General features: G+C 34.8%; 1 protein-coding gene across 2 annotated transcripts; it reads right to left on the reverse strand.

Annotated features, from left to right (window-relative positions):
- Nucleotides 1-25,093: 25,093 nt before the first annotated feature.
- On the reverse strand, nt 25,094-107,265 carry SNAP25 (synaptosome associated protein 25). 2 transcript variants are annotated; one of them, XM_031951103.1, is made up of 8 exons: nt 107,071-107,265; nt 48,701-48,834; nt 46,634-46,675; nt 40,920-40,968; nt 33,649-33,766; nt 29,540-29,665; nt 27,701-27,845; nt 25,094-26,323 (listed from the first exon to the last, which is right to left on the reverse strand). In XM_031951103.1, exons 2-8 carry the CDS (start codon nt 48,770-48,772, stop codon nt 26,255-26,257), a joined length of 621 nt encoding a protein of 206 aa, XP_031806963.1. In that variant the 5' UTR covers nt 48,773-48,834; nt 107,071-107,265; the 3' UTR covers nt 25,094-26,254. The 2 variants fall into 2 exon arrangements, with proteins under 2 accessions (XP_031806963.1, XP_003758237.1); XM_003758189.4 differs by lacking the exon at nt 33,649-33,766 and adding an exon at nt 33,382-33,499 and having other exon boundaries at nt 107,071-107,260.
- Nucleotides 107,266-144,179: the final 36,914 nt, after the last annotated feature.

Raw genomic sequence — 144,179 nt, forward strand, 5'->3', positions numbered from 1 at the left:
CATGCACACATGCTCATAAAACCATGCACACATACATATTCCTGCAAGGAGGATGGTAATGGATCACTTCTTCTATACCCAGTTGAGCTCAGCTTGACATGAAGGCTTTCTAACTCCATAAAGAGAGAAAGAGAGGGAAGAGAAGGGAAAGAGACAGAGAGAGACAGAGAGACAGAAACAGACACACATACACACACACACACACACACATACACACACACACACACACACACACACACACAGAGATGAGTAAGCCTCTCCCAACAAGTTGATCTCACCTACTGTCTAGCAAAAAGAGACATAAGAAGACATTAACTCTTGCTCTGTTTCCCACCCAGAAGAGAGACAAAAAGAATCTTTTAATTCTCTATGCAACAGAAAGAAGTAAAAGAGTTATCAGAGACAAGAAACCTTTGATTTTTTTTGTCCATTGGGAAATGAAAAGTGAGAAAGAAACAGCAAAACTCTAAAGAACCAGTTGCCTAAATAATGATAGCTAACATTTATATTGTGTTTTAGGGTTTGCAAGATACATTATATGTACTATCTCCTTTGGTCTTCATAAAACTTTGGTGAGAGAGGCACTACTATTATTATTATTAAATCATCTTTATAATTGAAGCATAGATAAATTAAGAAACTTGCCCAGGATCATGCCGCCAGTAAGTGTCCAAACCAGGGTTCAAACTTGGGTGTTCTTCACTTCAAGTTCTGTGTTCTCTTCCCTGGACCACTTAGCTGCCTTGGGATCCACTTACTACTTCTTGGCTGAAAACCGGAGGCAATTTTCAGTGAGCTGGCTCCCTCTTCTCAGCTTTTCATGAAGAGAACCAGAACTTGGTTCTCTCCTTCTTTATTCTCTGATAATGAGGGACTTCCTCATTAAAGGCAAACTACTCTAACATAAAAGCCTTGATCTTAGTCTCGTCTATCTTCTTCAGCAGATTGTCCCCTCAATTATTTTTCTTCTTTCTAATTTTAATGCCTCCTCACCTCTACCTCATTCACTACTTTGCTTAATACAAGAACTAGTTTAAATATCACCTTCTATTTAAATACTTTTCTTATCTATTCTTCCCAACCCTTCTCTCCCTGAATATTTTATATCTAACTACCTTGTATTTTGTTTTTTTTATACTTTTATTTTTTAAAACTTTATTTATTTAATATTTCCCTCAGTTATATTCAAAAACTTTTGTTTAAAGATTTTTGAGTTCTCTCCCTTATCCCCACCCATAATTAAGAAAACACATGTGAAGTTATACAAAACATTTCCATAAAAGTCAAGTTGTGAAAGAAAACAGAGATGTCCTACCCTAATGAAAATAAAAACTCTCAAAAATTAAATTAAAAAGAAAAAGAGAAATAGAAATAGAAATAGAAAATGCTTCAAACTATATTCAGACACAATCAGTTCCTTCTCTGGGTATGGATAGGATTTTTCATTCTAAGTCTTTCAGAGGAATTGTGGATGGTTGTATGACTGAGAATAACAAAGTCATTTAAAGCTGGTCATCCCAGAAAATTTCTATTACTTTGTATTTAGCATATTTCACTTCATTCATGGAGGACTTTCCAAGCTTTTTTTTTTTTTCTGAGAGTATCCTGTTCATCATTTCCCAGAGAATAATAATATTCCATCATAAATGCATATAACAGCTATTGAACCATTCTCCAGTTAATGGGCATCCCCTCAATTTCTAATTTTTTTTGCCCTGAGAAGAGAACTGCTATGAATTTTTTTTTACATCGATAAGCTATTTTGCCTCCCCCCCTCCCCCGCCCCGTTTTTCTAAATCTTTTAGTATTCATGCCTAATATTGGTATGGTTAAGTCAAAAGTCATCTGCATGTACTTTTATGTGGATATGCTGTCTCCCCCAGTAGATCTTCTTGAGAGAATATATTGTGTCATTCTTTCCATTTCTATCCTCAGTGCCCAGAACTGTATCTAGTCCATAAGGAGGGTCTTAATAAATGCGTGTTGATTGATTGGTTCTAGTGAAGCCATATTCAATTCAATTTAATAAGCATTTATGGAGTTCTTACTATGTGCAAAGCACTAGAGATAAAAAGAAAAACACACTATTTGTAGTTTATTTACATTTTATGGGGGGAAGGGAGAGTTGTAATGTACAGAAATAAGTATAATCTAAAGAAAATTGAGGAAGAGAAAGTACTAGTATCTTGGAGGTGGTAGAGATCAGAGATTTATGTAGTTAATAACACCTGAGCTAAGCCCTGAAAGAACATAAGAAAGCTGAAAAATTGAGGTGAGGTATAATCCAGACATGGGGGGAGGATGACTTTTACAAATGTGCAGAGCAGGGAAATGGAGTGTCAAGTTTGGGGAACAACTAGTAGCCCAGTCTGATTGGATCCTTTAGTACATAGACATCTCACATTGGAGGCCTTGTGGAAAACTTGTACTCAATAGGCTGAAAACAAAACTTATCTTTTCCCCCAAACCCTGATTTCAGTTGAGATTTGAAGAAAATGAGGGAAGGCAGAGGTAGAGAACATTGGGACATGGACCTTTAGTACAAAGTTACACATATAAGTCTTGGGAACTGATGAGCTCTCCAAGGTGAAAGGGGGCAGGAATAAACATTTATATAGAACCTACTATATTCCAGGCACTATGTTAAATGTCATATGGATATTATTTTATTTGATCTCCAGGAAAGAAAGAGAAGAAAAGATGGCTAAATCAGAGGCAGGGAAAACCCCATGCTAAATGTGCAGGCGATAGATGACAATCCAGCAATGAAGACTAAGAAGGTGCAATTGGATAAATAGGAGAAGCAGAAAAATGCAATCATTGAAAAAAAAAATTAAGAAAACAATCTTTCTGTGGAAAGAGTATATGGACAGAGATAAAGAAGGATGTTAATTAATAAAATGCAATTAGATTTCACAGTGGAGGGATCACTTGTAATTTTGGAGTGAGCAGTTTAAGTCAAATGGCAAAGTTTTAAGACAAATTACATTGCCATTTAAAAGCAAGAAGAGAATGAGAAAGTAGACAGTGAGTGTATTTTAGATGATGTTTCTTTGAAATTTGGTAGTGAAAGGACATATATAGGAAAATAGCTTGAGGGGACAGTGGGATCAAAAGAAAGTTTTTAAAATAAATTTTTTTAAAGGATGGGGTGTTTGTGAATGTTCATGGTGAAGAGAAATGGGGAAAGAAAGAAAGAGAAAAAGAAAGAGAAAGGAAGGAAGGAAGGAAGGAAGGAAGGAAGGAAGGAAGGAAGGAAGGAAGGAAGGAAGGAAGGGAGGAGAGAAAAGGGAGAGGAGAGGGAGGGAGGGAGAAAGGGAGAGAAAGAAAGAAAGGGAGAGAAAGAAAGGAAGGAATGAAGGAAGGAGGGGAGAGAGAAAAAGAAAGAAACAAAGAAAGGTGAAGGAGAAGAAGTTGAAGAAGTTAGAAGAAAGGAAAGGAGGAGAAGGAGGAGAGAGAGAATGAGAGAGAGAAAAAGAGAGAGAGAGAGAGAGAGAGAGAGAGAGAGAGAGAGAGAGAGATGGAGGAAGGGAGTTGGTTCTCCTACTTATTATAACATTATTTAGCCTGTACTTGAAGGCTTTCTAGTTCAGCAAAACATTTCAAAGCATGTTCTGTACTGGTATAGTGTTCAAGAATCTACTCAAGGTCATCTCTCTGAGTCTCAGTTTCCTCTTTTATAAAATTAGTATGTTATTATATAGAAACTGGGGGTGAGTTGTGGGGTGATGGAGTAATGAGTAGGCAGAAAATAAAACTGATTATATTTTAACCTGATGCTGAAAATTGAACCCCAAATGAGTGAAAGGATAAAAAGAAAGCAGCAAAATTCATGTCATAAAAAATGACTTTACAGATAACATTTAGCTTCTATGGCCTAGAAGCTAGAAACCTTGTTGTTTGTAACCAGTCCAAAAAGTTTAAAGGCAAGCACATTTTGAGGTTGAGGCTTTCTTCCTGTCTCACACAATAGTTTTGTTTTGGGCGGGGTAGAAAAGGGGCTGAGAGGAAGGGACAGGAATGAAAGACTCAAAGAATTAATCCTGATTGCATGGCCCTCACTATACATCTTTATTTTTTAACTATCTTAAAAACAATTCTCACATGCAGAGCGTGCCAGATAAAGAGGGAAGGCTTTTGCTGAAGTAGGAAAACCTTCTGGGAATGGTCCCCTAGGGAAACAATTGCTTCTCTGTGAAGTGATATAAAGTTGTACTTTGTCCTGCTAACATATTCTCTCTCTATTTGTAACCAATGAATGAAATATCTCCCATATCATAACCTCTGTCAGCTGCAAAAACAATCTCCTGTAAGATGATATTTATTTATGCTGGAATGAAGCAGTCACTGAACTATTATAGATTCTACAAACATTCATGATAGCCAGAAGGCCTTAGCTGTCCTATAGAAAATACACAAGGAAAAAAAAAATTTAAAAGCATAGTTCCCACAATTTAATTATAATTCTGGAAATCAGGCCAGAGAGCCATACTGCTTTCCAGCTAGCCTTTGGAGTGGAAAACAAAAGTTAATTTGGCTTTCCAAAGGACCTTTAAGTGATGTAATGTCAGCCTTTTAACCATTTCTCCTGCTTATTCCTGAGGGAATGTGATTGGAGAACAAGAAACAGATACTTATCGGCTTAAGCCCACATGTTCATGTGATCTGAGTCTGTTCTCTTCTGAGACCTGAGACCAGAAAGGCTAAGTTTAGAGAGAGTTATACTTCCAATCGAAGGTCATCTTTCTGATTTGAAGATTGAAATTAAGTAGGATGCTGCCCTGTAGTGTTACGCTCAATTGTTGGTTTGCATCAACCAAAGTGAAGAGAAAAGTTGCTAAATACAAACTAAACCCTTCTTGAGTTTGTTTCTTCTCTTCAATATTTATGTTTTCAGGAAAATCATGTTCATAGAATAAGTATTGAAGGGGTTTTCTCAGTCACAGGTTAGAGGTATGGAAATCAGGTGCAATCATTGCCAAAGGAAGAGCCACCACAAAATGACACATGAATGATTAGACATGAGAGTTTTCATGTAAAAATAACTGCAGATGTTTTGAAGTTGCAGTTGAACAGGGAGAGGAGAAATATAGTTTAGGGCCTCCTGCTTTTCCCCATTTTTCTTTTTAATTCAAGTACTTCAGAGATAAGTCATTATGAATCAAAGGTATATTTATAATTTCCCTTTTAATCTCAAAGTGTTTACTGGAATCAAAATAATTTTCAGAAAAGACAATGAAGCACAGTTTACTTGGTATGGCCATTAGATAACAAGGAATCTTTACAAATCCTCTTTCTCTTTTATCCCCATTAGCTCTGATATCAGTGTTGAGGTGGGGATCAAAAGGGAGTTTATTTCCTCCAGAAAATCTTTTAGAAGTCACAGTAAATGTAAAGAAGCAAAAATAAAAATCAAGTCAATTGACCTAGATCTTTGATCTTTTTGTTATGTTTCTCATGAGAAAAATCAGAAATGATGACCCCATATAAATCTACATAATTTAATTAAAACTGCTGGATTTGGAGTCAAAGTTGATAGTTCAGATTCCAATTCTCTTATTATATCTCATCATTTGACCTATACTTGAAACTATCATAGCTTTCATTAAGTTAGTAAGTCTTTTCAGAACTTTAGTTCCACTAGTACAGCCTTCAAAAATGTACCCAAAGTCACAAATCACACACATGATTTGCTCCATGCACTGCAGAAACCATCAGTACATGGAGCAGCCAAAGTATACCCGTTAATCTTCAAAATTCTTGCTGATACTTAAGGGCCAACAGTTTTTCCATATTGGGTGAATGGAGCCTCTACCCTATATAAATTACTGTGTGTGTGCTTGTGTAGAGAGGGACAAGAGCCAACCTGCTATTTGACTGTATTTAGATGTCAACCTGCCTGTGAATGTCTATCCTTGTCAGCACATCTGTAACTATTTGTTACCCAAGACACCAAGGTCCCTTTAACTAAACTACTTCAGAACTTGTCATGGTGTGTGGTGGTTTCTTTGTGAAAGCATACACATATTTGCTATCTACATTATTAGAGAGATAATCCATATCTTTCATAAATCTATCAACATTATCAAAGTGTTCTTACTTTATGTTCTAACTTCTTTTACCCTAAAAATAATGTGCATTCTTGATTGTTAGAAGATCAGTATTGTTTCATGGAATTCCTTTTCTCTGATTCACTGAATATTTCAGCAATTTCTCATGACTGAACTTCTTAAATGCATTATATAGTTACAGTAAACTGTTCCCACAATAGACTTTACTGATAAACTTGACCCTGAATGAACACCTTAGTAAGTTCAAACTTCCAGCCATTCTGTGCAGAAGGGCTGAATTAAATAATCTCTGTGTTTTTTCCAGCTCTAAATCTATTATGTAATCCTATTATATAAATATTATATATTTGTTGGAAGAAGTAACAAAGAAAAAATATTTATCTGGTATTCTTTTTATTGATAGTACCCCTTTTTCTAGCTACACAATTTGTATGAAATGAGCATCTAACATAAGAGAAATCATAGATGTTATTAGTGGAAAATTGGTGGGATAAATCCATGGCTATGGTCCTGAATATGTATGAATATGGCCCTGAAAACATATACCTTATTCAAAAGAAACGGGTAGATAAAAGGGGAATAAAGACAGCAACATTATCTATTAAAAATTAGAGAAAAGAAGCCTGGTGGAAAATGTTTGGGAGGCAGAGAAGAGATATAACCATAATCAATAGTTTCATTATAACATACTGAAGACGTGTACAGAAAGAAAACATTGATAAAGAATTCAAGAAACTTATTAATGAGCTACATGGAGAGATATTATATTAGTAATGGGAGGTTTTAATTATCCAAACATCTGCTAGAAATCTCTCTGCCAAAAAGCAGAGTAGGTAAAACAAATGAATTCATGATGTGCTTTAATGACAATAACAATAATAATAACAACTAATATTTATATGGTGCTTGAAGGGTTATAAAATGCTTTACAAATATTAACAATAATTTCTAAGTAACTCACCTGGGATAACACAAGTCACAAATATCTGAGGCTAAATTCAAACTCAGGTGTTCCTGACTTCAGATCCAGTGCTCTAGCCACTGTACCACCTAACTGCATCTGATTATTATGGACAATTTTAACCATCAAGAGGCAACATGGCATGGTTGAAAAAGTATTGGACAAGATTTAAAACTCAATTTTTCTATTTATTACATTTGTGACTTGCAATTAGTCATTTTGCCACTCCTGAACTTAGTTTTTTAAATTGGTATGGGTGATGGGGTAGGCAGAAGAAAGGATGAACTATATGATCTATGTGATTGCTTCTAGCTATAAATCTATGATTGTATAATCATATGTAAAAGAATCAGTAAAAAAAATTCATTCTACATCTTCTTCTCATCAACGAGGAAAAGATATTTTGGAAATATTGGGAAACTGGAGAGAAGGGAATAGGGAGGGAACATTCTATTTCAGAATTTGAGATCGAAAAGATGATGGTCATAGTATGATGTGTGCTTCAGATTTTTGAACAATAGATTCCAAGGGGCTCAGAGGATTTGATAGAGAGAATCTTACAAATTTCAGTTCTATAGGAAAAGCAGTCAAGGAAGGATGAGATGCTTTTAAAGATGAAATTAGTTAACTAGCACTTATTAATTGCCTCATATGATCTAGGCTAAATGCCACAAACCAAAATAATTCTGAGGAATGTAAAGAGAAAAATTTAGATAAAGAGGGTATTCTTCAATTAACCAATTTTAAATTTTAAAAAAGAAATCTAGATGAAAACAAATGCATGTAATAGAAGATAAAAAGGGGACTCACAGTCCTAAAAAATAAGAGTAGCATTGGTAGCATTAAAGTTCAGAATGGGCTATAACTGGGGAAGAAAACTAATGACAACAAAAAAGTTGTGGTTTTTAAGGCTATGTAAAGCAAAATAGATCATTCAAAGATGGAATGGGACCTCTGGTCAGACCAAAGAATAGAATTAAGATAGTGAGTATTAAAGCAAAGCCAAACCTGTCCTAAAAGTTATTTTGCTTCTGTTATCATCTTCACAAACTCTTACTCCATTCCCTCATTGAGTCAAGGAAGTTGTGATGGGTTCTTGAGACTGTGACCATTAAAAACAAGCTTTGGCAAATTCTACCAAATCAGAAAAGCTTTAAATATGGTCTCGAGTAACAGAGTTTCTGATTCCTGGGAAGCAAGCTAGTCAAGGTTAGAGAAACACACTAGATACTTGATCATTAATACTTTGATCATGCAGTCGATGAACTAAAAAAATATAAAAATAGCCCTCAGTTCTATGTAGCTACTTTCTTCTTCTCCACTGATGGTGGTGAGATAATGGAAAAATAGGACAAGGGTACAAAGAATCACATCAATTTAAAATCATTTCTAATAGCTGCTTCTAATATAAATGTGTCATACTTGTCCAATGACCAATAAATTAACATAACTCTAGATGAATTGAATCATATAAATCTTTACAATCTTACTATATTTGAAGGAAAAAGTCAGGAGGAAATTGAAGCTAAATGAAAGGATGGGGTCATAGGTTATTATTGGAGAGGCAAAGAAAGGAATTGATGGAGTTGGTTTTTATCATGCTACCAAAGTTAAGAAATATGTGATGGGGCATTTCATTATCTTACAATATGTTTTTTGGGAAAAACCCACCATCAAAAGCTACAGCTTTTGTCCAACAACCATCTCAGAGGATAATGATATAGAAAAAGCATATGAAAAATTAGGCAGTGTCACAAATGTTTTAAACTTTTAAAGCTAAAATCTCATTCACATTTAAGTTTTCAAAGCTTAAAAATGCACTAAAACATTCAAGATGTCTTGTATAAGAACCTTCCATTTGAATAAACATATAATTTGATACTTTGTTATTTCAGTATAATATAGGTGAGAGCAATGAAAAATATGTTGGATAGTCTGGTTTAAAAATAAGAATGAGAGAAGTCAAAGATATGTAAACTGCACTGAAGTCTTATAATTATAAATCATGAATATTATTTTTCTAGAGAGGAATCAGAACAGGACATGATGAATATAAAATAGCATCACAAAAATGGAATTGATTATACTTGAAATGATTGGAAAAGATGTTATTGATATGAGAATCATTCTTGAATCAACTCATTTTATCATTTAGTTGTCAGAGCAAAGGAAATCAATATGAAGATAAAATAAAGAACAAATTAGAAGATATGATATTCAATTAAAATAATTCCAACCTGATCTATTTAAATAAATTATTGACACTAAGAAATGGTAAATGAATGGAGGAAAAAACAATGACACTTATGATAATATACAATATGAAAATCTAGCCAGTGTAAATTATTTGGATGAATAAGGGGCCCAAAGGAGTTTCAAAACTATTTTAGTCAGTAAAATTTGACTTACTTTCCAAATGCAATTCCAAATGGAATATGGTGGGTAAGAGAGTAACAATTTATAGAATAAATCTGTGAAATATTATTGTGGAGGATAATAGCAGATTCCAACACATGAAGAAGTATGATTCATTCTGTATTCAGACACAATCCAATTTTTCTCTGGTTATGGATAAGATTTTTTTTCATCACGACTCCTTCAAAGTAGCTGTGGATCATTGTATTGCTGAGAATAGCAAAGTCATTTACAGCTGGTCATCCCAGAATATGGCTATTACTTTGTATATAATACATTTCACTTTGCTTGAGTTCATGGAGGACTTTCCAAGTTTTTTTCCAAGAGCATCCTACTCATCACTTATTCAGGCATTCTTTAGTTGAATGGCATCTTTTCAATTTCCGATTCTTTGCCTCGAGAAGAGGGCTGCTACAAATATCTTTGTATATATAGGTCCTTTTCCTCCCCTCCACACCCCCCCCCCGCCTTTAAAAATCTTTTTTGTATTCATGCCTAAGAATTATATTGTTAAATTAAAGGACATGCATGAATTTATACCCCTTTGGGCATAGATCATATCTTTTGGTCATGATATCTGTATTTCAACATAATTAATTTCCTTTGTAATCCTATACATTTTATTTTGTGCATTTAAAAATATTATTCTGAGAAAAAGTTCATAAATTTTACTAGAATACCAAAGGATCCTTGACACAAAATATGTTTATGAATCACTAGCTAGAAGCAATGGAAATTGCATTGAATACCAGAAGTAATTGATAATCAGCCTAAAATTTTTGGTTGAAACCACATTTTGGCAGATGTGATTGCTAAGCCACCAAGAAACCTTTGAAATACTGTAGAGAATAGAAGAGCAACAAAGCTGGAGATATACAAATATTGGCCCAATTTTCCAAAATAAAAGGCTAAAAAATACAGTTTTTAAATTTTTGGCATGTTTTTTTTTACTTCAAACCTGACAAAATTCCAGAACATATCAGTACAATGGTGAGTGAACAAAATGAGTTGGCATAGCTTCTTCAAGTACCAGCCTTACTAACCTAATTTTTCTTTTCTTTTCTTTTATGATAGGTTTGTTAAACTGGCAGGTCAGGAAAATGCCATAGATATAATTTACCAAGATTTTATTTTTTTCTTAATTTTTTATTTTTATTTTGGCAATTTGTTTTTTCCTTCCCTTTCTTTTTGATCAGGTTAGTTAAAGGTTTATAAAATTTCAGTCTTTTTTTAAAGATTAAACATTTAAGATCAGTTCTGTAGCCTTTATTTTCTGCTTTATTTATTTTCCTCTATTTTAAAAGATATTCTTTGTGTTATTCTTTTGGATTTATTAATTCATTCTCTATTTTTAAAAATTGTATACTCAGCCAGAAATGGAGACTGAGGTTGGCAAAAATCTCTTGAGCTCAGTTCTGAGCTGAAGTAGAGGTACAGTTGATTGGATCATCTCACTGTCTGATCAGTATGGTAAACCCCTCAGAGCGGGGGACTACTTGACTCCCTAAGGAAGCGTGATCTAGCCCATGTCAGAAATGAGGCAGATTAAATCTTTGCTAATCTGCAGTCAGATTGGGTCTATGAGTAGCTGCTGTACTTTTAGCTCAAGGAAACTCAGTACACAAACAAAACAGAAAAAAAATATAAAGAAATCAAATACTCAATTGATTAACCCAGTTCTTTTTCTAATTTGTTTGGGCCTGAAGTCAGGAAGATTCATTTTCCTGAGTTCAAATCTGACCTCAGACTCTTAGTAGCTGCGTGATCCTGGGCAAGCCACTTAACTCTATTTGCCTCAGTTTCCTCAGCAGTAAAATAGGCTGGAGAAAGAAAGTGAAAACTACTGTAGGATCTCTGCTAAGAAAACCCTAAATGGGATTAGAGTCAGATTCAACTGAGCAACAATTTCTATTTTGTAAATGTATGTTTTCAAAGACACATTTTTCCCCCCTCAAAGGATTATTTTAGTCACATTCCAGAAATTTTATTTTATTCTCTTTCACATTGTGATTGTTTTCTTGTTTTGTTTTTTGACTCGAGTCATTTTTCACCATGTTGTTATTAAATAGCAATTTAGGTATGCATGTTTTCCATGTATTGATGGCTATTTTTATCTATCTAGGTTTCAGCAGAACATCAAACAGTCTTTTGTGCTTTTGGGGAAACAATGAAGAGGTTTGGGCTAAACAATAAAATACTAAGATGGATTTGGGCTTGGTTGAATGGGCCAGATCTAAAGAGTAGTAATTAATATTTTAATATTAATTTGGAAGGATGTCTCCAGTGAAATGTCCCAGGATCTGTTGGACCAATTCTGTTTAACATTTGAATCAATGATTATAATAAAGGCATTTCCACAGTCCTACAAGATTCCTCCATTATGCTTTGGAACACTTCAAAACAGAAGATGCAATAGGTTCAGGAGTCCTAGAGAATATCAGAGGAAGGAAGGTTGGATGGCCCTGATCACCTTGTTGTTAAAGTTGAGAGAGTACCTCAAAAAACCATGAAATATCTTTAACAAAAGGGAACTAAAGAAAGGTTGCATCTTGTTAGGGCATTGAGGGTTATTGTGGAAGAGTTAACCTGCTTTGCCAAAGTATAATCCTCCAAAGTATAATTCTCTGATTTACTTTCTTGTTTCCAATTGTCTTTTAGCAGAAAGTTCATTTGATTTCCATTCATACAAAAGGAACAAGGTAAAGACTGAAAATTCTCTAAGTGATGGCAAATGAAGCCTGACTTACTCCTGAAATTCTTGATAGCAAGCTTCACATAGCTTATTTCAGACAAAGTTTATATTCCTTCCCCATTGCCAATATGATGTTGTTACAAACCTCTGGATCTCAATTATCTGCTTCTCTATCTTCTTGGTTACTTAACAAAGCTGAAATAAAGAGCTAAAATGTTGGATGACAAAAGTAGAATTCTAAAGGACTTTGACAAGCTAGAAATTTAAGAATTTAATATTTCAACCCGCAAGACTTTACTTTTATCCACTTTAATTTACATCTTATTAAACTTAGCCCAACATTTTAATCTGTAAAGATCTGTCTTATCCTAGAGTTAAAAAGTCAATTTCAGCATCATAAGATGAAGAAAACATAGCTAGATGATATTTCACCTGAAAAAGATTTCAGAGTTAATAGTGTGATTCAGTAGCTAAAAAATCTAATTAGGTTTCAATATGGATTAAGAAAAGCAGGCAGTTCAAAAAGAGAGATGTGGTAATCTTATTTTATTCCTTCTTTATTCTTTTTTTTTTTTTTTTTTGCCATTCAGGTCACATCTATGCATTTTATCAATGACCTTCTGAATATGAGACTCCGTCTTTTATTGTTCTCTAGAGAGTCTTTAATGGTGGGAATTTGCTACCAGCTAGGAGTTAAGCTGAAAAGTGAAATATTTGGAACTATAAAGGGCCTTATATCACCTTGCAAATGATATTGAGTAGGTGTTAACCTATTTACCCTATGTGAAAATCCAGACATGATCCAACTTCTCTAAATGTGGGGCAGGATATAGGTAAAAGGACCATGCTGTCATGTTGCCATGGCCTACTCCTGTCCTCTGAATCATATTATACTCTGTTTTGATGCATTCAGTTCAGCTCCTACTGTGCTTGTGTTTATTTTTTGCCTAGCTCTTTTTATATTCTTCTAGTTCCTCCTCTCCTTTTCCTGATTCCCAGCTTTCTCTGATGCACCAGCTTCAATTGCTATTCTTTCCTTTCATGATTTTTGGGGGCAACATGAGTTCTCTCATTTTCACCTTCATACTTGACAAGGGGGTCATCAAACATTTTATTTCACTGGGAAAAGAGGGGAGGTAAAAGCTGTGTGCCATTTAATGAAACTGAATGTATCAGCTTGGTTTTCTTAGAAGATAATGCAATTTTTAAGTGATTTGTTAGGTTGAGGTCAAGGTGGATGGTGTTAGAGTTTTCCTCATTCTTCTCTTACCCATTAGCTTTTTCACCTTCACTTTCTAATGGGCATTTGTGTTCAGAGAGAACATTTACTTAGCAGAATCTTCTAAGTTCCAGTGGCTATTGCCTATTGGCAAAGAACTAGGAGATCTCACTGCAAGTTGGATTTTCTTTATAAAGCCATTTGAGGTTCACAAGTTAGTATTTTAAAGAACTGTTTTGTTTTCTCCTTTCAAATGCTTCTTAGCTATCCTTGTGATGTTCTTTTGACATTGAAAAAAAGATGTTTTTGAAATGATGGAATCTGCCATTTTGGGAGAGTTTAATAGGTTATTTATTTAGAAGCTTTCCTCAGTAGAGCTCAATAAAAGGCAAACAAAATAGCTGCAGCAACACTAAGGAGAGAGTATCTAAGATTTGCTTGTTCTGGGACATTGTGAGAATAACAACTTTATTAATAGAAATACAAAATCTATGCAGATTAAGGAGAAGGTATTCATAAAGCTTTGAGTTCCCTTGGGACAAAAAGTATTTTAACAAAGCAAATTCATATCTTTGGAAGAACTTAAATGTGGTATTATTCCTTAGAAAAATTAAGAATGCTCCTTTAATTATCCATTCAGAATCCCTAGGTTTTATCTTATTTTTCCTTTTTCCTTTCATTTAATAATGCATATTCTTTTTATATCCATGTTTCCAGTGGTAAAGCTAGTGTATTTGTTATATCTTTAACCCATAATTGATGTCCTAATCTCTATATTTCTTTTCTATTGAAATATAAAAATCTCATATAGAAATATGAGAGTAAGTGGGACATAATTTTAGAGAGTTAACTCTGGAAACAGAAGACCTATATTCAATTCTTCTCTCAAATTCATACTAGGTATGTGATCTTAGGCAACTCACTTAATGTCTCAGTGCAAAAGACATCTATGTAAGACTAGCAGTTTCCAGTTTGAAAAAGTAGAGGGAGTTTTAATATCAAGACTTCTTTATATTGATAAAATCACATTGAATCTCCCAAAGCAAACCACAACAAAACCCTAAAAACTAAAAAAAAAAAATTAAAATCCCATCATTAAATGTATATAATGTTAATATTTATAAAGCAATTTATAGATTATTTAACGTTCACAATAATCCTGAAAAGGCCTGAGTGCCTCTGACATTTACTAGCTATATGATTTTGGCAAGTGACTAAACCTCTCTCAACTTCAATGATATTCTCATTTTACACATAAACAAACTGAAGCTCAGTGGATTAAGTGCCACTCCTTGTATGTGATTATCACTTGTCTGTGAGAGAAAAGAATATCAGATGGTCAGGATCCATCACCAGTCTTGACTGTGTCAGCACAGTGAAGTCAAAAAACACAGTCTTTAGATTTAGCAGAGAAATGCTTTCCCCTAATCTTTCTCAGCAGAGCCACAGTGGCCAATGTCAACAGTCACTCATGCTAAAGGACTCTTCATTGGAGCCTTACAGACAGTGACAGTGGATGCTACTCAAGGTATAACAAGTGCTGACTGATACACCAGATTGACACTGGTTCTGAACCTTGAAATGGCCCTTGTCATAGTGACAGCCTAAAACTAAATCAGAGAGTTAAAGTTCCCCTGGCTCATGCTAAGATGTTTCTGTCAGTCAACTGATAAGAATTTATTAAAGTGCTTACTGTGTGCTAAGTGTACAAATTTCCAATTAATTAAGAAGTTAAAGTTATTTGAAATTAATACTGATGCAGTTATTGTTAGAGAGATTATCTTCCTTATGGTTATACAGCCAGTGAATGACAGAAATCATCTTGAGGTCTTATGACTCCAAGCATAGTGCTTGCTTGCTTGATTTATCCAGTCATTTACTTATTTTTAACTATTTATTATTTGCTCATTTATTCATTTATCTTTTTACTTATTTGTTTATTTAATTTATGGAACCATGCTTGGGTTTTATTTTGTCTCAGCCTCTTTTTTATCTTATTCTAGTCCGCCAAACTCTCAGAATTCCTCAATCCTTTTTAAAATATGTTTAACAGAATCTTACACTGTTGCCTCATATTGGTACAGAGACAACATTAGCTTTTCAGAAGTTATGCCAGTGAAATGTGAGCTCTAGCACCTTCTAGCAGGTTGGACAGACTGAGTATGGTCTGGTGACAAAGTCTCTGTCTCCCACCTAAATACCAGCATGGCTAACTTTGGAGAAGCTCATTAATTCTAGCTGATCACCAGCTGCTGACTGTTTTTTGGCCACAGCAATTCATAAAATGTTCTACAATTCATGAAGGGGCTGCAATTTGTACCAGTGAGGGTACTGACATCACTGACCTCATAGAATGATACATGGTCTACTAAAGTGATGACAACGTCAGAAAGGGCTAAATTTGAATTTTGCCTTAAACAGTTACTAGAGGTATAACTCTGGGCAAGTAATGTCTCTCAGCCTCAGTTATTCATCTGTAAAATAGGGATAATAATAGCACCTTTCTCCCAAGGTTGTTGTGAAGATGAAATGAGGTAACACAAAGTGCTTTGCAAACATTAAAATGTCACATAAATATTATATCTTTTGAAATACATTCTTAAAATGCTCTTGTTTTCCTGCCAAGTGATTGGTGATAATTCTTCTCACTTAAATACTTTAAATTATTAAATTAGACAATTATTTAATCTATCTCTTTTGCATTTCATGTTGCAGTAGAAAGAACATAAAGCTGGGAATCAAAGGGCCCAAGTTCAAATTCTGTTTTGATCATTTCCTACCTGTTGGATCTTAGGCAAATTCTGTCACTTTCCTGAACTCATTTTACTCACCTATAAAATGAGAGGCTTGAACTAGATTGTCCCCCAGTTCTAAATTTATGATGCTATATTTGTCTAATTCAGGTTCTTATTTGTGTTGAAGTTCTCTTGCCCTCTCTTATATCACTTTGCTATTTTTTGTAAAGATTTTTTTTTTAAATTTTAACAATTATTTATTTTCTCTTCCCCCTACCTCTTCAATGTTCATAATGATATATTAATATAAAGAGATTCTTGTTATTGTTCTGTGTTTTCAGTTGTGTTCAATACTTCATGATCCTCTTTGGGGGTTTCTTGGCAAAGTTATTAGCATTCTTTGCCATTTCCTTCTTTTGCTCATTTTACAGATGCGGAAACTGAAGCAACAAGGGTCGAGTGATTTGCTCAGAATCATACGGCTGGTAAGTGTCTGAGGTCATATTTGAATTCAGGTTTTCTTATACCCAGTCTAGCATTTTATCTATTGCACCACCTAGCTGTCCCTTATGGCATACTACTGTACCCCCAAGAAACAAGAAAAGAAGCAGTTTTAGGGAAGCCTGGAAAGATAAGTCATTTGGTTCCTAGAATTTTACTTATCTTTTTTCTTCCCCCTGCATTTTCCTCCAAACTGCCTTTCATTGGACCCTAAGAGTGCTCCAGAATGAAAATATTCTAAAACAAATTATTGTAGCTTGTTGTAAAATGGTACATGTAAATCTGGTTGAAGGAGTACTAATGTCCCTTGATGGTGAGGTCAGTTTAGTTAAGGTGAGATTTACTAAAATTCAAATTCTCACAAAAATCTGCTTGGGTAGTCCCATGTTTGGCCTTTAATAAACATTGAAATGAGAATATTCACTCTCTGAGAAGATACTCTCTCAACAGCTTTTGGCAATTTTAAAATACTCTATTAGTATTCACCTCATCATTTCTGAACTGGCAGTTCCCCATGGCTCTTCTGAAGAAGCAAAAAAGTGTCTCAGAAAGCAGCAGTCACCTCCCCCACCCCACTCCCACAAGCTCACCCAATATATCATGTGTGTGCTTAAGCTGTCTCTGACACACACAGAGTTAGTCTCTCATCACTCAGTAATCAGTCTTTGCTTGTTCCTTAAGGGGGAGAGAGGAAAAGAGAAAGAAGAGAGAGAAGGGCAAAAAGAGAGAAAGGATAAGAAAAAATAAGGGGAGAGGGGAAGGGAGGGGAAGAGGGGGAGGGAGGGAAAGAGAAAGAGAGAGAGAGAGATACAGTGTCAGAGAGAGAGAGAATTTTTTTTCAAACGGAAGAATAATGTAATATAAAAATAAGAAGAAAAATTCTAGTATATAATCCTAGAAAATAATAGATAAATAATAGAAAAATTATAGGAAGTTATCTGTGTGACTATTTATCTGATACTGGCAAAAATCCAGTTCTGGGGTTCTCTTTGTATATTCAAAAATATTTTTAAAATTCAAGTTCAAAGTGATTCAGTTAATGGCAACACCCAAAGTCCTATCTTTAAAGGATCAGCAGCTAATGTATTTGTTTTAGTATTAAGAAAGATTCTTTAAGTCTAGTGTTGCAGAAAATTATCACTGGTACTCAAATTTTGCATTGACCATAGATTCAGTTCTGGAAGGGACTTTGGAAGCTATCTACTGCAAAATATTTTCATTCTACAGAATTAGAAACTTAGCCCAAGAGAGGTCAAGTAACTCATACAATGTCATACAGACAGTAATAGACTAGATTCTTACTACCATAGTAAACAATTTATATCTCTATTACTAATTTTTTTGGATTAGGGATATAATAAAGTGCCTTCTCTTTTTCACCCTATCTTAGTTCCCTACAGAACAATTCATTTTAGAATGGGAGAAGTAATGGAGAGCCACTGTACTACAACAGATAGAATACTGGAATAGGAACCAGATGTTTCCAGCTAAAACGTTAAATAGATGTATGAACATGGATAAGTTACAAGCTTGCTGAGACTTGGTTTCTCCATCTGTAAAGTGGGAATACTAGTATCTAACTACAAGGATTATTATAAGGACTGGAAGACATAGGTCATATAAAACTTACTGTAAATTTTAAAGAACTGTATAAATGGCAGTTATGATGGGTTATGTGATTGAAATGAAAAAGCAGCTGCGGTTATTAATAGGCACTAATAGGCAAGGTTAGTCCTCCTGCATTCAGACAAGTTGTTTAGCCTTACTTTTACCACGTCTCCCTTATAACCAATAACATACATTGGCAATGAGATGGCAATGGTGTAATGGTACTAATTGGTCCACCCGAGGCATGGGAACCAAAACATGACTCTTATTAGCACAGTGTTCTATCAGATAGCTTCAAAGATACAGAGAATAAGAAATCATCAGGAGCATGATAATTACCATCTCAGGGCCATAGGGAAGAAAAAGAAATTGACTTTTGTAAATTCTGAGCTTAGAATTTAATATTGGAAGAGTAAGGGCCATATTTCACTTTGATTATAAAATGGTTGATAACCCATTTTTGGTAGATAACATTTTCCAGCTTAAAATGTGACTTTAGCTAAAGTATGGAACACTTAAGATGTGAAACTTATTTATTTGGGTCCAAAGCATATATATTAATGTACAAATAAATGAACAAGAAAATGATCTTTGAAGCAGTCTTCATGTGAATTGTTGAAGTCCCTATCTGGTTATCTTTTCCTTACTTAGGAGCTTAGAAAAAGCCATGCCTTTTTCTAAAATTATTTTTCATTGTAACCTCTCCCATTGGATAGGTTGGAGTATTTGGTAAATGTTAGTGAATTTTGAGTGTTTGATTTTTTTCCAAAGCTAAGCAAGGTCCCCTAGACCTAACTGAAATTGTACTGGGTATAGCTTCTTGCTTAGTTCTAGGAAATACTATTTTGTAAATTTATTGATGTTTGGATTGAGACTAAGAATCTAGAGGCATCTGTGTTTATTGACGAATATTTCAGTATTTCTCAGGAACACTGGGAAATAGCAGTGGGATGGCAAAATTCAGTGCCAAGGTGTACTTGGAGAACTGCCCAGAAGATGGCAAGAATTGTAAATAAAAAGTTATTAATCGGGAAAATGGGCAAAATTGCTCTCAACTTCATTATAGTTTTCCAATAGAGTTAATGTCTCTTACAACAAGTAATTTATGAAGTCAGGGTAGTATGCTTCTCATAGAATCAATTGTTCTTGAAGAATTTATGGGTGAATGAGAAGGTCTTCAAGGGGGTAAGACTGTCATCATTCTCAATGGCAAAAATGTACTTACCACCAGCTCCAGGGTAAGGGAGTGTGTGAATGACAGACAATGTCTGTTGGTTTATAGTATTACAGAGAGAGCCTGAAGTTGGTGATTCCTTGGCATATCAACTAGGAAATTGGGAATAGGAATCTCATTACTGTGAATGATTACACATGTGGGGGCTTGTCCTTTTTCTGAAAAAGTTTCAAGTTCTGATAAAAAAAAAGTTTCATATATATTGTGGGATTCATCCTTAAATAGACCCATAAGGAAAAAAAAATTCCAAACCAAAAAATCCATAGGATGGAGGAGAGATTAAGATTTGGTTTTAGGTCTCTATGTTAGAGGGCAGCTAGGTAACACAGTGGTTAAAGCCTCAGATCTGGAATCAGAGAAGATTCATTATGCAGAGTTCAAATCCAGCTTTAGGTACTTATTACCTATGTGACTCTCTGGAAGACACTTAACCTTGATTTGTCTTAATCCACTGGAGGAAAAAAAATAGCAAACCACTCTAATATCTTTCTCCAACTTCCAAAATGAGGTCACAAAGAGTGAACAACAACAACCCCACATCACAGGAAGATATAAGTTACCTTCCTCAACAAAAACTCAACAAGCCAGCAGAGTCAGTAAAACTAGCATTCTGGTTTCTTGGTTTCATGTCCAAAGAGTCCACTTTGTCTATTACTCTTAGGAAATTTGATTTTTTCACATTGCTATCCATGTCACAGCCACTGCTTTCTTCCTGATCTTTAGATCTATGATTTGTATAATATGTTGTTTCTGAATAAACCTATTGGATTTAAAACACCAGTGATAAATTTAGGTGATAAGAAAACATTATTATTAAAACAGTATTATCAACTGTATAAACAAGTCAAGTGGTTAGGCACTTGTTAAGAAGTTAACCTTTAAGTACTTTAGCCAATATAACCAACCTGTTATCTGATTTTAGTTTGGAGAAATCTCCCATGGGCAAAGAATAAAGAATGTTCATGAAAATTTCCCTCCAAGGAAATCAACTTTATCATCCAACTTTGTTTCTCAGAGTGGAATTTCCCACTGTTCCAGTCTCACTGATTTTCAAGGGTTGATAGTCCCTTAAATTGTCCTAACAGTTGTGAGAATTAATATGATTGATAATCCCAGCATAGTTCTAACTGCCTTAAAATCACAGAAAGTCAGGATTGACTGACAGCATGGAGGAGCTAACCTATTGCCCTGTTTCTGATATGTGACTATTGTTCATTCTGAACTCCTTTAACTTGCTTTGTAGATCTCAACATCAACATTCTATTCCCACTCCCACTCATACCTGATCTTCTGACTTTCCATCCAGTTTTACAATTGGACACAATTCTGACTACTCTTTGTCTGATCTACGTAATTGGCTTCCTGCCTACAGATAATTTCCTTAGCTGATTATTGTTCTCTAACCCCTAGGAGGTCCACAAATTGTTAAGCCCACTTTCATATGTTCTTTATTTTGGGACTTATCTGCTGTTCTTAGCTTGGCTCTTATTACCCTTTTCTTCTGCGGATTGGCTCCTATGCCTCTAAATTAACTCTGCAGGTCCTGCACTCCTTATAGAATATAGCAAAAATAACTTCCTGCTTAGGCAATCCAACACTTTCCATTTCTTTTTCTCCCTGGTTTTTCTTTCTTTTCATTGACAAAGTGAATATCAGGTATATAAAGTCTCTGTTATATATTGATAGGAAACAAGGATACTAGAAGATACTGGTGGACTGGTGACAATGGGATGATGGACCACCAGAATTAGAGAAGTGATCCCATGAATTTGATTCAGGATGGTTCCTTTGTTTCTTTTATCTTTGACTTAGCTGCAGAGTTGAGGGGAGGGAGTAATGGACCTATAGGCTTGAAGATGGAAAGATGAAAGAGAATGTAACCATTAGTTATGTGTATACCTCATTATGGCTTTTATTCAGTGAAGAATCTTTATTGTTGACATAAATACTTCCTACCCAAATCCTTGAGTTTTGAAAGTCATAAGCTGTGGTCATAGCATTACTTAGCACTGAATTTTCTGTATGTTCTCCCAGGGAAAATTTCCCTTAATATTAAAGGAAGTCTGTATAAAGAGTCTAGGTTTAAGTGTTGACTGGAAAATACCAATTAACTAAAGGAATTATTTGTCTACATGCTAATTGAGAAACAGCTTAATGTGCTGCAAAGAACACTGGAAAAGGAAACAGAAAGTGCAAATTCAAATTTGATACTCACTAGACATGTGATCTTGGATAACAATTATTAAGATAAGAGTTAGTAGTATATGATGGTGGAAGAATCCCTGGGTCTAGAGTCAGAAGACCACAGTTCTAACCTCAATTCTGTTTCTTACAAGGCAGTTAGATGGATAGAGTATTGCATCTGGAGAAAGGAGGAGCTGAATTCAAATCCAGTCCCAGATACTTACTAGCAGTGTGATCCTAAGTCACTTAATCTGTTTGCCTCAGTTTCTTCATCTGTAAAATGGGGGATATAACAACATCTACCTCACAAGGCCATTGTGAAGATGAAATGAGATAGATAACACCTGCCAGTGGCTGGCAGATAGTAGATACCACATAAATGATTCCTGTCTCCTTTACTGTCTTCATGACCTATGAGGTCAAGTCATTTAATCTCTGTGTCTCAAGTGTCCTCATCTGAAAAAATAGGTAGTTATACTAGATTACTGATGAGATTCTTTTTAACTCTAACTCTATGTTTCTATAATTTTCAAGGTTCCCTCCAACTCTAATCTTATATGATAAATTATTTAAATTTTCTGAGCCTCAGTTTCCTCATCTGTTAAAAAAGGCATAATACTACCTTTCATACCTTTCTTATAGAGCTTCATCCTTATGAATAAGGATCAAAAGACAGTACAACACAAACATGATTGTTGTCATTTGGTCCCCCTATGAAAATGAGTCTATAAAAAAGATCCTCTTATAAATATACATCAAAAGACTGTAAACTCTGAAACAATGTAAGTTATATGCTATCACTATAACAGGATAATGATGTTCACTAGAATGTTTAAGCTCATTGAGATCAGGAGTAGTTTTGTTTTGTTTTTGTATTCCCAGTGCCCTGCACAAAGTAGGCACTTAATAAATATTTGTTGAGTAACTACTGGAACATAAGAGGAATATGTATGTTTTATTATATCATTGTTTGCCACTCAGTAAATGAAAAAAATTGACCCATTTGGAATAGTTAAAAAGATAAAAGATAAATATCCAGAAAGAACAAAATCTAGAACATGGTAAAAAATTCTGGTACTAATTTTTTTATTTTTAAATTTATATATTATGTTAGGATCCAAATTTAATCTTAAATGGTCCATTTTTTGTTTGGTATTAGGGCAAATTAAACAACTTTAGTACATTTTCTGTGTTTATATTGAATTTAAGGTATTTTCACCATGTAATTCAAATCCTCAAACTAATACTTGATTGTGATTTTTAATATTTCCATACTGTTTTATTTTAATTTTGTATAAATTCAGATCAATGAGTTTCAAAAGCATTTTTAATAGAAGTGGTATAACCTTGTTTTCTGATGATAAGTTTTAGCTCATTAAGACATTTAACATGTCCAGTAATGAAGAGTACTATAACAAGAACACTGATATTAATTTCTTAAACTATTTAGCATATTTGTTTGTTTTTACTTGCTTTTCCCTTCCTGTATTCCTTTTCCTCTACTCCCATTTTCAAAGTATGATTTTTCTCAGAAAATCATGGTGGATTGCCATGAGTAATAGAAGAAGCACTAACAGCTATTTGGAAACTTTGCTAAAAGCAGTTGAAGAACTGTGAATGATAGTTTGATGAAATTAAAATGGGATTTTTAGCCAGTTTTCTCAGGTCCTCAATTGCTTGTTTTTAGCCTCCAGAAATGTTCCTGGAGTTTCTATACAGAGAGGCAGCTAGAATAAATTTACTTCCAAAATTCCATCTTCACCTTAATATCTTAATAGTAAAATATCTTCTAAAGATGAGTAGCAAGAGAAGGGAAGAAATGACCTAAGTGGAAAATATTTGAATGAATTATATACTCTAGAAAATACAGTTTTAATTTTTTTTGATGTTAGAAAAAGACAATAAAATGGGAAATTGTTGCTTAAAATTCTATTTGGTCAGGTTTTTCTTCTTGGTAACTCCTGGACAGCTACAGAGGATGACAAATCTAGGGTTTCTCCTTCACTGTTTATTTTACTGTGGACTGTCCTTTGTTCAAGCCATCTGGCAAGACAAACCATGCATTCTCACGATGTGGCCTCCTATTGATGGGATTGTTGGCACAATATCAGAGAAAAAAAGAAGCTGGAAGGAATCATTAAAATCTTACTAATTCATCTCTGTGTTTTCATGTGGGATTTCTGAAGACCAGACCTGTGGCAACATTCCTGTTTTTAAATAATGATAGTTGACATTTATAAAGCACTTTTAAAGTCGGTGAAACACTTTAGGTACAAAAGGTCTCATGTGTGTCTTACAAACACTTTTGAATTAGACACTAGGGGTATTATGTTCTTCATTTTAAAGATGAGAAAACTGAGGCTTACAAAGAAAAAAGTGACTTGGCCAGTTATACTTAAATGTATAAGAACTAGGAGGCAGGAGTCTTGTTTCTCTTGATTCTAGTTCTAATTTTTTCCCCAGTATTTTACTTAAAGATCATGAGAAATCATTTCCCAGACCCCCTTCCTCCAAATCTCAACACTTTCTGAGCAGAAATAATCTTTCAGTCCTTTAGCATAATGAATGCCTTTCTAATATTATCACTGGGGCATGATACTAATATTATGAGTTATGGTTTATGGGTAATGGATTATGGGTTATAACTGCAATGGGGTTTAGCATCTTTTAGTTGGGAGAGATTAAAGAGGATGATTTGATCTTTGGCAAATAAGAATCCATAATAGATGCGTTCATGGCATGAGAATGCAAATTATGTATTTAAATCGCTTGCATGGATGGAGAATTGCATTTTTTCCTTAAGCCAATACAGACAGTTCTTACTTTACATAAGTGGACCATTGAGCAGATCTCTTTGTAAAGTAATTTTTACAGAATGTGAATTTGCCTGAAGAAAGGAAGAAGGGGATCATGAGCCCATGTAGACAGGGGGCTGCACATGTTTGAAGGACATGTAGGGGCCAGGAACAGAAAAGTGAGGGAAGGAAAAGGAACACACAGGGGTGGGCCAGCAACAGGAGAGTGACCTGAATAAGAAGAATACCCTTAGGGTTGGGGTTGGAGGGAGACAAAGACAGGAGAGAATGGGTAATATATAGTGGCCAGAGACTGCCCCACAGTATCAGAGCTGGGAAAGCAGAGAGACATGTGGTGGGGCTGGTCATCCTGCAAGTGGATGGTGGAGCAGCACAAAGTGGATGGTAGAGCTGGAGTTCTTAAGTTAAGAACCCATCTGGGAGCTGTGGTGATCTCCCCCTGCTTCTTTTCTTCTGTTTTCATTAGGAGGTTTTTCTTTTGTTTTTGCTTTATTTGGGAGGGGAGACTGTAGAATGATAAACTGAAAGGCAGGATCAGAGAGAGAAAGAGAGTGAGCAAAATATTTTACAGTTAAGTTCTTCTCCCTCCTCTCTTGTGAATGGAAAATAGGATGTCTTTGACGTGCAGGCCAACCAAGAAAGACAAAACAGAGCAGCTGGGGTCTATAATTTTTAATAATTTTCAACTAGCTACAAAATGTCAATCACATCACAAACTGACAAGAGACAAGAGGAATTTAATATTACATGCTGTAATGATATTTATCTCACAGTTTATCTATATTTCATTCATTTATATTATTTTTAAATTTTTCTTTATTAGCTACTAAACATTTCAGAGATTTGGTGTGCATAGCTCTAGATAAGCAACAGAGAACTGTACCAATAACAAACCACATGGGGAATAGCGACTAATAAGATACAGCCTTATAAAAATTACACTTCTGCACTGTTTCATAGTGTAGTCATTTCCTCCAAAAGATAGTCTTCAAAAGCAGCAGATAATTCCTATATTACACCCATTTGACATATTTTCAGCCAAACGCTTATTTTGCTGGCAATGATTAAATGGCGAGTGTCAAATCCATCTTTTTTTTTTTAATTAAAAAAGAATGATTATGGCTAACAACTCTATTGACAGAAGAAAGTGCCACTATTGCAGTCTTGCTGGTATAACATAATCCCAACAGTGTCTCAATACTGAGCATGCTTTTATGTTATTGTGTGTATGTGTGTTTCTCGTTGTCAATGTGCTACTGCCGTGGAAAGGTCTTGTTTAAGTAGGAGCCTAAGAATCTATTTATTTCTCATGCATAAATGCATAAATCACATCACTTTTAGTGCAATGCCTGTTAATATAATTCCACATTTGTCTAATCATGAAATCATAACGACAGATGACGGCCATGAAGAACCAAGGACAGCAAATTTTAAGTGCTTAAGAGCATGACACCTAAAGGAAGGCGCATGGCAGTAGCTCTGTGGAAGGTCACAGTTTTACGAGAACAATACTGCATATTTAAAGGTTCAACAGCACATTTAAGCATTCCTACATTGTTGTCATTCAGCAAACATCATTGAGGAGAAGAAAAATAAAACAGAACACATCAAAGTGAGCCAGAGCCATCAAGTTATCACTATATACAACCTTGGGAAAGAAAGGTAACCAGAAAAGAAAAGGACAGACTACACAGAACAACAATTACAATGGGGATTGATATGTGCATGTGTGCAAACCTAGTAGGGAAATACCATGAGAAAAGCATGACAATGCCATCTTTCTCGACAGCATGGAGATGAAAACACATTTGTTGGCATTTAACCACTGCCCAGCATCTTTGTTGCACGTTGGTTGGCTTCATCAATCCTGGTTTTGTTGGAATCAGCCTGGAAAAAAGAGAGAAGAAGAGGGGTGTCTTTAGCCCTAATATAGTAATCACTTTGGGTTGTTTTTTTCTGTTTTGGAGGAATCACAGAGTATTGAGACATTTTTCTCTTTTTGAACTGAACTCAGGTAACAAATCAACATTTTAATTATTTAAATCGCTTTGAGGATCTTTGATATTTCTCAGGCATTGCCTTCAAGATTATAATTCTATTGATTTGACTTTTTAATTGTATCTGAATTCTTTATGTTCCAATTGGGCTTTTCTTGGCAAAGATCCTGGAATGATTTGCCATTTCCTTCTCCAGCTCATTTGATAGATGAAGAGAATAAGATAAATAGTATTAAATGACTTGCCCACAGTCATACAGCTAGTAAATGTTTGAAGCTAGATTTGAACTCAGAAAGATGAATCATCCCTATTCACTGACACCTTGCTGCTCAATAAAGTTGAATAAAGTTTAAATGTGGCAAATCTTATTTTAACTCCTACTTGATGTTTTTGTTTGCCCTGCTAGCTCTTCACACACAGAATTTCCCATTTGGAAGGGACCTCAGAGCTAATTTATTCCAACCTGTTCCAGAAAAGAATTCACTCTAGAATCGATTTGGTTGATTCTGTTCATTCCCAGTATTCAATGGAGAGGAAGCAATTGATCAAGTAAGGAGAGGAAAGACCATTTTCTAATAAATAATATTAAAAGTGAGGTTTTTTCCCCATCCCTGTTAGATTCTATTATCAGGATTACTTTATTTAATTTGAAAGGTTATTAATTCTTAGAATTTTTAAACTATATATATGTATATATACATATATATGTAAAATTTGTATATATACAAATTTGTATATGTAATTCCTCCTTAACATCAGTAGCAATTTCCTGGGTACTAAGAAAATGAAAATTTAGTTCTGTGAGTCAAAAGATTTAAAAAAGCAGATTTTTCTATGGCTCTAAACTGAATAATCATCTTTTAAAAAATCACAGAGAAATAAAAACTTTAATATCTTCTAGGAATTTCATATTAGAGATACATCATAGAATTCTAACAGATGAGATTATAATTTCATTAGAATTAAACCTATAAAATGGTCATTTCCTTAGAAATTTCAAAGATTATAATCTATTTTTAGGGGGAACTAAAAGGAAAAAAATTATAGCAGTTATCAGTGGTTATAAAAAGTGTGACTAATCTTTGAGAAATGTACCGCTATCTAGGAAACAGAGACCTAGTCCTCTCTGATGCAAAATTACCAAAGATAATTTTTAATACTTCTTTCCTCATTTCTACTACTGAGCCCCTTCTTGTCATGCTTAACAGTCTGGCCTAAAGGGGAAAAGTACAATACTTATTAGAAGCCACATGTATGTTTTCCTTACCTTCTCCATGATCCTGTCAATCTGGCGATTCTGTGTGTCAATCTCATTACCCATGTCCAGGGCCATATGACGGAGATTTCCAATAATTCCGCTCACCTGCTCCAGATTTTCATCCATTTCATTTTCTCGAGCATCATTTGTTACCCTGTGACCAAAGAAACAAATTTTTTTGAGAAAAACTGAATGGAAATACTCTGGATATCTAGGATCCAGAGCTGATCTGAGAAATACCTACAGGCCACTGAATATCTCTGCTTTGGAGGACTTCTATTCAATATAGGGGAGAAAATAATCAAAGTATTATGATGTGGCAGATATTTTTGTTTTTATTGATGATATTTTAAAATGGATGAATCTTTTTTATCTGAGAACCATCAGCCATCCCAGGCTGCACAATGGTCTTTTCCACTTTCCAGAATGTAATCATTTTAATAAGAAAATTCAGCTGCAGTTGGAAAGACTCTATTGAAGAAAAGGAGAATAATACTGAGCAAAAGCTCTATATTTATCTTCCTATGTGTTTGTTAGCTGGAAACTAAACCCACCGAGTTAAGTTAAAGAATCACACCAGTAAGCTTCTTTTTCTCTTGGGATGGAAAGGAATGGGAGAAGCAATAATAACAATAGACCTTTCCTTAGGGGAAACACTGGTGGGAGTAGTTGCTTAAAGCAAATTACATTTGCCCCTCTCTTTACATAATCTGAAGATGATTTATTATGGAGAGAATATGTCAGACAATATGTTTGTATGTGTATATGTGTGTGTGCACCTGCATGTGTGTGTACATTTGTCTGTGTATGTGTGTGTATGTTTTGTGGGTAGGAAATAGAAAGAAAAGATGTTTAAATTAACATAAAGATATAGCTTTCTTTTCACTTTTTTAATGACTAAGAAAGATAAATAGTCTAATTTGTGAAATAAAATAAATACACCTGCTTCAAAATTCCCTGGTTAGTAGAAGTCTTCACATCACAGTTAGGATAATTCAGTGATTTAGCAGTTGCAACTATTTAGAGCAAGTGTTTGTATATGGGCAATTTCCCACAAATAAAGCAGGGAAACTATTATTGGAGGTGACCACCTTAATATCTTTTTATACTGTGCTAATTACCATCCAAATGGATTATTTGCGAATTGAAGGTGCTCACTTATACCTCCAACAACGCATGCCAAAATCAAACTTTATAACTGTACCATGAAGTTATCCCATGTTGGGGAAACATAGCCAGTCATAATAGTAACTATTACCTCTGACTTCTCAAGGAATAACTGAAAATATGTCCTTTAGATAAGAAGAGCGAATTCTATGTTTTGCATATTTTGTACATGTTTGCACATTTTGCATGCTTAGGGGAATGCTGAGTTGAATTGTTTTATAAGAGCTAGCAATGGCCTGGCTATTGATATCTGTACAGTAAGCCACCTTAATTACCTTTGAGCATCCTTGTGCAAAACCATGTAAAAAGGGATGAGTTCATTACCTGAAGAATATTTACTTATTATTAGTCCAGGTCCTTCAGTCTCCAACAGCCGAGTTCTGTATGGGCTTGTCTTAGGGCCAGCTGTTGGCGACTGCCTTTGTAAACTCAATGCCTCAGCATCATCCCGTATCTATACCTGTTGCTGTTTATAGACACTGTAGTCAGTGTTTGCTTGCCTGAACTAAAAGAGAAGGTTAGTTGATAGAAAGCCAAGCCACAGTCTTTTTGGCATTCTCTGGATTCCACTAAAACATCACATAAAACTCATGAAAATACATTTGGAACAGGGCGGGAGGACACGGCGTCTCCTGACAATAGGGCACTCCTTTTAACCACTCTAAACCCGACAGAGCTCACCTGCGGATAAAACCACCACTGATGGCCATCTGCTCTCGTTCATCCACCACACGAGCAGGTTGACTGGCAACAACTCCATCTTGATTATTGCCCCAGGCTTTTTTGTAAGCATCACTTGACTTAAGCCTATGCAAAAAAGAGGGTGAGTAACAGTGCACTGGGGAGGAGCTGCTGAGCTACAATCTATTTCTTCAAGCTAAGAACTGAACCAAGCAAATGAGTTTCCAGTAGGGGCACTAAGAGTATACCGATATATCATAAACCTGACTCAAATGTTTGGCTGCCACCATGACCAGACTACTCAATGACTCATTTCCAATGGATTCAATTGCAGTTGTCAAGTCTGTAACATTGCCCAAAAGGGAAGTTTTTGGATTAGCTGGTGGGATTTGACAGAAGCAAAAAGGTAGCTGGAGGACATTTACTTTTATTTCAGTGACACGGTTATATTTTGAGACACAAAACACACACAAAAAACATACTGGCAGACAGACATGAAACAAGACTGCCAAGTATAGTGTGTACATCACATCACAGCAACACACTATCATTGAGCAAAACAGCTTTGGCTAAGTTTTAACACAGCGTCATACAGAGATTCCCTGTTTTCACAAATACGTGCGGTATCAGGGACACGTAAGCCACTGACATTTCCAATGAGGCATAAAAGACACAGCATTGGAGGCTGGCTGGGGCAATGGCCTTGACAAATTCTACTTAGGGCAATTTCAGTAGTTTTCTAGGATAATATATCGGTACTTCAATACAGTAACCATACATCGAGAGTTGATGTACAAACCTTTGTCCACAGAGACAAAAAGTAAAAGAGGCATAGTGAAATGAGCGCAGGAGAAAAAGAAAAAAAAATACAAGCAATCTAGCATCAGAAAGGGAAAGTCCTCTACATCTTCTTCATGCACCAGCTACAGGCATGAATAGAGAGTGAAGCATTCTCACTAAGCACGAACTGCTCTTGAAGTTGACCATTCCCGAAATGCACCAGTAGTAACAGCCTTCCCAAAGAACCAAATGCAGGTCAAATGTCCTCTTCTTTGGACTGGGGCTAGGGTGGAGAGTACTGAAGCCCTGGTACTTCCAACTAGTCTATGGGAAGTGACTGGCCTGAAGGAGCCATTTTTCACTGAACTGCCTTGGAGAGAAATTTAAAATCCAGGCATACCTGCAGGGCTCATAGACACATGTGCAGCATATTTTGGGTGGGGAATCTTTTAATTAAAGCAATCAAAGATGTTTTAAAGTTCTTTGCATAGAAGAAAGCATGAGCTTTTTGGAATAAGAGTAATATAACTTCCTTTGGTTGATTCCAGAATATAGGAATCATACTCGCACATTGTAGGCTATCTTGGTGCTTAATCAGTGCTAGTTGAATTGGATAGGACTGTTTTCAATGAAAACACTGGAATTGACTGCTTTTTCCCTTCATCATACAGAAATGGCTCTGATATCCCCAGCTTGGAGGCTGAGCACATTTGGAGACAAATTGAAAAACTGCTCCAATAAACACATCAGAGACTCCCTTCATCCATATTTAGTCAGGCATGTGCAATTCCAAAGTTCCCATAGCTGTCTGAATTTACTGCAGGCAAAGGTTAATTGCTTTCACGCAATATGACAATGTCAAAAAAAAAAAAAAAGAAAGAAAGAAAAAAGAAAAAAAATGAGTTTAAGAGAACTTAGTCACTTGCCTTGGGGGCTGTTATATTTTTAACCCCCTGCCTGCATCAGATTGTGTGAAATTCCAAGGACTTTACGATGTTTTCTGCTATGTAAGATGTTTTATATACCATCTTTGGCAACTTGGGGGTGGGGGTGAGTGGGAAAGAATGCGTTTCTAAAAGAAGGCAAACTACTGCTACCCAAAATGCTGCACATACATTCACACTTACTGATAGGCATTGACTTGAGTCCTCAAAAACATGCTATGACAGGAAGATGCCCTCTGAATTCCAGGTGCACTACCACACACTGAATTGTGACACATGGTTTTCAAAGCTTCATCTACAAATTGTAGGGGACATTTAAGTCCAGCTTTGCAGCTTAATTTGGGCCTTTGTGGATGATCTAATTATTGCTTATTAATAAATGAATTCAGTAAAGGACATTTTAACATTAAGTGGGTGCTCTTTTTCAGTAGGGATTTCCTCAAACCTCCCTAGGGATACTTTTGAGGAGGAAGAATGCCATTTGTGGAAATTCTTTATGAAGCCAACTGTTGGAGTCTGTGAGGAAAATTGCTGCTGAAAATGATCTACAATAAGACTCTGATTAACAGGAATGATGAAATAGGGTAAAGTGGGTAACCAAATTTCCTGATTAATTAAGTAAAAGGAAAAATTCTTTTATTTGTTTCCTTTCCTGTTAAAAATCTATGCTAAATTCATTAGATTGTCTGCCTAGGCAAACGAGTTCTGACTAATGAACATAAAATCTTTTATTGTTGGTTGAAGAACTTGCTGTATGTATATCTGGGTTTGTTTAGTGAACTTCTCACTGCATAGTGTATGTAGGAAGTATAAGAGGACATATACTAATTCTAGAACCATAGCACCAATGCCTTTTTTTCCCCTTAGGAACCATGAAAAAAAATTGGTGATTTAGGGTTTCTTTTTCTTAATATTGGAAAAGAGGAAAATTTGTGATTAATTTTAAGGGCTATAGTTAGATAAGTTCCAGTTAATCAAATTTTATTGTAGATCATGCTCTAAAAGCAGGAAGTTTCATTTGAATATATCAATATGTGATCCTCTTCCCCTCCCAAACAGAAATGGAATATTTTTAATCAGGCTGAAAGTTCTAACTTTAAAGGATGTGATGATTATATGAAATGGATAGGAAGCAAATCAAATATCATTTTAAAAGAGGGGATTATGAAGCGTTAGGATAAAAGGGATTTTTTAAAATAGGGAGTTGGGAGGGGTGAGGGGAGACCTTAGAGCTGGCATAATTTCCAAATGCATGTTTCAAAATCATTTCATGCATTTGATCTCCCTGTCAGTCAGATGAGATTGTCTTCAAGAAACCTACACTACCCATTGTATTTTCTCTGTTGCAAACTGTTAGAACCACATGTCACATTTTCTGCTGCACTCAAAACAAGCTTGGAAGAATCTTGAGAACCATTTCATGTTTTGTGATGCCGTACATGCAAAATCTACACATTTCAACATTTCAGCCAGTGTACTAGGTATCTAATGAGGAAGAATGAGGGATACAATCAATTTGGGTAAAGTCTAGTCACTCCTTAAAGGATTGATAAGTACTCCTACATTGAATCTCTATAACCTCGATCCAGGTCATGTCTTTCAAAGGTATTGAAATATGTCCAGAAATGGAAAAAGAGAGTTAATAGTAATGCTCAACCTTATGTTATAATATAGTGGGGCCAAATTATCTGCATCTACTTTCAAAAACTGGTCCCTGGCTTTCATGTTTCTTATCTCTCAAACTTCCTCCTAGCTTTTTTTTCTGGACATAAAATTTCAGTTTCTACGATTGGGGAAAGTGATGTGAGAAATCCTATTACCTGATGGCTTTTTGGATAGGGTTCTGTACTGGGGTACACTTTTTGGAAAATGTTGAAACGTTTACCAAGAAGAGGTGTGGACAGTGAAGCTTTCACTGCAGTATGCCTGATTTTTTTAGATGCATCTACAATAACTCCCATGGAATTGTCTACACTATGAGATGAATGCATTGGAACCCAACTGATCTCTTCTGCATGCTACATGCTCATCCTGCCCAAGTGCCCAGCAGGGATGAGCTTGACAAGGCTCGGAGATGGCCTTGGAGCTCAAAGCTTCAGGCAGGCAGGCAGCACCTACTTGTTACAGGGACACACACAAAGCCCACAGAATTTTCCTAGGTCCGTCAAATTCTTTTCTGCTTCTTTCATGTCCTTATTGATTTGGTCCATTCCCTCCTCGATGCGTTCCAGTTGTTCTGAATTAACACAAGTATTTTATCCCCACAGAATGAAGCGGATGAAAAAGGACAAAGAAAAAAAAGACAAAACTTCAGACATTCACTTTGACAGAAAAAAGAAAAAGAAAACTGGACACCACAGAGCAGAGCCGGTACCCAGTACCTACTTGTTACAAGGACATATGAAAAGGCCACAGCATTTCCCTAAATCTTTTAAATTTTTCTCGGCCTCCTTCATGTCTTGGTTGATATGGTTCATGCCTTCTTCAACACGATCGAGTTGTTCTGGTCAGGACAAAGGGATGACAGGGTGGAATGAATTTTTTTTTTGATCTCCAACAGAACATGAGAAATGACTATGTAGAATGGAATTTGAGACAGAAAGAGAGAGTAAGAGAGAGAAAGAAATTGATGATGCATTCATTGTTTGAGTGGATGCATTGTTGGCAGGAAGTATGCAGGTTGAGTGCTGAAGATGCCCTGTGCTGATGTGGAGTGAAGGGAAAAAAGCTAAAAATGATGTTTACAATAGCTCTTAATTCAAACATGATGAGATGGCATTAGGTAGGCCTGTTTAATTCAGGATGCCTAAAAAAACAGGGCAGTACATTCACTTACTCAGATACTAGTGACATCCAAGAGAAAGAGAAATAAGGCATTATTCTTCATGCATTTCAATTGAACAGTTCGTAGAGAAAATTTGTCCTTTAAACTTGGAATACTTAAAAAAAAATCGTGATGATGATGATCGCCTTCAGCCAGGCAATGACAAAAAAATAGAACCGACTTGCTTTTGGGATTAAGATTACAATGATAACTGACTCCTAACTGTCCCTTTTTTTGGTATCTATCTATCCACTGACCTTGCTGACCTAAGAGTTGAATACATATCTCTGTGACACAGTCTTTGGGTCAGAATACTTAGCTTAATTTATAAAAGTAGCACAAAAAACAATATTAGTGAAATTTTAGATGCCAAAACATTTGGATTTTAATTTAATTTCATTACTTACTTGATGGGAGATCTTTGGAGGCCATTTAACTCCTCAGCTTTTTGGTTTCTCCATCTCTAAAATGGAGGCAACACTGGATACCTACCCCAGGGAATGTGGTGAGAATGAATGAAAATATTGATCTTTTTGGGAAGAGCTGTGAATCATTACATACTTTCTTTACTGCAGGCAAAGCTGTCATACTGTCTCCATGTTAGGGATTGACTGCTATAAGAAGAACCCCAGTTCTCATTTTTTTTAAGATTAAAAAAATCAGGAAGGTAACACTAATTAAAACTACACTTCCAAAATGAGGAAATAGCAGGTACGTAGGAAGGATTTTAAGATCATTTTTAAGGTGATTAAAAGAGAATAGCAATGTAATCTAATTGTCTAATTGCAAAAACTAATTATGTTCCATCACTTCCTTTAATTTACATTTTGATGCATGCATGCATAGGACTTTGAGTAATAGGCATGATTAGAATAAAATGAATAAACAAACACATTGAAAGCCCAAGGCTATAAATAATAATTTAAAAACATTTCAAGTGAAATTATAAAATGGCAGCTGCTAACTTAATAATTAAGCTGGAATGACCTCTGGAACCAAAGTGGTGACTGGAAAAGTAAATTCTACAGTTCCTGGTTTTGTATAACTTAAGTATATTAATATATAACTGAAAAATACATTTCAAAATGAATAATAGAATTTTACTTCTCAGGACTCTTTTATCAAATTTTTCATTCATCTGAACAGTGAAAGCATATTTTCTGGGTTTTCTATTATTATTCCGGGAAGAGTGCTGATAGAAATACCTAATAGTGTAATGTTAATTCTATAACAGAAGTAAGCTATTTGAGAGCAGGGACAGTCAATTCCATTTTGGTCTACAGTCCTATGTGTCTAGTATCTTGTCAGTTCATAGTTCTTAAGTTGAATCAAATCTTAATGAAATTTTTGTGTAGAACAGCTTTAAGAAAATTCTCTATCTTAATTTAGGAACTGGATAAATCAGATGTAAGTTATTCATATTATAAATAAATACTTCAATTAAGAAAAATGTTCTCTCCACAGTAGCTTTCAATAGTGACTTCCTACCCAGCAGTACCTTTATATGTTTAAGATGAATGGTTTAAATGAGAGAGGAAACAAAAAAACCTTTAAGTGAAAATATAAGTAGCCATTGTCAATTGAAGAGCAAAATTCAAACAACTAGTAATAACTAGTAACAATAACTAGTAAGTTAAAATGGAGTCATTACCATTAAATTTATTTTATTCTGTTTTTTTTCATTTTAAAAAACCTTTTAGGAATATAAAATATAATTTTAACTGATTAAGGCTATTTTATTAAAATTGTTTTGGAAAATTTCTGTATAAAATTGAGTATCTATTAAATATATCTTTATACTGAATTGTAAATTTCATTATGTCAGCTCTTATCTAGACTATTAAAAAAAACAGGCATAGCATGAATAATCTATGACAATTTTTATTTGTCATTGAAATACATTATTGTTCTAGGCTCTCTTTAAATTTTACTTTCTTCATGAAGCCTTTACTGATTCCCCTATTTACCCCCAGCTGTTAGTGCTTTCTTACTTCCTCTGAGATTATCTTATATTCATTTTTGGAAATGTCTATATGCTCTCCTTAGAGTATAAACTTTTCAGGGCTAAAAACTGTTTCATTCTTTACATTTGTATCACCAGAACTTAATAGTGTTGGGTCTAATAAATATTTGCTGATTATTGTGTACAGCTAAGATTAACAGAGATCTAGTGGAGAGACACAGGAAGCTCTTTATCCAAAACTTGCTTCTGATTGATACTAATTGTATGACTATGAACTGGTTAATGATATCTGTAGTATCTTTCAGTGGGTTTTTTTTAGATTCAAAACATATAATTTCCATTCAATGCTGATATATGTAAATATATTTCAATATTCAAGGAAATTCCTGAATGGTCTTTCTTTTGTATAAGCCAGAATATCCCATTAGAAAGCCAACCTCTGGGAGAAATCTCTCTCATTACTCAAAGACTAGTGTCAACTTTAGTTTCTCAAATGATGAGTAGTTCCTTCCTTTGAACTAAACCTTTCACCATTTCTTGGTTTTCCAAAGGAATATTCCAGCTCATAGAAGAAAAAGTTCTTTTAATGGTTTGTTTCCCTGAGAAGTAATATTCATCCTTAAAAAAAATAATGCAAGAATGAGAGTTCTTTTTCCAATATAAGCTTCTTAAGAGTAAGGAGGGTTTCATTCTGAGTATTTGTATCCCCAGTGTATAGCATAGTAATTGGCACATAGTTAAGTGCTTAATAGAAGTTTGTTGATTGATTGAATAAGATTCCTCAAGCCCATTTGACTCTAATTATGGATCTACCTACTGTGAATAATTTCTGAACTGATTGCAAAACCAATGGAATATCCAGATGCAAATGGCATGCACAGCATTTGCCACATAGTAGCGAGAACACAGTTGCCACTATATTCAAAAGACTACAGTGATTCAATTTAGTGATTCTGGTAGTTACAGCATATATTCCTTCACAACAAACAGCCTTAGGCAATCAGTGTCTTATACAATAAAACAAATCTTGCAGCATCCCTTCATTTTCTTTATTTTTCAAAAGAAATTTCAAAATTCTCCTTCAGCTTGCTCAAATTTAACATTTTTATGCCTGTCCAATCAATTGGGTTTCTGATATGAAAACATCTGTATCTACCTAAAGAGGGAAATTAAGCAGAAATGGTTGGTTTTAATTAGGTCAGAATATATAAGAAGTGGACTTTTATATTTTCCTTTTAATAAACAATAATAATGTTTCATGAAGTATGAAAGTGATGCGGGAAAGATTCCAATCTTTGATTCCCAACCCCCCTAGCTAATGTAAATTACCCTTTGACTCACAAATCCTGGTCCCTTTGAATTCCAATAGAAGGTCCCGACCTGTCCCAGCCCCACCAGGATCTGAGCCAACTCTGGGGCTACACCCCAAAGCCCCTCGAGCTAAGTCTCCGACTTAAAAGGACCACACTGGGAACCCCTCTTTGCAGAGATTCCAAACATGGTCGCCATGTGAGGACCCTCTGTCCACTGGACCCTCTGTCCAGTGCCCTCCTTATCTCTACCTTCACCTATCTCCTACTTCTAAACTCAATAATAAACCTCTTTTATTAATCTAGCTCTCTGGGCCAATAAATGCTTTTATTGGGAATCCGTGCCGCTTCTAGACCTCATATACCGCCGTATCCTTGCGCCGAATCTAAGGGGGTTGCAGGGGAACTCTGTTTGACTCCCTGTACCCCAAACCTGCCACTAGACCTTAACTAAACCCTAATTTCATTTAGGTACCCCAAATGTAGACCTCAACATGTGGTCTACACCTCACCATTTGGTTCCTGACCTCAACAAAAGGAATCCTAATAATAGTCATCTGTGACTATGCAGTACATTTTAATAGCTAAAAAGATCATGTGCTATTTTTGCTGTTTATTCCCTTTAGCTAAGGCTCATGAAATGATATATTAATATCTCACTTTTTCTAATTCCTTTGCTCTTCTGGGAGATTTGATAAAAAATTAACAGGGCTCTAGGCTTCTGAATGTCCTGAAATAGTTGAGAACGTCTAAGACGCATAGCGAAAGTTTTTGTTGGGTAAAGACTAGAACAGGGAAAGCTTCTTTGCTAAAGAGCCTAGAACTAAAACTTGAACTACTGCATTTATCATTTGATGAAGTCTGTGATACATAAAGGCCAGTAAAAAGGCTCTAATTATATTGAATGGGTTTTAGCTAAAAGAAAATCACTTTCCTCCCTCCTGCCTTCATATTATTACCAAAGCTCTTTTAAGTCACTAAGCTACAGCCCTGTTCTGCCACTTCACTTGACAATGATTACAAAATCTTCAGCTTGATAATGCCGAAACATTTTATTCATTGTTTAACTTGGCATTAATTGGAAGGATTGTTTCTGGCAACTATTATCTGTGACATCAAAGCAAATAAATAATGAAACAGCAAAAAAAAAAAAAAAAAAAAAAAGCTAAAGGAACTCTGGAGCTGGAGAGGTTAAATAACCATTGCATTATTATTATTAGCAGTTTCCCAAAATCTATTTCATGTTCCTAAAGACACATTAATTGGAGAAATCGAAATTCCATGGCAAGGTCTCAGGCTTGGGCTACCCTGAAGCTGGATCACTTTGATCAGTCTGATCCAGAATGATGACTGCAGTGCTTTCTGAAACCAGTCTGCTCCTGCCTCTATATAGAAATAATTATATATTCAAATATATTTCCTCGGCTTAGATGCTGCAATTGTTAAATAAAAAAAAAGTTATAGAAACATTTTGAAAAAGTTACATATCTAAACTAGAATCTCTGAATATGGCAAAAGCATAATTAAAATACACTTAACATGTCACAGTAATTACAATATCATCCCATACAATTGTCACTTTTACTGATTTATCATTTTAAAAATAAGCCTAACCCACCATTACCAAAGAAATGAATTGACTCACTTATGGCCTGGCCAGTATGAGTTCTAGGAGGCTTTTGTGATATTTGTCTTCAGCAATTTACTAATTACATATCATTTTAAATGAGAGATCTAATGTTGGAATCTTTTACTTATTGTTGCATACTAAGATGGAAATTTCTGAGGTTAATGGTAAGAAGTAGGAATGGTAAGAAGAAATCTTGAAGGTGCTCATTGAATTGTGTTGTATAGATTTATATGTATATACATGTCCATGTTTATATAACCCTAAATAAATATTTTACTCTGTTGCAATGGTATGAAACTTATCCTGCATTCTTTGAAAGCAAGAGTAAAGAACATTCATTTTGTAGGTTCTGCTTTTCTGGAAAGATTTTGAGTATATGACAGTTCAGTGAAAATTTAACATGCATTTATTAATGCATGTATATGCTAAATACAAGTCATTGTGCTATGAGTTAGGTGATAGACTTGATGCCTCTTTTCCCAATACTAATCTAGGTAAGTGAGAAGAGATTTGTCACTAGTTTAGTTCCAAAAACTAAAAAACTAGCTAAAATGAATGGATAACAAACAGCCTTGGTAGAAGTACTAACTTTGATAAAGTTAGTGATACTTGAAGAATGGAAATATGTTATAGAGTATAACATGCTCTAGGAAATCATCCATAGATCATGTGGTTCTTTATATTTGGTTGGAATTTTAGTTTCATCTTTTTAGATCTTCATGGGAATAATATGATTAAAATCCCATTGTCTTCCACTTAAATTCTTATTGAACATTATGCTCAGTTCCATTTTTATGACATATATCTTGATTTCCCCCCATAGATTTATGTCCTTATACTTCCTAGAAAACTATTCCTAGGAGTATTTGAGATGAAAAGTATCCTTTGGGAGGCATTTCATATAATATTAAGAAAACTCAGCAGACTGCATTGTAGGACTAAATGAATTCTGATAAAGATATCTTGATATAGTTTTTGGAAATCTTACAGAAACCTGAATAATTTCCTAATGCTTAAACTTAAAATAATAGTAAGATATCTCTTTAGTTAAGAGATATCTTTCATATGAAACTAGGGGAAAATGAAGCCTATAGTTCTGCTTCTTTGGTGGTGTTTCTCTAATATCTAAAGCCTTATGACTGTAGTTCTTTAGAACATTATTGCATGAATAGGTGAGTTGAGTCCAAAAATTAGTGGGAAAAGATAGAAATACTAGAATTTCAGTGTTCCCCTTCTCATTTTATAATAATCATATACCATCATATTCAAAGAGCAACAATGTTTATTTTGTGATTTGACATCATTAAAGTCAAATGATTTCAATAGTTGTTATTACTCTGATTAAAAATATGGCAGAATATTTTACAAGACTCATTGTAAAATGTTGTAACTACTTCCATTTTTTATTTTATCCTGTTAAGGTAGGTAAAGGGTTAAATAGATGGCTTCCATAAACAGTTTCCTATTTATTGAAATGCAGCCACCATTAGTTTTTAATCAAATTTTCCATGAACTGAGTTGGTATCATAGAAAAATATGAACAGTATTTTATATTACATATACATGATATACTATGCTACAAAGATTATGTGAGGTACTTAATGGCAAAGGGTAAGATAGAAGAGAATTTCATATTGTATTAAAATATTAGTCATGATTTTAGCTAATATATTAAAAATGCTTCAGCTTCACTGAATATTTCTCACTGATATAATAGTCAATCAAATATTAAGAAGATTACAATATATGTTTGTTTTAACCAAGCTATGCAATAGAATGAAGAAGGCAAGACAATGAAGGATCTAGAGTACTCTGAGGCACTCAAATATATAAATTTAAATCTTGATAATTAAACTGACTATATGTAGAAATACTAAATATGTTTCACTGAAGGAATAAATCACGTTTACTGAAGAAAAATTAACTTACCTCCTTGTTCATCCAACATAACCAAAGTCCTGATACCAGCATCTTTACTCTACATTCCAACAATGCAAGGTACATTGAAAGAGAGAGAGAAAAGAGAAATTAATAAGGGAACAATTAGCCCTACACATGGAAATAGAGTGGGATAAAAGAAAAATGGAGAAAATGTGGCAAAACATTAAGGGACTAAGGGAAGGTCCCAGAAAAATAGATACCATATGAATTGTATAAAAAAATTTACTGTAAATTTTTTCTTGGTAATGAAGAATAGAAAAAGCTCTTGCTAAATGAGAAACACATATTCTTTTCAAGTGCAATTAAAGTTCTACATAGTGACCAGGTAGGAGAAAAAATTTGTATACCAACTTTAGAATAATCCTTTCTTTTAAAAAGTTTCTTCTGTGTGACTACATTTCAATCAAAGAAACTAAATAATATAATTTCTTGGAAAGGGGAGAAATAAGCAAGGATGCCAGCTACCCTTCTCCTTAAAGATTGTCGAATCTCAAGACTCTGGCTATTTTCTATCAGAATGCTTTATTCTACTAGATAATTAGCAATGAAAAAAGGAATGACTTAAAAGAATTTTGGGGGGGAATGAACTGGATCAAGGAAGACACTAGGATAATTTCTAATAGTCATAGACCCTTCATAATCATATTTTGAATCTATCTTTAAAGGATGTATTTTTAATAAACAGATTTGAATAGAGGTTAATAGCAGATCATTTATTTTATCTCAGAAATTAAAAAAAATAAACTTCAATGAGGTTATTTCTATTTATGTTTTAGAAAACAATGGTTTATGGAAAGAGTGAATGAGAAATATTATATCCTTACCCATAGCCAAACCATGGCTTTTGTGGTTGTTGATGTTTGTGTAGTTGATGTTTGTGTTGACTGGTATGTAAGTATGAAATATCAAATAATTAGGTGGTGACTAGGCTTTGGCCGACATAACTCAGGACTGAACTATATTGATTTGAATATTTCATTTGCATATTTATTTCCTTCTAGGTTCGTGTCCAATCAAAAGTCTGTGAGTCTTATCATAAAATGAGGATACAGTACTTGTACTATCTACCCCTACAGTGTTATTGTGATTAATGTGTAGCTGAAACATGATGGATCCTCATTAACAGGATGTTTCCAATGTTCACCTAAAAATTTTGCTATGAGTTTTTATGTTCTATATTTATCTTTCTTATCTTTTGGGACTTCTGCATATGAGAGAAGAGTCAGGAAACTGGGATTCTCACTGTGATGTTGGACATCACATTAAACTCTGACTCCTAAAGTCTTGACCTCTTCCAAGATGTTGTTGCTTGTTTTTATGATTACGTAATCTCTTCTCTTTTCAACTCCACTTGACGGGAATTTAATAATTTTCTCTATTTCAGTTTTCTCCATAGCTGAAAATCCATCATCCCCAGATATCCTGTCATCTTGCAATATCTTCCTTATTAGGGAAGAAACGTATACTACTTTCCTACATCTTCAGTTGTCTATGCTAAGAGTAGAAACAGTTAGGACCATGTTATAAAGAGTTGGCTCAAAAAGTAATTTTAAAATTCCATGAACTCAAACTTAGACATAAGAGAAAAATTGTGTTAGGAAAGGTTCTACTACATTTCTATTAGAGTTCTTGGATGCTATTGCAAGAAACCTATAGTGAAAAGTCTTTGGTTCTAGTTTTTCCTGCAATTTTCTGTCTGTGTAGTCTTAGGAAGTCACCAAACATTAGGTTTGGTCACCTTCTGTTCCCCCCACCCCCATTTATCAAATGGAAATAGTAATGCTTTCCTTATTGGGTTATAGGGTTTCTGGATAAAACAAGGATCAAATGAGAGCAGTATTGGAACAAATATGAAATGTGAATTCAGAAAGTACTGACCTAAAAAGCAGATATAGAGGGTATCTTGGTATACTTCAATGCACTGATTTTGGCTTCTTCTTAGCCTCAATTCTCTTTTAATGATTCGAGAGAATGCAAATTTTGGCTTTGTTTTCCCTATCATACCCCAAAAAGTGCAATAGAAATCTCTTTCAATTTAATTTTTTTAAAGAGAGGGGAGAGAGTGGACAGTGAGGAAGAGGAAAAGAAGAAGAAATAATACAGGGAGGGAGAAAGCATGAAAAGTATTACAGAAATCCATTACTCGCTGTCTGGAAAAAAATAATTTTGTTGTTCAGTTGTGTCTGATTCTTTGTGACCCTATTTTTTTGTTTTAGCAAAGATACTACAGAGGCTTGCCATTTCCTTATTTAACTCCTTTTACAAATAAGGAAATTAAAGCAAACATTGTTAAATTACTTGGTTAGCTAGTGTCTGAGGCCATATTTGAACACCAGTTTTCCTGACTCTAACACTCTATTCACCATACCACCTAGCTGCCCTCTCCCACCCTGCCCTTGCCTCAGAAGAATTCTATATTCTAATAGTTTCGAGTGGGTGAGAGTGACTTTAGTTTCTTGCTTTTTCACTTGTTGGCTTCCTTTTGTTGTCTTCTAGGGAAGGGATTTTATTTAAGGCAGAGATATGGAGACAGGAGACTGCCCTTTGGAAGGTGAACTGGGAACACATATTTATGATTCACAAAATGATTTGCAAAAAGTTTTGGTTCATCTTTTGTCTGCCCAGAATACTTTGCCTAGAGTCTAGGGTCTAGAGCCTAGAGTCTAAGAAATTCTAATGATCCAAAAGATCACCTGACTGCCTTGCCTCCAGATGCCAAAATATCTTGGATTTGAAAAGAATGACTTTTGCTATATATTTCCATTCTTTATGTTTGATGTCAAATAGACATAATTTCAGATTGGTAGATACCCTTTTACATGCAGACACTGGTAAAATAACTGGGAGCACAACAAAATTCCAAAAAGCCTTCCATCACTTCTCTCTGTAGTGAGGGTGATCTCTATAGTGGGGTTCAGTTAAAATAGCTCTTATGGAATTCCATGTAGCATTGCTTATGATCTGGCTTTCAAGTGGTTTTCAAGGACAGCTGTTTTTAACAATCAGCAGTGCCTAATTTCACAGATCTCCTAAAATCCCTTGCCATACATATATGATCTATTTTGATTATAGAGTTGGTAGGAAGTAGTATCTAATTTTTAACTTTCTGTCCCCCATTACATATTCAATGTGTCTGGCTCATCTTGATTTTATTCACACAGGATTTTTACATAGTTCTTGAAATACTGAAATTGAAATAGACCATTATTCTCTAGTATAGCTTGGTAACTGCACATTACTTGCAAAATTCATACAGTCTTACTGCTAGTGAAAGTGCTATTCTTCACAGTCAGAGATTTTCAAAAGTTTAGTAATGTTTCCTGTCTTTGAAACTACATCTAAATGAGAAATCATTTCAATTTCAGTTACATAAAATTACATTGATCCTTTGGCTTCATGAGCAAAATAATAATGCTTCAATACTCAGGGGTTCTTAATTTTCAATGAGTGTAATATCTAATGTGATTAATAGAATTAATAACTTCTTAAAGCCAAAGACTGATTTTTGTCTTCATGTCTCCCTGGGTCCATCACAAAGCTTTGCATGAAACAGACATTTAATACATATTGGTTGAATTGTATTAAAATGATAAACATCGTGTCTTCATAGATTGGAGATAGATGGAAACCCAGGGACCATTTATTCTAACCCCCTCATTTTATGGATAAGAAAACTGAGGTTTTCTTCTGAGATTCATGGAGGTCTGGGGACTTGTCCAAGATATTACATGTAAGAAGTATTAGAAGAAGGATTTGAAGCCAGGTCTTCTGACTACAGAGCTAGTAAAAACAACACTGGATCTTGTAGCTAATTTTTTAATGATCATTTTCTTTCAAAATGAAAAGTAGAGCAATGTTTTCATAGGGATTGATATGGAAATGAAAGGTATTTGACCTAAACCATCAATTAACTATTCAGGAAACAAGTATGAATAGCTCTACTATTAAGAAAGTCATGTCCATAATTTCAAAAATGTACAAAAGATTATTAACTTCTTCTTGTTGATTATATCAAACAAGGCACTTCCAAATCACTTGATTTATGCTTAATCAAAAAGCACACCAAGAGAAATAAATGTTTAATTAAAGAATTTCATTTCAATTTAGCTCATGGAATTTTTCCAGACAAAATCAGTTTATATAGTTATTTATTCCAGATTAGATGGTACTTCTAGCAGTTTGTGATGACTTGAGGAAGTGTCAACAGCCCAAAGGCAAAGAAAGGCAACAGTGCAGAATTATTTTCATGATGTACTTTCTGTCCTTTTCTTCATTCTTTTTTCTAGTGACTGCATTTAGACATTATGAAAATTTAATTCATGTGGCTGTAACAGAAGGGGCAATAAAATCTGAGTTTGAAATCTGTGACCTACGGTCAGGGAAGTGTATCACGTAAACACAAAATAATGAAATCACTTTATTTCTGAATTCTCCAAGGCACTAATTTTACAGATCAATTTTGTAAAAAAGTTTTTTAAAATATGACATTAAATATGAAAAAAATAAATATTTTTAAATATGACTGATATTGAGTCCAATCATGGATGGTTTTATAAGAATCTGTTTGAAGGAAATGAGTCAGAATCACACATCTAAGTGCTTTCCCCTGGTTGACATATTTAAAATAGGTGTCTCTTCGTTATGATTCTAAAACATCACCAAATTAAAGTAGATTTCCTATCCTAATTTCTATGATATTATTTCAAAAAGTATTTTGATAAATGCTTTAAATATTTTATTTACTTTGACATCTATGTAAATTATTTTATGGATTTAAAAATATTGTTTGGAGAATGAGCTATTATCTTTAGCAGACTGCCAAAAGAGACCAAGAGAGGTTAAGAGTTTATGTTAAATATGTATGCATATTTTAATGGAGAGCACAAAATGCAAATTTCCTGTCTTCCTCTTTTTGTTCTATCTCCATCTTGTGCCTTCTGCAGTGTTGGGCTTGTAGGGATTCATTGATTGCTTTTATCCTAAACTGTAGTCTTAAATTGCCATTTTAAAAATAAACTGCTTTTCAAGTACCTCCCTCATCTTGCTGGCTTCATACAAACCTTATGGTTGCCATCCTTCTTTCCCTTCCTGTGTTATTTCAAATTGAGTATTGGCTCAGAAGTGAAAAGCAAAGCCTTCTGCAAAGCTCTGTATTGCTGACTCATTTTGCCATCTTGATAGAGGCCTAAGATGAAGCATTTTAAACTAGGTGCTAAAAATTCTGAAATAATCAGAAACTTCAACCGAGTGAAGGGATGTCATTGTTATTATAATTTGGATAAACTATAAAATACAGCAATATGCCTGCAGGACTACAACCATAGTAGCAAGTCCAAATGCAGAGATATGTGACTGAACATTAATATAAAAAACTATAAGGGTTTTTGTAACCTTCTGGCTCTTAGATTCATTTCAGTTTAAACAATGACATTCTGCCTTTATAAATTATTATGAAAATTTCAGTTTGCCATAATGACCTTCTCTGCTTGCTATCTTAGAAGGTCCTACTTCTGAGAGAAATTTATTTGATATAGATAGAGGCTTGCATATTGATGTGGACAATTGATATAAATACAGTTTCTCTTTCAATGTGTGCAGCCATAAGGTAGCTATGTTTTCCTGTGTTGGTGGTTAAAGGATATAAGGGTCAGGGGATAATAGGAAAATATGGCTCTCTGTTTTAAAAGATAATCACTCCTTACCTCTTCAACAAGCTGTAGCATACGGCGGGTGCTTTCCAGAGACTGAAAAGAGAAATATAAACATTTTAGTGAAAATCACAATAATTCAGCCTCAGGTGATATCAGAATTTATACAAATCATAGAAAATTTTAAAAGAAACACAAAATGAAATATCATTTTCCCCTATTTCCTTAGTTCTTACATCATTTAGATAGACCTAGCTCAGTGTCCATGAAGATACTTATGTATGGATTGCCATCCTGCCCCATCTTTTTCCATGTCTTTTTTTTACAATCAGGATGACTCTGAGGCCAGTGGCATGTGGCAAGGAATTTATAAAATTGCTTACTCTCCACTGCCTCAAAAACAAACAATAATAAAGAACCCCAAATAAAACAAAACAAAAAAGGAATTTGGGAAATGGATCCCTCAAATACAAACACAAATATATGCATTATATAAACATGATGTATATGTACATAGATATATATGTAAACACATGTTATATATGTATACTTACATATCTAATATGAAAAATTTAATTATACTACCATTTTCCATATAAAATAAATAGGATGCAGAGAATTGCAGAAATGAAAATAGATCCCTACTCTCACTTATGATCTTTTTCCATCCACCAACCAGGCCACTGTAGCTAGGTAGAAACTGACAGGATCTGAGGTTTCCCAATATTATGCTTTCCACCCATATAATTCATTCTTTGGTGCTAGTTGTGGTTAGAGGACTTTTTTTTTTAAAAAAAAAGGAAACAATCTTATATGTCTTCATTGGTTTAGAGATTCTAAGCCAATTCTTTCTTGGTATCTTCTACTTGGTATATTCTAGTGGCTATTTATCTGTGGGCTGTAGACCCCAGTTGAAGTTGGTGTAAGGGATTTGGAAAAGGATAAGGGGACTGGGAGTCAACCAAGACAACCTTCTGGAAGAACAATAAATGCCCTATACACATACACATGTATGTATGTACATTACATATATATATATATATATATATATATATAGTCATTTTTCAAATGTATATACTCAGTACTCAAATTAATATTCAATAATCAAATACAATAATCAAATAAATACAATTTAAATACAAAATATTAATATTTTCAAATATATATAAATGCAATTAGCAAAATACAAAATCATTGAAGAATATTACTGAATTCATAATAGTCTACTATTATATTTATTTTCAATCAATAAATACTTAGAATTTAACTATTTTAAAGAGGGAGGGTCCAAGAAAATTTTGAAGTTGAAGTGAGTTTCTCATACTGAAAAAGGCTGCAAACTTCCCCTCTCCCTCTCTTCCTCCCTAATGAAAAAACCAACAGCCTTTAAAATTGTGACACTTTCTACTGAAACAGTGTCTCTTTTCTTTCAATCTCTCTTTGCTATCAGGCTTACCAAATTATAAGGTTCTCCAGGGCAATTAAATTACAGCTTGTCTCCATAAGATCTAAATGAAAGCAATCCTGATATCAAAGGCAAAAATCATCTGAAAAAAGATAATTACTATACATGATGGATGAAAAGTCCCACCCATACACAGAGAAGTAATTTGGCATCCTTGTCTAGGGAATATTGGATTCTGGACAATTAAACATCATCTTTCATGATTTAGAATGAATGCTATCTAGGATTTTATGAGAGTCCTAGAAATCCTACTACAAATCCTTATAGCCAAAATCTCATTTGACATCTTACAATAAAAACCAAAATGAACATATTCTAAATAAATGGCATAGAGGAAAAGCTATCTCTGCATGTGTATACTATTAAAAGGGGAAAGACTACTATTAATAAGCCTTTATTGAATTAGAGTGGCTGTGAAATTTATCCACAGTTATGCTCTTTCTTTGGTATCTTTAATTTTTGCAGCATATTATATAATACATGTTTGGGCTAAGCCATCCTCCTATTACTGGCCATGTTTTATAGGCAATTCAACCAAGTCCTCAGATGTCTTTTGACTTATAATATGCAAAACCAAATTAACCTTTACTCTCTAATTGAGAGTCCCTGCAAACTCCCATAGCCTCCCACTTCCCAGGTCCTCCCCTCATGGTCACCTCATCTGCCAGCTGGTCAGCCCGTCGCTGCATCTCTTCCAACTCATTGCGCATATCCGCGTCTTCTGCCATGGTCACGGTGGTGTGGTGGTAGGGGCTGGACTTTTAGGATGCAAAGTCTTGAGCCAAGAGTCCTGCAAGGAATCAAATAAGAATAGAAATTCTCAGGAGTTCGGAGGGAGACTTGCTGTTCTCTGCGTCTGTATTTTTGGACGTCAATGTCTAAAAGCCACCTGCAATAACCACATACCAAGCTCTTGTTGGTTCTGTGCGCTCAGACGTTTTTCAAGGCCAAAAATGTTCTATTTGCAGGCTCTTAGTCATTCTCTTAAATAGGAGCATGGGTATATTTTGGCTACTTCTACAATACTGAATTCTGTTTTCAGAGGTACAAACGTCAATTAGGATTAAGCTTACTCCGGGTTGAGAAAGACAAAATAAATACCATCGGGATGATGTGCCATGTGAATATATTGTAGACTGACTTTTGGAGACAAAAGCTTTCAGTAGAGAGAGGCTTTTGGCTCCCAGTTTTTAATCAGAAAGTGACAACAGGTTTTGAATGTTCACTGTTCCAAAGGGAAGAACAGATTCTGGGAGAAGAGGGAAAAGGCAGTGGAATTCCAAATTAATACATCATGGAAGAGTGTTTAAAACAACCAGGACATGGACCATTGATGGAAGTACCAAATGAAAGGAATGGGAAGCAGAGAAGTAGGACGATGAGAAGAGATTCCATTTCCCTTACCAAAGGGAACTTCTCTGATCCTACCAATTCCTTTAAGACATTAAAAAAGCTACTACTTAAGCATGAAGTAGCTTAGTGCTTTGAATCTTTAGAACCAAAAAAAAGAAAGGATGTCACTTCTTGACATGTTTATGGATTGAAGTAGCTTTCAGAATACAAGAAGAATGAATTCAACCTCTTAAAACTGTATTTAGGGGAAAAAACTTGAAGTATAATCCCTTATTCAGGAATATATCTATGGAATTGAGAAGGATGAGTCAGGAAAAATTTCCTGAAAGAGAACTTTTGGGGGGTCATATTTCCCATGATGGTATCCTATGGTCCTTGCCCTATAGAAACATAAGACAAAGAAGATAGGAACTAAACTTAAGATTTCATTGACATATGGAACTCCTGGATGAGGAAAGTTGTCATTAGAATTTGAGGTCTTTGAATGTCAAGGCCTGTATTTTTGCCTTTCTTTTTATCTTCAGTAATTAGCAAGGTACTTGACATATAGTAAGGGTTTAATATATGCTTATATATATATCTATCCATACATATGTATACACATATATATATATATAACATAATACATAAATAGTAGCATATTAATGTTTTATATATGTAACAATGTTTTATATTTATATATAATATCACAATAAATAAATGTTATATATATATATATATATATATATATATATATATATATATATAATATTAACATATACTACTATCTGGGTAGGCCAGCACCTTTTTCAAACTATAGCCAGTTTTTCAAACTATAGTTAGAAGCCAAGTGATGTGTACAGGATTACAAAAGAGAAAGACTATACAGGAGTATGACTTACTATTATGTTTCTTTTTATTCAGGGAAAAATATGCATGGAGGATGCTGAATTTATGGCAGAAACCCTGAAAGGACCTCAAGCTTGAAATTCTACTTCAGTATCTCACTTTAATTTTTTTCCTTCTTTGTGTATCATCTATTGTGCTTTCCTCTCTCTTCTCTCTCCCTCCTCCCTCCCCCCTCCCTCCTTCTCTCTCCCTTTCTCTCCTTTCCCTCTCCCTATTTCTCCCTCTTTCTCCCCATCCCCCTCCCTCTCTCTCTCTCCCTCTCTCTCACTTCCTTTCCCTCCTTCTCCCTCTTTCTCTCTCTCTCCCTTTTTCTTCCTCTCTTCCCCCTCTCTCTCCCTTCGCTCTTCCTCTCTCTTCCTTCCTCTCCCTCCTTCTCCCTCTTTCTTTCTCTCCCTCCCCCCTTTTTCCCCTCTCTCTCCTCTGTTTCTCTGTCTCAAGGTCTCAGTAAGCTCGATTTTTTTTCAACAAATACGGAAACAAAAAACAAGAGCTATTAAGTTAGCTGATTAAGATCAGTGCCTAGAAAAGTGAACTCAGGAGTTCTGTCCTTATTTATCTTCTTCCTGAAACTAAGGCAATATTTCTCTAAATTAATTTTAAGATTTACTCTGCTATTATTTGTCCCTTTAAATTAACTCCATGTAAATGAAAATTTTCAGAAAGAATTTAGAAGTGAAATACAAACAATTCACATGCTAAATTCATCTCTTAATGAATTGTGAATTTCTTAATTTCTGAACACAATAAATCACAATATAGTTCTTGGAAAAGGAGTCATCTATAAGGTTTTATGAAAGACAAATAGTTATAATGATCCAAACGATCAGAGACAAAAAGAGGAGCTGATCAACCTGTATTATATTTATTCTAAAGGAATAAATTTCTGAATATAGCATCAGATACCATAATTGAGTTCATTTTCTGTCACAGTTAGGGCTAAGCTCACCCTACTATTTGAGGAAAATTACATTTGGTATTTTCCAAATTTACAGAATAAAAACCTGAGGAAGTGGGGCTTGATGCGTAAAGAGAATCAAAAATGAATTGTGAGAGAGCTAAAAACAAAACAAAACAAAAACCCCAAAATACCCCCAATTGCTGAAATCAGAGTGAATTTGGTTATAATTATAATAATATTTTCAGCCATTCTATAAAATCCATAAAAATAAAGACCAGACTTAAATAATTTACAATATTAAAAAAAATCTAACCTTTTATATAATTTGCAGGGTTTTATGTGTGTGTATGTGTGTTTGGGGGGGGGGTGTCATCATCTGGTTTCTTATTTTCAGGATAGAGTTATTACCATTGATTCAGAATGGGGTCAATCCAATATTTGTTAATTAACTTTGCCTTAATTAAGACTAAGTATAGTGAATGTTGCTAATGGCAAAACTACCATTTTCTGATATGTTCTCTTCCTTTCTTTTCCTGTGCCTTTGTTTGTGTTGGTCTCAGTTCCTGCTATCTACAATACCATTCTCATGGTCAGTTATTACTCAGATCTCAACCCAAATGCCACCTCTTTCATGTACTCTTTCATGATTCTCCTGACTGGCAGAGATTATTCCTTCTTTTGAATTGCTTTTTATTTCATTTTTTGGTTAAAGCTAGAAAGAACAGATATTATCTAGCCCAACCTCATTATTTTATTTTCGTTTTTCTAATTTTAAATTGATTTTTTTCACATCATAGTCTTTTCCCTGAATGTATTCACACCCTCCTACAGTTAAGCATAACCCACTAACTAAGCAACCAAGTTTAATATCTGCTCCATTTTTTACCAAAATATCTACCAAGGCCCCTCCTCTGAATTTCCACAGCCCCTTGACATTTATCATATTATCTTGTTTTACAGTTACATGTATATAGGTCTTACCCTCCCTCCCAGAGTATACACTTCCTAAGGACAGAGACGGTGGCTTATTTATTTTTTATCTCTCCTAGTGACTTTCCCAGGACAGATTCTTAATGAAAAGCTATTGAATTGAATTGGGGAGTACCACCTACCCCCAAGGAACATGAAATCAAGAAGCCCAAAAGGTGCCAGGTACCCACTGAGAACTTCTGCTGATTTGAGTTAAAAAGAAATAAGTGAGAGTTCTTTCATGACATATCCAACTTCTTTACTTTGTATTGTTATAAACTGGAAGGCTACATCACAGTAAAATCTATTGATACTTCCTCTAACACAATTTATTGGAGAGCTGAGATATATGCTTCTTGAGCATCTGTAGCATTACAGCTTTGTCCCACTGTACCAGTTTGATTAGTTGATAGATATGCATGGGTGCACCTTAGAATGCAAAGCAGCAGTTGCTATTTCCTTAACACTTTTCTCCCATGATTGTCAGTGTGAAAAGTGTCTGATCCTCTTTGCAGGCAGATCAGGGGATGATTATTCCTGGCTCTTGGCTAAGATATATCAAGTTCAAGGAGAGAGAGAGAGAGAGAGAGAGAGAGAGAGAGAGAGAGAGAGAAGAGAAAGAGAGACAGACAGACAGACAAAGAGACAGAGACAGAAAGAGAGAAAGAGACATACAGAGACAGAGATATACAGAGGGAGACAGAGACAGAGAAAGAAAGAGAGACAGAGACAGAGAGAGAAAAAGAGACAACAAAGAGATAGTGACAGAGAAAGAAAGACAGAGAAAAAGAGACAGAGAGAGAGACACATAGAGAAAGAGAGAGACAGAGAGACACAAAGAGAGAGAGAGAGAGAGAGAGAGAGAGAGAGAGAGAGAGAGAGAGAGAGAGAGAGAGAGAGAAAGAGAGAGAGAGAGAGACTTTATACTATCTCTCATATTCACCCTTCCACTCACAGAACCATCATTACCTCTTGTCTGCACTATTGTGCTAGCTTTGTCATTAATGTCCCTGCCTCAAATCTTTCCCCACTGCAATCCATCTGCTACTCAGATGCCAAGATGAGATTTCTAAAGGTTTCTAAAGGTCTAACAATGTCACTGCCCTGCTCAGTGAGATGGCTCACTGTTTAGGATCAAATGTAAATGTCTCTGGAATTTAAAGTTCTTCATAATCTGGTTCTCTCCAGTTTCTCATGTTTTATTCTTCTCTACACACTAGTTTTTCAACAATATGAGGACTCCTTCTCTGCAGTCCCAACCAGGAGTGGCCTCCAAAGCAGCTGAAGGAGGGACTAATGGCCCCAGGTAAAAAATGGAGCAGGTTAAACTTTCTGCACTAATATTAGTAGTGTGATAAAACCCATGAACACATGTCATTTCTATCCTGGACAAGATAAGGAAAGGCAATCTCAATTAAAAAAAAAAAAGGTTTTGACTAACTGACCTTTAGCTGAATTAGGCCCGCAGCTTCCACTCACTGCTTCTAATTCTGTCCTTTGGGCAACCAGAATAAGTCAAATCTGTCTTCTACATGACAGGTCTTCCAGTTCTTGAAAACAACTATCACATAATCCTTGAATCTATTTTTCCCAATCCACTTTCATGATATCATCTTAAGATCCTCTGTTGTCCTGAATCCCTTCTCTGATTGCTTATGGTTGATCAATACCCGAAGAACCAGTAGGTACAGTAGGGCTTTCACCTCGATATCATTGGCCACAATGCTAATTAAGAAGAGCTTTCTTTGTTGCCATATCACATTGTTGAATCATAAGTTTCAAGCCCCCAGGAACAGCATAATATTCAAGTAATTTTACTTCAAAAAAACAAATTTTAATTGTGCCAATAAGTCCAGGTGGCTGTTAGGTGCTTAGGGAATGAGTGGGGGAAATGGACATTTCAACTTGATGTTAAATCCCCTTTTAGAATGTTTACTGTCAGTGCTTGATCAATTTTCCTTTTTTTAATTTTTTTAGCCTGAAATACACATACATTAGTATTCCAAGAGAGAACATCTGAAGAGACATAATGATGGTAATTAATAGCAATTACAATAGCTAAAAGAATGTTGGTTTGTATTGAAATGGTGCTTAATGTTTGGGCAGCCCAGAGCATTTAACTCATATTTGTTCATCAAACCAACATTGCTCTAAATCTTTCCATGATGCCAGAGATGATAAAATTGCCCAGTAAGAAATATTGAGCAGAATTTTGTCCAAAATACACACATTATGGGGAGATATTGAGATGACTCTCACTCCTATAACTTAACAACTGTATTTCCATCTTGAAGGGGGAATTGATGGTCCTAAAAAAAAAAAAAACTAGTAAACCCCATCAAAATCATTTAAATGGAACAACATGTGGCAAACCAGTCTGCTTGTTTCTTTTGTTCATTTGTTTGTTTTGTGCAGGGTTTGAAATGATTATGGCTTGGATCATTTCCCCATCCAACCACATAAGGCAATGATGTGTCCACACCCCAAACAAGATGACTTGTTATTTCTATCTGGTAAACTGGAGGGCTTAGGGATGGAATGGATTCTTTATTCACCCACAGGGAGTCTTTCTTTGGGCCCCAGGAAGACACCTCTCAAAGTGATTACACATTGGATCAATTCTACCAAACAAAAGTCTGGGAGCCTAGGAAGCCAAAACGGGTTTAAATAGCTTGGCTCTGAAATCCAGTTGTCTTAAAACAGCTACTCCATGAGACATAGCAAAAGGTTAGCTGAGTTTTTGTCACTGATACCTAGCACATTAACACCATTTGGAGCCAATCACTACCAACAAACTATTGTGGAATAAAAGTCAGGTTAAACAATCTCTGAAGAACAAGTGTGGACAGATTGCTAGGGAGCCAGATCACTTCATAAATCTCCTTGGAATGGCAGGCCATTTTTACTCAATGTCTGTCTATATATCTAAAAATATAAAAAAGCTGGCCACTATGAGAGTGCCCCTTGGGATTACAGCATTTAGCTAATAGCCAACTGTTGATCAGCTGGAGATATTATGCTTTTTCCTCATACCTTAGGGGAATGGTTGTCAACTTGTTATAATTACAAAATCCTTTGATATAATAGAAGTTCTAGGTTTGGGTTTGGGGGAATACAGAAACTTATGTAATATGATGAAATGATGAAATGAAAGATGGAGTATATAGTGCTTTTCTTTTTTTTACAGAGCTAAGTCCTTGGCAGGAAAGAATATAGGAAGGGAAGGGAAAGCTCTGAAAAGAATTGTTCCTACTGTTCAGATACTTATTGTGTACGTATAAGTCACTTAATAAATAATTAAAATCATATTATTTTCATGTTAGGAGAAACTTTTTAACCTGGGAAGGATCTCCCCACTATGTGAGAGTTAGATCTAGTTCAATTGGACCTAGTCCAATGTCTCAGTGAGGAACTCCTTTTACATCCCGTCCTTCCTAAACCCCTACCATAGAAGTCCATGTAATTTCTACTTAAATACTTTTATTGAAGGGGAGCTCTACTAGTTTGGTTGTTGATTGATTTTGATTAACCTTCTCACAGAAAAGTGAAAACAAAACTGCTTTTCCTTTTTTTTTCTTTTTTTCCCTTTCCTTTAAAGGTTTTTTAAAATAGAATTACTTATTTCTTACCCTGTGATATTTTAGTTATATTCTAATCATTAAAGTAGTTCTATCCAATGTCAAAGAGGTCACAGTTGTTAACTGCAGAGAAATCAATAAATAGCTTCAGGATCTAGCTGAGCAGAGAAAGGGCCAGTGAAGGATGTATTCAAGGTCATACAGCAAGTTGAGAACAGAATTGCCTAGTTAAGGGCTGCATTCTCCCCCATGAATCACAGTTTGTTTCAGTGAAGGGGAAAATGGTAGATGAAAAGCAAAATTTTGTTTGCAACCAGACCTATGGGGCTTGATCACAAATCACAATTAACTTTCATGAATAACCAAAAGGTAATAGGGTTCCCCATGCACCTCCACAGAGACTCAACATTTCCGATGATTAGTCAAACAATAGTACTTAGTATTAGCAGTAGGCTTTCCTTGCTTACATCAGCTACAGAAATGTCAGGGGGTTTGTCACTGTGAAAAGCGTTTGGTGCAAAATGTGGAGGGCTCAGGCTGAGGGAAATCCTCCCAAAAGGCAATTCTTTCTCCAGCTTGCTCTCCTAATGCCGGTCTATCCACAGATAGCATAATAAAATATGCTTTTGCTACCCTGTTGTGATACCCAAATCTTTTGGCTGAACTGAATTTTGTCTCAACCACAAAAAAGCCATAGGTTGACTACAGTTAATTAAAGATAAATATAACTATAAAGTTATCGGAAAGCCCGACCTCTCCCTAGGTGTTAAGAATTTTCCTGACTGGGGGCTTAGAACAACTGAAACTGAATTCTGAACTTTTCCTTTATAATAGATTCCCTAAAGATGAAGAAAAAGGAACCAAGTAGACATTAAAAGTCATTATATTGCTCCCTAGGCTTCAGATGAGCTAATTATTATAACAGTGTTACCCAATGATTTCTAATCAAAATGAACTTGAGTATGAGAAAAAGAACTTGAGTAGAAAGAACACTGAATTGGAGGTCTGAGGATCTGGGTTGGAATTTCACCTCTGTTAACTACATATGTGATCTGAGATGAGTCAATTGACCTCTATAAAATTCAGTTTCTTCAGAGATAAAATGAGGAGGTTGAATCAGATGACCTTTGAAGTGCTCTTTCAATTTAAAATTTTATGATTCTATGATTGAATTCAGGCATCTGATTTTCTTATTCTAACTCTCCTTTGCCTCATTCTTTTTCATAAAATATTTATGAAGTAGTTAATATTGCGTGTGTACCAGGACAATGTCATCGACCTCCTTTAGGTGTTATGTTCTTAGACTGGCCTGCAGCAAATTGCCTTTTACCTCTATGTCTGTTTGGGGAATCTGCATCCTCATCTTCAAGAAGGAAAGTGTCTGTCCTCAAGAGGGAGGTTGTGAAAATAAGATAATGTCTGGAAAGTGCTTTGATCATTTTGGAGAAAGGAGCTAATTATCTTGATTTTCTTCCCTTTTCCTTGCTGTAACTGCAAGAGAATACTACCAAGGATGCACCCAGTGCTGTTATTTTCACAGGGGGGAAATCTCACCTTGAAGTTAATGCAAGTCTAAGTATGAAAGTGCTAATTCTAAGGGAATAATTAAGCATGCCCAGGGTGGCTGCTGAGAGACAATTCTATCAAACTTCCCCACAACATTCTAGCCTATTTGGAAGCAATGGAAAGTAACTGGAGAAAGAAATGATTTTGTCAACTTTTCCAAATAATCCTAATTGTGTAAATTAGTGCTAAGTATCAATTAGTCTTCCCAGGTTAGCCCCTAACCCAAATTCTAATTACTTCAAAGCCCCTAACCATGCAAGTTGCTGCATTATTATTAGCATACATAAAATAAGGGAATGATAGAGCTGAAAGACTATTGGAAATCTAGTCTTGCTCTCTTAGGTTAAGAATGAGGAAACTAATGTCCAGGAAAATGTTGTGATTGGTGTAGAATGAAAAACATGAAACGAGAGGTCAAGTGGGTTTGACTTGCCACTTACTAGCTGTGTACAAATCACTTGACCTGAACCTTGGTTTGCTCATCTGTAAAGCTGATATCTGCAAACAAAGTCACTATGAGTAAAGTATTTTGTAATCCTCAAAAACACTTGCTAAATGTGATTTTTTAAAAAATTGTTCTTGTTATTTTTTAAAAGGGAAGCACAATTCAGTAGCAGAATTAAGACTTAAACCCTTTATGTTTTTAAGTATTTGAATACACACATATATTTATATATACATATATATGTATTTATATACATATTTGTATGTGAATATATATTTATATATGTATGCAGGTATATGAATATATATTATATGTGTATATATTTGTATATGAATCTGTTTATATATGTACATATATGTGTATATATGAAAAGGTATGCATACATAATACACATGCATATAAACATACATAAATATGTATACACACATATATACATATATACAAAATAAGTTTTTATCTAATAACTGATAATCTGAAGTGCTTTGCAAATCCTTATGATATCAAGATATATTTGGGAAGACCTCCAGATTATTAGGTAGATACTCAGTAATACATTTGTGGTAGGGTTTGGGGGGTGGGAAGGGAGGGAGGGGCAAGAGTCATACAAAATGGGCTGTCATATGGATAAATTGTAATCTTATCATTAGAGGGATTAGCCATACTGATATCAGAAATTAAATGGAATATTAGAGTATTCATCCAAGTTCCATGGCAAAAGTATAAATTCCAAGAAGGCAGAAACTTTACCTTTTGTCTTTTCATATTTCTTCCCCTGTTTTCCCCAAGCCTAGTGCAATACTGTACATGTACTTGACCCTCAACACATTACATTGTTGTCATAGAATATTCAGATTTGGGAAGTACTTAATCAGACTCTCTTATCTTAAAATCCCCATAAATGACTTGCCAAATATTACTCACTTATGCATAATTATGTAATAGTTATTTCTGGGCTTGACTGACAAATGTCTATCATTTCTAAAAGACTAAATCTTGCACTCTAAAAATGGAGTCAAGGGGGGATATTAGAAAGATGAAACTGGAACCATTCTGAGATCTCCTGAAAGAATAATGCTTGAAAAGGGAAGAACTGGTCCCATGAGGTACTCAGTACAGTTAGGCAGTTTAATTGAGTCTTTCAAGATTCTATTGCCTCTTAAAAAAAACAGAAGTACCTAGGATCTCTGTTGAAGAGGCTTAGAAGCTGGTGCTAATATATTAAAACTAGCAAATAATATGAACCAAGATAACATTAATATTTTAATTGTGAAAGATTACCATTATACATTATTACCATGTATAAGATTACATTATATTGTAATTAAATATTACAATATTTAATTGTGAAAGATTGTCTTGTCAGATCCTAATGCCTTGAGTAGAGGTGTCTACCCTCAAAGGATATCTTCCTTTCCTTCCCTTCACTAGCATATTTCGAATTTAGGTTTTTCTGATTGACTTATCTTGGTCAACTAATATTCTAGGATCATGGGTTTACAGAGACATGGGACCTTATAAGTCATCTAATCTAAACCCCTTCATTTTTCAGATGAGGAAACCAAGTTCAGAAAGAAGATGTGATTTGCCCAAAATCATTCAGAAATTGTCAAGACCAAGATGCAAACTCAGACTCCTTTTGCTCTTACTTCAGCTCCAGTATTCTTACTGCTGACTTCAGTCTCTCTACTTGGCTCAAGACATTCTTTCTGATCTTGATTATCTGCATTGTTTCCCTCACTTGCCCCTCTATCTCTGCTCTCTGCTCCTCATTCAGGTTAAGGTACATCTGTGTCCCTAGTTTTCATATTGGAGTGTGTATGATTCCTAAGTTTGGAAGGAGGAATTTCTCCACAGATATAATATCTAGATGCAGGGATCCTCAAACTATGGCCGTGGGCCAGATGCGGCAGCTGAGAACGATTATCCCCCTCACCCAGGGCTATGAAGTTTCTTTATTTAAAGGCCCACGAAACAAAGTTTTTGTTTTTACTATATATTTTTTTTGTTTTTACTATAGTCCGGCCATCTAACAGTCTGAGGGACAGTGAACTGGCCCCCTATTTAAAAAGTTTGAGGACCCTGCATATGGTTTGTGGCTTTTTAATTTAGGCACCTGGCTGCCATGGGTTAAGACTTAAGCTCTTTGCCTGTCAGGCTGAGAAAACTGCTTTGGTCTCTCTTAATGGTAATACATGGCAGTTGGCCATGGCTAACACTGAATTGTACTTGAATCTATCATTTCTAAAAATGCCAGTGTTTCCTTTGTCTTTTTGACAAACGATACCAAATGGGCATTTAGTACAACCTTTAATTTAAGTATTATTTCCTGATGGTTTATTTGGAAGGATGGCAAAATGAATCTGATCATGTATATGCTAATCAATGGAAGAGCAAATTTCCAGAATCATGTCAATATAAAAAAGCCATAAAAATGGCTTTATAGTGAAGTTGATAGAAACTCATATGACATAATTTCAGGAACAGTGGGAAGGCTCACTCAAATTCCTCTCTCCTATTCAGCTATTTTCCTTTCTGTAATTCTAATATAAGAAATTCATTCATTTGGATTAGATGAATCCAAAATCTATGTCTGGCACATAGTAGGTATTTAATAAGCATTTATTGATTGATTAAAACATTTTCCCATCTTACCTTTCCTCTTTGATACTCATCAGAGTCATTATTGAATCTGCAAACATTGATAATTCTCTTTATAGTTGCAAATATTTTGGGGGGAACTATCATTTTAGTTACCAACACCTTAGCAAGAAGCAATTTTTTTTTTGTACAGATTGACTAGAGTTATCCAAAACAGGATGAGAGAACAGGATATCAGGAAATGCACTTTGGACTAAAGATAAACATTCCCTAAGTTGACATGTTTCTAAGCTTCAAGGTATATTCTTGTTCTAGTGACTTAATTCATAACTTGTCAGATAGTCAATTAAGTTACTACTTCAGTAGAATATAAATAGTTTCATTCTTGTCTTTATCTCTCCAGCACCAAGCACAATGCATTACCCATAGTAAGTGCTTAACAAATGCTTCATGATTTGAATTAATGATGATGGTGATATTCTTATGGCCTCACTGAAATACTAGGGTACAGCAACTCTAAGGAAAGTCATTCAGAGCTTTTTTGTTGGGATACTATATGGAGACCAAAGTGGGTATTTACAATCTGATAGTTAATAGAAGTATGCACAAAATCTGTTCCATTCCTATATCTCTTAAAGAGTAGGGAAAGGTACTGTAATATATTTTTGCTAATCTTATTATATTCATTAGCTATTAGAAGGCATAGAGGAGATGGACTCAACTGGTGATGGCAATAGCTCAGCCACCAGAAGGGAGAATTCCCAATAGAGGATCCTTCCTGATCAAAGGGAGCAGCAGGGCAACTGGTGAAATGTCCACAGTGTGCAGAAGGTTATGGAACTGTTGGGCTATGGATGTGGACCAGTACCAGCACAAGTAGCAGGATAACTTCTCTAAGGTCTTATCCATGGAGCAGAAAGCCAAAGCACTGACCACCCAGATCACCTGATGCCCAAGAACCTTACCGAACACATTGTGGAAGGCAAAATCATTGAGGTTACAACTCGTAATTTTGTGGTCCATTCAAGATTTTCCCTTCAGTTAGTTTTAGTGAACCTTCTAAGCATTCAGTGCCCTCAGGACTCACAGGTTGTACAGACTTGTATCCTTCCCTCCCCTTCAGTGTCCCATTTCTAAACCTCTGCCTCACAGATTACTGGAGACTACTGTGGTTTGCCCTGAGAATGTGGCCTTGTTTGAGGGCATTTTGGTATTCCATAATCAAGAGATCTGGGACCCATTTTATCTTCTACACTTTCTCAACATTGCTTGAGATGTGATTTTATGAGATATGAATATTGGGAAAGACTTAGATCAGATCCTAACTTAGGACACCATCTTTATCAACCTGTCTTTGAGAAATTCTGTTGCCAATTAATAAGTAGGATGATGTGATCATCCCTCATGATAGCATGGTTGCTTATCAACCTGATTGTACAGATATTCACGATATTTTGAATGATGACATCTGCAAATGGCATCAGGGAGTTCCAAATGGACAAAACTATCAGAGGATATTTCCTGAGCCTAGAGACTCTACTATTGTGCTAACTTCTGGTAAAAGGCCCCTCTGGAGTCTAGCGGCAGATTCCATTGAGGAACTGGAGGCTACTAGCCTCTAGAGCAGATCTTTCTTAATTTCATCTGTATAATAAAGGAATCTGGAGTCACCTATAATCTTTTTTTGAAACAAAAATCCCATGCTCTAAGCCCTTTATAAGTATTCTCTTAGAATATATTACAAAGTGATTTTTGCATTAAATTATCCATTTAGAGGTAGAAAAATGTAAAGTTTTATTCAATCTTAAATGTGAAAGAGACTGGAAGAACCTTTTTCATATTTTTATCTTCCATATATTCAGTAGGCTTCTGAACTCTCTTTGGGTCATTTGAATAATATCCAAGATTGTATAAGTGAACCTACTGCATTTGCACCCAGAAATAATGCTAAGAACATATTTTAAAAATAAATTGGAGATGTGGATTCTGGCTCTGTAGCTGATGTGAACTTAACACAAACCATATAGAAATGTCTTCTTTCCTCATGAGTTAAACATAGGGTAATAAGAAATGAGAATATTGATAAGTACTTTTAAAAAGAAAAAAAAACACCTACTATTGGACATAAAAGAAAGCATCTCCTATTTTGAATGTGTTTACAGAGGACTTACAGGTTTACATCCACTTGACAGGTTACTATAGAATCAAAACTTACCTCAAAAAGATCAATCAAATAATTCTTGTATTTGTATGATTTTAACTTGAATGTAACTATACAATACCCAAGCAAAGAGTTCCATCTGAGCTTATTACCTCTGTTCTTCCACACTAGAAAATTGTCAAATCAAGACTTACCCATCCTGGGATTAAGGACATGTATTGCTTACCAACAAATAGTTGACATCATTATTCATTACCACGTCAAGTACATGCTTTTCTTATAGCTAAGTTGCACAGTGGATTTTAGGGGTTCAAGATGAATGTTCCTACAAATCAGCTCTCCAGCTATGCAACTTATTTTATATAGTCTATTACTAAATTATATGTATAAAAATGTTTTGGTCTCTATCATTCTATTTAATCTTTCCTTCTATTGTTTGATTCCCTCTATGTAACATATAGAAGATATGTAACAAAAAAGGAGGTAGGCAGAATTCTAATTATGGGGCTGAGAATCTCAAAAGAAACTATACATCAGGTCTGACCAATAGCTAATTTCATTCTGGACAAAGCCAATTTGTAATGTAGCAAATTTAAAAATTGTAAAGGTCAAGGGTGATAATTGTGTAAATCCTTCTAGTCAGTGCCATTCATAAGTAGATGTGGACACTGAATTACTGCATGCTCATTTAGCTAAAAATATATAGGGTATAGTTGCCTTCTCCAATTCTTCCATATTATTACCCTTAATCACCCATGTGATGACCTTGAATTTCTCTAAGTCTTAGTTTCATAATCTGTAAAAATGAAATGTTAGAACAGATGATTTCCAAGATTCCTTTAAAACTCCAAGATCCTAGAATTTCAAATCTAATGTTTTTTTCAGTATAATACCCATTTTAATGTCACCCTTCTCCATGTGTAGATTCATCTATGGAAGAATTGTTCCTGTTAGCTTGGAGACATGTATCCTCCTGCCAATGATGCATACATATTAGGTAAATGAAACTCAGATTTGGATTTGTCAAAGATAGTGGTCAATGGGAATAGTACTGATGGAGGAAGATTTTTTTTTAAATTTTCTGTCATTTTCTAATTTCTCTTAGACTAGTATGTCATATTCCACTCCATGATCGGCTACATATTCAGGTAAATCATACTTGTGAATAATCATGTAGAATGCTGTTTTTCTAGTGAAATATACTCTAAGTCCATTCTTAATGGAACATATGAGAATAACTGCTGCTGCCCATGTACCTACCAAATCCAGTCCATTTACTCTAAGACAGATGGTCACAACATCCATAGTAGGATTATAAAAATTACAGAACTGGCTGAGATCACCAATCTCACACTGGCACATTCTCTTGGTGGAAAATTTTCTCATTGCCAGTGCCAGTACCAATAGGCCACTTGGTACTGTGAATACTAGATGATGACAAAGTGTGATATATGTCAATGAGAATAGGCTTTAAAGGTAGGATGTACACAGGAAGATAAAAAATTATTATGAAAGGCAAGTAAGAATTTAACAAAGACATCCCCATGACCTGAACCAAATTTTTAGGGAAACAGCCCTTGGAATTTATTATCACTGCAGCATATTTTATAGTGTTCACATTCTTGATCCTAAATGGCCGCACTAATAATGTAAATGGACGCTTAGCATCCTCCTTACCTGAATATATACAGTATCATCACAGGACATTACCGAGGGCTACTATTTGTGTTTATACTCTGTAGTAACATTTCAACCTGACAAGATGCTTTGAGGGAAAAAAAATACATGCTTGTATATTTTTGATTCTCCATATTGGTTCTTTCTCTCCAAAATCTGGTGTACCAGCTAAGCATTAATATAAAAGAAAATGTACAGACCTGAAACCTTTGTAGTAGAATTGCCTGAAGGTAATGTTTCCTATCTACCTTCTAGGGACAAAGTAGGTAGTTCAGTGAGACTGGAGTCAGAAGACTTGAGTTCAAATCCAGCCTCAGATACTTAATAGCTGTGTAAATCTAGTCATTTGTTTCAATTTGCCTCAATTTTCTCACCTATAAAATATGAATAATCATAGCATTTACCTCCCAGGGTTGTTGTGAGGATCAAAGGAGATAAGATTTGTAAAGGGCTTAGCATATATAAATGTTAACCATCATTCTTCTTCTCTGTTGTAACTTGTACACATCACTCTACTTTATCAGAATATTTTATGAAAGGGAGCACTATACTCATTAATTGAAATCATACTCCATCATATTCTGTACTCTTTAGGACTAATGGTTGCAGATGCTTACTTCCTGCCCTATTATCCAACTGCCCTGTATATCCTATTTTTCTGGCTCAGAAGAGAGTTTTTTTTTTTTTAATTAAAGTCTTCAAATACATGATGAAACCCAGTGCTAATATATTGTAAGGATGTTTACAATGCATGCTTACAGAGTTCTATAGTATTCAAACATTAGCACAAAACCCCATGCATGTGTGCATTTTCTCTGTCTAGGTCCATTGTCCACTTCCTGAATTACCCAGAGAAGAGTCCAATAATTTCTGGAGCTCAATTTCCCTCATTTCTCTAGTGGGATTGGTCAAAGCTCCATTTGTCCTTGCCCTTGTCCATCATGGAAACTTTGAGATGTATTTTGTCATAGACCAGGGTCTACACTTTTTTTTCTGGAAAAGAAAGATTTTGAGCAGTGTTTTTTACTGTATTAAATGATCCTGCAGGAGATAACTCATATCTTTCCTAATTTATCAAACTTAGCCTCCCACTCAGTTGGCTTATCTCTAAAATTATAGAGATAAGATAGCATTAATTATTTATCATGATTATTTGTTTTCATTATAACTACATTTGATCTTGATACATTGAAATTGGTTGGATTTTTAGCTGATAGCATTATAATCAATATCTGTGAGTGAAATCTAGATGACCAAAGGTATCTTCTTGACCAGCTTTCTTGTAGCAAGCTTAATAAATGGGAATATGTTAACTTACTTAGCTGATAATTTAGGAAGTGATTATTCAGTACAGAAGAGTCCTTTGCTGTAGAAATGAATTCAATGTAGGGTTCCTTTAAATATTAAGGTCTCAAAGTACTTTTAAGTGTTTTAAACATCATTAGCTACTTTACTAGAAGATTAGGGAAAGAGTAATTCAAAGCAAAAATCTTAGGAACTGTTGCCAATTTAAGATCAATCAGAAATGAAGATGAAAGCATCACTGAAAAGTTATATAAATCAGAGGAATAAAAAAGAATTTTATTCTTAAAATTTGACTTGCCTGCAAGTTTCAGAAATAACATTGTGTAAGTGAAGGTATATCTGTGAGATGGTTTCTATGTGAATCATATAATGTAAAGTTGTTATTGTTATTGCTATTATTACTTGCGTCAGATTCTTCATGACCCCATTTTTGGGTTTTCATAGCAAAGATAATGAAGTGGTTTGCCATTTCCTTCTCTGGCTCATTTTACAAATGAGGAAACTGAGGCAAACCCGGTTAAGTATCTCACCCACCATGTTCACAGAGCTAGTAAGTGTTTGAGGCCAAATTTGAACTGAGGAAGATGAGTTTTTCTGATTCCATGCCCAATGCTCTATTCATTGTATCATCTAGCTGCCCTATTAAGTGAATTATTAGAATTATCAGATCCAAATTGATGGCATTTCAATACTTTTTAGTATTTTGATTATCATGAGAATTAATTATATAATAATTATTATTATTAGAATATTCAAAGAAAATAAAAAGAATTGACTTATGTTATTTTGAGGGCTGGGGTGAGGAAATGTAAGAAAACCTTAATGATCATGTCTCCAAATCTATTAATATATGCCTACTTTTAGAGACTCCATGTTCTATTATATTCCATTTTGACCTTACCTCTACTGCCTATCTATCTATCATTACAATGACACAAAGGAAGAGGGGGCCACAGCCATTCTTTAATAATGAATGAATTTTTCTTTTTAGACAGAGAATACTATGACTGATCCATACTCAGTAGGACATGAGTCACTGGAGCTACTGTTGCTGTTGAGTAATGTTTATATGATCCATTCATTCACCCTTTCCTTCTCAGCTCCCTGGGACTCTAGAGTTCTTTTGTATGTCTTCAGGTCTACTTGCAAGATGGCTCCCTACAGCAAAGCCAGGAGTGTCTGTGTCCAGATAAGGCCTAGTGACTGCAATTCTATTAAGGAATAGCCTGTGATTTTGGGAGGACCTGGTGCTGGACAGAAACTGGAATCAGAGGTTCATATATTTAGAGCTGGAGAGAACCTCAAAAGCCTCTGAATCAAAATTGTTCCATATTATAGATGAGAAGTGGAACTTGAGAGAGTATAAGGCTGACAGATTAAGAACTGAGATCTTTATTCAGGGTCTAAGGCAAGATCTGAATTCAAGTTTTCCTGACTCAAAACCTAGCATTCTAGCCACTATACCAGCAAGTCTTCCATCCAGGGTAGAAACCTACATGTAAATGCATGGACCTCAGGCCCAAACTCAATGAGAACATCTGAGATGGCTGGTTTGGGGAAGAGACTTTTCAGAACCTGAGTCTTCTAATCCACCTATTTAATTTTTCTCATTGATTCAGAATATGAGACCAAACCTTGATCAGGAACTGATGGATCCAATCTATCCTCTTCTCTCCATCATTTCCTAAGTATGTGCCTCTGTGCAGAACAAGACATACTCACTGATCTTTCAGGTTTACTCTTTAAGACTTCTTTTTTTTCATCTGTAATATTCTACCCTTCTCCAGTAGATATGAAGGAAGAGAACTCTTCACTTTCTTTTCCTTTTAGTGCTCTGGTAAAGATATATCCTTGCCCTTTCCCCCTTTCCTAGAGCTGGGTAGAGGTAGTTTTGCTGTAAACAGATGGTGACCCATCTGTGGATTCAGTAGGGAATGTGCTGGCAAATCTGTGCCAAAGGATACTTGCCAGTCACCAGTCTTAAAGGCCCAGACCCAACCATCCTTCAAGCTATAAAAATAAGATCCTTAGCCTCTTATCCTAGTTGTTTTTCCAGTTTCCCAGCAACTAGAATTTCCACATCAACAAAACAAATAACTTACATTTGTATGTAAGCTTTACAATTTATAACATGCATTCATAGAAATCTCATATGATTCAAAATGACTTGTCCCTGTCCCCATTTCATAGAGGAGGAAATTGAGATTAATGGAGAACAAATGATTATTATAAAGTCACAGTAAGAGACAGAGCCAAAATTCAAAATCAGGTCTTCTGATTCCAAACCTCCTATCCTTTCTACCTTGTTTTGAAGCACATCGACTGAGCTTGCAAATTATTTGCCCTTTTTAATAATGATCACCTTCATGTACATTGTGTAGATGTGGACTCCTTTGCCATTTCCTTCTCCAGTTCATTTTGCAGATGAGTAAACTGAGGCAAACTGGATTAAGTAAATTCCCCAGGTTCACATAGGTAGTAAGGCTGGATTTAAATTCAAGAAGATGAGTTTTTCTGACTCCAGGTCTGGCTCTATCCATTATACTACTTAGCACATTAAAAATGTTATTTACATTGCCTTGCTTTCAAGAGTGACTTCCTGATGTAGCACAGAAGAGTTACATAGTGCTTTCCCCATATCGACCCGGTAATCTCTGTATTGCAAGTGTTATTCATTTTCATTTTTACAGATAAGGAAACTGAAGTTCAGGGGCTAATCAACTTAGACATCCAGCTAGGAAATACTCATATGGGAATTTGAACTCACGTCTTCAGACTTTGAATGAAATACTCTCTTCTATATAATAGTGCTTTTCTAAACATAATATACACTCCATTAAAAAAATTAAATGTTGAGGCAATTTCTAAGCAATAACCTCTAAATAATAATTGCATCTTAAAGACTCAACAAATTATAAAGTCTATTAAACATTATTTGTTCTGATGAGTCTTTTTATGATCTCTAGTATCTGGATGAATCAGGAAGATAGATTGTATATCTACAGATGCAAGGAACACAATTAGGTAACTATAGACAGCCTTGGTCTAGGTTATAGAAATCTTGAGTTTTCCCAGTACTTTAGAAACTGGAAAGAAATAGCTCAACCTAGTTACTCCTACAAGATATTATAAGATTATACGCAGGGGTTCTTAAATGAACCTCTTTGGCAGTCTAATGGAGGCTATGAACCATTTCTCAGAATTATAGTTTTAAATGTGTTTTAAATATAAAATACACAGAATTACAAAGGAAACCAATTATACTGAAATGTAGTTACCAAATATTTTGAAACATTTCTGGATTTTCCCTTAAATTGAGAGACCTTAAAGGTCATCTAGTCCATTTCTTTTACTTTACATAGGAGATAACTAAGACTCAGAAGTTGAGTTGCCCAAATTTATACAGGTAGAAAATAAAAACTTAAGATTCAAACAGACAACTGTGTCATTCAGTGGATAGAATGCTAAGCCTGGAGTCAGGAAACTCATCTTTGTGAGTTCAAATGTGGCCTCAAATATTAACATAATTTAAAAGGATTACTTCTTGAGAATTATTGTGATCCAAAATAGCAATAATCTTTAAGGGTCACATATCACTTATCTTAATATTCCCCTTGGCATCTAGTAAAGTGCTGGACACTAGGAGACCTCTATGATTACTTGGACTTCTCCTTGTTAATCCTGTATCACTCTTTTTTTGTTCATCATAGGGCCAAAAAATATTGAATCATTTCTGAGTTTATCTTGACTTGATCCAATCTGATCCAATCCAATATGCATTTATGAGTGTCCATCCTAGACATTGTGCAAAACTTTGGGAATACAAAGAGAAAAAAAGAAATGGTTCCTGTCAGGAAGCTTAGATCCTTTTGAGGTAGAGGAGCCGGGGAGATTCAAAATGTACTATATGGAAACTGAAAATTTTTTATAGAGGATAACACTAATAATCAAGGAAACAAGGAAAGGTTTACTAGAGAAAATGGAGATGAGCTGAACCTTAAAGAAACCTCTGGATATCTACAAGAAAAGAACAGTGACAGGGATAATGGATGAAAAGCAGAAAGTTAGGGAAAGCTTGTATTGTGTGGCAGTTTAGATTTACTGAGCAGATACCATTCTAAAGGAAACATGTTAATTGAATATTAGCGATATTTTTTTCTCTTTTTTCCCTTCTTTCAACACCATGGGTAATGCCCTTAATAAATCCAGCAAGAGAACATTTGCTGCTGAAGAGCTGTGTGGATGCTGTTAAGGATGGAATTAATTTGCATACAAAATGACCTTTGGGGATAAATTTTTTAAAGTATGTTCTTGGGCAAGATGAGAAAACGTTAACTTAGCAACAGGAGCAATTGAAATATGAATGGTCTTATTGGTTTAAAAAAGGCCTTTACTTTCATTCGGGTAACTAGCAATGAGATCGTGGCTTTGCCAGGTGTTTAATGACAAGGAGTTTGTGACCTTGGTTTAAAAATGGATTTGAAAATAAAGGCATCTATAAACTATTAATGAAAGAAATGAAAGTTTCCCTGAAATCACAGAGTCTTATGGATTGAAGAAATTGCAATAATTTTTGCAGATGGTTTTCTCCTTCCTCTACGTAGAACTGTACCTAAATCATCCCAGATGGTCAATTATCTTATTTGAAGAAGAGATATAATTAATCCACAGACAGCTCTTATTTGGTGTGTGCATGTAGAAAGCAGCAAAATAATTCTTCATGGCTTCTAAAGCCATTCCATCTAGTTACAAGATTATGGAAGACTGGGGATTATGAAGAGAGATTTGTGAATCTCCAATCTCACTTTTTGAGAAACTAGGGGAAAATTAGGAGGTACTTTAAAACCTCCTAGCACAAGTGCATTGTTCTCTTTTATATCTTTAAAAGCACTAAATAAGAGAAGCATGGAAGTAGAGTAACCAACTGCTAAGAAATTTTGGGATTGAATGTGGAAGATTTCATTGATTTCCATCTTCCCTGATTCTTCTCTGAGCTCCACTCATCACAGTTTAAGGAATAAGTTATCTCTAGAGTAAATTGAGGTCCTAGCTTCTATGTTTTTGGGAATATTATATAGTGTTGACAAACTGGACAATGCTAAGTCCACAGTCTCAAAGAAGAAAAAAGTTTGCCTCTGACAATTGGTACTAAGATTTCCCGAGAATCTTACATAGAAATTATTCCATAACTTTCTCATTATGGTTTGTAAATATTTATCAAATGAATGAATAAATGATTGGAAGGATAGGTGAATGAATCATCAGAAAGAAAAATTGAAACTCTATTTCTGCTTACATAAATCCTCTCCCTCAAGATGCCCTTTTTGCTTTCTTTTTATTTTAATGATGCAATTAATATTTGTTTTAATTTTATTTTACCCCTATAAAATGTTTTTTTTTTTCTTTTTTGTTGTTAGCAGCGGTGTTTATGGGATGACATCAAGGAGTAAGCTTTAGGGCTCCAAGAGTTGGTTGCTAAATTTCCACTGTGAGGTTTACACCTCAGACATAAGCAAACACTATAAATAAGGGTTCATTTTATTGTTTTGTAGATTGTCTAGGCTTAAGAAAGTGATGGAGAAAATATTATTATTGCATATTAAATTTAAAAGTGCCTCATGGATATATGTTCCCTTCAGAGAGCTACTTATTAAACATTTACTAGCATATTCTTATAGGCTATAAAATGCAATTTACTTCAAAGATCTAGTACCTACCATGGGGATGAGGCTAGAAAAGGATCTTTAGTTATTTGAAGATGTACTTAGTGAACTCGGTGAGTAGGAAGTAATTCATGGCCAAATAAATGAATTTTTATCTAATTAGATCAGGAAAGGACTGTTATTTGAGTAGGATTATCATGTTGAAGAAGTTATGAGAATTAAAGGCAAAGGGTAGAAATTACAGAAAAGAACATCTAAATTTCAGATAAGGAATACCTTCCTAACAAGCAGAAGCAGAGCCATTCAATATTGGAATAGCTTGTCTTGAAAACTAGTTCGTTTTTCCTTACAGATACCAGATTATGATTTGCCAGTAATTAGGTGGAGGGGATTTATCAGTTATAAGACAGACCACCAGGTCTCTAAGATTATGAGATCCAGCTCTGTGGACCACAGATCCAAACTAAAGTATTATCACTTCATACAGGTCTTATTTTGTGCCCTCCTCCAAGATTCTTTTCCATTTTTTCAACCTTGCTTTGTCTGAGAATTTGGTGCCTGAGTTAGCCCAGCATTTTGTTTGAGTTTATATCATCATTCCTAGATATCCCTTTCCCCTTTTTGACTACAGTTCACAATGGTTTCCCAAATACACATTTAGATATACTTGTAGAAATATAAGAATAATAAAGAGTATTATATATAAAGTTAATAATAAAAGGCTGATTTTATAGAGTACTTGCCAATCACAAAATATTTTGGGCATTATTTTATTATCCCCACAACATTCCTGTTTGGAAGGTAAGTAATGAATCATTTTCATTTTATATATGAGGAAAATGAAGCTCAGAAATATAGAGAGGATTTGAACCTTGGTCTTTCAATACTCTTACAACATCCAGAAAAAAAAGCAAAATAGGCAAGCACATAATTATTTAAATTTTCTAAATATTCATTGAATTAAGGACTAGGGAAAGTGAAAACAAATTACTTTTTCCTCAGAGATCTAAAGAATCCTCCCCAAGTAAAATATATATCAATTTTTTTTATTCTCCTAATAATTTTACAGAATTCATAAAATGAAATAAATCACTAATAGTAAAATGGAATTGATAAAAAAATAGACATGAGATTTTACATTAATTATGAAAACATGATAAATGCATCAAAAGGATAAATTAGAAATTACATGTCAAACAGTATTTCATGTAATAATTATATGGAGAGTTAAAAAAATTTAAAAGGCAAGAATATGTAATCTTCTTTTCTGACAAATAGAATAAAAATTTGACCAAAAAACCTATTGTTTTAATTTGATCTTTTTTTTTCCTATCAAGCTGATAATCATATTGCTTATTTGGAAATGATTACTAATAGAAATAATTAATAATTTCTTCTTAATTAAGATAGTCAATTGTGTGTGTTGTGCTACCATCTCTATTATCTTCTGACTCCTATGTTGGAAACAATATTCATGACATAGTCATGAAATGTCTGAGTATTCTTCAAACCTTTGGCCTTTTGACAAATATGACCTTCCCTTTGCTGCCAAAATGCTTTGAAAACAGTTCCTCAGAAGAAGGTATGGGTGAGTAACAAATTGAAATTCAAGTAAGTTCATTTTGTTAAATTTGTTCCTACATTGAGGAAAGAAGGTTGGTAAGAAAAAAAAATGGCTAGTAAACTGAGATACTTATTTACAAGCTTGTGGTAAACCACATTTCCCCCAGTTACTTTACTCCTAAAATAGATACCATTATCTAGTGCTTCCTTAGTGATTGTATAACTAAATGGTATCCTACAAAGTCTCTCTTCAGATGATACCTAGTTGAGAAGGGAGGGGCTTTGCTTTCCATTAAAAGATATGTTATTAAAATCTGCTAATTATATTTTTCTTGAAAGCTAACCTAATATAAATATGAAGTAAACAACCCTTGGCTCCATGATGTGTGGGAATTTAAATTCCTAGAGCAAAGAGAGAGGAGTCCTTTTTTGTTGGTCACACTTTGATAGAAGACACAAATTCTATTAAAATTACTAACTTTTTATGAAACACATAGTTCTGATTCATTTCTGTTCAAGTCAGAATGCTGTCTATTCTGGTGGCATAAATGTGAGAAATATTTTGTTTCATTAAATTAAATAACTTTTGAGGCATATCCTGAGAAAGAGAAATCGAAAAATGTGTCTTTGGCTATTTTTTCAACTCAATCATATTGTCAACTCCTTCAAAGTGGAGGGGATTATGTCTTCTACTTTAAAAAAAATCAAGAGAGCCCACCATGGGATCCTATTCATGGTAGATGTTAAAAAAATAAAAGTTGGTGATGATGGTAATGACAATAATGAATAATATTGCACTTTTAAGTTTCATAAAGCACTTCAAACACATCATCTCTTTCTTGTATCCACTTCCTGATCTGGCTGAAAGGAAAGGAATAAGTTGTTGTCACAAACATTAAGCCCCTCATCTTTCATTATTATAAAGAAGTAACACAAGGATAGGTTAATCTTTACTTCTAATAACTTCCCCCCCCCTTTTTTTTTAAGGAGCAAAATTACCTCTGTTTTTTAAATATAAAGTTAATGAAGTAGTGAATTGAATAAAGAAAAGCAGATGGTTTTCTTCACTGATGTTTTCCTTCTTTCCTGAATTTAGCTAGCAAATTTCTGCTCAAGACTTGGACATATCATTGGAAATTTGCTGGTTATTGATATCAAATTCACCATAGGTTCAAATCCTTCTTCCTTCCTGATTATATTTCAGTCGTTTGTCTAAAAAATTAAACAAAATAGAGAAAAAAGCACATTTTTGATAGCCTCTCATAAGGACACTTTGAATTGGTACTCATTTCTGAAAGTGTCCTTCCTTCAACTATTTTGATATTGGGAAAAAGGGTTATCATAAAAGACACATACAGAGATCTAACTCTAGAACAACTAGGCAGAATACTATTAGTAATTCTTTATGTTAGAAATATATATATATTATTTTAATGCTGATCATAATTCAAAAGTGAATACTGGAGATGGGGATGCAGGGAGTATAATTAGTTAAATAGGTCTGGGTAGGTAGGGCTGAAAAGATTATACATGGTAAATTTATGCTATACTTCATTTTGGACATCTAAAAAGAAAATCCATTTTGTTTTTCATGGGCTAAGGTTTCCACATGTATTTGTTGAAGCAATAACAAAAAACAACTTCTTTTTGCTTCTTCAAGTTTCATTTGGCACTTGTTTTCAATGCAAAATTAACCCAGGGAATAGAAATATAGGCCAATAGGGAATTCTGTAATTTTCCATATTTAAATGAAATGTTAAAGGAGCATAAAGGAATTTACTGAACATCCTAAGAATAATGACACAACCAAAACTTCTCCCTCCCTTTAGATTATATTCTAGTTAGTCAAACATATGTGTCTGGCTACAAATTCAATGTTCTGGAATGAATATGGTACATTAATATTCTATAACATGTTGCCTCCCATTTCTTTTCAGTTTTAAGGTGGTCATAGAAGAAACACAGGAAATCTGAGCATTTTCTTTCTTTCTTCTAAGAGATCCCAAGCAAACATGTCAAATTGTTTGGGAGTTCCAAATATTAGAGAGTATCCAATTTTACTTTCGAGTTATGTTTTTTTCTCCAATGTGTATCATCTTCTTTCCTCTAAGAAAATTCAAAGCTGTAGACTGTGACTGGAACATAATAGCTCAGAATCAATATGTCCCCAGTCAAAGCACAAGAATTCTGAGTTGTTGAAGCAGGTGGTGCAGAGAGGAAAAGTAAACACATTTCAAGAGTACAATGAAGTCCAAAAGAGAGTTCCACTAAATAATGCATACCCACAGGGACATTTAGTTTCTTCATCTCTAGGGTCCTTGACTTTGAAAGTCTGGATTTTTGCATATTTAAAATTTCAATCATGATGTGAATTAAAATACTTTATCATATCCAATTGGTAGAGATGACTTAATGTGGGAACTAGATTGGGCCAAGAAAAGCACACACATTTATGAATTAAAATTGTTTGGGTTTTTAAAATAGCAATGCTTTAGGAAACTGGAAAAGGACAAAACACAAAATTCAGAGCAGTAGTAAAATGCATTATTACAACTCAACTGCAAGGAGATTCATTTTATAGACTAAATTATTGTCAAAGTATTCATTTGTTAAAGTCATTATGCTTTAATGACTTTAATGAATAGAGGTTCAAGTTTGGTCCCTGTCCTTGAGGAGTTTACATTTTTATTGGGAAGCAGATTCCATGGCCAAATCAATTATTCCTACCCCAAAGTGAAATGGGGTGAGTAGAATTTGTGGGCTGTGCATTACTAGCAATCTTCAAGGTCTCTGGTGACCACTTATTGGGCAAACTATAAAGGAATTCTTGGTCATGAATACGTTGGAAAATGATGAAATGAAAAGCCTTACTTTATAAGTTCTTTATGTAAATATGTCTTAAGGAAAACACAAAAATTGTGTAAAATATTTTGAAAATGGAGTAAAGAATAAATGATTTGATGCTCAGGGGGAAATCCCATATCACATCATCAAACAAGTATTATCAATAGACAAGAACATTTAATTTATACTGTTTATTTTTAAATGGAATATGATATTTTGAAAAGTAAATAAAGATTTACTTCAGAATTTTCTTCTCTAATTTAAGATTGGTGGTGCAGGTGCACCATTATAAGATTCATTAACAAGAAAAAATATATATACTTTTCAAATAATAAAAAGGAATAGGTTGTATTAGATGCTTTCTAATCTGAGACTCTAGGTTTCTGTGGTTTAAAATTTGGTGGAAATGTTAGGAATACAGTATAGCAAGCCTAAAGATAATATTGTGAAAGCATCACTCTCTGGAAACAGAGAAAGTGTTTAGTCCATACATTTCATAATTCAGATTAATGCTCAGTTTTAGGAGATACCATTTGACAAGCACTCTGAATGCCTTTGTGTATTTCTTTTATGCAATGTGCTTCAAAAAGGCACAGATCTTGCTGTGTTACTTAACCCAAATAATTTTCTGTCATAAAAATTAAATAATGCAGATTGATTTTTCTTAAGTGTTGAAGACAAAGCATGAGTACACATTTGAAATAGCCTTTACTATTTTATGTAGGCCATCAATTGCATTTTTTTAAGGAACAAAAGAAAAAGATGTGAGAATTCCTTTAACTAAATTGACCAATTTGACTGAGGTCCCTATACATGATAGAAAAACAGTATACATGTCCAGCAATTCTTGCTCAAATCATGCCTCTCTCTTCCCTGACCACAATTATCCCTAAAGGAAATAAAAAGAGTACAAAGAAGAAAATATGTTATCATGTGTAAATATGAGCTCCTTCATTAGACTGAATACCTTGATAACAGGTATTATTTTTTGCCTTTCATCATATCTAAAAGACTTAGCACAGTGGTTGGCATAAAATATGTGTTTAATAGTCACTTGTTGACCTGACTTGAAATATCAACTTAAATTCAGGTTGAAGTTCTAAGGCCAAGGGAATAATTCCAGATTGAGGGTAAGAATGAGAGTGGGACAGATCTAGGTAAGGACAAAAAAAAGTAGTAGTTAAGGTTGAAACATGGGTCTCGAACCAGGTGAACAGTCTAAGGAGGGATATATCTGGGTTCTGAAGATCAGAACAAGGAAAGTATCAAGACTAAGAATTAGGTTGGAAATCTAAAAACAGTGAGCATCTGAACATGGGAACCAATATAAAGGTTAGTTAAGAGAGGTTTGAAAGACACACTATATAGTAGTCAGGGAAAGACTCAAGAATAGCTAGCTGGAGGTCAATAATTACAGATAAGTGGAATTACCTTATTGGAGAGTAGGAGGGTGGGAGAGAGATAGAGAAAGGAGTGGGCAGAGAGGGGAAAAAAAGAGAAAAAAAGGAGAAAAAAGAGGAAAGGAGATTGCTTCTGACAACTGTCTTTTAGTACAGGTAGATTCGAAGACTTCTTTATATAAGATTTATATTGGGCCTTTCTTCTGAAAATATATTTATATTTCAGCCAGGTTTCTAAGTGTATAAAACAATCGCTAGGAACAATTATCTCTAAAATATGATTGAATTTTTAATACCAACAGCTATATTTAAGCTCATACACATTAAATTTACTTATCCATCAATAAAACAGTGTTAATACTAGTCCCATATGTGTTGCAATGAGAAATGAGTTAATACTACTTAATAAAATCCTTTTTAAAATTTCATTTTACTATTATAACCCCAGGTAGAAAATGTCACTTTAAAAATTTTCCATTTATTTATTTTACTGGAGTGAGCTTAGTTAAGTTAGGGCATAATGCTAATTAGATCAAGGTCATGGCTTTACATGGTCTAATTAATTTTATAGTTACATGGTCACATATTACAATTGAAATTTTGAGCAGCCACATTGAAAACTACATGTCATTTATAGTAAGGGGGACCAGTTAAGGAAGTATGGGTGACTTGGAAGAAACCAATCTCTACTCAACTCTTTCCTAATCAAAAGCATATTGCTACTAGATTGTCAGTAGCATTTATTGTTAAAAATAAATAAATAAAAGGATAACATGGAGCCTTAGAAGAATGGAAAGATAAATATGCTTTCAAATACAGTAATAATCTATTTAATTTCAGAATGTCCTAATGAGGTATGGGATTTAGTGTTAGAAGGTACACTGAATATTATTAAGGCCAAGGTTCTCATTTTACAGATTAAGTAAACTGAGGCCCATAAATTTTAAATGAATTACACAAGATGGCATAGATAAGATTATAAGTAGTGGTCTAGTCACTAGACCTCTCAATAGGAAGATACTAATGTTTGGGGTATGTCCCTAATTTTTGAGGGAATCATGCTTTCCTATACAATGTCATTTGCTATCATTCATCAACACTGGGTTGCCTGAAACATAGGACTGATCTAGTATAATTAAAGGATTATTTTCCCCCCTTGAAAGTCTTCATTATTTAAAATGGGAATTGATTTTGATATCTACATTGCAGCCTAAATTTTAACCTTGAAGTGTAATTATAAAGGCATAAAATTAATCTGACACCAGATTACTAAATCTCTTAAAGATGATTCTTAACTTTAAATTAGAGAAAGTCAGGAATCGAAAAGAGAGTGTTGTCCTTTGTTCTAACAAAGGCCTGGCCTTTTTTCCTTTTAGATTACAGAGGGTGAATTGGAGACTTTTCTCCTCCCACTTCTCCCACCCCTAATACTCTATTTCTATTCAGGGAATTGCTATTCTATTAGAGCAGGTGAAGGTTAAATGAAATTTCCATTTTAAAATGAAATTCTTGAATTCCCAGAACAGAAACTCTAGATTTTTCAAACAATTCTTGCAGCTTTCCTTCTGATAAAGGAAAAAACATTCAACTTATATTTAATTCAACTGAATTCAACCAACATTATTAAATACCTATGACATAGACAGCACTATGCTAACTAATTGGGGATACAAATGTGAATCCCACACAGTCCCTAGTCTCCAATTATTCTGGAGACATTGTTAAAATATAAGATTCATTCTCAATCAGTGATGATGTAGTCCATATGAAATCCATTATCCATAAAAAAAAACAGTGTATTGAAGCAAGGGGAACATGAAGAGAGGAGGAACGGCCCCCTCTTTTTTCTCATTTAAGGGTGTTGAAGTTGAAATCTCTAAAGGGAGGATATGAATAAGCTTTTATTAAGCACCTCCCATGATGGAAGTATTGTGCTAAGTACTTTTATAGCTATTCCTCATTTAATCCTTTGATACTTTATTAACATTTGTTGAGTCATCAATTCTTTCAGGCTCCTGAGAACTATTTGATGTGTTTTTGCTAAGTGAATGGACATTTGTACTCTGCAAAAGGTCGTTGAATGTCCCAAAGTATTTGACTTGTTGCCAAAGGAGAGGGGTAGGTATAAAGGAGAAGAACATCCAGGGAAGGTAGAGCAAGTGATTAACATTGTACAGATTATAGAGTTAAATACAATTGACTGGTGATTCCTATTTCCTTTCAGGTTAAGAAAAAAAAAATAACAACAGCAGTCATGGGTAGTTGAGTCACTGTGTCTATTCATTCTTCTTGTCATTTCTCAGAATGTGAGTAATTTATTAATGAACACTTCTAAGGAAATGGTTCATATTGACATCTGTTCTCAGAAAAGAAGTTGATTTTAGAGAAAGCTGGCTTTCTAAAAATATATTTTCTGCCCAGTGCCAGTCTCTCCAATGGAAGTCAAAGATATAGATTCACCTTACCTTAGTCAATGGACATGTTCCTAAGAAGTTGGATTTAAAAATGAATAGTCATATATCACAATCAGAGACAGGAGAACAAATAATATATCTGGTGTCAAATCCCAGTTTTGCCACTTTAAAACCTGTGTGATATTAGGCAAGTTACTTAAACTTTCTAGTTCTTAATTTTTGGATCTTTCAAATAAGATTGAAGGGCCAGATGATGTCCAAAGTCTCTTCCCAGCTCAAAGGTCTCTTTGCCCCTATTATAATATGAATTTAAAGGAACTTTTTAGGTAACCTCAGTGTAAAGTGGAGGTTCCTTTTGTGATACAGCCCTATAGTTGCTGGATTTTCATCCTTTGCACCCCTCCTTTTATTGGTCCTTTCAAGTTTAGACTAAATTGAACTAAGTCAATTGGTTAGTTACCTGAGTTTAGCTTTAGATAAATGCCTTGTAAAACAATCAATTTTTTATAAAGGACCCCAACTGTATATTCCAACCTCTTCTAACTCACAAGAAAGGCAATACTATTTGTGTTTTTAGGAGTTTTTAGGAGTTTGTGTTTTAGGAGACTGTAGTTAGTGCAATTGAGGAGCAGTAATGTTATAATGAATCCTGTGTCAGTGTTAGAGTCAGGAAATCTGGGATCCAGTTCTGTCCCTGACACAAAATAACTTTTTGAATGTGCAAAATCATGCAACACTTTAGTGGCCCAAGGAACTTTCTAAGGCTAGAAATTAAGGAACCATTGCTTTACATTAGTGTAAGGACTTTCCTCAGTGGGAGTACTTAATGTGTATGAAAGATCCAGACTTCCTCCTCACCAAAAAACAAAAACAAAAACAAACAAACAAAAAAAGAAAAGGAAAAGGAAATAAAAAGCAAGTGGAACAAGAGGAATCTGGGTGGCAGAATGGGTAGAGCACTGATCTGGAGTGAAGAATACAGTGTGTGAATTCAAATTCAGCCTAAATACATACTAGCTATGTGAAATTAGGCGTGTCAGCCTCTCTTTGATTCAGTTTCCTCATTTATAACATGGGGATAATAATTGTATCACTTCCCAGAATTCTTGGATAGGATCAATTGAGAGAATATTTGTAAAGCAATTAATGCATGGCACATGGGAAGCATGATATAAATGCCAGATGTTATTGTCATTATTATTATAGTCATCATCATTGTATGATAAATGATCATTGGCTTACTTTGATCAGGGGCAACATGACATTGCATAGAGTACTAGAATTGGAATCAAGAATTGGATTCAGACCCTACCTTAGATGTTTTTTGCATGGGCCTGCTTGTAAATTAAGTAAATTAAACTCCCTGAACCTATTTCTGAATATGGAAATGAGAAGGTTAAATTAGATGGTCTCTAAAGTCCCTTATAGCTCTAAATCTATAATTTCTGATCTAAATCTCTGATTTTATGATTTACTCAGTACTTAGCACTTAGTACCTAGCCAGGCACATAGGAGTCACTTAATAAATATATATTGTATTGTATTGTGTTTATTGGAAATAAAGTCAGATTTCTTAGGCTTTATCCCTAGTTGTGCTATGTGACCCTGAGAATACTATTTAGCCAGTTTGAGCTCTGGATACCAAACCTATAACATGGAATGGTTGGCCAGTGTCTTTGAAAGTGTTTTAGGATAAAGCTTCTCCTGGCTCAAAACCTTGACATAGCTTTCTCTGCTTTAGTAGCACTCAGCCCAAATCTGCAGTGAGCCCTTAGTAATTTAGCCACGCACTGTCTGGGGAACTAATACACTCTGCATTATGAATACCACTGCACTAAATTTCCCCTTCCTAAAATGGCTGTCTTATTTTCTCACCTGGTATCTAGATTGACTGCAGAAAAGCTTGCTTTAAAACATGCATTCTTAATCTGGGGCTTGTAAACTTGTTTTTTTTTTTTTTTAATTATGCTTCAATATAATTGGTTTCCATGGTATTCCTATATATATTTTTTATTTTATGCATTTAAAATACACTGTTCTGAGAAAGAATTGATTAGCTTCACCAAACTGTACAAAGGGGTTCAAGACATTAAAAAAAATGTAGAAAATCCTCCAAGTTTAGAGTTTCTCTTATAAATGGATTTTTGGAACTGAAATTATCCCTTCTGGACTTTTCTCTCTCTCCTAGTTAGGCTACCTGCCATTGTTTGAAGCTCAAATAATCCTCATTTTTTAATAGGGACACTCACAGTAATTGCTCTCTGGCCCAGCATGTTAAGGCCTGGGGGAATATAACTGTAAAAGCAGTATTGCCCATCTGTTTTCAGCTCAGGAGAGCTAGAGAGGCAGCAGCCATGTCTTTGCTTTCTGAGTCAGTGGCTTTAGGAAGAGATGAGACTTTTTTGGCTTCTGCCTGCATCCCTCAGGAGCTGACCTAGAGGATGATGGCAGTCACTGGGATTGCTGGAATCGTCAAATTCCTCCACATATTCCTCTCTCCAAAGGGAGCAAGCACTGAAAGCCAGGGCTCTCCTCCATCTCGTGGGAGGGACCCCTTCTAGGGTAAAACCCTAGAACTTGAGAAGATGATTGCAGTAATTGATGTGGAGCACTTGTATCGAGGCAACCACTGCAACAAAGACTGGGCTGAAGGAATGGCTTTGCAAATAAATACATAAAAAAATTCTTAGCTGATGTGAAGTGTGCATTTGGGGAGGCCCCTTACTGTGCAATCTGGAGCATACTGGGCTACTTCCTCCACTACAGCAGGAAAAAAAAAATAGAATGACAACCTTAGAAACAGGCATTTGTGAATTGTTAGTGATGACAATTTCTGTTGTTCCACAGAGCACATGAGGGAGCCTTCTAGCCAGGAATCCCAGGGGAGCACAGGAGCAGTGAAGCAACACTTCTCTATCCGTAGGTATCCTTAGAACTGCCTCCTCAGCCTCAGCCAGGTTATTGAAACTTTGTGTCCAGCGAGATTGTCTGTGTCTGGTTCAGAAGGCAATACTGAAGAGACTGGTAAGAGATTGTGATTAGGTAGCAAAAAGGCAAAGATGAGAAACAATGAAAAATGCAACAGTTATGAATCAGAGTATGGTTTTCATATACTACCTGCTTGAACCTCAGTTTCCTTATCTGTAAAATGATAGTATTGGGAGAGGTGGCCTCCTGGGTACTTTTTAGCTCTAGTTCTATGATTTTACAAAAGTGGACTGGGTTTATCATCCTAAATGGCCCAGCACTGATGTTTCTCCATTCTCCAGCCATAACCCCCCCGCCCCATTCTTTTATAATCAGTGGGTTCTAGGATCCAGTCCTGAAGTGGAGCAGTCCTGAAATGACTGCTTGGAACTCAGGGATTTATTTCAACTTGATCCTATGAAGATATACTGAAGCCCAAAGAAACTTGGAATGATGGAAGTGAGGTAAGCAGAAGTAGCAGGTTGAAAGATAAAGAAATGAGAGGCCATTTTTTTCTTTCTGTATGGAGGCATTCAAATCACACAAGGCAAATCCAGTTAGTGCTTTGCTGAATGTTGGCCATCAAAGATCATAGGTTAGAATGGAATAGATGAAAGGTCAACTAGTCTAATCCATTGGACAGATGCTCAGAGAGGTTAAACTCAAAGAGGCTCAAGGTCATTTAGTTAACATTTAGTAAATCTAGAATTGAGTAATTGAAATCTCATGACTTGTAGTCCAGCATTGCTTTCCCTTTGTCAAATTGACTCTTCTCTGTCTGCAGACTATCAATAGTTGACTATACTCATTTAAGTACTAGGCATTTTTCCAGAGAGTTTTGAAAAATAATGATTAAAGATGAGGTTTCACCATGGAATATATCTTTAATTTTCATTTTAAAAGGAACCTTTTCAATCAATCAGTCAATAAGCATGAATTTAAAAACCTTCTAAATGCCAGGCAAAAGGTAGACAAACAATAATGAAAAACATCTTCATGAGATCTTTTAAAAAACTTCCTCCTACTTAGGGCACCAAAATCAGCATCTGAACTCATTGTTCACTCCTGATAAAATCTCTATCTTTCTTCCTAAATTACAGTCAGAGAACGGTGGGTTTAAAAGGGACATGAGAGATTGTCCAATGCTATTTCCAGATGAAAGTATTTCTAGAGACAGTGAAAGCCACCTGTCTCCCTCCTACTCCCCTGCTGGCATGCTGTAACTAATCAGTCACTTTTACCCTCACCCAATATTATCTTATTAATAATATTAATTCTCCACTTAAATCCTACCTGGGTACCTCATTGTAGTATGGTAGTGACCCTAGAGTCTCAAGGATCATGACAATAGAATAAAAGATAGAAAGACCCCTTATCTGTTTTTAAAAGTCAGTTAAATTCAGAAAGGTCAGTTATTGACAGGTTGGTTATTGTCTTTCCTCCCTTCCTCCTTCTTCCCTTCTTTCCTTCCTTCCTTCCTTCCTTCTTTCCTTCCTTCCTTCCTTCCTTCCTTCCTTCCTTCCTTCCTTCCTTCCTTTTTTCCTTCCTTCCTTCCTTCTTTCTTTCCTTCCTTTTTTCCTTCCTTCCTTCCTTCTTTCCTTCCTTCTTTCTTTCCTTCCTTCCTTCCTTCTTTCTTTCCTTCCTTCCTTTCTTCCTTAATTCCTTCCTTTCTTCCTTAATTCCTTCCTTCTTTCCTCTTTTCCTTCCTTCCTTCCTTCCTTGCTTCTTTTTCTTCCTATTACAGTAATTCACATTGACTATATGTTAAAATGTAAAGGGATTTCAGTCTGTATGGCAGGAAGGGGGATCCATACTAGCAAAATTGGAGTTTCTTAAAGAACTGACATCATTTTGTAATTTTTACCATTACCTTAAATGTTGTTAGAAAGTAGCTATCCTATGGTAAATCCTCTGGGAGCATTTCACATTGATTGATATAAAAGTGGAAGATATAAAGATTAATTTGCTTTTATTCCCTCCCCCACCTCCCCAGTCCTTTCAAGTGATACTGAAGACAGGTAAGAAGCTTAGCTCTTTGTCTTTGAAACTACCAAATTTCAGTGTTTCCTAAGGAAAATTTCTAAGATCTTTCAGTTGAACAACCTAATCCAGGACCCTCTTGAGATTTGTGGTGATGCCCATAGTGGGCAATGCTATTGACTCATAGCTTAAGTAAAAGAATGTTATTCCCAAACCCACTGGGTATTATTTTACTGTTGCCTTTGAACAGTAGGCATCCATTCTCTGGCTCAACAAAAGCTTCTCTACCCTCATCTAATAATCTGCAAATGGCAGGCAATGCAGTAGGAATCCAAGTCAACAAATGAGCTTCCTTTTGAGGCTGGCTCCTAGATCTCTAAAGGGAGCTGAGGAACAATGTAAGTGTACTCAAAATTCGATTGTTTAGATAATCGTGGCTAGAACCCAGAATGTATCAGAATCCCCTGCTAATCTATGGAATAATTAAGACAAAAGAACTAGAGTTGGTCTCCCCAGGAAGCAGAGGAAGAGCTACCCTATTGCGTTTTCCATTATGCAGCAGTAGAGCTGAAAAGCCTTGAGGGCTTTTTCCACAGCTCTCTCCCTGGAGTCCCCATTTCCAAAGCACTCTCCACTGAGAGACTCTATGGGCAAAGCTCTTTCATATGAGAGGCATCCAGAGGGTAAAGAATTATTTCCCCACTGTTACAATTGTACTTATTGCAGAATACAAGGTTTGCTCAATCTATCTGAGTTTTTAGGTGGGGTGGAAAAATATTTTTTAAAAATAAACTGAACATGCATTTACCAAATAAAACTCCCAAAGTGTCATAGATTCATTTCGTATTTTGATTTCACAATCAAATCCAATTCATGGCAACAGACATTTCTTAATCACTTAATAAGTGCAAAGCAGCATTGAAAGCCCTCAGAAACATATTAGTTACAAGGGTTTTGCTTTCAGTGAGAGTTTAGGGAAAGTGAAAAGAAGGGAAATAAATGCTTATTAATTTAAAAAACTATACAATAAATAAGACAAATACAAAATTGAACAATAGTCTTTATCAGTAAGATCTTGATTCAAATCCCACCTCTGATATTTACTGGAGCTAAGATCCAAGTCACTTAACATTTCTTTACCTAAGGAAATCCCTAGGATTTACCTATTAAATCATAAATGGGTTGAAAGTGGGTGGAGGGAGATAGCACATTGAGAGGTCCCTAAAATAACAAAATCAGTCACTCAGATTCATTTTATTATCTAAGAATTAGGTCAAGTGCTTTCTCTAAATGTTACCAATGATCTATTAGTTGCCAAACCTAATCCTTTTTTGAACCTCATCCTTTTTTGAGTTTTCTGCAATATAAATCACCACTGATCACCTCTTGCATGGTCTCTCCTTTGTAAGTTATTTTGACATTGTTTTATCCTGTCCCTACTTTTATCCATTCAACTACTCTTCAACCTCTTTTCTTTGTTCAGATTGATAAATATTTATTACAATGCTTACTTTGTACCAAATATTGTGCTAAGTGCTAGAATACAAAGAAAGGCAAAAACACCACCTTTGACTTCAAAGAGATAACTTTATAATTCAGCAGAGAACATACAAATAATCATGTACAAATATATACCCATATAAAACATAAATATGTGCATGTACATGCATGTATGTATGTATATATACATGTATGTGGTATGATGTATATGTGTGTGTAGTAAAATAATGTCAGAAACAAGCCACTAGTGAGGAAATGTTGAGGGAAGAAAGACAAGAAGGAAAATTATTCTTGAAGGAAGAAAGACTTGAAATAAACAAAGAAATCCTGAAGGCAGAGGTGAGAATTAAAAGCACCTCATATCTAAGATAAAGACTGTTTTTGTGAGGAACAGTAAAAGTTCATTATAGTTAAATTGTACAATATGTAACAGTGAGTATTTTTGTTCAGTCATTCCTGACTCTCCATGACCCCATTTAGGGTTTTTTTTTTTTTGTTTGTTTGTTTGTTTTTTGTTTTTGCCAAAGATATTAGAGTGCTTTGCTATTTCCTTCTCCAGCTCATTTTACAAGATAAGAAAACATTTTACTGAGGTTTACACAGCTAATAAGATTTGAACTCAGGGAGATGAATGTTTCTGACTGTAGGCCCCCTCCCCCCAGCACTCTATCCACTGTACCACATATCTGTCCTCATTAAGGTGAATAAAGTGTAAGAATGCTGGAAAGTTAAAAGGATCCAAATTTTGAAGGGCTTTAAATTCCAAAGAGAGCATATTGCTCTTTAGGAAAATCATTTTCATAGTTGAGGAGAGGATGAATTAGAAAGGGAGAGACTTGAACCAAGGAGATCAATGAACAAACTATTGAGATGATGAGGAATTTAACCAGAATAGCAGCTAAGGGAGTTGAGAGAAGAAAATGTCTTTGAGGGATCTTGTGAAGGTAGGATGAACCTGAATTTCCAAACTTGGGTGATTGGGAGGATGATGGTACCCTTGGCAGTAAGGAATGGGAAGAAGAGAGAGTTTGGGACAAATGTTGTTCCTCTATGCTTTGCTCACTAACGATAGGCTACATCCTGGGGTATATGGGTTAAATTATAATCTCTATGCTATATTCCCAGATCTATATATTCAGTTCCAGTATTTCTCCTGAGCTTCTATCTTCTATCTATCATTCTGCCTTTGTTCCCCATCTAGAACTTCTGCTTCCTCCAGCCTGCTCTCATTTAGATCTGTCTTTTGTACATCTCCAAGTAACTCACAGACTGAATCTATCTAAAACAGAATTCATCTTTTCCCACATATTTTCCCTTCTTCCCAACACTCATAATATAAGTGAACCACTATCTTCCCACTCACTAGTCTTGCAACCTCAATGTTCTCTACTCTCCATTGTTACATATCACATATATCCAATTTGTTACTAAATCTTGCTTATAGCATCAGAAATTTCTCATATACATCTCCTTCTCTCTGATTATACAATTCCAACTATGATTTAGATCTCCATTTTCTCTCACAGGATTACTACAATAACCTTCTGATTGCCACAATTTTCTCTTTCTGGGAATCCATCTTTCATTCAGTTGCCACGGTGATTTTTCTGAAGGGTAGGATGTCACCACCTTGTTCAGTGAACTCCAGTAGCTTCCTCATAAGGGAGATATAAACTTCTGGGTTTAACGTTTAAAGCTCTGGGCTCCTTTTTATCTGTCTATTCTTTCTATAATTTACTTCCCCCACCACCACTACATACTCTGTTTTTCACAGGCCTACTTTCAGTTGTTCTAATATAACACTCTATCTTCTATCATTCTGCCTTTGTTCCCCTTCTAGAACTTCTGCTTCCTCCAGCCTGCTCTCATTTAGCCTTTTGGTTTCCTTTTCTTTCCTACATCTTTTATTTCCTCCAGGACCTTTCTTTCTGAGATTATATCTATTCTGTATATTTTTTGGATATACCTAATTATTTACATGTTATTTCTCTCACTAAAAGATACAAAGCTGTTTTTGCTTTTCTTCAAATCCCTGATGTTTAGCACAGTGCCAAGCACATAATAAGTGTTTGATTGATAATAGTTCACATTCATATAAAGCTTTCAGTTTTAGAAGCTGCTTTTCTTATTTTAGAATTTATATTTACCAAATCAGATAAATTGTATTAACACATTTTAGAAGCACTTTTAGAGGTTGAAATGAAAGAGGCTTTGAGGTTAAGCATTAGTTAAACAAATAAAAAGAATACCTCATTATTGGAGCATTTAAGTTAATCAAAGCCTCATAGTCCAATCATAGGAACATTTTTAGAAAGTGTTTTCCAAACAACCATTCTGTAAGTATTAAACATAATAAAGGAGAAAACCAATATAGGGATAAAACTGTGATTTAGAGGAATAAAATTACTGGTACCATCAAGAGCATAAAATAAAATCACTTAACGTTGGCAATATAAATTATCAAGTGAAAAGTTAAAAAATCAAGTTAATACTTACATATAAGTTTTCACTAAAATATTAATAAGATCTTTAATATTAGTATATGACTCCAAAGAAACAAGGATTGTATATATCAACTAGGTATTTAGCATGTTCCCTTTCAATTAGCTTTAGGGAATTAGAATTAGCAAAAAATAATTATAACCTAATAAAGTGGATTAATAACAACACTATAGTGGAAGCTGATATTTATATTGCTTCTTATAGTTTACAAAGTCCTTTCTTTACAGAAACTCTTCACGATAAATCATGAAGGTATTATTATCTCCATTTTACAAATGAGGAAACCAAAAGCACAGAATCTTTAAGAGACATCACTGAAACTCTTGAGAAATCAATTTGTTCCTGTAATGAAGTATAAATTCATAACATTTGGATCTCATCAATTTGAAAGTGATGATATCAATTTTGTATATCTGACTTTTTTTTTTTTTTTGATTGGTAGGTTTGAGGTAGATACTTTGGGATCTTGATGTTACATATAATATGTAAATCAGACCTATTGCAAATTGAATTTTTTTCTTTAACTGAACTTATTTGGTTTACTGGTGCCCTTATAATTATCAATTATATATTCATATTCTCACCAGAATGTACTCTAGACTTCTCTATCATACACCATAAACCTCAATTTTGTATTCTCAGAACTTAGCACAGTTTCTGGTACCTAATAAGTGCTTAATAAATGCTTATTGATTGATGGACTAACTGATTAAGTGGAAGACATTTCTCCTTTAAATACATTATACAAAAGGAGATCTTGGACATTTCACTAATTTGGACAGATTCCTCCTTCATACCCATTCCTTTCTAGTCCTTAACTCATTTAACTGTGTCTCTTTAGGAATAAACCAATATAATATCTTTGAAAAAACTAAAGAAGTCGGTCTAGAGAAAATGGATACTGACACTACTGCTTAATAAACAATATTAATGAGTTGAAAACTAGTAAGATGCAAGATACGAGGTAAATAGAATAAGTTTTGGGTTTTTTTGGGGGGTTAGATTTTCATAATGAGCAAAATGTGATTCAATTAAGAAGCAAAGAGGTGATGTCATAAAACATCAAAATTCTGTGCTTATTTGTCTATGTCGTTTAGACAACATCAAAAAGGTGACCTCAGTTTAGCCTGAAATATACTATTGTTCTTTTATAAGGAGAAACAAAAATAATTTAAATTATAAATAATACTGATTTTAATATTGAAAAATTCCTAACAGGTCTAAGGGACACTTTACCACTCTATAAATGGGTGATTTTTCATATAAGTTACCATGAAATAAAGAAAGAAGTAACTTCTCCAAAATTGATTGGCTTGCAATGTAACCTGTCCAAAAGGCAGACAATTTGAGTCGATGGGAGGATAGTCAGATTATATAGGAATAACCTGTAAGAGACACATACACATTTGGCTATCTCAAAAGGTGATAATAATAGCATATTTAATGATCTAGATAACTTAATCTTTATAGTTAATATGCCTTATGATACCTTTGTTCTAAAGAGCTAAATATGTCTCATTATTATCATAAACATGATGGGTAGTAAAAGAATGATTCTGAGCCCAAGAAATTATGTGCTTTCAACTATTTATTGTATGATGAGATCAGGTCTGGTAGAAATGTTGGGGTAATATTTTGTAGCTTACTACAAAAGGCTACTATTGTAACCTTTCAGAAATACCCTTATTATAAGTTAAAGAGAGCTATTGCATTAGACCAAGTAGACCTTTCTGATTCTCCAAGAGTTATGTATTCATAATCTCTTTTGCCATGTTGGAGTATCATCAAGAACCTACATTCTGACCCCAGTGAACATCTGTTCTAGTGAAAAGAAGAATTAATTGGAAATCAAGTCATTTGGATTCCAGTAATACCTTTGCTAGTAGTAAGCTGAGTGACTTTAGGCAGGTCACTTAACTTCTTCATATTTCAGTTTTCTCATATCTAAAATGGCAGTCATTTCTGAACCTATGTTCTTTGTGAAAATGCAAATCATATTAGAAAAATCTTTTGAGTTAAAGCATTGTATTCCATTGTACAGAAATTTATCAATAGAAAAAAATTTACATAGGTCACCTCATAAAAACAAAGTCTCACTTGATATGTGACTTAACAGAACTCCAGAATCTTAAGGTTGGAAGGGATCTCTTAAATAATTTAAAAGTCACATCTGAAAAGAACATTTCTCTATTACTTCCATAAAAAAGTGATTGAGTTTAATAAGCTTCTTATCTAAAAAGTGTCTGGTTTTCCCACCCCAAAACTTTCTTCTTATCAATTCCCAAAGGGTCATCCTCCAAAGAAAGGACCAGGTCTATTGTCATGTAGAATACGTCATACCACATAGCTGTGACTGGGGCCTTTACTCTGGAGCAGGATTGTTGATGAGGAAAAAGATTGTGTGTGTGTGTGTGTGTGTGTGTGTGTGTGTGTATGTGTGTGTGTGTGTTTCACAAGGAAAAGGAAAATCTACTGGTATCCTCCTTATCTTTATAGAGAAAATTGAATTTCTCCTTTTATAATGAATAACATCATATCCAGGAAACTAGGTTGGAAAAAATGAAATCTTAAGGATACAAATGAATGATGAAGAAAACCAAGAAGAGATCATTAGTACAGAAGCATGGAACATGAGACAAGAAGCATCTTTGAGATCATTTGATCCAACCTTCTCATTTGAAAAGAGAAAAAATTGAGAACCATGAATTTGAATAATAAGTCACAAAACACATTAGAAACAAATTGAAGCCTGAACCCAGGTCTCCTGAAACTCCCCAGATAGATACTCTTGTTTCCCTCACACTATGTTACTTGGGTCACAAATCTCTTTAATAACCAAGATGAGATTTGAACCCAGCTTTTGACTTTCAATCAATGCCCCCATTTTCTGATTCTTTCCTAGTTCTCTCTCAGGGAACCATCTGGGACCAGTGAGCCTAACTGCCTTAGTCTCAAAAGCGGAATAAGTGAGGTCACATTAAAATTTTTTATACTAGGACCAGCTGTTTCCATATTCTATTTAATGTTAACAGTGGCATCCCAGATGGAATCACCCGAGTTCTGACTCTATAGGGAGGTGGTGACTAAGAAGCTGCTCCCAGGAGAAGGGAGTTGGCTTGTTAGTCAACATCTGGCTATCAGACTGAAGACACAGTTTTAGCAGCAACAGCAACTGCTTTTTGGAACAATTATTTTGAGATATGTTTTGAAGCAAAATGGATTATTTTCTGGAAAGAAATCCAAACTTCAACCTGAATCTGATTAAGACCAAGTGTCAAGTCACACTGGACCCAGTCCTTCTGTTAGAAAGGACTGAGGAATGACAAGCAGGCTGATTTTTTTAAAGGTCTGTTGAGTTTTACATGAACTGATGCTAAATCAAGTGAGTAGAACTAAGAGAACATTGTACACGGCAACAGCAAGATTATGTGATGATCAAGAGTGATAGACCTGGCTGTTTTCAACAATGAGGTGATTCAGGGCAATTCCACTAGCCTTGTGATGGAGAGAGCCATCTGCATCCAGAGGAAGGGCTCTGGGGACTGAATTTGGATCACAACATAGTATTTTCACCTGTTTTATTGCTGTTTCCTTACTTGTTTTCTTTTTCTCATTTTTTTACCCTTTTGATTTGATTTTTCTTATGCAACATGATGAATATAGAAATATGCTTAGAAGAACTGCATATATTTAAGCTATATTGGATTTATATATAATATAATACATAATATAATCTCAGACTCAAATCTCTAATGTTTCTCACTAAAAGAAAGAAATAAGGCATGTGGTAGAGATGAATTAGTCTTATAATAAGCTTCTTTGCTTATTGGTAGACTGAGCTGATTAATGGAGGAGATTAAGGCATAACAGTAAAAATCTCACTTTTCTCATCATTCTAGTGATAATCTTTAATCCTTACTGAAGGTAAAACTGATAAAATTTACTATGGCTGAGGCTGCTTTCCTTTTTAATCTTATCTGCCATTGTGCTTCTAAAATCTATGGTTATGAAAAGTAGAAGGAATGTTAACCCAAGGCCTGAAATTTCTATATTTTAGACTGATACGGTCATAAATTGGAGCTACAAGAGTCATTACAGTTCATTAGAAATTTAATTGATCTCCCTGCTTCTAATATCTTCCTTCTTTAAACCATCTTCTACCAGTTTGGATCTAGGTGTGTCTTTCCTTGACTCAAGAAACTTCAATGGTTCCCTATTGCCTCTAAAATATACAAATTCTTCTTTTGGGCATTTAAAGTCTTTCACAATCTAGTTAAACAAATATTTCAATGGCACATTGCTGATGGTTCCTCTTGTACCTTACGTTTCCATCAAATTGGTTTTTTTGCCAGACAAAGTATTCTCTCTCCCACCACTTTACTTTTGCACAGGCTGTCTTTTATTTCTGGAATTCTCTTCCTCCTCCATTATTTGTCAAAATATAATTCAGGTGCTCCCTCCCAAATGAGGCTTTTTCCTGATTCTCCACCTGTTAGTATTCTCCTCCCTCACTAATACAAAGTTATTTTATACTTACTCTGAATATATGCTAGATATACTTGCAATTGCATATATCCCCACCACAGAACATAAAATTTGCAGAAGTTTACATTCAATTTTCTTCTTTCTTTAGTTTATATTCCCAGAGCCTAGAATATAAGATGTACACAATTCTTGGTTGAGTTGAATCAAGTGGAGTCTAGTCCAACTCTTTCATTTTACAAATTAGAGAATGAGACTCTGAAATATGAAGAGATTTATTCAAGGTCAAACAATTAACAGAGGAATTAAGTGAATTTTTCTGATTCAAAGTCTTATGTTGTTTCCACCACACTTGAATCTTATGTTCCTAACTCATAACTATGGTGCAACATCAAGCTCTGAGCCCAAACATTCTTCCCACTAGAATATAACCCCCTTGAGGGCAGGAGCTATTTTTGTTTTTATATGTATGTGTGTAATATATAGATATATATGTTATATATCTATATATCAGTATATATTAATCATTTAGCATTAGCAAATGATATTCAATAAATTTTGATGATTATGTATTTATTTTTTATTTGATTATTTAAATCACAAACTACTTCTATTAAATGTTTGACTTTATATATATTATCATGAATATAATGAAAATAAAGACTTCAATCCCATTTAAATATATTTTAGTTCCTCTACCAGATGAAAAAACAAAGGAGGTTGACAAATTTTTAAATTATTATATGTTGTTCTTTCTTGAAAATGAGACTATAAGACCCATAATTCCTTTAAACAATCTAAAATTGTAAATGAACATATGGCCTCTGCATAACCTATAAGAAGAATTCTAAGAAAAAAGTATGAATATCCACTACTGTAAATGGATTAACTTATTAGAATACTGTCATGGATTTTTCTGGATCTTTAGCTTCTTCTTTTCCTCTAATTATTCATGTAAAATGAACTTTTCAACATCCAAGGATAATCTTATATCTATGTTTTATAAATAGTATACATAGATAGATAAAGAGATGGGTAGAGAATAGAGACATAGATTAGATAGATAGATAGATAGATAGTACTTTCTATTTGAGGATATCAAATCAATTTTTGGCTTTTGTTTTTTTGAAATTTTTGCTTTCATAGAAAAAACCTGCAATGTTGAAATTTGTCCTTAGGACATTTTGAAATGAAAAGAAAAGAGAGGTTATAGTCTATATTTGAGCAATAATTAATCACTTTTTGATTAGCTTGACTCTTCTTGACTTAGTAATTGAATCATCTTGTTCTTTTACAGGAAAAAGAAGATCTCATTGAGGTCCATTTTCAAAGGACCTTTTATCTGGTCCTGTGTGTTTCTGCCAATTTTAATCATAGATTTTTAGCTGGAAGACAAAAGTTGGCTTTATCAATCACTAGAGGCTCCTTTATCTGGCAAATGTGCTGCAGAAGATAGGTTGAGCATATCATCGTATCCCTTATGAAGTTTTAAATATAGTTACTAGCTCTGTGAGTAAATAATAAAGAATTCTGATTGTATACACTGAATGACCTGAAAACTTTCTTGGAGTTAAGGATAAAGAGAATGATCAAAAAACCAGCTGTATGTTGAAATAAATGGGTTGTCATACAAAAGACTTTTGTTCACATTACTAACATTCTTGAACATTTTTTTTTCTAAAGGGCTTCAGGAATTTTTAAAAAAATATATTCTATTCAGCATCTCTAGCATTTTTTTAACTTAACTTAGGTGGCTGAACAATATAAAAAATAAACGATTAGACACAGAGCAGACAAAATGCTGTTTGACTATAACCATGATCTAGAATGAGCTACTTCTATTAACAGATAGAGCTAGAAGGGCATATAGCAATTATCTAATCAAACAACCTTATTATAAGGTCTTGAAAGTGACTTCTTTGATTGGCAGGGCCAGTATTTAAGTCCAGGACTTTTGTCTCCAAATCTAATGTGTTTTCTAGCATACCCCACCACACTTATTTTCATTACAACTTCTATTCATTGATATTCAATTATATAAAAGTTCAGTCTAACTCTTGCTTACTCAGTTCTTGAAAGTATGTTTCTTCACATCTATGAACCAAAATTCATATATGTACATGACTTGCCTTTATATCTATACAACCTGTTGAGCTCAGTTGCAAAGAGGATTTCCAGAGATGATCTCTCTTCTCACAAATTTCCAAAGCCAAAAGATAAAATATTCAGGTGGATCCTGGAACACCCAAATTTTTCTCAAAGATTAATTTTTTTAGATCTCATTTGATTCTAAGCCTATTTTAAGGAGCAATTCCTATTTTTCAGCTCATTTTCACAATTAGGTCCCTATTGGTGACTTTTTAGCAGCAAACACAATTCCTTTTTGTCTCCCTATTTCCTAAAACAAAACCTCCACATCCTGCCTAACCTACCTCTTTGGCTAGCTTCTCCAGGATGATATTTCAGCTTTTTTAACTTTAATTCCTTGCTTGCTTAGCCTACCTTTGACCTGCACAGGAAAAAAAAAAAAGCTTGGTGGTGGTATGAAGGCCACAGAAAGGGAAAGGTATTGGTCCCACTAAAACCATTTACCTTTAGCCCTATCAGATTTGCCACCATATTGGATTTGAAAAGGATGCTGTTTATAAAGCCTGAGCAATTTTTCAAAGCATATAATTGTAGTGAAAATTTTGCAAATGAAGTGAAATAGATCTTTAAGAAGACAAAACTACTAATAAAAATTATATTGATTTTCATTTCTAAGACTAAAATGAGAACAAAGGTTTCTATGTTTAAAAATTCAGTGTAATAAGCATATAATAAGCATCCATTATATATATATAAGGTTCTGTACTAAATACTGGGAATAAAAAACAAAATAATCCCTGTCTTCAAATAGCTTGCATTCTACACTGAGCCAAAGCCTTTCTATGATAGCCCACGAGTGAGGCATAACCACATCACGATTTCTAAAAATGGTTTCAGAACTTTTCTGGACACAACATTGACCCAGACAAATAACTTATGATCTCACTACTTATTAGCATAATTGGAAACGGCCAAGGAGTTTCATTTATTATCTTAATTGGCCTAGGCAAGCCAAAATATATGGAAAAAAATTAGTATATAATTATTATCCAGGCATTGCTGCAAAACATTTGTCCCCCATTAGTGTTTATCTAGACTTAAGCACTTCATCTTTTCCAAGGGTTGCTCTGCCTGAAGTCTTTCTTTGTCTGGCAACATATCTTAAGGAAACATTGACCAAGAAGTTGCAACATCTTTTAGGAATTCTTGGCTCCTATAGCTTCTTGGATTTTTTCCATCAAACTCTTAATTAGCTTATGGAATGGAAATTTCTTCTCATTCTAGAATCAATGAATTCTTCCAAAATGAGTAAAGAATAGGTGACCATGAAAGGTTATTGAACTGTGGAAGGTGCCTTCCATGAACTGGTTTGAGGGCTTTCAAAAATTGTTTCAAGAAAAGTAGAATTGCTCATCATGAATGAATTCTCTTTTTCCTCTTGAAATAGAAATAGTGAGTATGTAGACTTTGTATAAGATAAATGCTTAGTTTCTTATAGGAGAGGATAGATACAAAGATTGATTTGGTCATTAATCCTATTTGAGGATAAAAAAAATACTGGAGGCTTAGTAGATGAGTTAGAGAATGGGAAGATTTAGGCAACTAAGACCACACAATATGTATTTTGTTATTTCCCTCAGCCATCTTACATAACTGCCAAATGTTGTCTAGGATTGATAATGGATTTGTTGGTCTGAGAGGCCATACTCCAGGAAAATGGGTCATCCAAGAAAAGACAGGACTGCTACTCTGGAGTTGATGAAAACATAAGAAAGAGATATGGCAGAACTACTCAATTCTTGTTCCTTTCATTCCTGTCAAGACAAATGTTCTTTTTATTGGAAAGCACATAACAAAAATGACTGAAAAGGAATTGAAATGCAAGATAAGTAGGGAATAATAAGAAAGAACCTTCACTCCAGACATAGTTAGGTCACTTGGACCAGATAAACTGGACTAGATTATTGTGTATATGAGTGGTGAAGAGACTAAAGCAAGCTAATTGTGGAGATAGAAACAATAGAGTTTGATTACTGGTTGGATATGTGAGCTAAATAAGAATAAGGAAATGAAGGTAACTCTGGGATTGAATCTTAATGACTAAGAGGATAGTGCCCTTGATGGAAATAGGCTGTACTTGTAAGCAAGTTTTGGGGGAAAGAAAATTAGTTCTATTTTAGACATACTGAGTTTGAACTGTGTATGCAGCATGTAGTTTGAACCATCCACCAGGCAGCTGGTTTTGTGGGGTTAGAGATCAGGAAGGCGATTAATGCTGGATATTCAGATCTGGGAGTCATATTCATAGAGAAGATAATTATACCCATGATAACTGATGAAATCACCAAGTGACAATTTAGAAAGAACAGAAAAAAAGGACTAAGAGCCTCAAGGCACATTTCTAGCCAGGGGATATAATATGATGATGATCAACCAAAAGAGAAAGAAAGGAATAAGCATTTATATGGCACCTACTATGTGCCAGGCAATGGGCCAAGCATTTTTTACACTTTTTACAATTATTATGTCATCTGATTCTTACAACAACCCTTTTAAGTAAGTACTGTTTTTATCCTCATCTTATAGTTGAGAAAGCTAAAGCAAACAGACTTAAATGACTTTCCTAGGGACACACATATAGACTAGATTTGAACTTTGATTCCAGGTCCAGAATGCAATCCACTGTACCACCTTGTTCAATCATTATTTAAATTGTGTCTGACTCTTTGTGACCATATTTGGGGTTTTCTTGGCAAAGATACTGGAGTGATTTGTCATTTCTTCCCCAATCTCATTTTTATAAATGAGGAACTAAAGAAAATAAGTTAATAAGTATCTGAGACTTAATTTGTATTCAGGTCTTCCTGATTCTAGGCCCAGAACTCTATCCAGTGTTCCAGTTAGTTGCCTTCCCACCCCATGCCACCTAGTTACCTCTAAAGGGACAGAAAAGAGCAAAAAGGGATAGTGTTGTAAAAAAAAATTAGAGAGGAGAGCATTCAAGAGCCAATAATATCAAAATTCAGAAGATGGATCAAACTTGTTCTGCTTGGAAGGTTAAAACTTCAGAGAAGCACACTGTCTTCAAATGAGGGAGAAAAGTCTTAACAGTTAGAGCTATCTTGAAGTAGAATGGATTGCCTTGGAAAGTAGTACTCCCCCTTACTTTAGACAATTGTTAGACGAACATTTATTAGGAAGTTTGTAGGGAGGTTTCTTGTCTTTGTACAGATTAGACTAGAGGGTTCACATGCTCCTTTCTGATTCTGGGGTTCTCCAATTCTGCTTAGAGAATTCTTAGAGAATCGTGGAATTTAGAGATAAAAGAAATCTTAGATTATATCCAGCTCAACCTCTTCATCTTCAAAATAAGCAAATTGAGCCTTCATGAGGGGAGAGGACTTGCTGAAGGTCATACCTATTTAATGGATTCCTAATTCTTGTGACTTATGAAAAAAAAAGTCTTCCAGCAGAGGGTCTACTAGATGAGTTGCATTCTGGAATTCATTTAACTGAACCACTCCCCAGTTTTCATTTGATTTCTATGAAAACTGAATAAATATGTATAAGAATAATATTATATGTATAAATAGTTCCCTGAAGGCTTTGTTGATGGATGCTGCTGGTATTGATGACTCAGTAACATCCAGTACTCCAATCTAAATATCTTAACTAAATAGGCAAGCCATTTCCAGAGATATTAGCCAATATCTTTTATTTTAAGAAGTTTTTCTCAAAATTAGAATGTGATAAAGTAATATTTTACTTCTCCCTGAGTAGGCAGTCAGTATATGTATTTTTGGAAGGGCTAATAAAAGAAAATGTTATCTCGGATTTTAAAAAAATAAATCCATTAAGCATTTTTCTAGCTACCTTGCCATACATTTATCTTGTTAGTATATATTCCCAAAAGCCAAGGCCAGCTTTCAGATCATATCTGATGTCAAAAGATATCCAGAAAAAAGGTTCCCCAGGCAGAATTGCTATAGTTAAGAAAATCCCCAGCCCTAATATTGTAATTTCCAAGGGGGTCATCCTACCAGGGGCTTACCCTACCTTCATGCTCTAGTTTTATACCTCTTGTACTCCTCTCCTATCTGGTACTTATGAGGCCAATACTTTTTTAAACTTAAGTGTAAGACTTTATTTTTAACATCCTTGTTAAATGTCATCTTATTAATATTATTAGAATTAAACAATTATTTTGATTTGCATATATATTTAAAAATGCCATTTCTGGCTCTCAGAATTATGATGGAATATGATGGAGTTCTGTAGCCATTTCGACAGATTACTAGACACTGAAATTATCAGTCTGTTTTTTCATTACAGGATTGTAATAATTTTCACTTTTTTTCCCTCCTTTGCCCTCTGTTTATCTAAGGAGCAGTCACATGATGGCTCATATAAATGGACCAATCTTAAATTCACGATTCATTTTCCTGCCAGTAGAGGAATTTTTGGATGTACAATTTATCAGTCATTAAACTTTGAAGGTACTACTTCACACAAGGGTAATAGATCAACATGAAGAAGAGAGAGCTGCAATTTGGCTAGAGACTATTAATGGAACAAATGCTGTCTGATGTGCAGTATTCCCTTGGAAGGCAGCCCTGAGACTGTCACAGAAGCTTCACTGATAGATCTGCAAAACAAGATTGCCGCAGGATGGCAGAAATGAATATGCCAACCCAAGAATGGCAAATGGGACTTTCTTTTTTCTGTTTGCTGTGAGCAGTAAGGGAGGTAAGCCACAATTTCACGTAGGATTTGATCTCTTAAATCTGTGAATATAATTGCTTTGATATAGGTGATGTTGGGAGAGGGGATAATGGGGAGGGTGGAAAATAGTCATTTTATGGAAACTGTCAGCTTAAATGAAAAAGAATGGCACACCCGCATCAAAGAGTTTAAGCACAGAGGCCTGCAGTCCTAGGTGAGTCAGCAGAAAAGGCTATGAATTGCTGTCTATGACACCATAAGTAGTTATTTGGTTAATATCATGTGATTGGGTTCTATAAGAAAAGAGGCAGAATATTAACAAATTGATGAATGTGAAATATTTGATGAATTACTTGATCCTCTCTTTCATTTGGCCTGGAGTTAATTTTGTCTATGGGCTAATAGGAGAAACCAAAGATAGTTCCCCAATCAAAGAATAAAGTATCAATCAAAGATAGCTACCTCTTATTATACCCCACAGCAGGTGACACATTTCATATCCAGAGTCCCATAGGAAATGTTTTCAGGAATTTAAATGCAAATATTAATTCTCAAAGGGAATTTCAGTGCCTCCATTGCAGGGAATAGTTTTGCTCCTGTAATCACAATGGCAAAGTCATCATAAAAAAAATACAATGAGGTATTTCCCCATTAAACACTAGGCTTTACCTCAGCTGCCGTTGATATTTTTGTAACAGGACAAAACACATTCTTTCTTTGGACTATGGACTTAATAAATAATATACTCTGTAACTTTATATAATGGCTGCTCCTCCTTCTTCTGTATCTGTCTCTAAAAAGATTGTCAGCATATTTTAAATGTAACTGGTTGTAGACACAGAAATCTGAAAAACTAGAGATCTCTGTCCTTTTCTCCTTGGCCAAGTTCCCTAATGCTGCTTTGAAATATTAGTTCATCTCTGATCCTGATTTCATAAGTTTTTGAGAAAGGTTACAATATTATACGAATCAGGCCACTGAAAATATTAATATTTAGGTGAAAAAGATATAGATTCATTCATTCACTTATGATGCATTTAATAACCGCTCTTGTTTTCTAACCTTAGGCTTCTATTTGAGAATTATTGCCACATCAATTACTAAAATGTAACTGAAAAAGTGACTTGAAGTCTTGGTACCACTGGATTTAGAGACAATCATAGAGGGAGACATTCTATTTCATAAAATGGAAAATAGCTTTGATATTCAGTCCAATTTTCTTATGTTACAAATGAGAAAACTGAAACCTAGAGAATTAAAGTGCAACGATCCAAAGTCAAACAGATTATTTGTGGCAGAAACAGGATTATAACTGACATCTCCTGAATCTCAGTCTTGTCTTCTTTCCATTCTACTACACTACTTTCTATCTCTCTAACTTGTTGAATAACACTGCACAAATCACAAATGTTCTCTCTGTACTAGCTATATGCTCTAAAAATAGGGAATAATATGATTTTCATCTGAACTTCTCTAATGGAGGAGTATTATGATGTTATTCTTTTGAACTCATAAAGCATTATCTATAATACTCATTAATCATGTAGTTAATCATTTAGTACCTTGTATAATATCTTTATTAGGTAAAGAGCTTCAAGTGTCATATATAAATGATAATGTAGAAATATAAGAAATATAAAGGTTACATATTTACATCAATTAAGGACTGTGGAAATCAGAGGGCCATAGAGGAAACTTGATTTTCTTGACCTCACAGGTATTAAGTAGCAGAGATAGATGTGAATTCAAATCATTTGACTCCAAATCCGGTGATAGTTCTATGATCTCATACTGCCATCATATTATTGGGCTTTTTTTTGGGGGGGCGTCAGTTGTAGCTATTTGAAGAACCTTTTGGAGGGAAGATTATTATGCAATAATATTAGCTCTCTAGAAATGTTCTGCAAATCATAATATTTCACTCCTAGAATAAGGATCATTTTTCTTGTATCTCCTTTGGTTTACTTCGTTTAGTCATTAAGGAATGATTTCTTGAAGAAGGTGATGACAAATCTTCCCCTTCTTCTTATCTATTACTCAGGATCTCCACTAGATTCCATGTACCACAATCAAAAGTACCCTGATAATCTTGTTCATCTATGTGTGAATAGTCAGAAATTGTTCCTCATCAATTCTCTAGTTTGGAGTTCACAGCATGATCCTATGTGTTAGTCTCTCCTGCCAGATGTTTCTTTTTAGAATGGACAAGAAATCTCCCTAAAGATTCTATTCCTCTAGCTCCTCCTTCTCCTAACAGCATTGACATTTATCTTGGTGACTGTCATCTTTTCCTATATGCCATCCTGACATCTATTTTATATCTGCAGTGCTGCTGATGTGTAGTTTGTTTTAAGTGAGGTTGTTATAGTCTTAGTCACATGACTATATCCCAAGCAAAACAGCTGGATATTTGGGAAGGCTGCCAAGGAACACAGCAAGATAAAGAAGTGGAAATGGGAAAAGAAGAATGGTATATTGGTCAGCCTTTCTTTCCCCCCCATCTCAAATACTATAGAATCTTTATCCTCTGCCACATGGGCTATAATGGTTGTGTGTGTGTGTGTGTGTGTGTGTGTGTGTGTGTGTGTGTGTTGCTCTAAAATGAGCAATGAATGGATGTTTTTTTTTTTTTCCCCTTTAATTCAGCTGTCCAGAATACTTAGCTATCTGACCATGTACTCAAGAAATGCACAAAGGTAATGGGGGAATATTCTAGGGAGTACTAATTATGCAAGAATTCAGGGAAAATCTGGTGATTTCCCATCAGAGTTCTGCCTTTTTGAAAAGTATTAGACTTGAATAATTCACACTCCTTGTTAATGGAAAATTGAAACTTACAATCAATATCTAGAATGAGCTTCTTTCTACCCACCCCCTTCTCTCTCTCTCTCTCTCTCTCTGTGTGTGTGTGTGTGTGTGTGTGTGTGTGTGTGTGTGTTCTGGTGTGACCTTGAATACTGTCTTAGGTAGAAAATGATTAGTATGCTTCCTCTCCTTGGATACATCCTTTCTAATACTGATGCTTCAAGTTGTAATCAATTTAATTTTAAACAAGTTTGTTGCTTTCTACTGCTAGAAGGGGGCAACTTTAACCTATTCTTAAGTCAATGGTTTCTAGATAGTCACTTTTCTAGATCTCACCTGCTCAAAAAATCTTCTTTGGCTCCCCATTGCTCTATAGGATAATATTCAAACTATTTAATCTACCATTCAAAACTTCCCACAATTTCATCATAACCTACATATAATAATTCTTCCAATTCTCAATTACTTATGTTTGACCTTTCTAGTCTTATCTTCTCCTGTTTCCCTTCACTGAGAGACAGTGTGGCACAGTAGAAAGAGCACTAGACATAGAAGTCAGGAAAAAACAAAACAGCAAGGGTTTAAACACAATCTCAAAATCCAACTGGTTGTATAATTATGAGTAACATAGTCTTTCTGTATTCCTCGTTTACAAAATGGATGACACATAACTTTAGTATTTACCTCACATAGTTTTGTAAAGGACCATATAGTTAATATATGCAAAGTGCTTTGTAATCCATTAAGTACTATGTAAGTTATGGTAACTTATCATAAGCCCTAGTCTACTTACTGTCCCCCAATATGCCACAGGCTTCGCTATCTCCATATCTCGCCTCAATTTATCTTTGTTTTTTGTGCTTCCTGCCCTGCCCTGACATTTTCCCTATTTATTTATTCAAATCACAATCATTGTTCAAATCCCAATTTAATTCTTTCTTCATTTATAAAGCCTTTTATTTTCTGAACTTGTAGAATTGTTAGCCTCATTTATTTGAAATTTAATTATATAACGTCTTTGTCATTTTTTATATTAGTGTCTTTTGTCATTTAACTTTTTTCTTTATCATTTAATTTTAGATGACACATTCTTGGAGGGAAAGAATCATATGTACCACTTTGTATTTCCTACAATGCTTAGAAGAGTGCTCTGTAAATAGTTATTTTTCTATAAATATTAAATGAAATCAGATCATAGTGTATGAAAGGGCAATAAAACAAGCTTGCCCATGATTCAAACTGAAAAACATTTTCTTATCTTTATAAAATTGAAAATAATTTTCCATAATTTAAAAAATAAGATTTCTTCAACTTGTATAATCTGAGCAATAAATTTAAGTCTTTCCTCCCCCTCATTATTTTGCTGTTTTTAATCATCACTTTTATTTGAAGACTGACACCCAGTTTTTAACATTACAAAACTCTATGTTTGATGTGAATAAACTGAACCAGAAAGGCCCTCCAACTTTAGGTTGAAAGTAATCAACATTCAAGACCATTGTAATGGCACTACAAATTTTCATGAATTTCCTGTTATAAAACATGATATACCTTTTTGTTTAAGCAAAATAAAAATAGTAACTTGCATATCTTAGAGCAATTTGGACTTGGGGGCTTAATTAAATTTGCACGTTGCTTTACGAGCCAAACTTTAAGACATTATTGTAGGCTTTCTTAATGAGCCTATAAGCAGGTACCGTAAGAACTATATAATCTTTCCTATGCTTGTCCTTGAACATTTTTGCATGTGTTTCACTTGACCTGACTGTCCAGGCTTCAAAAATTATAATTTTTAGGAATGCTTTTGCTGAAGCCTCTGAACAAGTAAATGCTAAATTCATGATCTAGTCATTTTTCTAATTACCCGGGAAGATATTATACAATTTTCCCCTAAAATCAAACACTTCTCTCCTTCTCCCTAGCCTTTTGCACCCTCTTACCCACTAGATTCACTGCAGATTCCCCTCCCCCTCACGCCTCCACTAGTAGGGAACAAAAACAGCAGTAATTGCTAATGCCCAAGCACGTAAATCTGGCGGCTCTGGTGATTTTCATTTGACGCAACTACGCAGAGGACTGTCTGGACGTGCAGCAGAGTAGCATTCCTATGAAGTCAAGGCATATTTTTGAAGATTCCTGCTCATCTTCCTCCTGTTCTTCCCTAACCATAAACATGGTTATTTATTTTGCATAAAGGCTGTAAAGTTACTTTTAAAATAGTTACATGTTTTTGGATAAAATAATAACCAAGTAATTTTACACCAAAATGCACATATGGCATGCATGCACACATTCATTCACACACACACAAACACACACACACACACACACACATGACTAAAAGGAAAAGACCCAGGGAAAAAGATAAGTATTTCCTCCCATTTTAACAAGTATGACATATAAACTGTTAGACTATTGTGGTTGTCTGATAAACATATTTTCATATCTTATTTTGAGAACTTAGGGGATACTAATGGCAGGATTTCCATTCGCATTTCAGATATATGCTTAGGTATAATGTTCTATGATTTTACTGATATTTGTAAAAAAAAAAAAAAAAACTACTAAATTTGTGGTTTTGATCATTTCACATCAGAAATCTATGATGACTTTTCTGAATGACTCCAAATGGTTAAGTCATCTCATCCAATGAGATGTTTGGTCATCATTACAATCTCAGCAGAATTCTGCAATACCATAACAAACTGCAGCAAATTTTTAGGATGGTGTCCAGTTTCAGTAGAATCACTAAGGTTTTCCTACTAAAGTCATAATGAAAACCCCATTAGCGTCTTGTGAGAAATATTTCACACTGTCTCTTCTGTCAAAACTAGAAGCTCATTGTTTAATAATCTATCAGTCTAAAATAGGAATTAGCACATTCTTGTAGAAATGCTTATGTTTGCTTTGTGATCTATATACAAAGTTAAAGGAATGAATTCCATATACACTCTTCCTGTAATCTGAAAAACGTTAGGGATATATTTTAAAGTTGTGTGGTGTGTGTGTGTGTGTATATGTGTGTGTGTGTTTGCATGCGTGTGTGCGTGTCTATGAGACAGAGAAAGACAGACAGAGACAGAGGGGAAGGGAGGAAAGGAGAGAGAGCAAGAGAGAGAGAGGAGACACAGAGAGAAAGAGGGACAGAAAGAGAGACAGAAGGACAGAGGGACAGAGGAAGAAGTGAAAGGGAGACTGGAAGATAGTGGCTCACTTCTGAGCGGAAGAGAGTATCAAAGGAAAGGGGAGCATTCAATTTTAAAGTTGATTCTACTTTATCTATAATATATTTTAATTAATCTCTTTCTCTCTCTCTCTCTTCCTCTCCCTCTCCCCCACTATCTCTCCTTCTTATCCTATCTCCCTCCCCCACCTCCATATATACACATACATACATATTCCTACATATAGCATACACACATGTGTTCAGATTTATAATCTCTTAAAATAGGATTCAAATGACACCAAATGAAAATGTATTTTCCAGTTGCTAAAAAAAAAAAAAAGACAACAATCTACACACAGCAGTATACCATACACCTTCTAGCTATTTAAAAGACCTTGTTACCTGGTATAAAGAATCAATGCATTTTTTTAATTCTATAAGGGGAGGGAGTAGGTCATTAAAAACTATTATCACAAGTAAATTAATCTTTAATTTAAAAAATGGATAGATATTATGGTCAGGAGGGAAAACTGTCAAAAAGTAGCTCCTGTTGAGAGGATTTTATCTATTATACATCTTTTTAAGGGCATTTTAAAGGCTATTCAAGAAACCTGTAGTTCTTTCTAAGACTGGTATTTAAGACAAGGGCTTAAGTGAGTCCATGTCTCAAACAAGACACAATCATTCTGCACCAGGTAGATAGATGCAGCAGCAACCCAGAAGTCTGGGTTACTGTCCCTGGTGCTGAAAGGTCGACTGCATCAGACGCAGTTTCTCAGCGTCACTCTCCATGGTCCTGTGCCATGGGTGCTCCGCAGAACCCATAGAAAGACCATTCTTGACTTCCCGGGACCGAAAAAAAATCTACCCAGAACGACCCCAAATCCGCACTACCCTGCAGTTTACGCAAAGCAGGCAGCATAAATCAAACTCCCCGGGCATGGAGCTGTTGCTGCAGCAGCTGCTTCTCCTCCATCTGGGTGGGAACTCTCCTCGCCCTCTTCTCTCCCTTCTTTCCCCAGTCCCCACCACGCACCTTATCTCCTCCTTAATAATGTACAGAAAGAAGAATGCATCATCTTCAAATGTAGTGATCACAATAACCTTATAATGATGATTACTTTCTGTAAAGAAAAATTGCACAGCAAAAGAACAGAAAAAGAATAAAGAGTGCCTGTCCCAATAACATTTTTAAAAGAATAAGTCTCTTCTGGATGTTTTTTTTTCCTCACCTGGGTCTATCTGCAGTTCACCCCCCACACACACACAAACACACAACACTTCTTCATCGTCCTGCTTACCAAGAAGCTACTTTAGAAGTCAATACGTGTACAGAGAAAAGATAGATATACTTATATAATGCCTCAGCCTATATACATAAATACTTGTATTTGCACAAACCCATTTTATATACATAGCAACCTTCATCCGTATCCTTTCTGCTGGTGTAGGAAGACAGACAGACACATGGTTGAGGGAGAAGGTAGCTTACCTTGGCTTCTGCAGAGAGGGCTTCAAGGGACAGTGTTCTCGGAGCCTAAGCAAGTTTCGAGTTTATAGGCGATCTCTGAAGAGGCTGCTGCTGCCGCTGCAGGGAGGGAAGGACGGAACGGTTTGCTCCTGACCTCCCCGAGGTTTCTTCTTGAATGCAATGGGAGCTCTGCCCTCATCAAAGATGGCCGTCCTTTTTGACGTCAGCAGCTTTTAATAGACCTCTCATCAAGGGGAGGGGAGAAGGAGGAAGTGAGCTGAGGGAGGGAGAAAAAAGGAGGGGGAGGAGCTGGGAGATGCTGATAGCTTGACTCAGCTGCCTACTGCACCTTGCTGCAATCCTTTGTAATTTTAATCTCTTGGAAATAAGTGAATAACTGAACGAAGATGGTTCTCGTAATTCAATTATACCATCCTGATGGCGAGGAAATAACGGGCCTGTGAGGGCAATTTTTTGTCTGTCTCGTTGTGTTGTTTTTTTTTTTTTTCCTAAGTTGAAGCTTTGGTTGAGTCACAGAGGGGGAAGGGTTCGAAGAAGGATAATGCAGCAGCGATTTGTTTTCGCCAAAGGGGAGGGTCTGAAGGGGCATCCCTCTGAAGTCTCTCTTGCTCCATATATGGCTAGTCTACGTGGGCTATTTTTATGTGTGATTTCTTCTTTCTCTCTATTAGAGCAGCCCCCTTGGTTTGGGAATTGCATTAATCAGATTATTCCGTTCAGAAAACACAATCATTTTACAATACGTCAGAGGAACATAATAAGGAAATAAATGAATTTATTTTGGAAGTTGGAGGCCAGGATAAGATTGCTTGTAGAATTTAAGAAAATTTTTATTGATTGCGATGATAGGACCTTGTTGCACGGTTGCAACTAAAGTTTGATGTGGGAGTTAGAAATATAACGACGTCTGGGATTTAAATGTGCTTTCCCCTTTCTTGCTACTCCTTCATACCCACACAGCTCCCTGTCTGCTCCATCCCCCCGTATTGTGTCCCCCCACTTCCAGAGAAAAAGCAAGAATGTTTTGGCTAGTTGCTTTCAAAAAACAGTTTCTGACTTACTCTATATTTCTATATGTATGTGGCTTATAGAACAATCTAGACTTCCGGAGGAAGGAGGTGGGGTAGGGAGGTGCTTAAGAGGATTGGACGTGACAAAATCCTAGTGGTTCATTCATTTTTCAAACAAGATACTTTGCTTATCATTTGTGACTAGAAAAGGGCATTTCCCTTACTCAAATATTGTTTTAGACTAAGAAAGTGTTAATCTATCTACTTTCTTGTGAGAAAACAAACACTAAATCATTGTCTAGTTGTGCCAAAGCAGCCTACAGCTGGCTGTAGGTTATGTAAATCGGCTTGGGGTGGGAGCATCTTATGACTGTTTCGAAGGTGTTTTGGAAGGTTAGCCCGGGTTTTCCGAGGAGGATGGTGAGTAGGTGGTAGGTGGGGGAGGTGGGGAGGGACAGGGCGGGGTGGTGGAGCTACGTCTCTATCCAGCACTGCAGAGTACTCCTAGGGGAGGGCCAAGATCAAGAATTCTACCTTGCAATATCGAAACTTCACGACTGCTTCCCTTGAGGAGAAAAAGAAAAGATCCCCATCTAGCTCAGGAGAATCCCTTTAGAGCTTATGATCTTAGGAGAGTTCTCCACTCATTTTCCTCTCTGATGATAAAATCAAAACAATATTTTTATTCCTGATTACAGTCTCCAAAGAGAGGACAAGAGAGAGACCCTGGAAAGAAAGAAAATATAATAAAAAATGAATTCAGAAGAGGTCTAGTCCATAAGAATTTAATCTAAGCTGTTTCTAATGAAAATAGCGGAAATTGTACTGCTTAAACCTTGTTAGTAGTATCACTGGGTCAAATGGTAGGTCTGAAAAGTCTGATATCACAATATTCAGTAATCATTGTTATGTTTAATTAATGTTGGATACAGAACACTGGACAGGTTTGTTGACTTTAGAACACATAAATTTTGCATGCTCATGCCCAAATAAAACCTTTTAAATCCCTGAATGATTATATAAAAAAGCTATAATAGCTATGTGTGTTTAATTAGCAACAAAATACTACAGGTTTGTCATCATTTATTGCAAAACAATTTGGAATCTTTAAGGGGTGACAGACACAAAAACTGCAAGATGCTTTATGCAGAGACATAGGCTTCCTTTTGCCAAAGTGCCACTAGAAAAAAAAATAGCGTACAGGGTTTGAAGGAAGCTCTGCAGTGACGAAAAAAGAATTTTCTGAGTGAGACCATCTGAATGGAAAACATTCAGAAAGATTTGTTAAGGAATAGAGGAGGTGGGGGATTTTCCAGGGTGAGAAAGCAGAATAACTAATGCGTCAATGATAGAGACTCATTCTGCAAGCAAAAATTGTGCAAGATTTGCCTCAAGAAAACTAACTGTTCTTAAGACTTAATATTGAGATGCTGATACATTCCAATGACATCTTTGGGGGAAAAATCCAGAATAGCATGTCAAATTGATTAATTAAGTCACAAGTACTACCATCAGCCTTCATAGTGGTGACAGCATTTTTTGTTATTTTACTAAATGCTTTTGACCAACATAATGCCAACAGGAGATATTTTGTAACCTGTCTCAGGAAAGGTAGCGCAATCTGAATTATCATTTAGATGAGAAGTCTAATCTTTAGACAAAATTGCTTCTTTTAAGTTTTAATGTGCAATTGATAGCTTGTTCTATAGTATCTACTTTAAAAAATATTTTCAATTAACAAGCATATTCCCTTTCTTCCTCCCAACCACTCTCCTATAAAAAACAGTTCTTTGGCAAGAAATAACCAGTCAAGTAAATCAGTCTCACATTGATCATGTCCAAAAATATGTCTCACTTTGTATATCTCAATCACATCTCTGTCAGGGTTGAGCAGGATCAGCAATTTTCTGAAATCATAATCATTACATAAATCAGGCTTCTTAATTCTTTTCTAATTGTTCAGTTTTACAATGTTATTGCCATAGTATAAATTCTCATGATTCTGGTTATTTAACCTACATCTATTTAAAGCCAAGTGCTTATGAAATCCATTCCCCTGATTTCTTACTTTTTGGTATAGGTTTTTACCTGTAAACCAGAATATATGAGATTAGCCCCATTTCCTTTCTTTTCTTCTGTAGTTTTTCCTTTTCCCTTCTCTTTCTTTTCACCTCCTAATGGTAATAAAAACAACAAAAATTACTTCAAGGCCCTCTGTCTTATGTAACTCTTTTTATGACATTAGTTCTTAGCAGATGCAGATATTATCCTCATTTATTAGAAACAACCTTAATCCTTATAAAGTCACTCCCCATTTTGTCCCTCATATTCATTTTTTAATGTTTTATTTTAATCCTGTATTTGAATTGGAAAGTTTTTATTCCACATTAGTATTTTCTTTAGGAATGTTTAAAAGACCTCTTTCATTAAAAGTCTTTTTCTTCTATGGGATTGTACTTGGTTTTTCTGTATGTTATTTTAAAATATAATGTTATATATTTTACCTTTTTGAATATGATATTCCATGTTCTGTGTTCCTTTTAAGTTGTTGTTGTGGTTCCTTTATGCCCCATTCTTCATGATCCCATGAACTTATCCATGATAAGATATTGCATTGATTTGCCATTTCCTGTTCCAATGTGCCCCCATTTTCCAGATGAGGAACTGAGACAAATAGAGATTAAGTGATTTGCCTAGATACAACTAGTAAGTATCTGACACCTAGTTTAAAATCAGGTCTTCATGGCTTCAGGCCAAGTATTTAATCACTATACTGCCTAGCTGTCCCTTTTGAGTAGTAAATATTGATCTTGGCTATCACATGTGGTTTCTTGGTCCTTAAAGTCTTTCTGGAAGTTTGCAGTATTTTTTCTTTAACCAGAAAACTCTGGATTTTGTCAGTGACATTCCTAAGAATTTTAATTTTTTTCCCCAGCAACTGACTAAAATTCTTTTTATTTTCACTTTCTCCTTTTATTCTAAGAGATCTATGAAGTCTCCATTAGACTATGTGCTCCTTGAAAACAGAGAATATGTTTTTTTTTATTTTTTTATCTCAAGTACTTTAGCACCATGCCTTGCACATAAGTTACCTAATAAGCACATATTATTTAATTGACCATATCTTTTTAATTTTTGACTTGTTCATCAAGTGATCTACACTGGTTATACAGTTATAATCATTCCCAAGTCCAGTCTGCTGGCCTGGGCTGATAACAAAATCATCTCTGTGTCCTTGTTCTTCAAGACTGTTTTATATCTAATTCATATGTCTGGACTCTTGAATCCTGTAAGTGACCACTTGCTATTAATTTGGTCTTACCTGATGCCATGATCAGCATGGTCATCCCCAGACTACTTTCTTAGCTCAGGGTTTGGGGCACTGAATCTATGTTCTTGTCCAGAGATGCTTACTTGGGCTAGTGGCTAAGGCTAAAATTGCTCTGGACTGGCCTAAGGAGAAGTTTTGGGCATCCCATTGTATTACTGAAGAAGGAGGATGTCTAAATATGTGATCAGTTCTGGGTACGGCAGAACTTCAATAGCCTGAAGATTGAAACCTTGAATCTGTGATCCTAGAGCACCTTAGCTCCATCACTTGCCTATAGGTTGAATTTGTGGTCTTGGGCTGAAAAAATTATTGTAGTTCCTCCTTCAATTTCCAATTTACTTCTTCACCCAGCACCCACCATACTTCTTGGATTATTGTTGGAAGAATTGTGTGGAGAACTGAACTGTAACCTTTTTCTTTTGCTCTACCATACTGATTGTCTCTTTAATATCTTCTCATGATCTTAGTTTAAAACATAACCACAGTCTTTGCTAGCTGGAGAAAAAGGCATATTCATTGTGTCCAAGGCAGATATATAATGAAATGATATAGGTTTAATCTAACAAGAAAGTGAATGAGAATTAAAGAAAATACACTTCAAAACAATTTAGTTACATAGTAATTTCTACAAAGATACAACAAGTTAAGTAATATCTGTTACTGTTTTTCAGTCATGTCCAACTCTCTGTTACCATTTGGGGTTTGCTCAGCAAATATACTGGAGTTGTTTTCCATTTCTTTCTCTGGCTCATTTTACAGATGAGGAAACTGAGTCAAACAGGATTAAGTAATTATAAATAGTGAGAAAATTACTTGCTTTGCTGGATAGTTATTTACATGATACTAATTCAGTGTCTACAGCTTTTCTGATTATCAACTAGCATCAGATCAGAAGTACCTATGAATTTAGCTCACATTCTGTTCCCTGAAGGGATACAATCCCTATATGCTCAATTATAATACAGTAGGTAATATTATTTTGTACAAAATTGTCTGTTAAGCATTTCAAAAAATTAAACTAGAATATTTTGATCTTACACTAGAATATTATATCTCACGTTGCCCCTTAGTAGTCATTCCCTTGGGGGTAACAATGGGATTCTATGTCAACATTTGTGGGTATATGCATGTAGAGAATATGCATGGAGGAATAGACAGGTTTTTGTATTTGTTTAAATACAGTCTTTAGTTGTTTCTGCTTAAGGAGAATGTTTCCACTTGCTAGGCTGGCTAATAGTTTACTGAATTGGGTAGTGACTGAACCAAAAGTTTTTCTGAAGTGATTCTTTGACAATGGGCAGCCATCTATCAAAGTCAAGTCATCTGATTAGAAAAAAGTTACGTTGTCACAACCTAATTGCTTTCCTTGTTTTTTTTTTATCTGATGTATAGAAAATTTTTGAGGAAAGGGCATTGTGGATATGAGATCATAATATATCAGAGAGGTAATATATACTAGAAGGAGATATAATGACCAAGTAGAGAACTAGGTTAATGGATCTATGGTTTTGAGCAAATCACATAAATTGTCTGATTGTATTTAAGTATTCAGTGTCTTAGTTATTCCAATCTTACTGTGACCATCAAATCAATCAGTCATAGTTCATCTTTATGGTAGCATGAACAATTCATGTAGAGCTATAACAGCCTTACTTCAGACAATATTCTGACTGGCTTATTTAATTAAAAGGTATAGTAGAAATAGTTCTAAAAGATTTAGATACCATGTACTTAAACACATCTTGTTTCTCAGTTTCTGCATCTATATAATGGGTACAACATCACTAATTTTTTTTCTGGTACCATTATTTTAAACATGGAGCTAGAGACATGATCTTAATATCTCTTAATGAGAAGAAGTAAATTAAGTATGGGGGAATATTAGAAAACAATTGAATAAATTATGCATTCCTACATTCTTAATGTTTTCCAAGTGCTAAAAATGATAGAATGAATATTTTTTTACTGCCAATAAATATTACTCATGGAGATATCAAATGTGTATATGTTTTTATATGTGATGCATGTGTGCTTGTGTGTACATATATTTATGTGGACTCTTGAGCAGGATACTCACTAGAAGCAGCATGATCCAATGTAAAACTGAATTGAACTTGGATTTGAGAAATCTAGGTTCTTGTCCCAGCTCTGTGACTAAACTTTGGCATCAATTTCTTCATTTGTGAATGAAGGGCCTGGACTTGACAATGTATAAATGTTCTCAGCTCTAAGATTCTATAGCAGGCAATCTTTTCAGATCTTTTAAAACTCTTTAGAAGTCTGTGTTTTTAATCACAGTGATGAAAATAATAACTAGCATTATATAGCATCTGAAGAGTTACAAATATTTTATATATTTTATCATTTACAAATATTATCATACTTTATCTTCACAACAATCCTGGAAGATAATCAACTTGATTATCCCATTTTGCAGATGAGGTAACTGAGACATTTACCTAAGATCCTACAGCATTTAAGTATCTGAGGCTGGATTAGAGCTCAAGCTTTCTTGATTACAAGTTCAGTGCTATAATTCCTTCACCATTTTATTATTATTAAATAATTCTACCAATTTGGCAGCTAGGTGGAGCAGTGAATACAGCATTGGGCCTGTAGATAGATTTATCTTCCTGAGTTCAAATCCAGTTTCAGATACTTACTAGCTGTGGCACTCTAGCTAGGCAAGTCACCTATGCCTGTTTACCTTAGTTTCTTCCATCTGTAAAATGAGCTGGAGCATGGAAAAACACTTTGTCAAGAAAATCCCAAATGGGATCATGAAGAATCGGACATGGCTAAAATGACTGAACACAACAAACAATCCTACCAAACCAAAATGACTTTAAGTATGGGTCAGGTGATTAACTATATGTTAACTGTCATTGGAAATTACAGAAATATCATCCTTAATTAACTGGTGGCAAAACAATATATCATTTCAGGTTGCCATAATTTAGCATCTGTTAGGTATTTAGAAAGACATGATTATGAGGCTAGGATTATACATCGGAAATTTACTCTCTCTTATAAAATTAGGGATGCCAAATCTCCATATTACAAATTGAGATCACTAAAAATCCTTGTAATATGCATCATTATAGACCAAACTGTTTTCCACAATCTCTAGGACATAGCATTGGATCATAAACGTTTACAAATAATGGGTATGAGACATGCCACCATAACAAATGCTCTCCAAACTATGGGGAAGAAAAAAGCTTTCAAAATATAGAGACAGAGGAAGAAACTAAAATTACATGGGTACAAGATAAAAGGCATGCTATCTCTGTTGATGTGTCCATTGCTGGAATTGTTGCCCCCAAAAATACTTTCAATGAGCCTGCAAATGTACTTACATCCCAATGTTCTTATTCAATTATAAAAAGCATTAATTTAGTATATCTACAGACAGTCCACAGTACATTAAATATAGCCAAACAATAAATCAGTGAGAATAACAGCAGATTAATGTCATCTTTTCAGGCTAATTTTATCTATACCTCAACAAAGAAGATGAAAATAATGAAATAACTATAATAGGTTACATTTATATAGTTCTTGCAAAACTTTGTGAGGCATTACTATCCCTATTTTACAAATTAGGAAACTTAAGTTTGGAGAAATGTTATGCAATGAGTTGATTGAGGTCAGTTCCAAGGATTTTGTGATGGAGAGAGTCATCTACACCCAAATAGAGGACTGTGGGAACGGAGCATTTTCACTCTTTTTGTTGTTGTTTGCTTGAATTTTCTTTATTATTTTTTCCATTTTGATCTGATTTCTCTTGTGCAGAAAGATTTTTACATAAATATGTATACATATATTGGATTTAACATATATTTTAACATGTTTAACATAGATTTTTAGATTAGGGGAGGGAGTGGGGGAAAGGAGGAGAAAATTTGGAACACAATGTTTTGTAAGGTCAGTGTTGAAAAACTATTTTTAAATAAAAATTTAAAAAAGAAATTTTATGACTTTTTTATAGTAGTAAAATTAGTAAGTATCAAAACCAAGTTGGACTTCAAGTCCAACACTCATTATTAAGAACATCAACAAGAGTCTGTGAGTCTTGTTTTTATTAACTCAAAATTAAATATCTATTGTTGACAAAGTTCTTTCTATATAAAATGAGATCATCTATATTTTTCTAAAATTGGTTAATGACTCACCCACTAGCCATGTCAATTAGTGCAGAACTCATGATATTTTTAGCCTAGATTTTAATATATACAGTTAAAGTTAATAGGAAAATCTGTAATTTTAGTGGACAATAGGCTTTGAGGATCCATTCCAAGAAAGGAATCCCAAACTATAGGAATTAGATAAAAGTAATAAAAGAAACATCTGCCTTTGATTAAACATAATATAAGCAACAACAACTTGGAACTTAGCAAATAACCAATTAGATTTTCTTTTGGGGGGGTGTGGGAAGAAGTTGAAAAAATAATTTGTCAGTATGCACCCAATACATGGTGGGGAGGACACTTTATATGGCAGACACAAGTATTTTAGTTTCTAGAAAGGAAGTCCCATTAGTGGATGATGAGCATGGGGAATAGTTTTTATTTTTAACTTTTATAATATACATGACTGGTATTTATTTTGTTATCAGCTAAGTGCACATCTGGAAAAAAATAGCACAAAGCTTTAGATAGTTAGGAACATAAATACAATGGAAGTTATTTTCTATCACTGTGCCTTCTTAAAACTGACTCTACTGAATTATAAGCCCTGGTGACTTTTCTCCATCTTTGATGACAACTCTTTTCGCTTTGTTCGATTTTCTTCCTTAGAAGATAGCCTAAGGGTGGTGCAGTGGATAGAGTGGGCCTGGAGTCAGAAAAATTCTTCTTTGTGAATTCAAATTTGTCTTCAGATGCTTACTAGTTGTGTGAGCTTAAGCAAGTCACTTAACATGGTTTGCCTCAGTTTCTCATCATAAAATGAACTGGAGAAGGAAATGGGAAACCACTCTAGTATCTTTGTTAAGAAAACCTCAAATGGGGTCATGAAGAATTGGACATAATTGAAATGACCAAATGACAACAACTGTAAATGCATTCATAATATGTTTTTCAAATCAATTTTCTTTGCAGAGATGTTATATAGTTTTCAAACACCGAATATTATAATCTAAAGAACTAAAGTTTTAGGTCACCAATGAGCAAAATAAATAAAGAAATAATTCATGGGAAACAACCATATTTTCAACAAAGAATTCCACTAAGTAAGCAAAATAGAAGACATTATCAAAGAAACAGATATCTGAAAAAGAAAGTGGGCTACTTAAATAGTGAGTCCAAGAGATTTATTTTATTTGTATATCAAAATATTGGTGTTTGCTGATGATTGTTAAATTAATAATAAAATGATTTTTTTAAGATTGAAGGATAATCACTGTGCTCTGCTGCTACCTACACATCCTTAATATGTTTTGCCTTTTGTGGATAATATAAAGGAGGATATTGAAAGGAATCACAAATAATTAGAAGTCATAAATGTATCGATATCTGCACATCCTCACTGGAGGAAGTACCTCATCAGTGAGATCATAGATTCATTCAAATGTTCATATCCATATCAATGTCTATATTAATATGGTTAGATATACATCTATGAAATATATATGTATATATATTTGTAGGATTATCCCTATGCCATGTACAATTATACAGTAAGAGGGAAGAAAGATTAAGGACTATTACAAAAGTCCAAAGTTAAGGTAACGAATTCCTATACTAGAGTGGTATCTTTATGAGTGGGTGAAAAACGTGGATCATTATGAGAGGATCTAGCAGAGATAAAAAGGAGAATATTTGCAACTGAACTGATATGAAGAGTGAGTGAGTGAATATGAGAAGTCAAGGTTTACACAGAGGTTTTAGCTTTGGTGACTGGGAGCTTGCTGTTGCCCTTTAAAGTAATAGGAAAGTTAAGATGAGGGGAGGGTTTGGGGGAAAAGATGAGTTCTCTTTTGGACAAGTTGAGTTTGAGATGCCTACAGGAAATCCAGTTTAAGATGTTCAAAAGACAGTTGGTGATATGAGACTGAAACTCTGGAGAAATATTAGGGCTGAATATATAAATCTGGAAACTAAGAAGTTAGTAAAACTCATAAGAGCTAATTTCACCATGTGAAACAATATAAAAGAAGAGGGCCAAGGACAAATCTTTGGCTAAGTATAAACCAATGGCTTCTAGATATGATCTAGAGGAAGATTTAACAAAGAAGTGTTCAGACAGATAAGAAGAAAGTCAAGAGAAAGCAGCATGAAGAAAACCTAGATGGAAGAGATTATCCAAGAAGATAATGATGATCAATATTATTCAAGAATACAAAGAGATCAAGGAGGATTTAATAAGTCCATTAGATTTGGCAATTAAAGTATAAATGGTAACTTTGGTGAGGGCCATTTCAGTTGAATGAGGAAGCCAGAAGCCATATTGCAGAGGGTTTAGAAATGGGTCAGAGGAGAGGAAGTGGAGACACTATTTATAGATGACTTTCTCAACTTTACAAGGAAGGGGATGAGTTGTTGGGGGACATATTTAGCAGAAAGTATGACTAATCCTGAAAGAAAAGTCATCCTCTAAATGACAATCACAAAACTGGAGGGGTATTGGTGGTTCTGTCATGCTGTTTTAATACAATCTGTGCTTGAACCAGAACCCCTTCTCTTAATAAGTGATATTTCATTTTTTGTTGTTAAGATGGTCAATATCATGGAAACTTCTGTATATCTAGACTATCCATTCCAGGATTAGATAATTTTAATATTTATGAATTTTCTTATATATCAAATAGAGATTTATCTCTTTGTAACTTTCTACCATTCTTCCAAATTCTGACCTCTAAAGAAAATAGAATTAATTTATTTCTTTTTCCATATAATCATCTTTCACATACTTGAAGGCAGCTATCATTCTCCCTCCTCCATCCCCAATAGCTTTTATGGGATAAACACAATTGGTTCTTTTAACTTCTCATATACTATAAAGCTGAGAATGTTACCATCTTATTTGCTTTCTTATGGAAGCTCTCAAAGCCCTTCCTAAAATGTAAAATCAATAATTGAACAAAGTAGTATGTAGTATAGTCTTACTTTGGTAAGAATAATGATCATCCTTTCTCTTAAATCTTAACTCTAAATCCAGTACTTCCCTTCCTTTTTTTCCTTTTCTTTCCCTTTTTCCTTTCTTTTTCTTCTCTCCCTGTCCTTTCCCAAAAAGGCCATTTGTATCATCTTGTTGGAAACAAATTAAATTCTATACATTGTATCTCATGGGTATTGTTAACTTAGTGTGAAGAGTCTCCAGTTGTTTTTAAAATTCTGATTAATACCTAAGATTATCTTGATAACATGATGAGATTTTCTCATATAGTACAATTGATGGAGTGTTTACAGTAATACCCAAACTTTTAAAAGAGAGAGGAGAATTAGCATATTTTCTTTTCTTTTTTTTAATTTAATAGCCTTTTATTTACAGGTTATATGTATGGGTAACTTTACAACATTAACAATTGCCAAACCTCTTGTTCCAATTTTTCACCTCTTACCCCCCACCCCGTTCCCCAGATGGCAGGATGACCAGTAGATGTTAAACATATTAAAATTTAAATTAGATACACAATAAGTATACATGACCAAACCGTTATTTTGCTGTAAAAAAAGAATCAGACTCTGAAATATTGTACAATTAGCTTGTGAAGGAAATCAAAAATGCAGGTGGGCATAAATATAGGGATTGGGAATTCAATGTAATGGTTTTTAGTCATCACCCAGAGTTCTTTCTCTGAGAGTAGCTGGTTCAGTTCATTAATGCTCCATTGGAAATGATTTGGTTGATCTCATTGCTGAGGATGGTCAGGTCCATCAGAACTGGTCATCATATAGTATTGTTGTTGAAATATATAATGATCTCCTGGTCCTGCTCATTTCACTCAGCATCACTTTGTGTAAGTCTCTCCAGGCTTTTCTGAAATCATCCTGTTGGTCATTTCTTACAGAACAATAATATTCCATAATATTCATATACCACAATTTATTCAGCCATTCTCCAACTGATGGGCATCCACTCAGTTTCCAGTTTCTAGCCACTACAAAGAGGGCTGCCACAAACATTCATGCACATACAGGTCCCTTTCCCTTCTTTATGATCTCTTTGGGATATAAGCCCAGTAGTAACACTGCTGGATCAAAGGGTATGCACAGTTTGATAACTTTTTGAGCATAGAGAATTAGCATATTTTCATATCGTTACCAATGGGAACTGTTTGCTTGGGTAGTTTGCCATTTTTCAAACCTAGCTATTTTGCCACTTTTGAAATTCTGCTTATTTAGTCTGCTGGAATGGTAGACTGCATCAAATTTTCATAGGGAAAAAATAAAGGTTTTCTGAAATTTATTTTTAGGTTGGGTTTTTTTTTTGATAGAGCTAAGAAAGAATGAAATTCAAAGTGAAAAGTGAGATGTGAGATTTGACATCTGGGAAGTAGGGACTGTGAAAGATGGTTTTAATTATAAAATAACTTATCATACAATATTACATGTGTTTTTTTTATCATACTCACCTAGTCTTCTTGATTTCTTAACATAAAATTTAGAGATTATCTTTGACTCTTCATTAGTTTTCCTTTTCCCACATGTAGTCTATAAAAAAATTCTTCTCTTTCCCTTTACTTATTTTTTTGATATCTCAATGTGATGTACACAGCACTACATCTGATCTGGACTACAGGAGATCTATCACCTTATTAGTCTTGGGCACTATTTCTTATCACATTCTAAGTTTAAATGAACCAATTTTGATTTCCAAATCACACTATTGACTTATATTGAACTTCCAGCTCATTTAAACTTTAAGATCTTTTTTCCAAATAAATTGACACTTAGAATTACTTCTTTCTTATAATGGAGAGTTGATGATTTGAATCCAAGTGGAAGACTTTTTATCTATCCACACAAAAACTCAGTATATTATTTTTAGCTTGATATTCTAACTTGCCAAGAACTTTCTAGATCCTGCTTTTTAATGCATTGTGTTAGATTTTCCTTTCCTCTCCCCCCAGACTGTTATTGTTTATATAATTTTTAATCATGTCATAAACTATTTTATACATATCATTGTTAAAAATAGTTTTTAAAAATTTTGAATCAAAAAAGAACCCATTAGAGACTCCTTACAAGTCAACACTGAACAATTAGAGTACTGTTTAGGTATAGTTATTGAATTACCAGTTCCAAAGTCATCTAATTGTTTTTTTTAAGTTTTGTCCCACTCTTCATTAGATTGGTGACAGGAGAGATAGAAAACCAGAAGATCAATTAGAAGACTTTTGTAATAATAATCCAAATAGTAAATGATCACCTGAATTACAATAGTATCTATGTTAAGTTGAAAAGGGGAAAGTTATAGGGAAGATGTCAACACAATTTGGCAAATTATTAGATATGAGAGATGAGGGAGAAGGAAAAGTCAATAATGACTCAGAAGTTTTAGAGATACTTCTTTCAACTCTGGGACATAACTATGAACCACTACATAGAATTCCCAATCCTTGTATTTTTGTCTGTCTGCACTTCTGATTTCTTCACAGGCTAATTGTACACTATTTCAAAGTCCAATTCTTTTTGTACAGCAAAATAACTGTTTGGACATGTATACATATATTGTATTTAACTTATACTTCAACATATTTAACATGTATTGGTCAACCTGCCATCTGGGGGAAAGGGTGGGGGGAAGGAGGGGAAAAGTTGGAACAAAAGGTCTTGCAATTGTCAATGCTGAAAAATTACCCATGCATATATCTTGTAAATAAAAAGCTATATTAAAAAATAATAAAATAAAAAAAAACACTTCTTTCAGTTCAATTGAGCCTGGTGACTTGAATTTCTAAAGGGTGGCTAGATGCTCTCTTGCTACTTTGTACATACCTTGGGTTTTAGTTCTCTATACATAGTTTTTTTGTTCTTGCCTTTCTGATCAAAAGTCATTCTCTTTGGCAAAACAAAACAAAAAACAAAACAAAACAAAACAAAAAAAAACACAAGCCAAATGAAATGAGCAGATTTGCTTTCTCTCTAAAACATTGTCCCTGTCCACCTTTGGTTTTCCTTTTTTATCCAATTTATCCAAGAAACCACTGTTGCTCCCTAAGGAAGCTAAAGAAGCAATTTGTTCAGTACTTGTCATGTTGAGTAGATTGTAATTATATTCTTAACCATGATACATAGTCCTTAGGCTTTTCAATACTCTACAAGCTTTTGGCCTTTTAAATTTTTTAATCTAAAAACATACATTCCAACTTTTTGCATAGTCCTTCCTCATTCTTTGCATCAAAGGCACCAAGGATATATTGATTTTATTTGGAAATTCTTTCAAATTCTTGGTAAACTGTTCCTACCTCTTCATCTTTGATAGTAGTATATATACAAGTGACATTTATCTACAGGATTGTCTTTTTGCTTGTACTCATTACATTTATGAGAAGTGCAAGGTTTTGTTTGTCTTTGGGCAAAAGATGAAATGAACTCAGTCATTCCCTTTTTCAGGGAGAATTTTTGAGCCATCCTTTTAATTTAGCTACAATTTTGCTTATAGCTCCAATTTTATTAATCACAAGAATGTCAGTAATGATGTAAAATGAGATCTTTCAATCACATCAGTTCCTTGGTCACTGGACAAGAATCCTTCATTTAGAGTACTAATATTTAAACGAGCGGTTATAAATGTTTTTGGTGCTCTTTGCTCCATTTCCTTGCCTGGTACTTTCTACAAATGTCACAAAAAAGCAGAAGGGGTTGTATAGGATTGGGAGGATTTTATATTGTATATTTTATTTTTTTTAAAAGTGAGAGCCATAGAGTAGAGCATCTCTTCAATATGATCTTATTATTCTTGTATATTTCTCTTAAAACTTACATTAAATTGAATGGGGAAAAATGGTAAATAGAAGTAGGAATACATTTCCATAGACTGTTCCTTTCTCTTTATCCCCAAAACATACATATATTTACACATGTCCCCAGACAGAATAGTCTCTGAATAAAATGTTTGTAGCAAAATTTATTCTTTGATACCATTAGCTCCCTTTTTAAGCTTATCTTTCCCCAAAAACTCTTAGGATCAGAGAAGGAAAAGACAAATTAATTCTTAATAAGGTGTTGATTTTATTTTTTACTCTTCCCAAGTAGCATAGACTGACAAGAACAGTTTTTAACTTTAGTGGAATAACTTATTAACTCTAGTCTGTTGGCTATTAGCCTGGAGAGAAAGGGGCTCCCTGCTTCCCCTTCAACTTATATCAATTGTGTGGCCACCTACCATACTACTTCCTAATATAGGCTCTGTGCCAAATTCAACTTGTGTAGTATTGTATCTTTCTTTATTCATCAGTTCTTGAAATCACAAAATCGGCTATGAAAATTTTTTTACTGATTAGAAAAGAGGTCACAAATTTCTCTTGGCCTCTGCTTCATATCTAAATATGCATTTGTGATAACTGTAATGAAACTATTACTTCATTTTAGGAATTTTCCCTGTAGTTTTAATATGGTTAATGGTTATGATAATTTAAAAATTCAGTTCACAATGGCTGAACAAGTTGTACTATGTGATTGTGATAGAATATACTACTGTGCTATAAGAAATGATGAGCAGATTCTCAGTAGTACAATCATCTATGACTACATTAAAGGACTTATGAAGAAAAAACCTATCCATACCCAGAGAGGGAACAAATTGTGTCTAAATACAGATTGAAGCATTTTCTCCTATCTCTCTCTTTTTAACTTAATTTTTCTTGAGGGATTTTATTTTCATTAGGGCAGGAGATCTGTTTTCTTCCACAATTTGACGTTTATGGAAATGTTTTGCATAACTTCACATGTGGTTTCCTAATTGTGGGTGGTGTTAAGGGAAAGAAACTAAAACTCAAGAACTTTAAAAACAAATGTAAAAACATTTTCTTTTGAATAGATAAAAATTTTAAAATAGTCATCATCAAAAAAAAAAGAAATGATAAGTAGGATGTTTTCAGAAAAATACTAGGAAGATTTACATAAGCTGATGCAAAGTGAAATGGGCAAAACCAGGAGAACAGTGCATATAGTAACAGCAACATTGTACAATGATGAACTCTAAATGATTTTTTTTTTGGCTGAGGCAATTGGGATTAAGTGACTTGCCCAAGGTCACAAAGCTAGGACATGTTAAGTGTCTGAGGCCAGATTTGAACTCAGGGCCTCCTGACTTCAGGGCTTGTGCTCTATCCACTGTGCCACCTAGCTGCCCCTACTCTGAATGGTTTAACAATGATCTGAGGAATAGATTGATCCAAGACATTTCTGACTTATAATGAAAAATTCTGTGTACCTCCATAAAAAGAACTGAAAAAATCTGAATGCAGATTGAATGTAGCTTACTTTTAAAATTTTCTTTATTTTTCTTGTTTTGTTTTATAACATGGCTAACATTGAATTATATTTTGAATGATTTCACATATGTGGTTGATATCACATTTCTTGCCTTCATAAAAATGAATGTTAAAAATAAGTTAATAATATAATAAAATAAAATAAAACAAGCAGTGATAAAGCACCTACTCTGTACAAGGCACCATGCTAATTGCCGGATTACAAAGACAAAAATGAAAGCATGTATGTAGTTGTGCCATCATTTATTTTGTTGTTTTTATGGTTTCCAATAGGATAAGCAGCATGGGCAATGAAAAGCACAGGACTTTTAATACAGTAGTCCTTTAGTTAATGTTTATTGCATTAAATTGAATTGAGACTCAAGAAATATTGGTTCCAATTCTAGCCCTTTCACTAATAACAAGTCTTTGATAAAGTCCCTTAACTCTAAACCTGAATATCTTCACCTGTAAAATGAGAGAATTATAATGCATGTGTTCTAAATTAACTTTTTTAAAGCCAAGAATTGTTTTCTCTGTTCTCAAGTCCTATCTATTCATCAACTAATGAACCTGTTTCTATAAATACACCCAGGGCAATTCAAATATTTGTCCATTCTGCCAAGGCCCAGTCCTTATTAAGTTGATATACAAAGATCCTGGTTCAAACTTTCATAAGCTATATGGCCAAAGGAAAGTTACCTTCAATGCCATGCGTCCCATTTTCCTCATCTGTAAAATGAGAGGATCAGACTCAATGACCTACCTCTGAGATTCTTTCCAGCTTTGAATCCATGGTCCCATAATTATAGAATGCAAGACTGAATGATAGAGTTATATCAATGAGGGGATAAAGAAGTTGTCAAAATGATTTCATAAGATCATAGAACTAGAAGTGGTGGGGAATTCAGAGGTCATGGACTTTAGCCCCTTCATTGAGAAAACTGAGGTCCAGAAAATGAGTCACACAGTAGATGTCTGAGGGAAGATGTACACCTCAATCTTCTTGACTTTAAGTTTTGTTGTAGAGTCAAGCCATTTGGTCCTCACAATAACCCTGTAGCTTAGCACTCTTATTTTCTCCATTTTTGTTGTTATTTGGGCTTCTGATTTACTCTCTGGAACTCTCAATAAACACTTAAGTTCAGGGTGACTAAACATGATTTTCTGGGGCAGGATTTGGTCCCAAGAGTTCTTTCCTGATTCCTCTAGGCTTCAATGAGTAGCACAGTAATATTGGAGGATATGTTAAACTTCATTCCCTCCCCAGGGAGACAGTAGATTCAGGACATCGCAGGGGACATGAAACCATTTGAGCAAGCAGAAGGAGTTACAGATGTTTGTTGCAGAGAGAAGTTATATGTTCAGGAGATCATATTTTCTCAGGGATGTTTGAAGCCAAGCCAGACACTGGGACTTGAAGGGTTAGCTTTCTGACTAATGCAGATGCAGATGCTATTCTGGTGGTGTGATTCCTTTTTGAATCTTGCTAAAGTATCAACCTCAATAATTTTCAGTGGCAGTGAATTCCCTCACTTGATTGCATTTAACTAAAGCAGAAAACTCCTCTTCTTATTTAATTTCATTTGGTGGCATTTGGGGGAGGGGGAGATTGTTTATTTGTTTTCCCGTTGAGAAATGTCCCCTCCCCCTGCTTCTAGGAAAATAACAGTTTCAGCTGCTTCTAGTAGAGAGATCAAACTTAATTGGCTTCATGGGCTTCCTCTATTACTTGTGTCAGCTCTTCCAAGATATTGGACATTGGTTTCGATGATATCCTGTCCTGTTTTTCAGGGGAAGCTCAATATATTGGCTTAGGTGAATGTTTACATAAAAAGATTCTGTAGTTACTCTATTCCCTGTTTCTTTTCTTGGGGTCCGAGGTAACAGGAATCATTTATTGTTAGTCCTAGGAGACAAGAGATGTATATTTATGCTGGAAAAACACTGTAGTGGGATTCAGAAAGCCTAGAACGAAGTCCTATCTCTGATAATTATGTGATTTCGGGTAAGAGCTTCTGTTTCCTTACCTGACAGAATGAGAGGACTGGACCAGATGATCTCCAAGGCCTTGATTTTAGGATATGATATCTGATCCTTTTTCTAAACTCTTCTCTTTTGATATAATGGTATTTGATTTTCTTTCTAATATATCTCTTTAAGTCAGAACCAGGCACTCCAAATCTCTTAAGAATAAAGAGAGACTGTGAAGGGGAGATTTAAGGGGTCAGGTGCAAGGACTGGTGATAATAAATTGGAGAAACAGATTATATCACAATTTCCATCTAAAGGACTGATTTCTTCTATGGCAGTGAAATACATAAATAAAAAGAAGCTATCTCTTGCCATGGTGTTTGGGGACATAAAAACATATCTCCTCTCTTCAAAATCTCTGAGCTCCACTAAGAAGTGTTGGTTTCTGATCCCTGCAGTTAAAATGCAGATGGAAGACAAGTGACTCAGCAAGCTGAATGCTGATTTTGGTACATGTTTTTCTCAGAAAAATTAATTTCTTTTAGCAACAAAATGTTGAGGGAGAATAGAAAGACTGCTATAGAAAAGGAAGCTTTTATAGATATAACTCTTTACTGTATTTTAGATCCAACCTGTCAGAAAAAGAAGGCAATAATTTACAGCATAGTCTAAATAGATCTTTTTTTCTCAGTACAGCAGAAATAGCTCTCTGTTTTTTGTTACTGTCAACATCCCTAAGACACGGCAAGCACTTGCTGTAGATCAGGTCCATGAAAGCTCTTATGGACTTATAATTTGATGACACTGACAAGTTTGCCTCTATTCATGTCTATGTAATTCTTGATCTATAGCTTTTCTACTAGTCATCTAAAAATCAAAGTACTCAAAAAAGTATCATTTCCATGAATTTGCAAGATTTCTTTGTCAGTCAGACATTGTCAAATATGAATGAAAAAATAGCAATTTATGCTAAGTCACTGAAGGAATCTATGACCTTTGACAAGTTAGTTATTCTTTAAATGCTATAATTTCTTCCCTTGTAAGATAGTGATACCAATATTGGCTAATTAGTTCACTGGAGTAAAGATGAGGTTCTTAATTCCTTTTGAAATGAAATCAGAATATTACTGTCAAGATAGATACATAGAAGAAGATAGGTAGAGAGATATAGACAAACAGAAAGATGCATACATAAATACATAGGTAGATACAGATAGATGCACATGAATATGTATTTGCTTATGTGAAGGTGTAATTATAATTGGACTCCATTTTGTGAACCAGATCAATTATCATCCTTCATTTTGTGCTAAATTTCTTGTAAATCATGTTCATTCTGATAAACTAGGAGACATAAATCACAGAGTTTCCTATCCCCAAATATGCCCACCACAAGATTGAAACAGGAGACTTGTAGGCAGAACATTCTATACAAACAAAAATGTTCCAACCATAAGATTCCTTGTTCCAAATTCAAGTTTCCCATCCTCAAATGTTCCAACCTTCGCTTCTCTGTTTAAATTCTCTATTCTGCCTTCAAGAATTGTTATCAAGCACTAGCCAATCAGAATAAAGGAACTCAAGACTGTGTCATTTGATTTGTTTCTCTTTATTGACTGTAAAAATACTATGTGAACTGCCAATGATGGAAGTAGAAAGACTTAGAAGGACTTAGATCCATTTATTGGCAACTGCTAGCTTTGCTAATAAATTGATTTCTCAGAAACTTTTCTACTATAACAATAGATGGATAAAGATAAATATAGATGGGGAGAGAAAGACAGAGAGGAGAGAGACAGACAGAGACAGACAGAAACAAAGACATATACACAGAGAGAGACAAAGAAAGAGAGAAAATTGATAGACCTCTGTAAAGATAAAAGCCAGATAGATTCATAGTGTTGATAGCAATAGGTAGAGACAGAAGCCCGACAGTCAGATAGCTATCTGTCTATCTAGGTAGGTAGGCAGACAGGTAGGAAGGCAGATAGACAGACAGACAGAGAGATAGGTAGGTAGACAGGCAGTTAGTCAGACAGTTTGGAGGGCTGTCAACCTTAACAGTAGATACAATCAATTCTTTCTGAATTATTTCACACTTTCTTTTTCAATAGGAAATGGAGTTAATCTTGTACTTATCTTCATCCTTTCACATAGGGACATGAAGAAGCATTAACTAATTTTATTTATAATCCATGAAGTATTTGAGCTTCTGCTATATGACCTGTTTAAATATTAAATATATGAATTTTAGTTTTAAATAGGTCTGATCTATCAAAAATGTGAAATTCATTCTATCTGAGTACATGTATGTCAAATCAACAAAACATTTATTAATTTTCTTCTTCCTACCATGATCATAGAGTACCTCCCATGCATTAGCTGGATAAGAGATTCTCATAAGACAGCAGCCTAATCATATTCTCATTATAGATACAAGTTCTAGGCCCCGAGACTCCCAGGAACTTTCACTACCAGATGTAAAGTCAGTAGATGAAAGGAGTTAAATAAGAAATAAAATTCAGTAGTTACGCTGCTATTCTCCATTGTACTCATTTTAGGAACTCAGGGTACATCTCCCCAACTATTTGTACAATAAACCACCTGTACTCTAAGTCCTCATTTTCATCTTCCTCCCATTGATTGGAATCTTGAAGTCTGTCTCTAGCATACCAGGCTCTGATATCATTTTTATCTTATCCTACCTGGAACAAGTGTCCGGCTGTCACTTTACCATACCACCAAATGTGGATCCTCTCTTCTCCCTCAAACCAGCTCCTTTTATGTGTTATCTTCCTCCATTTAAAAATAAGCTTCTTGAGGGTAAGGACTGTCCTGGTTGCAAATACTTGTATTCCCAGGACTTAGCACAGTACATGACACTTAATATGTGGCAAAACCAATCTAAGTTTCATTTTATTAATGTGATAGAAATTATGTTAAATCTTTTCAATGATTAGTATAAAACCATAGAAGGAAATCATATCAAATTTTCTGAAGCCATAAGCTAAGATAATGCACTGGATGACAAGTCAAGGTCAAACAAAACCTCAGTAGACTGAAACAATAGCATTATCTAGTAAGAAGAAATTTAATAGGGTTAAATGTAAAACTAAGCATTTAGGTTAAAAAAATCTATAAAGTGGGCTTGAGAAATATGATTAGACAATGGGTTTTTTTGTACAAAAGATTCTAGGGTTTTGTAGTGGAAAGCAAGATAAATGCTATACTAATAAAAGACCCCAAATGCGTTAAAAGAAATACATTTTTAAGGGAAAGTGATGATGTCATTGTCAGATCACATCTGGAGTTATGTATTCAGCTTTGGTTGCCACATTTTTAGAGACATTGGCAAAGTAAAGGAAATTGACTGGGGTGTAAAAACAAATCTAAGATCAGCAGCATCAAACATGCAGCCATATCATTCCCCAGTTTGCCCTGAGACAGATTAAAATGTAACAGGGAAATAGTAAAAATAAATAAATAAATAAAACTATGATAAAACACAGATAATATTAGATTTTAAAACTAAATCAATATATAGCCTTTAGGCATCCTTATGTATGGATTAGTAGCCCCCATTTCTATTTGACTGACACCACTGATCTAAGATCATGCCTTCAGAAGAAGCATTGAAAGAACTAGGGAATAGTCAGGAAACAAAAGACTTTGAGTGATATGATGACTGTCTTCAAGAATCTGAAGGGCTGTCATGTTCAAGAGTTATTAGGTTTGTTCTATCTGGATCCAGGCATTAAAACTTGGATGAATGGTTGAAAATTAGAGAGAGACAAATTTCAGCTTCATCTAAGGGACAAAATTAGAGCTGACCAAAGGTAAAATTGGCTTCATTCATCATTCTTTGACACTGCAGATTTTGAAATGGAGGATGAGTGAGTATTTGTTAGGCATATTGTAGAAGGAATTCATACTTCAAACACAGATTTGGAGAAAATGACCTCTGAAGCTTTTTTCAGCTCTAAGAGTTTACGATTCTGTGACTTTCCTCCCCACTGCCACCAACCTGGTGGAAATCTAATAAAAATGAACATTAAGAGTCATCTTGAAGAGAAAAATTAGGCAGCTACAGCTGTATCTGATGATGCACATCATGCTAGGACACTTTTAAATTGGTGGATCTCAGATCTTTGTAAGGACAAATCAGGAGAGTCTTTCTTATGCTCTAGAAATTGCCTCTTTAAATACTTTCTAAGGTCCTCAGGAAAAGAGATTGCCCAGACTTGGATCCCTGGGGCGATCATTTTTTTTTTTTTTCCAATTGTCTCTACTGTAGGGAAGGACCTAAACATTCCAGAAAATGCTCCATCCATTACTGCTATCCAGTATGTATATGAATTAGGCAATATATGTAAAGTGCTTTGCAAATTTTGATTTTGTCGTTTATTACCAATCATTTAAAGTATTTTGCTCACAAAACAATGAATTACATATTTGCTATAGTAATGCCCAGGACTTCAAAATAGGAAAGGAGAGCCATATGGCACACAGCAGTTCTTTGCATCTAAATGAGATATAGACACACCCACAATAACATCCATTTGCATAAATTCTGTAGTTTGAACTCAATAAGGGCCTTTTGAATAGAAAATTAAATTTCCTCCCAGCAAAAAGTAACTTCAGAGTTTAGATAAAGAACACTGTGAAAGGAGTCCAAGTGGCTCCTTAGCCAATAGCTTTCAGCAGCACTGAGATGAGTGTCAGAGAATCAGAAACACATAGAAATTGAATTTTATGGAAAATGCAAATCATCTTTCAAAAGAAGGGAAAACAGGAACTTAGCCAAAATTTCTTTTGATTTTGCCATATTCATATTGTTTAGAAAATAGTCTAGATAATATTCTGATATTAAAACAGGAATGCTTAGAATTTTAGAACTAAAAGAGACTTTTGAGATTATCTAATTTAATCTCTTTATTTTAAAAACCAAGACATGTTCAGATTGAAGCTTTATTGGACAGCTAGGATTTAGTAGACTGTGGTTTGTGCTATAGCCCCAGCCTTTGTCACTGAGGACATGATTTATCAATGTGTCAGGAAAGCAGAATGTGACCCAGCTGAGTGATTCAATAACAGTAACCTTGGCATTCTTAGTTTCTCTCCTATTACATTGATAACATCTAGGAGAAATTTGGAATGGAGAATGGGAAAGTTTCAAGAAGGCTATAGGACATTTGAATTATTTACTGAGGTTTCCTTGACCTTTTTATTAGCCAGCAAAGGATTCTGTATTTGTGACTGACAGAATGAAGTAATTAAATGTCTGTCAAGTTGATTCCCAAGAAAGCATCTTATTTCTTTATTAAATTGGGAACATGACTTGCCCCAGCATTTAAATAGATCCCACTTAAGGCAAAAGCTTCCTTGGTTTTCCCTCCAACAGAGCCTCAGACACTTCAAGGTAATTTCTGAATTTAAGGATCTACTTTAAATCCTTGTACCATTCTAACAACAGGGAAGTTCCTTTCATTTTTCCTGAAAAGGGCCAAGTATTAGAATCCATAGCCTGAGTGTGAAAAATTCAATATTCTTCTGACTTGGCTGATGGCTTTAGCTTTTCTACAAATCCTTAAATTGCATAGTTATTGTTATTGGTTTATAAAGCAGTAAGGCCTGTGAGATTCAGGCCTGGATTGGGATTTAAGATCAATACACTCTATTTGACAAGCTGGGAGACCTTAGATGTCCTACTTTCCCTTAGTTTCTCACTGCAAAAGGAAGCCTGGGAGGTTGTAGCAGTGATGTGGAAGTCTGCCTCTCTCACATTTACATTCACTACATATATTTATTGAACTTCAATGGCTGAATTGCCTGAGAACAGATAGATTGTAAGTGTCATCCTCAACCATTTACCCTCCTTCTCTCTGCTTCCTCCTATCCCATATCCAATCTGTTGCCGTATCCTGCTGATTTTACTTTTGTAATATCCCTTACATGTGCCACCTGTTCTGATACTGCTGCCATTCCAGTAAAGTCTCTCATCACCTCACGCCTGTAATATTGTAATAGCTTTCTGGTTCATCTCTCTGCCTTAAATTTCTTTCAGTTGATCCTCTATTCAGCTGCCAAATTGATCTCCTTTAAAATGCAAGTCTGACCACTTCTCTTATGTCCCTCCATCCCCAACCAACCACATTAACAAATCCTAATCCTCTCCATTACATTCAAGATCCAAACCTTTCATAAGCTTGTCTCTTTCTACTTTCCAGTCTTCTTATATGTCTCTGATTTCCATACATTCTGTGATCCAGCAACATTTTTCTATTTGCTGTTCTTTGCACATGAGACTCCATCTCATGACTCATGGATTTTCACTGGCTATAACCCATGTCTGATATTCCTTTCCTCCTTGTCTATGCTGGTTGCCTGTCTGCATTGATTCTATATTGGGATCTCATGTATCACTGAAAGCACAGGTAAGGACCAAAATAAAAATACATTCATGCTGTGTGTAGCATGCATTTTGCTGGGTATCAAGGTAAATACAAACTCAAACAACCCCATTCTTTCCATCCCTTTACAATATAGTTGGGGACAAAGGCTCAACTCAGTTTAATTCAAAAGGCATTTGTTAAGCATCTCTTATATGCAAGGCAAAGAAATAAATGAAAGTACCACATTCAAAAGTAGCTTAGAGTTGGGATAAATTGATATAAGGAAGACCAGTCGAAAAAGTATTAGAATAGCCTAGTCAAGAAAAGTTCTGGACCCAAATAATAGTTAATAGAATGAAAGTAGAATTGTTGTTGTTCAGTTTTATCCAAATGACTCCATTTGGGGCTTTCTTGGCAAAGATATGGGAGATGTTTGTCACTTCCTTTTCCAGCTCATTTTCTATATGAGGAAACTGAGATAAACAGGGTTAAGTGCCTGGCTTTGGGTCACACAGCTAGTTGTTTCTAAATCCAAATTTGAAGTCAAGTCTTCCTGGCTCCAGGCCCAGTGCTCTCTCCAATAGCTAGCTGTGGACCCAGCCAGCTGCCCAGTGGAAGTGGAGAGGAGAGGACATATGTGAAAGATACTGTAAAAGGACATTGAATAAAACTTAGCAACTGATGGGTTATGTAGAGCAAAAAAGAATGAAAGGCAAAGATGACTCCAAAATTATGAACCTGGGGTTACTGGTAGAGATGTTGCTTTGGGACTCACTGGCATAACAATGTCATGGAAGCAGATGAGATTACCAGGGGAGACATTATAAAAGGAGAAGAGAAAAGTATCTGAAATTTGAGAGATACTCATATTTAAGAGGGGTAACAATAAAGGGCAGCAAAGGAGATAGAAGGGATAGTCCAAGGTAAGGGAGGAAAAATCACAGCTTCAAATGAGGAAGCAGAATGTCATCTGTAACTGGAAAGAAACTTAAAAGGTCCAACATCATCATTTTACAGATGAGGAAACTGAAGATGAGAGAAAGAAAGGGAGAAGTAGAAAAAAGAAAGGAAAAGAAGAGACATAAAAAGAGAGAGAGAGAAAAAAAAAGACAGAAACAGGGACAGGCAGAGACAGAGACAGACACAGAAAGAGAGAGAGACAGAGACAAAGACACAGAGACAGAGACAGAGAGACAGAAACAGAGAGACAGAGAGAGATGGAGTCAAGTTAAAGTGGGCCTACAATTGCTTGTGGCTTGAGTTATTTATTCCCTTCTGCCACCAATACCCAGATCCTACCCCATCATTAGAGAAACATCAAGATATTATTCTAATGTGCTATTTTGGGAAGCAGTTAAGCTAGATCATAGGTGAGTAGTGTTGTGATGAACAACATAAACAAGAATCCTATAAAAAGTCACCAAACTTTAATGGTTTAAAAGGAGAAGGTGCCCCATTCCTTCTAGTACATCACTGGCCCTGTCTTTGTCATTCACTGTGCCCTGCATTTTGTGAATATCTTCTGTCAATAAAAATGACTTGTTTCATTTTCTAGTCGTGAGTTCCATGTTTCCTTGTACCACATATTGGATGCTTTCTGAAACTTGTTGAGTCTACATTAAGACAGACATGTTGCATTTGAAAACCCCTATGGAACATATAGTTTAAAACAGTCCAATAGATATTTTGAATAAAGCATATCTTGAATGATTCTAGATCACAGAAGTCAAAAAATAATACTCTACCTATGCAAATAATGATCAAATTTAGATCTGTAAGAGAAAAAAAACATTCCATTTACTGGTTCATATGGGGGAACTACTAAGAAGTTTGAGGGATTGTGGACTAGATTAAATTGAGGAAAATGTTATACACATATCACTTTAATAAAGTCCAAATTTAATCAACTTTTAATTATTTGATAGTCTTCATTTGAAACTGTTGCATTTTATTTGACTGCCCCCCCTCATTTGCCTCTAATATCCAACTACTCAACAATCATCTATTAACTGTCTGCTATGTGTTGAGCACTGATCAGTTGTGGAACTAGAAATATAATGAATGAAACTACTTTTCTCTCTAGAAGTTTACAATCTAAAGGGGAAGACAAGTACAAACATTTCTCCTGTATAGTGAAAGTTTCTGAAAACAAGGACTATTTTTTTGGGAAGTCTTTTATCTCCAGTATCTTGTAAAATATTTGAAAGTGGGAGTAATCTATTGAAGAAGATGGAAGATAAAGGAATCAAGGACATATGTGAGGGTCACTTCTCTGACATTACTAGAAAAAGGAAGAGAAAATGGGAATGGACCTCAAGGATTTGATATATAAAGAAGAGAAGATTAAGGTCTGTCTTTTCTCACTAAGGTATTAGCGGAGATATTCAGCAGAAAGGGGAAAGGAGGGATTGTATAGGAGGTTTGAGAAAAGAAAAGAAAACTTGAAGTAGTCTCTGTGGACAGTGGAAGAGAAAATCAAGAAGTTTTGTTGCTATGAGTGGAATAGAACAGTAATCTGTAACACACAATTACAACCAACATATATTTCAGGAGGAAGTTTGAAAGGGTGATTGAAGTCAACCCCTTCCCCCCCAAAAAACAGAATATTATCAATAACTTAGTCCAGCTCCTTTACTTTACAGAAGAGAAACATGAGGCTCTATAGAAGGACAATGATTTGATTTTCCCAACAATAGAACATAAGCTTCATGAGAGCCATTTTTTTTTTTTTTTTTTGCTTTTGGATCACCAGTGGCTAATAAATACTATGTGCCCACCACAAAGTTGTCTTTCAGTTATTTCTAACACTTCATGATCCCAATTGGAATTTTCTTGGCAAAGATGTTAGTTAGCCATTTTCTTCTCCAGATCATTTTACAGATGAGGAAACTGAAGCAAAGAGGGCTAAATGACTTGCCTAGAAAGATGAATATTATTTTTTTTTGGCTGAGGCAATTAAAGTTAAGTGACTTGTCCAAAAAGCACACAGCTAGGAAGTGTTAAGTGTCTGAGGTCAGATTTGAATTCAGGTCCTCCTGACTTCAGGGTTGTTGCTCTATCCACTGCACCAACTACCTGCCCTGAAGTTGAATATTCTGGACTTTGGGCCTGGCACTCTGTCCACTGTGCCACCTAGCTCTACAACCACTAACTAGTATATACTTTATAAATGCTTATTGATTAATCGTTAATATAGTACCAGCTTCAGAGACTTGTTGTGAAAATTAAATATGATATTGTATGTAGTTCACTTTGCAAGCCTTAAAATAATTTATATATCTCAGGTGTTATTAGAACTTTACTTTTTGTGAATAGACTTTTTGGTATGAACTATGCAATTTGCATAGCACATTTGCAATTTAGTGCAACTGATTAAATATGCTTGTAAGGATAAGCTGTGGATTAGTGTACCTAACTTTATGAATGCGCCCAAGTATGGACCTCTGGGTAAGCATAAGAGATCATTTATCTTTTGAGTCCCCTAGTGATGATATAGCTATGCATATGAATGGATTCAGGGACAAACTTTCTAGTCAGTATCTAGTGCAGACTCCAGCAATGTGGGAATCCTTCCTCTCCCCCCCAAAAAATTGGACCTATACCCTGATTCTCAAGGCAAGCATGTGATAGTAATTATGCATCAAGGCCTTTCTGGAACTAGGTGAGCTCTGCCTGTTGAACTGTTGAAGTGACTAAAAGCACTGGGTCTAGAGCTATTTCTGAGTGAAAGACCTGTGTAGTATGTTAACAAAGCTCAGACAGATGTAATATTCTGAATCCCTGATACCTGAGAAGGGAAAAAAGAAAGCCGAGGGAGAAGGTAATAAACTGCAGAGTTAAGATCCTCTAACTATAAATTCAGGGCTGTTTACTGCATTATTCAGTCAATTGTAGCAACCACTGTGACCCCAAAGCTACTGTTCTAACCTTACTTGCCTGCACCGGCAAGTCAGGTCCCCAGAGGACCATTGCTATTTATCACCCGAGTCTAGGAAGCCTAACAGGGTTGGGGCATATTTTCTAAAGCTATAGATCATGTTCCCCCTCCCCATATACACCCACATCATCATTGTTCTTGTCTCCCAAGATTGTTATTTGATATGATTCATCCAAGTTTAATTAGCTTTTAGGAAGGGATATTTTACTAAAGTAGTTTGTAAGAACAGTTAGTATAAAACTTTCCCATCAAAATATTATAATATGCACTCCACAAGTACATAAAGAGTTAGAGGAAGTAGGATCAAGTATAGAGAACATATGTACCAAAGGATTTAACTCACAACTCCAGATAATATTTTTGCAGTAATCCCCAAAATATTCCTGTTAAATAGGATATAGTTTTCTGTCATGCTCCTTGCAGAATCTTGAAGTTTCCTATCCTGAATAGTCTAGTTTATCCTTGGCTTATTGATATTGACTCTGCTATTCTGGGGAAATTGCTAGGACTAAGATGCCAATAGAAAATCCAAAAATCCTCTAAATCTTCAAAGTTCACAAAGTTGCCTTAGGATCAAGGAAGTGATAGCATAATACCAAGGCCAAAGTCAAAGTTCTTTTTTTCTCTATCCTTAAGCAATCCCTTCTCAGGACTTGGCTGGAAAGTTGCTACCTATATTGGTAGATGTTTGAAATTCTTTATTTCAAACTCATTTACTAATTTTATACAAGCTCAAGAAGGCAAGACAAAGTCCTTCAGTCAATTCAATCAAATTTCCTGTTGCATCTATGTTTGTGGTTGATTCAACATAGATGTTCAAGTCATGTTTATATCTAGTTCACAACCCTGGTTGACTGATTTATCTGATAAAGGTACCAGGGTATAATATCTTATCAATTACTTAATATGATGGATCTATTGATTGACTCAGTAGACCTCCATCTTTACATAATTGATCAAAGAACAAATATTAAGCACTTATTATGTCCTAGGTACTATCCTTAAATACAAAAATGAGGTAATTTGCCTTCAAGTAGGTTAAATTCCACATTAATGTTTAAACTCAGTAAAAAGGTTGACAACAAAAGGAATACCAAATAAGCAGGGTTTTTTTTCCCCTCCCTGGTGGTACATTAATTCTTGGGAGTATTCTGCTATTACATATTTATAGAGAGAAATACTATTGTAAAGTGGAAAGACTAAGTTGTAATAGTTTTGAAAGAGATAGTAGTGAAAACAGTAGTTGGCAATTTCCAGTTCAAGGGTACCAAGATAGCTATTTGTCAACCCTGATGACAAGGTCTGCATCTTCTCAGGGATTGTGTTCAAGTCACAAGAGAGAACATTCTAAACCTTTTCAAAACAGATAAATATCATCCACTTCTGGTGCTTCCTATAGAGAAAAATACTGCAAGAAGCACGCTCAAAAGCACTGATAATGTTTATGAAATCTTGGACAAGAAACTCAAGATCACTGGGAACAGGTTGTTTTCCTCTCCATTGGTCATTAATGGCAATGGATGCAAAAAAGAAAAAAAAATTTTGAGAAGTGATAGTTGGCTAAGAAGATGGGAGAATGGGATTCAGACTTCATGACTTAAAGTTAGAGGGGTCCTCAAACTTTTTAAATAGGGGGCCAGTTCACTGTCTCTCAGACTGTTGGAGGAGGGCCTGACTATAGCAAAAACAAAAACTTTGTTTTGTGGCCCTTTAAATAAAGAAACTTCATAACCCTGGGTGAGGAGGATAAATGTCCTCAGCTGCTGCATCTGGCCCATGGGCCATAGTTCAAGGACCCCTGATTAAGATAATATATTCCCAGTCAGAGCAAGAGTACTTCTAATAAAAACTGTTAGGAATATATTTGCTGAAATGAAACATACATTTTCAGTCACTATTAATTGTGTGGATTTGTTTTGTGAGACTAATTAATTTTTTTTCAGGAGAGGACTTTAATTTTGGGGGGAGAGTTAGATAACTCCTGGGTTTTTTCCTTTCTTTTTAAACCAAAAGCAAAGAAACATAGAACTTTTGGACTTATTTTAATGATAATTTCATCCTTCAGATGGAAGAGTAACTAAAAGGGATTTTTTTCAGGATCTAATTCTCATAATTAGGGAAGAACTGCTTTCTTGGGTGAAATGAGGAACCTTTTGGAGAAGTGACCTGAGAAAGCAGATTTTCAAAGAATACAGGGGAATTGGTAATTTGTTGGAATAAAATGCTATGATGAAAGTAAGCCCAGGACGGGTAGGAGGTGCTCGAAAATGAAATTCTATAGATACAAAGGACTGTTCCAATGTGGGGGTAAATGGGAATTATTTAAAGAAAATGGAATCAAGACAGGTAAAAGAAGATAAACATAAGAACTCAACACAGCTCTAATACAATAGTGTCAGTAATATTAAATTTCAGAATCAGCAGAATCTGGCAGAGGAAGTTAAGGACAATTTTTAAAAACCTTTAAATCTAAAGTGGAAGAAAAAGGATTAAATCAGAGATGAGCCCTGAAATGGATAGGAAAATGATAATTGCTGTCAGAGACAAAATAGATCTGCCCATTTCTGACTTTGCTTTGCTTTTCTCTGCCAAAGAGAATAACTTTTTCACTGGAAACGACAGAATGAAAATGACTAGAGATGAGTTGATACAAAATATAAGTAAGAAAAAGCAGAGAAGCTAGTTGCCCTCGATAAATTCAAAATACCAGGCTCAAATGAATTACATCCCAGAGCTGGGAAATATGATGACTGAATCACTATTAGTGATCTTGAAGAAAAAGAGAAAAGTATCATAGAATAAAGAAAAGCAATTATCCAGATTTTCTCCCAAAAGAAGAAAACAATCCATAGCTCATAAGCCAATAAGGTAGGTTTCAATTCCATCTATTTTGTCTATGTTTTTCTATGAACATATTTTATTTATTTATATATTGTCTCCTTTATTTGAAGGTACACCTCTTAACAAAAGGTGACTGGTTGTACCTTTTTCTATATCCTTGAAGTGTGGCATACTGCCTGGAATGTAGTAACTGATTATTAAATGCTTCTTAATTTTTTATTGATTCAAGAATAAACTATGCTAGATTAACCTCATTTTCTTTTTTGACAGTTTTCTTAAACTAGAGGAATGCTGTGGATATAGTTTATCTAAGGTTAGGAAAGCTCTCAATAAAGTACCTAATAATAATCTTTTCATTAAATTGAATTGTCAATTAGACTGATAAATGGATTCAAAACTGGCTGAATGGTTATAACCTAAAAAAATTGGGCATAATATCAACATGGCAAGAAGTCTCTAGTGGGGTATCCCAGAGATCTGTACTTATTCCTATATTTAACATTTTTTATCAATGACTTGGATAAAGGAGCAGATGGTATGCTTATTTGTCATTTGCAAATGACACAAAGCTAGGAGAGTTAGCTAAGACTCTGGATATCACAGTTGTCCAAAATAGATTCTGAAAGACTTGAGCATTCAACTGAATTGAATAAGATGAGGTTTAAGAAGGATAAATAAACGTGAATTCTTACACTTGGGTATTAAAAATCAATTTCACAAGTACAAGGAGGGGGAAGCATGGTTAGACAACAATCATAATGCAAAAGTATAGAGGGTATTACTGCTCTACAAACTCAATATGAGTCAGTATTGTGATTCAGTCACCCCCAAAACTAACATATTTTTGGCTGCATGAAGAGAGACAAGGCTTTAAAGAATAGAGAGGTGATATGGTCTCATGCTGCTCTGCCACCATCAAACTTCATCTGGAAGGTGATTTATGAAGATGTATTCATTTTTGGATAATACAACTGATTAACCAAGACCTTGAGTCCCTGTCTCATGAAGTTACATTGAAGAAACTGGAGATATTGAGCCTGGAGAAGAGAAAACAGGAGGAGAAGACAGCTATTTTCAAGTATTTGAAGGATTGTTGTGTGAAAAAGAGACTTGTTGAGTGGAGCCAAGATGGTGGAGTAAAGTCAGGAAGCTGCTTTAGCTCTCCCAGTTTTCTTCAAAAAACCACATGAAACCAAGTCTCTGAACAGAATCTGATGGAATGAAACCATTCTCCAGCTTAAGATAGACTGAAAAACTTCAAGAAAAGTCATTCTCACTGGATAGAAAACAGTGTTTAGCTCAGCTTAGATGGAATCTGGGAAAACCAGTGAGAGTGTCTTAATCATAGCAGATCAGCAACTGATCTGGCTCAGTAGAGGAGCAAATCAGCGCGGTAGCTTCCAGTCCTATCTCAGAAGACAAATTATGGTAAACCAGGCTGTTAAGGGAAAGAGCAAGCAAAGATACCCCCTGTAAACATAAGGGGTCCCTGAACTCAAAGCCAAGGTTCAAAGCTGCACAGGAAGCATAGGACATTATCCCCTTTACTCCAGGAGCAGAGCTTGACTACAAAGGTTACAAAAGAAGAAATAGCAAAAGAAAAGAAAAGAAAATGAGCAAGAAACAGAAAAGAACCTTGACCATAGAAAGTTAGTATGGTGACAGGGAAGACCCAAACAACAATTCAGACAAGGACAAAATGTCCATAGAGGAAATCTCAAAGAGTGATATGAATTGGTCTCAAGCCCAAAGAGGCTTCTTAGAAGTGCTCATAAAAGATGTTAAAAAGCAAATAAGATAGGTAGAAAAAATGTGAAAAGAAATAAGAGATATGCAAGAGAAAGTCAAAAGCTTGAAAAAGGGAGGCAATTCCTTAAAAAATACAATTGGCCAAATGCAAAAAAAAAAATCCACTGAAGAAAACAACACCTTCAAAAACATAATGGGACAAATGGAAGCTAATGACTCTATGAGACATCAAGAATTAGTCAAACAAACTAAAAATAATAAAAAAAAATAGAAGAAAATGTAAAATACCTCATTGGAAAAATGGCCAACCTGTAAAATAGATCCAGAAGAGACGATTTAAAAACTATTGATCAGCCTGGAGGCCATGATCAAAATAAGAGCCTAGAGAGCATTATTTAAGAAATATCAAGGAAAACTGCACTGATATTCTAGAAATAAAGGGCAAAAGAGTCATTGAAAGAATCCACTAATCACCTGTGGAAAGAGATCCCACAGGAAAAACTCCAAGGAATATTGTTGCAAAATTTCAGAACTACAGTCTCACAGAAGAAAATACTGCAAGCTGCCAAACAAAAGAAATTCAAATATCTAGAAGCAAGTCAGGATTACCCAGGATATGTCAGCTTCTACAATAAAAGTTCAGGGGGCCTAGAATACCATATATCCAGTGAGACTAGCATCATCTTTCAGGGGAGACAATGGAACTTTGATGAAAATCCATTTCTATTTCTATTGAAAAAAACAGAACTAAATAGAAAACTTAATCTTCAAAAATAGGATTCAAGAGAAGCATAGAAAGGTAAATGGAGTGGGAGGGAAGAATATATTCAGAGTTGGTAATCATAACCATGAATGTGAATGGGATGAAGTCTGCCATAAAACTGAAAGGAATAGCAGATTAGATTAAAAAACAGAATCATCCAATATGTTTTTTACAAGAAACATATTTGACACAGAGAGACACATACAGAGTAAAAATAAAAGGATGGAGCAGAATTTATTATGCTTCAGCTAATGTAAAAATAAACAGGGGTTGCAATTCTGATCTCAGATAAAGCAAAAATAAAAATAGATCTAATTAAAAGAAATAAGGAAAGTACATCGTGTTAAAGGGAACTGTAAAAAATAAAATAGTAATGACACTAAATGTATATGCACTAAGTGGTAGAGCATACAAGTTCCTAGAGAAGATAGTAAGCCAGTTACAGGAAGAAACAGATAGCAAAAGTATATTAGTGGAGAATCTCAACCTTCTCCTCTCAGAATCAGAAAAATCTAACCACAAAACAAACAAGAAAGAAAATAGGGAGGTTAATAGAATCCTAGAAAAACCTAGATATGATAGATATCTGGAGAAAATTGAATAGAGACAGAAAGGAATACACTTTTTCTAGACAGTATATAGCACATACACAAACTAATCATGCATTAGGGCATAAAAACCTCATAATCAAATAAAGAAAGACAGTCATAGTAAATGCTTTCTTTTCAGACCATAATGCAATAAAAATTATATACAATAAAGGGCCAGGGAAAGATAGACTAAAAACCAATTGGAAATTCAAATAATCTAATTCTAAAGAATGAGTGGGTCAAACAACAAATCACAGAAACAATCCATAACTTCATCCAAGAGAATGATAATAATGAGACAATATTCCAAAACCTATGGGATGCAGCCAAAACAGTTCTTAGGAGAAATTTTATATCTCTAAATAGTTATATGAATAAAATAGAGAAAAAGGAAATCAGTGAATTGTGCATGCAACTTAAAAAGCTAGAAAAAGAACAAATTAAAAAACCCCAATTAAAAACCAAATTAAAATTCTGAAACTCAAAGGAGAGATTAATAAAACTGAAACCAAGAAAACTATTGGATTGATTAATAAAACTGTATTAATTTATGAAAAAAACGAACAAAATAGATAAACTTTTGGTTAATTTGATTAGAAAAAGGAAAGAAAAAAGCCAAATCACCAGCATCAAAAATGAAAAGTGTGAACTTAACACTAGTGAAAAATAAATTAAAGCAATAATTAGGAATTATTTTGCCCAAGTGTATGGCAACAAAACTGACAATCTAAGCAAAATGGATGAATATTTTAAAAACATATATAAATTGCCCAAATTAGCAGAAGAGGAAATAAATTACTTAAATAGTCCCATTTTAGAAAAAGAAATTAAACAAGTCAATAATGCACTCCCTAAGAAAAAAACTTCAAGGTCAGATGGATTCATAAGTGAATTCTACCAGACACTTGAAGAAAAATTCTAATACTATGTAAATTATTTGGAAAAATAGGCAAAGAAGGAATCCTGCCAAATTCCATCTAAGATACAAATATGGTCTAAACCAGGAAAAGACAAAACAGAGAAAGAAAATTACAGATCAATCTCCTTAATGAATATTGATGCAAAAATTTTAAATAAAATATTAGCAAAGTAATTACAGCTACTTATCAGGATAATACACTATGACCAGGAATGCAGGACTGATTCAATATCAGGAAAACTATTACCATAATCAACCATATTAATAAAAAAACAACAGAAATCACGTGATAAACTCAATAGATGCAGAAAAAAAGCATTTGACAAAACACAGCACCCATTCCTATTAAAAGCACTAGAGAACATGGGATAAAAGGAGATTTTCTTAAAACAATAAGCAATACCTCTCTAAAACCAACATCAAGCATTATTTGAATGGAAAGAAACTGGATGCATTCTCAATAAGATCAGGAGTGAAAAAATGATGCCCATTATCACCACTATTATTCAACATTGTACTAGAATGTTGGCTTTAAGAAAAAGAATTTTTTTTTATTTAATAACCTTTTATTTACAGGTTACATGTATGGATAACTTTACATCATTAACGATTGCCAAATCTCTTGTTCCAATTTTTCACCTCTTACCCCCTACTCCCTCCCCCAGATGGCAGGATGACCAGTAGATGTTAAATATATTAAAATATAAATTAGATACACAATAAGTATACATGACCAAACTGTTATTTTGCTGTACAAAAAGAATCAGACTCTGAAATATTGTACAATTAGCTTGTGAAGGAAATCAAAAATGCAGGTGGGCATAAATATAGGGATTGGGAATTCAATGTAATGGTTTTTAGTCATCTCCCAGAGTTCTTTCTCTGGGCATAGCTGGTTCAGTTCATTACTGCTCCATTGGAAATGATTTGGTTGATCTCATTGCTGAGGATGACCAGGTCCATCAGAACTGGTCATCATATAGTATTGTTGTTGAAGTATATAATGATCTCCTGGTCCTGCTCATTTCACTCAGCATCAGTTCGTGTAAGTCTCTCCAGGTCTTTCTGAAATCATCCTGTTGGTCATTTCTTACAGAACAATAATATTCCATAATATTCATATACCACAATTTATTCAGCCATTCTCCAACTGATGGGCATCCACTCAGTTTCCAGTTT

Source organism: Sarcophilus harrisii, chromosome 2 (assembly GCF_902635505.1).
Source record: "Sarcophilus harrisii chromosome 2, mSarHar1.11, whole genome shotgun sequence".
In the NCBI taxonomy this organism is placed as follows: domain Eukaryota; kingdom Metazoa; phylum Chordata; class Mammalia; order Dasyuromorphia; family Dasyuridae; genus Sarcophilus; species Sarcophilus harrisii.

Bases quoted from the DNA above. Each gene is read 5' to 3' on its own strand.
- SNAP25 (XM_031951103.1), bottom strand. From the start codon at position 48,772: ATGGCAGAAGACGCGGATATGCGCAATGAGTTGGAAGAGATGCAGCGA. The intron at 33,767-40,919 runs GTAAGTTAATTT...TGTCCTGACCAG, and splicing joins TATGTTGGATGAACAAGGAG to AACAACTCGATCGTGTTGAA. The intron at 29,666-33,648 runs GTAGGTACTGGG...TTTTTTGCATAG, and splicing joins TTCATATGTCCTTGTAACAA to GCTTAAGTCAAGTGATGCTT.